We start from the raw sequence: 144,179 nt of genomic DNA, 5'->3' as shown, positions 1-144,179 counted from the left end.
ACACACACACACACACACACACACACACACACACACACACACACACAGTCACACACACACAGTCACACACACTTACACACAACATTGATCATATTGTCTGCTCGGCATGAGCTACTGTATCCCGGTGCCAAGCAGCTGTGAACACACACACACACACACACACACTGCACACATACTGTAGTGTTTTGCCATCATGCAGCTGAGGTATGTTGCGTAGTGTTGTTTACTGCTGGGGACCATGCCTTCAGGGCCGGGAGACCCCGAATGAACCCGATTCACAGCTGATCTCAGCTACTGTACTGTACTGGGGTTTGTTTAGTTCACGCTATAAAGCCCGAATGTGACGCACACCGCCGGTGTGTCACTCATCGAAAATAGCAGACCTACAAGCTCACAAGGCGTCGCGGATGCGACGCCTTGTGAGCTTGTAGGTCTGCTATTTTCGACGCGCGACGGAGCATAAATTATGCTTAAAGATGGAGTGCCATGATATTTTTCAACCCTAAAACCTGATCATAAGGTATTATTATTATATTATGTAAGGATTTTTTTCAAAAAAAAAAAGTGTACAGAAATTGTTTGAAAAAAAATGTTTATGTGGACACGCCTCCAGTTCATTAAGTATGCCTGGTTCTCACCTTAGCACCTCCTCCACCACCTTAGCACCACCCACCTGTCCTAGTCCCTCCTCCTCCTCATGCCCACACCTGTTGTGTTATGATAATGAGGGGGAGGGTATGTTTTTTGGGGGCTCTGTGATGTCACTGAAGGGCTGTTTCTCTATTGGCACGTTTGAACCTCAAGATTTCAGCCTCCAGGAAGAAACTCCAAATAGTCAGAGAAGACATAAAACACCATAAAAACACCACCAGGGGGCTTAATGAAGTTCTATCAACCTCATAGACACATGAAAAACAGAAAAAGTGCAAAAACATGGCACCAGCTCTTTAAGGGTTTTGAAAGTCGATTTTTTTATTCTTAATCGCTTAACCACATGAACCCTAGCATCCCTATTCTGGACATGTCATGATAGCCGAACATTTGGCGAAGATACATCTAACGGCTCACAACGTGACACCTGGGGGACCCAGGTCAACTATACTATAGGGTTTAAGTATATACTAGGGCCCTATAGTTTGTCATACAGTATGACCCATGGGAAAAATAGCCATTATACAAGCTCACAATTTTCATGGATATGTATGTATATGTTTATTGTGATTCATTCATTTTAATGAATGCTGCATTATAATGAATTATAATGACATGCCCAAAATAGGAGCGCCAGGGTTAAAGTGGTTCGTTGGACACTTTTAACCTCACCTCACCTTAACCTCACCTTGGTTTGTGTGCGTGTGTGTGTGTGTGTGTGTGTGTGTGTGTGTGTGTGTGTGTGTGTGTGTGTGTGTGTGTGTGTGTGTGTGTGTGTGTGTGTGTGCGCGTCTGCGTATACGTGCACATACAGGCGGCATGCATCCCAGTGTTGCTGAGTAATGGCTGGGAGCTACCCTTCTCTGATGTCATACAGTGGAACCAGGCGGTTATCGAGGGGGACGAGAGATTACTGCTGCAGGTAACACGCACACGCGCACACACACACACACACACACACACACACACACACACACACACACACACACACACACACACACACACACACACACACACACACACACACACACACACCACATTCATGCAAGTACCCACAGACGCGCTCTCCCAACCATGTATCTCTCTGTGTCTGTCTGTCTGTCTGTCTGTCTGTCTGTCTGTCTGTCTGTCTGTCTGTCTGTCTGTCTGTCTGTCTGTCTGTCTGTCTGTCTGTCTTTCTCTGTCTCTCTCTGTCTCTCTCTCAAAGGGTTAGGCTTTATTGACATGAGAAAACATACATTTACATTGCCAAAGCAAAAGTAAACTAAACAATCAAAACAAATATAACCGCTCCCTCTCCCTCCTCTCTCTCTCTCCCCCTCCCCCCCCCCCCCCCCCCCCCCCCCCCCCCCCCCCCCCCCCCTCCCCCCCCCCCCCCCCCCCCCCCCCCCTCTCTCTCTCTCTCTCTCTCTCTCTCTCATATATGCACAAACAAACACGCAGCAAAGCAAACACTCTGCCGTGCAGCCCCGGCCTTCATCTCGCTCCCTCACAAATCACATTATGTCCAGTTCTGGATCGATCCACAGGACACAGGAATCGCCTCTCAGCTAATGAACAGGAATAAGCCCGGGGAGCACAGAGCACGCAGACATTTTCAGATCACTACAGAATTGGCTGAAATGAAATGGGATTGACCTTATCAGCACCCGACCGCCGCCACCCATTTCACACACACATACAAACATCTATGCACACGCACACGCACACGCACACGCACACACACGCACACGCACACGCACACGCACACGCACACGCACACACACACGCACACACACACACTCTCTCTCAGACTCTCTCAGACTTGGTGCGGTGCGAGGTTAACCCATTAAGACCTGAGGCCGATTCTACAAATGCCTTATAAAACAGCAGTTCTTTCAAGATTTTTCAAAAATGTAAAAAAAAAATGGCAGATGTTGGCCCCGGACCGCTGGCCTAGCGGTCCGGGCACCGATAGGCTCCAAAGTAGCCTGACAGAGCGTCGCGGCTTCGAGTCCCGATCTTGACGGCCTTTGCTGCATGTCACTCCCCATCTCTCTCCCCAATTCCTGTCAACCTACTATCCTATCAATGAAGGCATAAAAAAAGCCTCTGCCATCTGCTATTCAAAAATAGCAGATGTACAAGTTTGCAGCGCGTCACTTCGTGCCGCGCTGCAAACTTGTACATCTGCTGTTTTTGAATAGCCAACGGCTAAAATCTAAAAGGACACGGACGCTCTCACCGGTTTGAGCGGGCTAAGGATGAGAGGGACTGAGTTTTTGAAGGGCTTTTGAAGACGGCGTTGAATGAGGCCAGACAGTTCAGACAGACTGACGACCACACAGAGGACAAGATGTCCTTTAGATCCGCCGAGAAGAAAAGAGGCAGAGGAGGCGAGGAGGGAGGGAGGGAGGGAGGCAGCGAGCGATGGAGGAAAACAAGCGGGGAGGGGAGGGGAGGGGAGGGAGGAAGAGAGACGGACGGAGAGAGAGAGAGAGGGAAGGAGAGCCGAAGCGACGGATGAGATGTGGAGGGAAAGACGGAGCGATGGGTTGAGGGAGGAAGGGACAGAGATATGAGGGAACAGAATGAAAGGAGAGAGACAGACAGAGAGAGAGAGAGAGGAAGAGAGAGAGAGAGAGAGAGAGAGAGAGAGAGAGAGAGAGAATGAGGGAGAGAGCGAGGGAGAGGGAGGGAGAGAGAGAGAGAACGAAGGAGAGGAGGAGAGAGAGAGAGAGAGAGAGAGAGAGAGAGAGAGAGAGAGAGAGAGAGAGAGAGAGAGAGAGAGAGAGAGAGAGAGAGAGAGAGAGAGAGAGAGAGAGAGAGAGAGAGAGAGAGAGAGAGAGAGAGAGAGAGAGGCGGCATGCCTTCCCTGGCTCTTCATAGATGTGTTAAGGCTGTGGGTTTAAAGGAGTTAGCTGCTGGCACTTTGTTCGCCGCTGCTTTCCACCAATTAGACGGAACCGCTGGGATTAACTCTCCAAAGCCAATGAATCAATTTTGCTAATTCACTCAAAACCCTCGACCCAGTCTTATTAACTAATTAAGGCCTAAGCACCTGAAATGCTAATAACTTGGCCATATCAACTCTGCCTTAATAGTTTGCCTTAAATTATTCGCCCTTTTTTCCTTGTTCTTTTTTTTTGCACCATCAAATGGACGCTTTCGTTTGTTTTGCTAATTCACGTTTTTCTTTTGTTTGTTTGTTCGTCATCATCATCATCATCATCATCAGGTCCATCCACTATAGCCACTACCCAGTATAATCCTCAGTGTTCATTTATCCGTTTGTAACTCCTGGAGAGTACAAATGTAACCAAATGGACCCTAATGGATTTGGTTAATTTGAGAGTTAAAGCTGCATTCCAGACTGAGAGCTTGTTTTAATAATTGATAAAACGTTATTTTAACCAATTTGTATACTAGAGATGTTAATACCAGGGCAGGAATTTCACAGAGGCATTCACATGAAGGCCATGGCCTCTGTCTGTAGCCCCTTAGTTTGGCCTTCTGCCCCTCAAAGCCTCATATTCCCATGATAGCCTTGATGCCCCACCCCGCACTGCCCCAGCTGATTACTATTTTATCCTCTGTCTCTTTCCTTTTTTTCTCTTTTAGTTTTTAAACACTAGTGTCTTTTGTTGAGAATCTGCGATGTTAACTCCCCCATCCCATCTTCAAATGAATCCATGCCATGTGGCCTTGCCCCTAAAATGACAAAATTCCAGGCCTGGTTAATACAATATAAAACTGTAACTAACACATCTGCAGTGGTTGCAGGAGGTCTGCCTACTCTTCCATTGAGAAATGTAGACCCTGGTGTCGGATATATGACACCTGCTGGTGGACAAGTAGTGTTGCCTTAAGCTCATAAGCGCAATATCTCCCTTGGCCTAGCAGGGATTGGGGACTTGGAAGAGGGGTAGACATTTGGTCTCCCACATGGTGAGACCTGGGTTCAAAGTACAGGTACTGCAGACTACAAATTGCAGCTTTATCTATTTGTAACACTGAGTGTACAAATTAAACCAAATGGACCCATGCAGGTCCATTTGGTTCAATTTGTATACTCCCTTGTGACAGAGTAGCTTGTACTAATGTCCAGGGGTCATCGCCATGCTGGCTTGCTCAATTTTCGCCACGGGCATACAAAATGAGTGGACAATAATATTACCAGAAACACATAAAGAGCTAACCCTGAATGACCATAACATAAATGAGTCTGTAACTCTCAGAGTTATGGGGGTCCTTGCAAATAAAACATTTGAGAACCACTACTATAGTTGGACTCCTAATGAATGTGCCATAGTGTCATAGTAAATCAGTGTCATACATATTCAGAAGTTACTTGTTACTTTACAGACATAAATGATTACATTATAAAACATACATTAACCACTTCAATCCTATTTCATACCTAGGCTATTTGAAGATAGCCGATCTACAAGCTCACAACGCGTCGCATCGCGACGCGTTGTGAGCTTGTAGATCTGCTATTTTCAAACATTTCAGTACTTTTACTTTTGGCACTTTAAGTACATTTTGATACCAACACTTGTGTACTTTTACTCAAGTCAATTTTGAACACCAGATTTTTCCTTCTACATTGCAGTATTGATACTATTACTTAAGTGAAACATTTGAGTACTTTTTCCACCACTTGACCCCTGCTAATGTCCCCCTGTCCTCTCTGTGTGTCCTCTTCTTTGTGTTCAGGTGCCGTCCACAGTGAGGGCGGTGGGGAACGAGAGAGTCCTGGCTCTGAGACAGAAGACCCAGATGTTGTGGGAGGCTTACTTCTCCTCTGTGGACAAGATAGTCCTCACCACGCTGGAGGTCGGTCTGACACAACACACACACACACCACGCTTTCAGGAGAACAAAGGACAACTGTTGGCTAACATGGCAGTGGTTTTCAACCCTTTTTCATATCAAGGTCCATTATGCGTCCAGCATTTGAGCCGCGGAACCACCGTTTGATGAGGTTTAGACTCTCAGACCCCGAGACTAAGAATATTTGGTTATCGTTGGATAAGATTTTGTCCACAATTCCATGCTGTGTTGATGTTGGTACCATAGGAGAGATAATAACAGGGAAACGTTGATCAAAATAACAATTCTTCTACATTCTCTAATTGTGTAGACTCCTTGTAAATTATATAATGCAGATGTTTAACAATAATTTAACTCTTGAGAGAGTAAAAGGAAACCTTACAGGTCCATTTGGTTTCATTTTACACTCTCAAGAGTTAAAGACCTAATAAGGGTCCTTGACAAATGTGTTTTCATATGGTACCAATATGGTACCAATAAATAAGAACCTCGTTGGTTCCATTGATCCAAGCTGGAACACGATCGGTTGATTGATCGTTAAAAGGAAACGTGCTCGCGGAAATGCACGCCGCCCACCCATGTGACAGATGGGTCTGACCCGAGATACTCTGGTGTCAGATGGGTGGGCCGTGAATGCTTTCAAGATTTTTAAGAGGGGCACTGATTCAGAAAAGGTTGGGAACCTGTGTCACCAGGCAGGCTTATGTTTTTACATACGCCCACAACATCTCACTCACACTATTGGATCTTAATGCGAAATATGTGAGGAAACGCCAAATTTAACTCCCCTTCGCTCTGTGAAACCTGAACACGTCAGCCCACTGAAGGGTTCGGCTTTGCACTGATAGAAATGCAGACCGTTTATGTGAGCGAAAAACATGCAAAACTCTGTCCGCCCCTGGTGTATTGGCTGCTGGCGGGTTTAAAGATAAAGACGAGAGGTTCTGGAGGTTGGCGATAAGCTGCTTATGTACATACAGCATGTAGGGGGAACCTCTCCCCTGGGACACAGCTGTGCAGTGAGCCTGAGGTTAATGAGTCTCTGGGCCTCAGAGTGGCTGGCATCACAGCTGGTGCTGCTGCTACGCTGACACCTGCTGGTGGAAGTGGGGAAGTGCATTACCACTACTGTACAAGTGATTGATTGATTGATTGATTGATTGATTGATTGATTGATTGAATACTTTATTAACAGTTTGCAAAGACAAGCACAGGGAAGTACAGTTCAATACAAGATCTGTTAAGAGGATTTTTGAAACCCAAGAAAGCACTATGGTTTGTTTCCATTGGTGTCCTTTGTATTCAATTCATCAAAACATTTAATGACAGACACATATACACTACTATGCAAAAACATCATATAAGCGGGGAGAAATCGAAAATTAAAAATATGTACAGAATGAGTGACTGTCATTGTTGGAAGAAAGTACTCAGATCATGTTTTGCTTAAGTAAAAGTTGCATTACTAATATGAAAATAATCAGTTCACTTTGACTTTGACTTGGTTGAAAGCCCACACGTATTGGCATCAAAATATACTTACAGCACCAAAGTTAAAGTACAAAAAACTCAAAAATAGCCGATCTACAAGCTCACAATGCATCACATGAAGTATAAAATAGGGCATACTGTAGGTGGATGATTAATGCATGTTTTGTATTAATAATCTAAATCTGCAAAGTAACTAGCAAGTAAAGTATTCAAACCATAGTAGTGGAGTAAAAAAGTACAATATTCGCCTCTGAGATGTAGTGGAGTAGAAGTTTAAATACTCAAATAAAGTAAAGGTACCTCAAAAGTATACTACTATATATAATACTATATTAAGTTCAGTACTTGAGTAAATGTACTTTCCACCACTGGAAGTGGGGAAGTGCATTGATCACTGCTGTCAGACAGTGTGACTGCACGTGGCACAGCGTGATGGATTGCGGTGTGATTAAGTTGCCAGTGCACGTGTTTAACATTCGAAAAAAGCAGGCAACATGACAGGGGTTCCAACTTAATAAGGCCTAGCTCGGTGTGAAGACGAGGAAACTGCCAAAATGCTCATCCTTTGTCTTTGGCACACCAGATGTGCAGACATCTGTCATCACAAGCTCCCGTTTTAGCCCGTCGGGGAATAAAAATACAGCAAAAGTAATTAGAAGTGCATACTTTGATGAATATTGATAACAACATCAGGAGACGTGTAAAGTAATTAACCCATTCAGACCGGGAACGCATGTCGTGTCATTTTTTTTTAAATGTCTTTTGGCTATTCAAAAATAGCAGATATACAAGCTCATAGCGCGGCACCGAGTGCCGCGCTATGAGCTTGTAGATCTGCTATTTTTGAAAAATCTTTGAATACATATATTTTTTAAAGTGAACATTTGTAACTCAAATCTTTGCTTCTGGGGATTCTACAACAGTTTTTTTGAAAATGTATCTGGCAGTGGACCCCCATCTCAAAAACATTTTGTTCCAGGGACACCCGGAAGTTTAACAGAGTTAAAAATGTTCGCTTTATAAAATACATATTCAAAGATTTGCACAAATTTGTCAAAATCTTAAAAAAAAAAATAGCAGATATACAAGCTCATAGCGCTATGAGCTTGCATTTCTGCTATTTTTGAATAGCCAAAGAAATCTTGAAAATGACACAGACGCGTTCCCGGTCTGAATGGGTTAAAGGCTGTGAAAATGATGAAAACTGTTCTGGTGTACCATTGCACATAGACACACTACACAGAAGTGCATGTTCTTTATTCTTTTATTCTTTATTAGGATCCCCATTAGCTTCCACAAGGTGGTCGCTAGTCTTCCTGGGGTCCTCACATACATAACATGTATACAATAAAAACAGACAATAGTTAAAATTGTGCAATATAACTAGAAAAAAAACAGACAAAGTATAATTATCAGCAAAATAAGTCACTCTGCATATGAAACAGAGACAACAATAACCAATCAAGTCACAATACAGATTGTTCGCAAAATACACAGAAAACAATAATGTTACTGTACAAAAATTGTGAAAAACACAAGTTACAACTATATACAGTAGGACTCAATGTATGTTTAAGTAACTTTTAAAAAAGAAAGAAAGAAAGTAAAAGAAAATCTACTTCTGGTTTGTTTAGCATTTATGGGGAGCATATTCCAAGCTGAAAAACCTCTATAATGAACAGTTCTCGTCATACTATTTAGGTTGTGGCTTGGCACTACCAGATGACCTGAGCTCACTTGACGAGTGTAATGTCCATGACAGAAACCTGAATATAGTACCTGTTCATGAAAGAAGTGTGGTTTGTTGTTCCAAATAACATTATGCATGAATAACAAAAGACAATATTTTAATTTAACCTCAACTGTTAACCACGATAATTGTTTATTATATGTGTACGTGTCTCTGGGTGTCATATGAGGTTAAATTGATAAGATCAATTATAACATCCACGTGGGTACACACAGACCTATAAAAAGCTGCAAACACAACCCTCATAGGACATGTCATTGCCAGCAACATGTCTTTCTACCAAAACAAAAGGATTGCGGATCAGCAGGTAAACCCCCCCAGCGTGACGGTGCTTGCGTTGAACACGGGACTTTTTTTACACGAAGCACCAGACACTCATTAGCGGCCTTTGAGGAGATAATGAATTTGGCACAGGTTTCTGTGAAAATGAACACCTTTCTTCACAAAACGTGCAAACAAGATATATTCATTTTCATCTTGTTTGCGTTTCACCATCGACTTCCAAATCTCTGTTCTCCGCCCACATTCTCTCTTTTCCCCAACTTTCGTGCCACAGTGTTGCCAAGACTAATCCCTGTACAGACAGCAGGATCCTGAGTGTGAAAATGGGAGCCTTTAATTAAGCACTTTCAACCTGGCGTCCCTATTATTGGCATTGTCATTATAGTATGCAAACAATAAAATCAAATCTAAATATTACATTTCTTTTTAAAAAATCGCGCTAAAGTATAAAGTACGTTAACCATAGTGTCCCTATTCTGGGCATGTCATATTAGGCGAACATTCGGCGACTATAGGCGAACATTTGGCGAAAATAGCCAATCTTCGAGCTCACAACGCAACGCAACGTGTTGCATAGGACCACAATGGAAATTTGTGTTATCCTTTTAGCATAATGGTATAACTGTACCTCTGTACTTTTTGCGAACTGTTAATAAAGTATTCGATCAATCAGTCAAAGTGCGCCACGTGATATCGGCTATTTTCAGCAAAGAGAGATTTGTTGTAGAGGAAAAAGAGGAGGGGACCAAGTGCAGACCCCTGGTCATTGAAGCATATACTGTATAGGGTCCAAGTTGTTAAATAACTGTGTTAATGTCACTCTGCAGATCATAAAGGACCGCGTGTTCTCCCACATTTCGAGGAACAGGTATATGTGGAACGCCCTGCCAGGAGGCCTGTTGGTCCTGCCAGAATACTCCACACACCTGGCTCATTTTCCTTTCTACTACCTGGGACTAGGTAAATGCACACCTCGCTTCACTGAACAAAGGCTTCAGCATTGACATGTTTGCATTTCGCAAAGTTGAAATGAGTTCAAGAGGAGAATACGTTTACGTTCCCAGATCACTAATGAATAGATATTTCCTTTATACGTCTTGCAACTTTACACGCTTGTCAGGATACACATTAGTCCAGCAATAATGTAACTTGACCGCACACAAATGGCAACAAAATAATCTTTAGTTCAAAGTGTGCATGCATAATCCAGAGGGGAAATCCTGAAATACAGGAAATTGAAAACGGCAGCCATCGACCCTGGTGACAATGATTATTAGACAGACAGACAGACAGACAGACAGACAGACAGACAGACAGACAGACAGACAGACAGACAGACAGACAGACAGATACAGAAGTAGATGTGTAGATAGATGTATAGTTAGATCAAGGAGAAACTACAGCATGGTCAAATTTATAATACTATGCACAACCATGTAGGCTTGTCACTGACATACATGTATGTAAGAGGTGTTTTTTGGTAGGATCATATATAGGCCTTTATCAAAACTTTCCCTTCTTACAAATTACATCTGACTTTTTCCCCCTCTCATTCAGAACATAACGAGGACACGACATCCGTTGCGTTTGTTTTTGTTGCAATTTGTGTGAGGTTGACCCACATTGTTAGGTAAAATGCCTGGACTAAATGGCTGTCTAAAATGATTTACGGGCCATCCTCACCATTTGCCTTTCGTCTTTCTATTTTTCGATATGATCTCCCACAGGGGTGAGTCCAGGACAGGAGTTCACAGCTGTCATCCATGCTGTCTCCCCATTGGTCTCCCAGTCTCAGCCAATCATGAAGTTGCTCCAGGTGGTCTCCAAGTCCAAATACTGTTCACAGGTAACCTGGCAAATCACTGAGTGATTTTAATGCTGGTCACACTGTAGGTAAATTAGCCAGTCCTTTTCCCCTTTTTCTCCAAATGTAGTCGTTGTGCCTATTCCCACGTGTAGTCCCTGCTGTCACTGCTGACCCGTATATTTGGTCATGCGGGAGTCTCCTCCAATACATATGAAGTCACCAGCCGCTTCTTTTCACCTGACAGTGAGGAGTTTCACTGTGAGGGTGGAACGCATGGAGAGTTACACGCTATCTGACCTAGTTCTTCTCCCTGCTGAGCAGGCACCCTCCAATTTGTACAGTAGAAGTTGCTACGGTCGCTCAAACGGCCAACGAACACACGGCCAGTCGTGTTCGTGGGAGAGCCCGGCCAAGCCGGAAGCATGGCGGAGGATTCAAACCCCTAGTCTCTGCGTGTGGTCGTGGGCAAGAACTTTTCCCCACTGCACCACCTGGGCCTAGATTTTTAAGATGTACTTTTTTTCTCCATCATGATATAATTCCAAAAACTTGCTAATTGCTGTATATTTTTCACCACACGTAATTGTTGCAAAAAGTTACTCCACTCCTGCTGTGATCACATAGCTTTCGAAATGAGCTAACGTAATGAACTGAAGAAATGTTATGTCAGGAATGCCTGTGAGCTGAACTTAGTTTAATTAGCCTATCTAATGAGTCTGTGCTCCTCTGTAATTCTCTCCGCCTCCTCCTCCAGATCATCATTCTGTGGAACAGTGAGAAGCCGCCTCCCCATCGGAGTAAATGGCCGCCCATGCCTGTCCCCCTCACTGTGACAGATGGAAGGAGGAAGGTGAGGGCCACTGTCATTGACAACCCTAACTCATACTCTCACTCACCCTGGCCTCTGAGTGACAACATGACAGGTTGACACTCAGCCAGTCTGTTTCTGTGACCGATTTCTGTTCTTCTCCCCATCTGTAATCCCAGAGACTTTTCTTCTATTTTTGGTTTGACACTTTCTGTCTTAGAGGGGGACCATACGTCCACTGTTACCCGGACATGTCCCCTTTTGGGGGCCTGTCTGTTTTAAAAAAAAATAAATTCCTTTAACCCATTAAGACCTGAGGCGATTCTTAAAAATGTTTTCTAAATTCTAACAGTTTTTTGAGAAAAAAAAACGGGGAAAAAAATCTATATTTTTTAGCAGATATACAAGCTCATAGCGCGGCACTCGTGCCGCGCTATGAGCTTGTATATCTGCTATTTTTGAATAGCCAAAGAAATCTAAAGTGACACAGACTCGTTCCAGGTCTTAATGGGTTAAATGTCCGGGGGTTTTGTGTGTGTATCCGTGTATCACAGTCACAGACCATTAAAGCATACATATTTACATACAATGCACGTTCAATGGTTCGTTTGGAAACACACTCTGAGAGGCGAACTTCCACCCCGAACCACGGAACGTGTATTATTCATAATATAGCGATCAACTCTGCCCTGCGCTCAGATCAAAGCAAAGCACCGAGCCGAATGAATGCACTGCCTGAGCTCTCCGTGAATGAATGAAAATGCTGAAACGCAAATGCCATTTCACCGTTGAAATGTAGAAAAAGTGCCAGTGTTTTCGTCTGGGTCGTGACCAATAGGAAGCAGAGTGTATTGTCTGCAAAGCTGGCACTTATGTGCCCGTCGCAAATAAAGGTTCTTTAGACCTGCAAGCCCCCCATATCAACACTGCAAAGCACAAGGCAGCTGTGCTAGCTGAGAGCTGTTCTGCAAATTAAATTGACCGAATATTTTGTACGACCTGCCTGGCAATGCAGAAGATATGGTGGTTTGAAGAATGGGCTACAGTACCTAGCCTAAGACTTAAGAGAGATATATTATTTAATTTAGTTTCAAAGCTGAATATTCATACAGAAGTCAAGAGTCATACTAATACGTACATAACTATTAAAGAGCATATTTTAGTAAACTTCTAAAATGTATTGAGATAATTTGATATCTGAATCTTATTATATATATTATTTTATTATTATTATAGTTTTACAAACCATACTGTGGTTTGTTTGATTTTCCATGAAGCCACTAGATTCAATTAATTTCAGTTCGGTACGGAACTCACCTTGCAGAGACTATCAGTCTATCAGGGTGTCTGCAGGTGTCAGAAAGTTAAACTTTAGACTTGAGACATTTTAATAGAATCAAAGCCACCCACACACTGTCTTCACTCCCTCAATAAAGATACATTTAATAGGCAACGTTTCGGTCAAGGACCTTCTTCAGACATTATTATGCCTGAAGAAGGTCCTTGACTGAAATTAATCTTTATTGAGCAAGTGAAGATAGTGTGGGTGTTTTTGATCCCTTGGATTTTGTGTCTACTCCTGTCACACCTCTCACAAAAGATTTTAATTTAGGTGTGCATTCTGTGCAAGAGACTTTTGAAGAAGAATGAAATTTAAGACCAAACTGAAAAGGAAAATGAACACAATACTGCATCGGGTTTCAGATACATTACGGGCATATATTTGAACCATGTTGAGTATTCGCGAAATAATATTATTCGCTTTTTTCAACACAAAAAGGCCTGAAGATTTGCTTCCATTGTGGTCCAATGTATTCAATTCCTAACCAGGACATAAAAGACCTACACTACAATACAAATCATCATCAATACCAGGAGAAATAAAAGGTATATTCACAGAAAACAGCAGGGGGGTGATTGATGGCTGGTGGTAGGGCATTGGTAGGGCATTCCACATTTTGGTGGCAGAATAGTAAAATGCATTCATCCCCATGTTTGTGCCGAATTTGGGGGGTACGAGATCCGTGGAGCTCCCTCTGGTGTTGTGCCCGTGGGCGTTTCTCACTCTAGTGAAGTAGTTTGACAGGTACATGGGCACTGATCCCCTGAATATCTTGAAGACAAGGCCCATTGCAAGTTGCTGTACTCTGTCCTCTACCTCTTGCCTATAGCAAAGTGAGCTGGGGTTAGGTACTTAAAAACTTATACGGTTTTAGAACCGTAGGTAAAAAGGTAAACCATTACCATTTTCAGAACTGTGTAATGAGATTGGGAATATCACCTCAGAAAACATTGAAGAACTTTCAAAAACAAGGCCTTTTTAAGGCCTATTTAAAATGAATAAGAATTTAAGATGAATACAAGAACGCTCGCCCCAAAACACGCTCGCCCCGGGTCAAATCCGGCGACCTCGCAGTGGTCGGACCCACAAATACGGCGACCGTGACCAGTCGGACCCACAAAAACGTTGGCTGAAGCGGTTTTCGCCCCGGCGACTCGCTCGCCTGAGCTCGCTCGGTGGTGCCACTCGTGCCGCAAGTCCGCTTGAGATGCAGCGCCTCTTTTGCCTTTTTGCTGGTCTTTGCCTAACTACTTCCTAACTTAATTTAACCCATTGAGACCTGAAACCGATTCTACATGTCTCCTAAATCCCAACAGTTTTCTGAAAAATGTATGTTTCTATATCGGTGGTGCTCAATCTTTTTCATGTCAAGGACCCCCAAAATTATATGTATTTGGCCGCGGACCCCCATCAAAATATTTTGTTCCAGGGACCCCCCAGAAGCAACGATTTGAGTTAAAAATGTTCGCTTTAAAAATATACATATTCAAAGATTTGCACACATTTTCACGATTTTTCAAAAATAGCAGATCTACAAGCTCGTAGCGCGGCACTCGGTGCCGCGCTATGAGCTTGTATATCTGCTATTTTTGAATAGCCTAAAGTGTAAAATAATGCTTTTTAGCTCAAATCTAAAAATGAGACAGTTCCAGGTCTTAATGGGTTAATATCAGGGGCTGTAGTCTGTTCTCACCAAGCAGGCCGAGTGGTTCTTTTTTTGTCAAAGTTACATCATTGTTGCGTTTATTGTATTCTAAAATTGTAGCTGAAGATTGATTAACTTAACTAAATGTAAATTCAATGGGGATAAATGCTTGTGAATGATTATGTACAGACAAAGTATTGATCCTTTAACATGACGACCACAACACAGAGCATGCATACAGGAGTGGTGCACACATTTACCTCTCCTTCCATTTCTCACACAGACAACCAGTCGGTTCCTGCCCCACGTTGCCATAGAGACAGAGGCGGTGCTGAGTCTGGATGAGGATACAGTTCTGCTGACCAGTGAGGTGTGTGTGTGTGTGTGTGTGTGTGTGTGTGTGTGTGTGTGTGTGTGTGTGTGTGTGTGTGTGTGTGTGTGTGTGTGTGTGTGTGTGCGTGTGCGTGTGTTCCTGAGCCTGCAAATGTGTCAAAAGTAATTACTAATCATAGAAAAAGGCCATAGGAGTGCATATAATGAAACATGGGAGCAGTAACAGCACTAACAGCAGCCAAGCATTCCATGTTTGTTTCAGGTGAACTTTGCCTTCTTGGTGTGGCAGAGCTTCCCGGAGCGCATCGTGGGCTACCCTCCCAGGAGTCACTTCTGGGACCCACTGAAGCATGCCTGGGGCTACACGTCCAAATGGACGAACGACTATTCCATTGTCCTCACTGGAGCTGCCTTCTACCACAGGTGCGGTAACAATGCACCGTGCTTTCATCGGATCATGGGTTTGACTTAAAGGACAACTTTGGTTTTTTACAACCAAGGTTTATATTTTAGCTTGTAATTAAAGTAAATACATGATGAGTGTAATTTTTTTTTCATTTACTGCTTTCTATAGTTTTAGCATTTTTTGCGATGTTTTTTACAGTGGGCGGGGGCATTCTGTCCGGTGGCTAAATATGCCTTTTTTACACAATAAAAAAGGTCCGGCTGTCTGAGATGGCCAGATGTGAGTTATTGGGGGCTAGAAGAGCTACTGTATATAATAATAAAGAAAACGCCGGGTTAATGTGTTAAAAAAAATACATATTTAGCCACCGGACAGAATGCCCCCGCCCACTGTGAAAACACTGTAAAAAAGATTGTGAAAATTGCTAAAACTATAGAAAGCAGTAAATTTGAAATTTTTAACACTCATCTTTTATTTACTTTAATTACAATCTAAAACATAAACATTGGTTGTAAAAAAACAAAGTTGTCCTTTAAGTGTCTTCAGTGGGGAGAGGCATGTGCGGGTTCAAGTTCAACTTGTGGCCTTTGCCAAATGTCCTTTCCTCCGCGTCCTACTATAGACTCTGCTGAAAACAAGCTTCATAAAGTTTAAATAATACAAAATTGAGCAGCAGAGTAGAAATCAAAGTGGTGTGCTAGAAATAAAAAAAAGATAATGTTTAACAAAAAGGACTATGATTAAGTGAGTTTATACACAATTCAATATGAGTACTTAAAATAGACCAAATAATTGTGCACAATCACTCAATTACACCCCCCCAGATTACACACGCACAGTAACATTGAGGAAAACGGATGTATTGTCAAACAATTACAAGAGGGGAACAATCCATGGAAAAAGATGATTGAGTTGGAACACAAGCCTCCCATAATGATGTGAATTTCAAAGTGAAAAGGAAAATAATTAAGGAACAGCGAAACACAAGGAAATAGTTATTACCATAAGAAAATACATAAAAAACAGTGAGAGTGTGTGACAAGAAGTGCATTACTGAGGGATTACTCAAGGAGGATTATTAATCAGATTCCAAGTCTCTTAACTGTCCTTCCAATACCTCTTTCTTGTGAGTATTACGATGTATCCATCTATTATTAATCTGCTTTAGTCATGCATAAATACATTTACACTACCTAATGGTACTCCTTTTCTCCAATGGGCTCTCCATGTCTGTAAACCCAGAGGGGGTGGAAACCATAAGAAACTTAGCATTGCTGTATTCCATATTATAATATCAATATACACCATTGGTTCTCAAAGTGGGGTCCGGGGACCCCCAGCGTATATTTTATACTTTGGCTATTCAAAAATAGCAGATATACAAGCTCATAGCGTGGCACTGAATGCTGCTATTTTTGAAAAATCTTGAAAATGTGTGCACATTCATTTATTTTTTGCTTCTGGGGGTCCCTGGCACAACATATTTTCAGGTGGGGGTCCGCGGCCACATACATGCCATATATACTTCTGTTCTGTCTCTACCTGTAGGTACTACCACTACCTGTTCTCCCACTACCTTCCCCCTGCCCTGCGGGCGTTGGTGGACCACACCTCCAACTGTGAGGACATACTGATGAACTTTCTGGTCTCCTCGGTAACGCACCTGCCACCAATCAAAGTGGCTCAGAGGAAACAGTACAAGGAGCTGCCCAGCCCACAGGTCAGCAACATCACTATGGTCAGTGGCATCCGTGGTCACTTTTATTTGAACTATTATTGTATTAGTATTTTTTTATTTTCAAATGGCGGATGTCTCATTCACCAGCAAAACATGTTGTTTGTTTTCGCTGTTTTTGACTGTATGCTACCTAAATAATTTGGAAAATGGTGACGAAGGAAGTTGGCAAATGAGAACGTAATGGTCACTATGGTCAATAAGGCACACATCAGCCAATATTCATTCACTATTCACGTTCAAGGTTTTTATAATAACTGCATGTTCTAAATTCTAAAAAGCTGAATTTCAGTTTCAATTTCAACTGAAATTGTGCAGTTGAACATTTCTGGGGATGCTATATTTGACAAAAACTGAAAATACAGTTTTTAACTTTATAATTCTGCGTTCACATTGCCAGCTACAAAAAATAAATAATATAAAATATATATTATGAAAAATATATATAATATATATATAATAAATATAAAGCGACGCAGCGTAACTGTCGCTGAGTCACTGCTAAAAAGTGTTGCTCAACATGCTTGGGGCGTCGCTTTGTATCTTCGTGTCGCTGGCTTCCATTGAAAATGATGATGATGGTATAGTCTGTAGCTGCCAGTGTGATGGAGGCATGCTGTACCATGCTGACAATCCCACTGTCATGATCTCTTCTCTAGGGTACGAAGAGCGCCCCGTGGGCCAACCCTGAGCATTTCAGCCAGCGGCAGGAGTGCGTCAACGCGTTTGCCAGCTGGTTTGGCTACATGCCCCTGGTCCACTCCCAGTTCCGCCTGGACCCCGTGCTCTTCAAGGACCAGGTGTCCGTCCTCCGGAAGAAGTACAAAGACCTGGAGCGAGCATGAAACTGATAGACAAACAGGCACGCTGCAAAGATCCTCAGTATTCATTTGAACTCTTGAGAGTGTCAAAATGAATCCGTTAGGGTCCATTTTGACGTTGAGGATTTCAATGTGCATGAGCGGAACCACAGAGGTCTGTTGGACGGGCAGACAGATGAGCAAACAGTGAAAGGCGTGGGATGGCGGTCTGAAAAAGGCCTGTGATGTGGACAGAGTCTCAGACATGATGACCGACCGTCTACAAGGACAGAAAGATGACATGCGGGCAAACACACAGCGGTTTGCTCTACTTAAGACAGGCCCTGGAGGACTGTCCAGGACTGTCCAGCAGACAGGAATAAAGAAAGTATATAATTATGGGACCAGTAGTGCTATGAGCTGCGAATGGATCCAGGAAAAGCTTTTGGAGGAGATGTCAGGGGCCTTAAAAGAGGCCGTGATTGGTCTCTCATTTGAGAACAGACAATCTATTAAAAAAACATAAACAATTCTAGTGTCAGTGCCATTGCTGTGAACAGGAAGGAAAGGAATGTCAGACACCCAGGGCACTATCAGTGCCACGCACTCTGGCTGTCATTCTAATATAAGTGTGCTGGGAACATCTCCAAGGAACCGGATCACTTCACATCCTCAATGTAGCTGTTAAATCCAATAAAAGAAATCATTTCTAAATGCAAATAACCTGGCATGGCACTTGTGGTGTTACTAATAATGTATTACACTTGGCACAATCTAGGAACCCATTCGGTAAGAAAAAAGGGAATATATTTTTTCCCTTTGTCTTTTCCTCTGTGGGCACCACCACCTTTTTTGTGTAGAAAGTAGAAACAGGAACTCGGTTTGGCTCCTCCCCTTTCTTAGTCCACTTCCTCCCGGGTGCTTCTGTGTTTATTCCTACATGTTTAGGGCAGTGGAGCAGAAGATCTCCGTCTTGAGAGATTACACTTGGCATACTGCTTTACCCAAAACAACTTCAAATCTAATGGATTCTGTAGTAGTCCATTATTCACACTCACAGTGTGGGAGAAGGAAACAAATTGCCTTTAGTGAGTGATTTATAAAGTGATAAGAGTCACTGTGCAACTAGAGTCTTGGGCTTCCTCGGACCTAATCAATAGAACAGTAAATAAACCTGGAATCTGCGACCAACATTTCTCTGATAGGGACCCAAATGTGAGCTCTGACAGGAACAATTGCAATTGGCAATATAGTTGTATCTGGTGTAGGGCTGCAACTATTGATTATATTTGTCATTATTCTACAGATTACTTTTGCTTATTTGTTTTTAAAATCAGTGAATCAAGAAAGAAATCTATTTGATTATTTTTTATAATAAACTAAATTGGTTTGTCTAATTAAACACTTAAGCTCTACTTTATACTTCATCATACAAGTGTCATGCAAAAATATATAATAACCAATCATCTACAAGCTCACGTGTCACATTGCAATGCGCTATGAGCTTGTAGATCTGCTTATTTCTGTATTTTTGCTAATCCATAATTTTTTATAACTGATTAAATTGATTAATCTTGATCATAAATCCAGGTCCCGGAGGAAAACCAAGTGAGACGAGAGTCCAACCAGCCCTATCGAAAACTACAAGACAAACATCCACGACTGCATTTGGTACAGCAAGACCGTGATGTTAGCAAAAATAAATACCAGCTAAAAAAAAAAAAAAAATGTGCATAGTAACTGCTTATTTTGCCATTTAGGAGCTGTAATATAGAGTGCACAAACTATGTTCTGAGATTTCATTAGAAAAGAGATTTTATTTTGTAGAAAGAAAAGAACCCAAATGAACATTTTACAAAAATAAACCACCAGCAAGCAAGTCTCAACACCCTGAAGGTAAACAGGTGTGTTGCCTTGCAAACAGGCCGCTAATCTCATTAATCACATGCATACACAGGTGTGTACACTCTTTCACTCCCGTCTTGCACCAGACATACACACACACATACGGTACACACACGCATACCCTGAGATACATAGCTGCCAAGGGGCTAATTTAGATCCAAACCCCCTAAACCCATGAGGTTAATGTTTGTACTACACACAAAGGAATCCGAAGGGCAAATTCCCCTGTTGTTCGTCAATCTGATGAGCTTGTGCTTTCTGGAAGAATTAACTCCAATGAATTCAAATCTACCTGGTCCCCAGCCAGCACTTGTGGGCAAGCCACCATGAAGACGATATGTTTTATGCATTTCCACCCAAGGCAACCAAGGTTTCAATTCAAAAATATGGACGGCGTGAAAAAAAGGTGACATAGATAGATGGTTAACGACTTATTTGAATATTTATGAGAAAATGAAATCCCTTAAAAGAAAAAGGTTCACCCTAACGTGCTGACAATCACAGGTCAGCCAAGTGTCCAGAGGGGGGCTGGAAGGTACTGGAGTGAAATGTTCTCGTCCTCGCACAGCCGTAATCCTTTCTGATTCAATTGGCCCTCTTTGCATCTCCATCGCGTGCGAGGAAGCGAGTTGAGAAATCCATCAAACGCCTCCGACAACTCAAACTCTACACCAGTGGTTCTCGAAGTGGGGTCCAGGCAGGGACCCTCAGGGTTCCAAATGGACCCTTACAGGTCGGTAACTCCGAGAGTGTACATAATATGGAATCATTTAGTTCCATTTGTACACTCTCAGTTATGGGGGGGACCTTGAAATTAACCCATTAAGACCGGGGACGCATCTGCGTCTCATTTTAAGATTTCTTTGGGCTATTCAAAAATAGCAGATCTACAAGCTCGTAGCACGGCACTCAGTGTTTATTTTTGAAAAATCTTGAAAAAATATTTTCCAGATTTTTTTCAAAAAACTGTTGAGATTTAGATTTTTTTTAAGAATCGCCTCAGGTCTTAATGGGTTAAGAAATTTGAGAACCACTGCTCTACACCGATGAGAGAAAAACAATATGCTAAAAAACAGACTGAGATTCAAAGACGCAGGTTGAGGGCATACTGCAACATGTCATGTCAACCGGCGCAACCCCCTCCACCAAGTCATTGCTTTATTGGCTGTCTGTATGTAACCCCCGTCCATCCAGGTGTAAGTGATGTCACTTCCTGAGCGTCAGCATTGCGTTGACGTCCCACAGCAGATTCCTCATCTGGTCCATCAGAACTTTCATCTCCTGGTTCTTCTGACGCACTTTCTGCAGGGTGGATGACATGACAGGCATGAGCATCAGCAAGGTTGACAGTGGAGGACATGAGAATTATGGTCTTAAGCACTTACTCTATATATTTCATCGACCGGGGGTCCCCCAGGGGTTTTACTTGGTCCCCTCCTTTTTTTCCTCTATGCCAAATCCCTTCACCAAAAATAGTCGATCTACCACTTCACAACACATCGCATTGAGACGAGTTACGAGCTTGAAGATCGGCTATTTTCACCCAATGTTTGTTCGCCTAGTTTTGGGACGCTAGGGTTCATGTGGTTAAACTGTTTAAATGGGGCAGTTCACCGGAGGACATCTCTGAACTGAATTTAGCCCCAGCCTTCATTCCTCATCAGAGATCAGAGGTTTGTATTGCAAATATTGCTTGCAATATTTTTGTTTTATTTTGAATCAGTCACGCAAGTAAAAACATAACATTGTTTTATTTACGGTATTTGAATCCGATATGGTCACATTCATATCCCTCTGTGAAGCTTTATTTGCCCATAGCATTTCTTTTTTGACAGTTTACCAAAGTGCTGTATTTAAAACAACATAGATTAAACTTTTAATAGCTCTCAAGACAAATGTGTTAATGAGCGGAATATATCATATCAATATTCATTTTAATTGGGCTAAATGCTCCTATAAAAGACCCCAAAAAAAGCATAATGATAGCAAGAACAAGAATCCTCGTCTTCCTGGTCCCCTGACATGCTTTGGCCTCTTTCAGAGTTCATGCTGCCACCTAGAGGCATTTGCAGTGTAATTTCACAGCTCAGTTATGACAGTCGGTAGCTTTGTGAGCCTCACACACTGAGACCTACAGATCAATTAGCCAATATGAAGCAGCCACTGGCTCCCAGTGGCAGGCGTGCTTCATCCCCTTTGCCCTGGAAAGACATGCATGTGTCCAGACTAGCAAGTCAGTAACAACTGCTCCCTGTGGGAGACTGGAACCTTAGAATGGGCAGGAATAAAAAGGACGGTGAAGCAATTACAGGGCTTTCCCTGTTCATTATGAGGGGGGGAAGGTCGGTTGGACGGTGTTATGACATTTTGTCATAGTTTCAAGCTTTTAACACACTGTACAGTACACCAGGTCAGGGGCCGTTAGGACAATCAACTAGCAAATTACAATGCGACTCCCGTGGGTTATGGGATCTAGGCTATCAACTAGTCAACTCCCACCATTATCCCAGAGGAATGGTCGTATTGGGAGTATTCCCATTGGAGTATTATGGAAAATATTATGGGATTCAGACTCCAGTCTGTGTGTGTGGTCAAGATTCAGTGACATCATTACAACATCAGATCTTCAAGTAACATATCTACAACGCAAACTCTTCACAGACCATACTGTAGTTGAGGTATATAGAAACTAAACTGCAGAGTAGGTAGCCTTTGGGTCTGTGTATCATAAATGCATCAATACAGCATTTGTTACTGATTCTTCACATGTTCATAGATACACTATGAATTTGAAAGATGATTTAAAAGGATAACCAACACAATTTGGTGTGTTTAAGTGAATATATGCGTTCATTCTGAAACTGTGCAGTTTTAGTTAAGTAATGGGAAACACTGATTCCTCCATTCAAAGCAGAAATGTACGCAACATCCTAAACTTCAATTTGGGAACGCATACGTGTCATTTTAGATTTTAGCAATAACCATCATTTTATACTTTGGCTAATAAAAGATAGCAGATATACTCATAGCGCGGCACCGAGTGCCACGCTATGAGCTTGTATGTGCTAATCTTTGAATACATTTATATACATTTTTAACTCAAATCTTTGCTTCTGGGGGGTCCCTGAAACAACATTTTGATGGGGATCGGCGGCCAAAAACATAATTTTGGGGGTCCTTGACAAGAATAAGTTTGAGCACCACTGATATAGCAACAACAGTTTTTTCAGAAGACTTTGCATTTCTCAAATGTTTAACAAATGAACATTTGACAAATGACAAATGTTTGCAGATCTACAAGCTCATTTTGTATATCTGCTATTTTTGAATAGCCAAAGAAATCTAAAATGACACAGATGCGTTCCCAGATTTAATGGGTATTAAGTGTTTTAACTGGTGACGGAAAGCAGGAACTGACCTCCAGAACTTCTTGTCTCTCCTCGGCGACAGCAGGACTACAGGGCTCCACTCGGACCCCAGATATCTCCTCTGCTTTGTAAGGAACCAGCTGAGGATGAAAACACAAAAATATCCGGTTCTTAAAACACACTTAAGCCCCACTTTGTTCCATGACAAATAACAAAAATAGCTGATCTACAAGCTCGCAACATGTTGCATTGCGATGCATCGTGAGCTTGTAGATCAGATCTGCAATTTTTGTAGAAGAAAAAGAAAAGAAAGTGAAGGATTGTGAAGATTTTTGAAAGTTTGCCCAAAATTGGAACGCCAGGGTTAATGTTGTAACAAACATTCTCTGTTGTGGATGACGTTGATGTGTGATAGGAGAAGGCACAGAAAGAGGAACCTTTTTTTTAAAGATGTATTATTTATTATTTTTGGGGGGCTTTTATGCCTTTATTTATAAAACAGTAGGCTGACAGGAAATGGGGAGTGACACGCAGCAAAGGCCGTCGGGATCGGGACTCAAACCTGCGACACGCTGTCAGGCTACATTGAGCCTAAGTGCCTGGACTGCTACGACAGCTGTCCAGGCCTGCTACGACAGCTGTCCAGGCCCACAAAAAAGAGGAACTTTTGCAAAATATCAAGAAACTTTAAATAGTTTCCCCCTATTGTGTGTGTGGGGGGGGGGGGGATTCGCCACATTGGCATAGAGATTTGAAGTAGACGGGGGGGGACAGTCCAACTCACCTCTGCCGGATCCTCCTGCAGGTCAGAGGTCATCTCCACACAGCGTTCATAGAGCAGTCTGAGCTTGCGGAACAGCAGGGCCAGCTGGCGTAGGTGTTCCTGCAGCTTCCCAAAGCGGTCCTGGTACATGGCCTGGCTCTGTGTCACACCGTTGGGAAGCTACGGACAAACACACACAAAGTTTCTCTCTGGATTTCAAGGACAAATATAGCTGCAAGCAGCGATAATATGGGGCCAGGAGAGAGAAAGAGAAATGATAATTCCTTTAACAGGTCAGTTCATGAAAGTCCTTGCGGTCTTGTTTCCCATGAGGGCCTGTGAGCAATTAGGGGTTAAGAGTCTTGCTCAGGGACAAATTTCATGTCATCGACACATTTGCTGACCTCGCCTGGAATCGTACCTGGGGCAACCAGAGCCTCTGGCTCCCAAGGCGGGCTCAATAACCACTCAGCTATGGCCGACCCTGAGAGAGAGAGAGAGAGAGAGAGAGAGAGAGAGAGAGAGAGAGAGAGAGAGAGAGAGAGAGAGAGAGAGAGAGAGAGAGAGAGAGAGAGAGAGAGAGAGAGAGAGAGAGAGAGAGAGAGAGAGAGAGAGAGAGAGAGAGAGAGAGACGGAATAGATTGAAGATAGAAACGGAATAGATCGAAGAGACAGACATGGAAACGGAATAGATTGAGTCATGTTTTTTGCAATTCAACTTAAATGAGTGTGCATCAAGTGAGGCTTGAACCAGCAACCTTGTGGTCGTGAGGCACTCTTAGGTAGCTGCAACACTACCTATAGTGCTATAGCTTTGTCCAGGCTGATATTGTCTGTTGAGGATCACAAACTCTTGCCTTCTGTCATGACCCAAGCCCCTGTTTCACTAACACTAAGATCACTCGTTCACAAACCATTTACCAATTAAGAAATTGTACATCTCCTCAGAAGCAAAACTAGTGAAAGTAGCCGATCTACAAGCTCACAAACCATTAAAAGTTGTCAGATTGTACATCGGCTATTTTCACAATGAAGTATGTTATACATTGAAAAAACATACTCTCATTGCTATCTGAAAAGTTGTGAGATTGTAGATCAGCTGTATGTAAAAAACACTCAATTAAGTATTTCATGTTATCTTTAACAATTGCAGATGTATTCATTGATAGTCATGTTGTGTGAAATGCAACTTAGATGAAGTCTGCACCAAGTGAGGCTTGAACTGGTGACCTTCAGGTTGTGGGGCACACATTTAAGCGAGAAGCCACCAACAGACAAGAACCTGTGAAAAAGGAGATCACACAGATCATACAGTTTCACGCAAATAGCTGAAAAATCCTGGGTTTAAGTGTTTTTCAAACTGCTCAAGATTGCGGACAATCTAAGGGCGGTGCTTACTGGTCAACGTGATAGATGTGTTCCTCATTAGTCAAGGCACATGTGTAAGCAGGTCTAATGGCTGTCGGCCAAACGAGGCATGACTTTTGCCTGTTTAAAGTTTGCATTTTACAAAAATTGCTATAGCGCCCCCGTTTGACCAATTGGAGTAAGATTGGTTTCAGTGATATTTGGAATGGCCCTTTACATTTCTGCAAAGTTTCAAAGAATGGTAAGTCTGCATGTATGTGTTAGGGGCAGATGAATAATTGTCATAAAACTGCAATATTCATTGGCTCATTAAAGCTTCATTTTTTCACTTATGGAAGATATTTTGCAAACGTTTTTTGGTATAGGTCCAAAGTTCATGTGTAAAAAGTTTCGTGCAGATTACTCAAAAATCCCAGGAGGAGATAGGTTTTAACTGTTTTTCATATAATTCAAAATGGTGGGAGATCTAAAGGTCAGAGGTCAAAAGTCAGAGTGTGAAAGTTGTTCAGCATGAGGAGACGCATGTGTGCATCGAAGTTTCATGGCTGTAGGTGAAACAGGGCATGAGTTGTACCTGTTCAAAGTTGTCATTTTCAACTGAGTGCTATAGCGCCACCTTTTGACGAAAGATTGTGAGATTTATTTTTTGATCGTTTTTCATGACCATCTATCATATGGCCGAGTTTCATAAAAAGCGACTGCACGGTTCAGCCAGAACTGGCAAAAACGGCAGAAGAAGAAGAAGAAGAAGAAGAAGAAATGGAATAATGCGAATAACAATATGGGTCCATGCTGGAAGCCTGGCCCCATAATGAGAAGGCAATGTTGCAATGTTGCAAGATTATTTTTGGAAGAAGCGTATACAGTCTAATAACCATTTCATCCATTGAAAACGCGAGAGCGTATACCCACGGCCACGCGCATCGTATCGTAGCGTATACCCTCCGAAAAAACCTAGAACACAACACTGCTTAAAATGGGTTAATATATTCTGTTCCACTACGCATTGTTTATTTTTTTGTAAAGACATTCCACATTTTCACTTCATTTAAAAAGGGCAGTGACGATTCTGGGAAAGGGAGTTATTTAGTCAGAGATAGACAGAAATGGGGATGCAATCATGAGTGATTCCTAAGTAGCAAGACGGAGTAACTAAAGAGAAAATATAAAGGGTAAAAGGTAGGAAGCCTGCGTGCAGACTTTTTTGCATGTCTGCCAAACAGTTGAAAACATGCGCACACCTACTCCTTTTCCACACTGAAAATGGACCAGCATTCAATAAGGGAATTGATAAAGAATCTGATCAGATTAGCAGAATCTCTAATGGCATTTGTATTCAAATAAAATCGTAGCAATTCCCTTCCCACCCCTGGAGACAGACGATAAGACTCAGTCCAGTGTCCGGTACCTGTGTGGCCCGCGTTAACTGGAAGATCTCCATGGTGCGAGTGACAATGTCTTGGACGGTCTCCTGGCCGATGCGACACAGGAACACGGGTGAGATCTCTCTCAGCGCTCCCTGGGGAGGCATCGGGGGCTGGCCCGGTCCTGAGGCTGCACTGGGGGGCAAGTGAGGCTGTTGTTGTTGCTGCTGGGGTGGGATGCCCAACCCCACCTTCTGGGGCAAGGAGGAGGAGGCTGACATCATTTGTCTGGGGGAGAGAGGAGAGGAAATGATGACTAAAATTATGGAATGGCTAAAACGAGCTGCTTTCTGTCAGTGAATGTAATACAGGAGCAATTCACCAGGTTGATGACAGTAAAATTGTAACTTAAAAAATGAGTAATTGAATCAACAAACAAGTTACAACCTCCAAATGATAAAAAAGAAAAACTAAGTTGACAAATGATAGCACGGACTCCCCAAACAGTGTTGTAATACATTGTGTTGTTGTCTAGTGCAGTAGTTCTCAAACTTTTTCGTGCCAAGGACCCCCAAATTGATATGCATTTGGCCGTGGACCCCCATCTCAAAAATATTTTGTGCCAGGGGCCTCAGAAGCTAAAACAAATGTTCTCTTAAAGATAAATACATAGATTTGCACAAAATTGTCAACATTTTTCAAAAATAGCAGATCTACAAGCTCACAAAGCTGTGAGCTTGTATATCTGCTATTTTTGAACAGCCAAAGTATAATGGTTAAAATGATTGTGACCATATAACACATTTAGCAGGGGACCCCCTGGTACCAGCCTGGTACCCACCCACCAAGGACCCCTGGGAGCCGCCGGACCCTACTTTGAGAACCAATAGTCCAGAGTGGGCGGCTATGCTAATCCGGAGGAAAAAAATAGGCGATCTACAAGCTCACAGCGCATCACATGGCGAGTCCCTGTGGGCTTTTAGATCGGGTATTTTTCGGCGCGCCACACCGTCGTACGGCGACGTATAAAAGCCAGGTTTAAACGAAACAATGAAACGCGCGCAGCAGCAGCATCCCGTCTAGCTGCTTTACTACAGTCTAACTCTATGGCTATGCTTTAACACAGATCTCTTCTTACCTCAATAATAACTAACGCTCTTCAACCAGACGTTATCGACACAGCGGAGGCTTGGCGTAGACGGGAGCAAAAACAACAATGCGATGGTGGTTACTGGTTTATTGTGTTCAACCCTGGATACTAGAGGGAACATGCTGATTGTTTTCAGTATCATTATTTTTCATATCATTACGTCACTTCCTGGTTGAAATTCAAGGAGTAAGGAGAGGTCATGTACGTCACGCTGTTGGTGTTGGCACGGCACGGAGTCGAAAGTTTGAATAAAAAACAGAGCCTATAACAAGCCCTATCTTATTGCGAGATTTGCGACCTTTGTCCTTTTTCAATACTTTGTTTTACTTCTACTCCACAGCCACTCCACTGCCATCTCAGAGGCAAATATTCTACTTTTACTCTACTACAATTATATGAAAACGTTAGTTAGTTACTTTGTACATTTTGATTATTATTACAAAACATACATTAACCACTTCAGCCCTATATATATTTGGTACTTTATTTTTTTACTCAATTCCATTTTGAATATGGAACTTTTACTTGTAACAGAGTATTTCTACATTGCGGTATTGATAAAAAACATGTAAAACATGTGAGTACTTCTTCCATCATCACTGTAGTGTGTAGAGCACAGAGTCGGCTCAGGTGCGGGGTAATTAATGACACCTGTGTGTGCCCAATGGAGGAAATGTGGTCCGTTAGAATGTGAAACTCGTGGGAAAGTGGAGATATTTTAGTTAAGACACGTTTTCTGACATACTTTAAAATATTCACGGTCTATGGATATTCATGTTGAAACTAGATGACCCTAACGTCGCAACAATTAGTGAGTGTACAAATGGAGAGATAGCCTACAGCTTTTAATTCCGCCGCGATGAGGCCCGATTCGCCCGAAGAGATGTGAGTACTTTTTCCACCATCAAACTTGAGGAGCCAGCAGGAATGCAGTATGCAGCAGAGCTGCAGAGGCTCACGTTTGCTTAGAACAGTGGTTTTCAACCTTTTTAGCGTCAAGGACCCCCCAAATTGACACATATTAGCTCAGGGACCACCATTTGAAAAGATGTGCCAGGGACTCAACTATTTTGATTTCTTGGGGGTCCCAATCTACACTGTATCATCATCATCATCATCAGTGTTCATTTAACTCTGAGAGTGTACAAAATGGAACCAAATGGACCCGTTAGGGTCCATTTGGTTTCATTTGTACACTCTCAGAGTTACAGACATACAAGGGTCAATTTGGTTCCCAACTTAATTTGGCTGGGGACCCCCTGGAAACCCCTCAAGGACCACTGGTTGAGAACCACTGGCTTAGAACGTGCTGGTTCTGTGTGTGACCTCTCCTTGTTCAATATACTCCTTGGTTGAATGCCAGAAAGAAGCGTCCTTCTCTTCTACCACCAGATGGAGACAAAGACAAAACGACACACGCCTTGTGTCAATGATTTGATAGTGGGACACATGTTGTTCCACATTCTCAGTACAGTGAAGAATATAATAGGTCGTTTCTAGTTGTATATTCCTCACACACGTGAAAGAAGCAGATGTGTCTATTCATTCATACTACATACATTATAAAACCGCATCACTGTATCACAATTCTTAATGAATTGAATACACAGGGCCACAATGGAAACAAGCACCCAGGGCTTTTTGTGTTTTTGTGTTATCCTTTTAACAATCTTTGTAAACACAGACAGTACCTCAACTGCTAATGAAGTATTCTATCTATCTATCTATCTATCTATCTATCTATCTATCTATCTATCTATCTATCTATCTATCTATCTATCTATCTATCTATCTATCTATCTATCTATCTATCTATCTATCAAACAAACAAACAAACAAACAAACAAACAAACAAACAAACAAACAAACAAACAAACAAACAAACAAACAAACAAACAAACAAACAAACAAACAAACAAACAAACAAACAAACAAACAAACATACATCACCTCTTTCAGAATTCTGACATGAGCATTTGAATATATAGCCTATGGTATATAATTTAAATGTAAGCTTATGTAGGTCAACTGTGAGTCCTGGAATGAGAATAAGCTGGATATTCCAAACATAATTTGTACGTATTGCTAATTTGACACAATATACATAATCATTAATAGGATTGATTGATTCGATACTTTATTAACAATTTACAAGCTAGTACAGAGGTACAATTATACAGTAATGCTAAAAGGATAACTCAAAAAGTCCTAAGGGCTTGTTTCCATTGTGGTCGGAACTTTATTCTATCTGACCTTAGGCCAAAGCAACTACTCTGAATACAAGTTGTTGCTCCCAGTCCCTTCCTACTCTCATGCAAACCAGCTCTATTTCCAAAATGTAATTTGACTTTACCCCTGCTCTGTGCAAGTAATCTAACCACAGTTTCACTGATGGCTGATTTATAGCTATTAAATGTGACTTGATTTTTTAAAACTGATTCTGTCAGCGGGGTGGGGTTTAGGAATAGCTAGTTATATCTACTAACACTAATGAAAGTAAAAGACAAACCGACAAATCAAGTATATGGGTATTAACATTGCCTTTGGGTGTATGGGAATATGGGTTTAAAATATAAAATTGCTCTGCTTGCAGGAAAACTTTTAATTAATTACTGCCCTACCGCATGCCTGCTTTCTATTGTGCCACTGTTTACATTACAAGGTTTGTCAAGAAGTTCAAAGCTTTGACCCATTGTGACAGACTAGAATCACAAGGAAGTTCATTATTGTTTCTCATGTGATTTGATTTGTAGCAATAGAATGTCCTTATTGGATGTACGTGAATAAATATAACCAGCCACAGACATGGTCAGCCATATGAGTTCATATCAGTACTTCATCTTAGGTGGACAGTGTGGACATTTGGCATTGTCATTCCATAGCATTTGTTTTTGGCATTCAGCATTGTCAGGGGCAGAACATACAGAATGTTTTGTGATCCTATGATGCAAACAAAATGTTCTAAGTGCCTCATTTACAACAGAATTCAGTAGCATTTGATTAAGCTGCGTAGCAATTGAGCATAATAACATTTTAACCACTTGAACCCAGCATCCCTATTCTTGGCATGTCATAAATACAGTCTGTGTAGCTTAACGTTCAGCGAAAATAGCAGATCTACAAGCTTACTCTGTCTTGCGTTGTGACTCTGTGTATTGTGACGCATGTGATGCATTATGTAGATCAGCTATTTTCACCTAAAATATTTGGTGGAGGGGGCCAAGGATGGGTCCCTGGGGATCCTAAGTCAACAAAATATATAGGGTTTAAGCTGTGGTTACATACAAAGCAACAACAAGCTGGTTTGTTATTATCATACTGTCGCAACATGACATATTGGGACCACTCCTCCTTCAGATTATGCTTTTTCAATCTTTATTTACATGGTTGACACAGGGTTAAAAAATGTTTTTATTTTAATACCTTCCATTGTCTGTTGCTGCACAAATTGATCCCTTAAGGTTTATAAGTTCAAGTTTATGTCAATAAGAGAGTTGGTTATGACGTTTATGACATACTCCTCCCTCTCGTTACTGTTTCCTCGCATCTTTTGGGCTATATGTTCGGCACAGTGAAACATTAACAGAACTAGAAAAGGTGCTCCTCGGAGCACAGGTCCCTGCCAGGTCAGGTACGTTATTGTGGCCTCCTGGTGGCGCTTTAATAGGCCAATGTGAAAAAAGGTGCCATTTGTTCTTAGGCCTTTCATGGCAATCAGACACTGCATTCATGATTTGAGGCATTTTGTTCCAAAAATGTGTTTTGCTAAATTAGACCTGCTGGTGGTGCTATAACAGCCCAATGTGAGAAGGGTGGCATTTCCTCCTTGGTCTAGTGTGAATGTGCGTGTGAAATTTCACGGAAATTGCAAGCTGCGTGCATAGTCTGAGGCTTTTTGTTCAAAACGGACCAATCTTGCAAACTTTGGAAGCCAACCTTAGGCAATGAGGATGGAATATGGGAAATCGGACAGATCCGTGTTGATCACATGACTGTAGAGATACTGTGTACCGATTTGCACGTTTGGATCAAATATCTAGGAGTGATATAAAAAAAAATGTTTTGCACAAATCGGCCTCCTGGTGGCGCTATAACAGGCCCATGTGAAAAATGTGGGGCAGAGGTTCTGAATTGGCATTCAGGCAGTGTGTGTGCATAGTTTCGCAGCGACCGGGCCAACGGTGCCGGAGATTAGCTGGTCGCACACGGACAGGACACACGGACGGACGGACAGGGGGCAAAACATACTCTCGCGCCATGCCTTTCGGCCTGGCGGAGACAATAAATATAACTGACCAGATAAAGCATGCTTTCGTGCACGCACAACTAATACTTAACAGATAGCTATCAGAAACAGGAGGGAAAAATTAAGCTGTATTATATGGTGAGAATTATTGATTATAATCATTGGCTGAGAAAGATATGCAACTTACACATATTGTTTTGTATTACCTATTAAATGCACCTCATTTAAAACAGAATTCAGTAGCATTGGATTGACATAGCAACTGCATTGGCACAGGAGTCATCGGACACAGACATACAGTAAAAAGTGCCCTATACCAGGAAATATGCACTATGGTGATAAGGCCGGCGATAAAGCTCTACAAAGGCTTGGCTTTGTCCAGCTATGCTTTCATACTGGCTACTAGAACACAGTGTTACAGGAACAAGTCTGTTTCCCTCTCTGTCCCTCAAGTTGACCCACTTAAAAACTGTGATGAGCAGCAGTAAATGGACACAACAACAAAGTATAATGTAAATTAAACTATTATTAAACTACTACTATTATTTCTGTATTTATTTGTTTGTTTAGCTGAAGAAGAGGAAAACACCATATGGAATGTGCCCTCCCCCCATCTAATCATGTCTGGGTTCCATGCAGTTTTCCTTCCGTAACTTGACATAAGGTATCGACTCCACATACACAAATCTGTCAGTTGAAGCCCCAGATTGACTGTATCCTTCCTTTGAAATCATGAAATGACTAATAACGTCTGACACCAGGGGTCCTGGTTGGTTAGGTGGGTCAAGTATATTCTATATATATATTAGAATTTATTCCTTTTTAAGTTATGGTGTCATATTTTCATCCCTTCAATCCATTTGATCCAATGAAATATTCTAGGAAGACGAACCTGTATCACCATGTCCAGTGTAATTTAGAGTAGATGTTTACAGTAGTGATATCTGTGGCGCATACCTACAGTATAATACACTTGGAAATCTTATCACAATCAATATTATGGGTCGAGATAAAGTTGATGTTTGTTATGTGGAATGATTTACCGGCAGCTACTGTACTATATGTTTCTTATCAGAGTGAACATTTACAGCGCTCAAATCTGGGGCAGCGTGTGTGCATGTCCTTGATATTTGCATTATCTAGACTGAAAATGGAACTTGAAAAATATTGATGCACCACTGTAACTGCTAGAGAAACAGGCACCACTGTAACTGCTAGAGAAACAGACAAGATAATTACAGTATAAGATAAGATCAGAACATTTTATTGATCCCCGGAGGGAGATTCAGTGAGAAAGAATGACACATTGGATGGGATGTAGAGTAAGAGTCAAGACCCAAAACCAACATAAATAAGAATACAAACTAGAAAAAGTGCTCCTCGGAGCACAGGCCAGGTCAGGTAGGTTAGTGTGGGCCAGCAATGTTCTGAATTCGCCAATCAGGATGGAATGTGAAAAATCGGACGGAATTGTCTTGATCACTTGACTATTAGAGATAATGTGTACCGATTTGCTTGATGAAACAAAATAATAGTTTTGTAAAAATTGGCTTCCTGGTGGCGCTGTAATAGGGCAATGTTGAAAGGGTGGCATTTGCTCCTCACCGCAATCGGACACTGCGTTCATGATTTGCGGCATTTTGTTCAATAAACATAAAATTCAATGGTAATTAAGAGCGGACCCCAAATAAAATAGCCCTAGATGACTGCAATGGATCTCTGAATGAGTGAATGTGTACACTCTATCAAATATGAGAATGTGACTAAATGTGCAGTGAATTGATGAATTAATATACCTCTATCTCTATGAATCTATATTGCCAGTGAATATACGAAGGAATATATGTCAGTAACAATCAGTATACTGTACAGGTGCATAAATGCATGGTCTATTAAGAGTATCAACACTGAGTATATGAATTAATACACTGTACTGTATGTACAAACTATCAACAATGAACATGTATAGAATGAATGTACTGTATGTATAGATTATCAACAATGAATATAAGAATGGATGTGTAAAACTTTAAATAGTGAATATGATAATGAATACATATACTATATACAGCCTGTCAACAGACCTTCAACAGTATGATATCTGTTGCTGAATACGTATATGTACAATCTATCAGCAGTCATAAATACACCAACAGTGTGAAGTTGATTTCAACCAAAAGTGTTTTCATAGTGCCAATCATTGCTGTGGATTAAACTGTGTACATTTTCCAGTTATATTTCCAGAATATTTCCAAATTAAATTGATTTATTTTATCACTATTGGGGAGAAAATAACACTTTCATTAAAATATTCAGTAATGTTGAAAATATGTATATATCTACGATAGGCCCTCTTATCACAGTATCACTGACAGTGTTCAGTGGTTGTATTTGTGGTGGAATTCCATTCAGATTCCAGTTCTTTTATCAAGACCCGGTTTTGGGGTAAATAGTGGAACTGAAAGGATGGGATTAGATTTATCTACAATGGAATCAACGGAATTCCATGACTGGCATTCCACTGATTCCATTGTAAAACATAAAGGTATGTAGTGATTCCACACTACATGTATATACATTGTTACCACAGTCCTTAGTTAGGTCTGTTATGTAGTCTTTGACACCTCAATGTTAACTTTAATGTTAATGCTAGGAATCAAATGTTATACAAGTATATGTATATACGTGTAATGTATGTGTATACGTATATACATCCAGCATTGTTCTGAACAACATCATCTGGGATAATATAAGCCCTCAGCATCATTTCAGTGACATGCTCTACTCTCCACAGTTAAATCTGTTGCTGAGGTTGAATAAACTGTAACCAGTGGTGGAAACTAACCAAGTCTTCACTCAACTACTGCACTTAAGTACAATTTTGAGGAACATTTACTTTTCTTGAGTACTTGCATTTTTGAATACTTTATAGTGCTTGTACTATAACATCTCAGAAGCAAATATTGTGCTTTTTACTCCCACTACAATTACTTGACAGCTTACTTACTAGTTACTTTGCAGATTTTGATTATTAATACATTAACTGACCAATGGCATGCACCAAGCTTCCCAATGGCTGCGGCACCTACTGTAATCCAGTCTCTGTACTAACTAGAGGAGGCCAGTGTGTGTGTGTTGTCCTACTCTCATGCCGGCCCGGGGTAGATCACTAATTTGCCTCCCCTCGTTTACATATCAGACACATTTTATTATGTGCTCTCCCGGTATCAAAACCCCAACAGGGCAAACTGGCGACGGTCCAAATGTGCTCCGCACGATTGTTCTGCTGCTGCCTAGTGTGCTGACCTCCATGACTAATAACCGCTATCGCTATTAGGAAGATGGAGAGTCAGTGGGTATATAAAGACCCAGAGAATGGCCCCGCCACTGCCACAGAGAACCAAGGAGTCAGCATGGGGATCAACATGGGGGACACAAAGAAGTTTGTCTTTTGTGTCTGTCTGACCTCTCTGCTATTGGACAGTACTGTGGTAAGTGATGCTCACATGGAGGCCTGTATTACTGTACGGTCATAAAAATGTAAAATAAAATGTTAATTTAACTCTGAGAGTGTAGAGATGTAACCAAATGAACCCCCACGGATCCATTTGGTTAAATTTGTACACTCAGAGTTAAACATGGATAAATTAACACTGAGGATTTTTACTGTGTAATATCCCATTTTCATTTAACTGAAAGTGTTAAAATTGACCCCTATGGGACCAGATTTTACTGTGTGGATATATATTTACATTCTTAAGTCATGTTTGGAAAAATGGTGTTCTTTTTGTACTTTGTTTTTCTGTTTTCCTAATATGTAAACTAGTATTGCGTAAACAAAACAGGCACACTGCTGCTTGCTCTGGTTATAATCAAATCAAATCATCGTCTGCTGATGATTAATGGTGAAGCATTTAAATGTCATGTACTACTCTAGGCAAATAGTGTGTATTTGTGTATGTGTGCTGGAAGCAAAAGGGTGAACCGAAGGGAATTTCACTTTGTACTAAGTTCTTTTTTGTAAGTTAAGCAAAGGTTTTTAGGAACGTGATATTTATGTGCAAGTGCATTCAAATTGATTGTTTTTCCGACAGTCCACCTTTTTTATTTTTTACAATATAACTTTGCGAATTTCATATAATACCATAATGTGATAGACATTAAATATCTGAAAAACTATTAAAACCGTTATGAGACAGACAAATCGATTTGGCCTGTGCAAATATAAGTTTCATTGGCCTGGAACACAAAAACTCACAAACAGACTGTATAGTGTGTCCTGAGATGATACAGTATGTTGAATCATTACAGTAAGTCACTATTTTATTATGCCTTAAACATGTCTGTTTATATGAATCATAATCATTTATTTTAGCATTGTTTTGTAATGTAAGCATTTTCCCTATGATACACTATAATATCATCCTCCAATGGGGGTACAGTATCTGCCTTGGAGAGAGCTTCCAGTGGAAGATTAAAAAAACAAAACAATTAGGGAATATCATGGGAAATTAAAAGATAGGGTCTGGATTAGGAGATGAAAGGCAGAGGCAGGCAGTCAGAGGACACACATACAGTATTACATAACACAAAGGACACTAAACTCACTGGTCTCCATGCCAATTTCCAACCGCAGCAGTATGCAAAGCACGGTTAATGTCTCATGCCGCGTGTACTCAAACTGACGCACCAGGTGCTTGACCTTTGCATGGCATGACTAATTACCGGTGTGGCAGAGATGGCAGAATGCAGTACAGTGTGGGAGGGCTTTATCTGTGGCATCAACTGGACAATTAATGTTGAGCTATAAGGAAACACTCTCCACCACCATGAGGTCACTTGCTGATATGGGAAACCTTAATATTGAAAACATCAGGGACTAATTGGCACAAGATAGAAATAATGATGTACTTTAATGGCATTGCTAAAGTTTATTATGTTTAAAGTTCAGTGGTGCCTTGCTCAAAGCCAATGTGTGTTTCTTCAAGAGCCTTTTGATCAATGAGTCGTATTGTGACATGGGAAATTTTGTTCATTTATTTTAAACACAATAAGATTTTTGTTTGTTTTGTTTGGGGGTTTTCAGGGCTCGGAGGAGAGTTTCAACACGACAAGTGCACCAATGACCAACTCCTCACAGACAGCTAGCATCAACCAATCTGCGATAAATACGACGGTGTCGAACTCAACTGAAAACCCAAACAACACTCCAAGCTGTGTTGGAACCGCAGAGCCATCGAACTCGTCCTCTTCCCCTACCAACTCTTCAAATCCATCTGACCATACTGTGCCTGCTCCCACCTCAACATCACCAACTGTTTCCAGCGGAATCACTCCTGGTCATAGCACTACAAGCATCCACGGCAGCTCAACCAACAGAACCAGCACTCCACATACCACAAGTGGACATAACACTGTACACCACACGAGTCACAGTGGAAGCACAAATCGGCGGACCCCTACTGCGCCGTCCAGTGGAGGATCTTCTGTCTTATTTGGGTCTTGTGGCCAACTCCTGGTGCCTGTAATCTCCATTATGATACACAGTGTATAGGACCACAATGTAATCCCTCTGGATTCAGTGCTACAGATACCTTTCCCATTGTTTCAAAACAATACCGCAAGGTTCCTTTGCAATCTGAAGTACTAGAAGTAGTATTCCGTTAACAAAAAGACAAATGAGCATCAATCATTGACCACAAATCTTTATAGAATGTCTATATACAGGATCTGTAAATTATTATCGATATAACTCATTCAAACTCTGAGCATATACATGGTTAAAGGGTGTCACTGTAAGTATTTCACAAGAGTTATGAAGTGCTTTGCATGAAACAAAGCACAGAGCTCTTTTCCGCTTCTGAACATGACTGGTTACTAGAGTCTCAAAGAACCATGATTTCTTATACTGTGCACCAACACTAAAACCACATTTAAATCATGGATACAAAAAACAAGTTTGTAAAGTAATTCATTATAGATTGTATTTGTTTTGTAAATAAAAATGAATGAATTATCAGTATATTAATATATCAACAAATGTTTTGTTCACAGCTTAAAAAAAGCAAATTGGTTGACTATAAACTGGTATAGCAAGAAATGGATACAGTAGTAGTAGCAAACAAAAGAAACTGAGATTAATGAATAACCAAACAATGGGAAATGAAACCTCCGGTACTGTATGTCCTACAGTGTAACTATTAAGGCACATCTCTGGAAAACAAAACTTATATTTGCATCTCTAACTTTTAAATTGGGACCATATAAAATCCACTAGTTATTAAATGTATCGGGATGAATGTTCCTCTTAAGTTTGATGCCAAGCTTTCACACAAATTCAATGCACAATTCATATGCAATGCACTGCATGATGTATGGATCCAAACATCTACCCTTAAGGAACTACTTTGTTCCCTTAGCAGAGGCGTATGTGACTTCTGCTTCTTGTTCTTTATCATCTTTATTGCTGATTCAGGGTCCTATGCAGACAGGCATAATTACCATCAACTTTCAAAACTGGATTCTCCTACTTCCACCATGAAGTCCATTTTAACCCTGGATTCCCAATTTTGCACATGTTTTAGGCGAATTGTTTGAAGATGTTTCCAAAATAGCCAATCTACAAGCTTGCGACGTGTTTTGAGCTTGTAGATTGGTTATTTTAGAAATAATTAACATTTCACCAGGGTGAAACAAAAATGGGTGATGCTTTTATTTATTTACCAAGCAGTGCACAAACATTGTCAGTAATGACAGAGAAATATCGATCCATGTTTGTCTCGGGTCAATGTAGTATGTATTCATGAATTGTTTGACTGCTGACAACAGCTACACTATGTTATCTAATAACATTAAATTAAATGTGTTTTTCCCCCTTGTTAGTTATTTTGTTTATTTTTTTCCATATCCAGGACGAGGAAGAGCTGTTTTTCCACACAAACTAATGTTTTTGTAAAGTTTTTAAAGCCAAAGCCAGCATTTAAAGAACAAAAAGTGAACATTAAACAAAAGTTGTTCTTTCGTCAATTGACATTAAGATTTTGCTGTTCACAATTCGGTGACCAACAGATGTCTCCTGTGACCCAAGTTGGGTCCCAACCCACAGTTTGTGCACCACTGGATTGGCTATCCAGCGGTGCAAAAACCAGCCTGCCTGCTAGAAAGTGTTGGATTCCTGGTGAGGTGTTTTATTGCAGAGTAAGAAGAAAATTGGTACAATAATCTACATAATTTATATATGGCAGGTCAATCCTGAGCAGATATGCAATCTTACATAAACTGTGTTCTCTTTTAAATGAAGTGTTTTTTCTCTCAGGAGTGCACCTCTGCTTCAGGAAAGACATGACTCAGGCGTAACGTAAAAACAAATTGAATGTTCTCACAATGAGTGTACTCACAATAGCCTTATTCCAGTCTATTATACTATAGTATAAACCTGAGGAAATGTTTTGTAAACCAAGAATAATACGTTGTAGGATAGTAGGCCTGCTGCTTAAATCTCAGCAATGCATAATTTGATTAATGTAAGAACATGAGTGCAAAGTGAACCATGTACCAAATCAAGCAAAGTACTTGATTTAACGCTGCTACAGTAAGTGTTAAAAACTCAAGTTATGCAAATTGATTGATCTGATTGTAAATAATTACACATGCTGTACATTCACTACCAACTATATACTGTATGTGGTTATGTGACAGCTTGTGGGTTAGTTTTTTTTCCACAAAACCCACCTTGTGCCACAGGAAAATGAAACCTAAGTATTTTATGTGCACCTTTTATTTCTCTTATCTTCAAATGGAGATAGTAAAGGCACTATAAAGAAACAACTTATCAAACTGTGATGAAATGGCTTACCAACATGAATTATATTAGCAACTGTGCTGTAAAAAGACCAGCTCTTAGAGTGGCCGCCCGAGATTGAAAAGTTGGGAAACAGTCATACCAAAGACCATACAAAAAACAATGCCTTCCTGCTTGGCACTCAGTCAGCATCAAAGGTTGGATTGGGGGGGGAGTCCCTTCAGCATCGTGTCCAGGGGGTGTACTTGCTGACATGCTGCCTCACGTTAAAGACACTGGAGAAAGGCTCCTGAACTGTGGGCCACATGCCTCTGGAAGGTTTTGGTTCTCATGGCCACTTACTTATTTACTGTATGTAAGTAGCCCTGTGTCTATTAAAGCTCAGTGAAATGATGAAAAAATAAGATTAGCCAAGATGGATTCAGTTACATATTTAAAGGACCCGAGGGTAGGAATTAATAACAGTAAATACCACCATAACCACTTATGCCCTATTCCATAATCAGTCGTATGACCTTGCCGTGTGGAAATAGCCAATCTACAAGCTCACGTCACCTCGTGATGCAGCTTGTCAATCAGCTATTTTAACTATTTTAGAATCATTTTTAATTCCTCTACAATCTTGGGAAAATATTTAAAGTAGTTAAGGACAAAAATCTCACTGGCATTAAATGCCCAGCTATGTTTGATAAAATTATGACCTATACCTCCAGTTTGATCAATTAGCCTGCATATAACTCTTTGTTAATCCCATGAGTTGACCTATTAGGGTTCATGTTCATTTTTGTCTTGATCCCATGCATGTTCTCTGAGCTTTGATGCAACGAGGCTGATGTTAACATCTGCAATACACAAATTGGACTTTATACAACTACAACACACCAAGAAAGCACACACATACAGTACTGTGAAATAATTATGCATTTATATAACGTCACTTGTATCTCCATATTGAGTTATTTTTCTATAGAGATAAGTGCTATTTGTCAAACTTAAAGTATTTTACCACTTAAGCCCGATCTTATACTTTCAAAATATTTTGAACATACCAGTTTTCCACCCCACAGCAACGATAAGATGTGTGATTCAGTGTAAAATCCTGAGTGTAAAAATGGACAGATGGTTACATTTTACAGTGTGCTTTTAGGCTTTCTTGACCCTCTTATCTTTAATTCCAAACAACTGTAAACATTCCAGACTGTTAAGGGCCATGCCACCCTACACAGTTTATAGTAAAGGGATCATGTTGCATCACATCAGCAAACATCAACTTGGACAAGTACGTTTTAAAGGCCTTACCTTTTCTTCTGAATCTTCTAGTTACAATAGTAATAAAGGCAAATGACTCAATTGGATGAGCAGTTAAAATGACAAACCTTCATGACTTGATAAATTGGTTTGAAAAGAAAGGCAGGTACTGTAGGTGGTTTTGCATGCGAGGCCTCCAGCTGGGGTGGAGTGTGGTCAGGATGACTTCCTGAATAAGAACAGGTCGTGGGGATGCTTTATAAAAGAGGCAGCCTCTCTCTAGTCTACACATTGTCCACAGGTCCATAGACAAGACTGGCTCACCTACAAGAGCAAACACAGAACAAACCCAGGAAGGATTAGCAGGTATTGACAATATAGTTGGCAGCATTAAGCTACCTCCAGCTTTGCTCCTTTTCCATTTACATGAGCATCTAGAAGAGGAAATTGATCATCTTTTATACAACATGAAGTGCCTTGTTTTGGTATGCGGCTCACTGGCTCTTCTCCTATTCTCCAACTATGCAGAGGTAATGCATTCAACTCATTCAATCTATGTTGGCAATTCAATTTGTGCTTTTACATTGATAGATCAGTGGACCGCTAGAGTTTAAGTTGTTAACCCTTTGTGGAATCTCTCTCATTGATAGCATAATAGCTGAAGGAGCAAAAAAGTTGTGTTATGACATTTTTATTGGTGGAATTTACTTCTCAATGTACTTCACCACGCCCTTCTACAGTGTATGTCATTACTGCACGAACACCATGAAACTGACTGTAAATGCAATATTAGTTAATCGCCCAATCATGTAAGCTTGTAGCTTGGTTTCATTGTTGTCATATCATTTACACATACATTTCTTTCTGTTACGCTCTCTGCATCCTTTCCCTATCTTCCTTGTGCGCCCTGTCGTCACTCCTTCTCACCCCTCTGTTCATCTTATCTTTCTCCTCCCCTGCATCTCTCCCTCACTGTCTTTCTCTCTCTCGCTCTCTCTCGCTCTCTCGCTCTCTCTGTCCATATCATCTAGGGACAAGGGGGCAACAGTACAGGGGACAACAGTACAACAACAGCAGTACCACCACCAGCATCAACCCTCCTGACAACATCAAATAATATGACGGCTGTCCCCCCTACGGCCACCATTGGCTCTTCAGTCACTGAGAGCATCACCACCGCAGCTACCATGCAAACTACGACTGCTGGGAATGGAGGAGGTCATGTCATGGGATCTCTCACCCTGCTGTTTGGCTGTTTGTTTCTTCAATCCCTCTGGCAATGAGCGCCCCATTGAGGCTCAGATTTGTAATCACTGTACACCAGTGGTTCTCAAAGTGGGGTCCAGCAGCTGTAGAATGATGTTGATTTCTTTAAACACACATCTTGTCGTTTGGGGGTCCCTGGCACAAAACCTTTTCAGATGTTGGTCAGCGGCAAAATAAACCCCCAACACCTATTTTTGTAGAGAACATTTGTGGGACACAGGATTAATGTGCTTTTATTGTGTCTGTTTTGTATGAAAAAGAATGAGCAGGGAGCACAGAGTGGACAGTGGAAGCCTGTTAATCAATTAAACCAGGGGTTTTCAACTGATTTAGACCCAGGGACCACCATCCTGACTAAGAGCAACCTGGGGACCACCACTATTGTGCGTGGTGGGTCCATCATAGACCCACCCCACTCAATAGTGGTGGGGGGGTTCATGCACCACAGGGAAATGGAGAAAATAGCTATAATATCAATATAATATCTAATAAAATACAGTGATTTTGTTTGAATATGATGGAATATGATTAAGGATTAGTGTGATTATGGTAAGCTCACATTTCATATCACACACACCATACATTAATGCATGGTGTGTCTGGGCCAGGGACCACCTGCAATACCTCCGCGGACCACCGGTTGAAAACCCCTGACTTAAACCATATACTTAGTTGATCGGGGTCCCCCAGGGGTCTATACTTGGTCCCCTCCTTTTCCCCCCTCTACACTACATCTCTTCGGCAAAACATAGTTGATCTACAAGCAGACAAGGCGTAGTGACGAGTTGTGAGCTTGTAGATGAGCTAATTTTCACAGAATGTTCGGTGAACGTTCACACACTTCGAATGCTCATGAGCTTGTAGATCTTGTAGATGTTGGCCTATGACATGCCCAGAATATGAACACTAGGGTTCGTATGGTTGAATGAAAACAAACTGTCACTGTGTGATCCCAGTATGAATTTATGGCATGAAGAAATGTGTGTGAGTGAATAGCTTGGAATGAGATTCTTACAGCAAATACTGTGACAATGTCATTTGCACTTTATTTGCAGAGGGTATGTTGTACAGTCCACACCAAACTTGATTAATTAATAGTCACACAACACAAATGTTTACATTGTTATAGGCTAACAGAAAACTACAGTATGGTAGAACGCAACATGTGTGTAGAGGGAATATTCATGATAATGAACTATTCATAAACCCCTGGAACAAGATTACAAAGTGCTTAACAAAAAAACCTAAGAAAGAAAAACTGCACAACACAATATGTTCAAAATATGAAGTGAAGGTGAGAAATAAAACATTAAGAGAATCAACCAATAACATTTCTAAAATGTACATTATGGAAAGGCCTTTTGATAAAAGTATGTTTTTAAGAAGTGATTTAAAAGAAGACACCGATCAAACCTGAGCTTATCAGGCAGGTCGAGGAGACCAGACAGAAAAGGTCACTCTTTGTCTTCACCTCGACTCAAGAACAACCAGCAGCTTCCTGCCTGAGGACCACAGGCTTAATAATATGGGGTTAATAGGGTTAATAATTCAAAATTGGTGGGCAGGCCATGAAGTACTGTATGGTAATATATTAACAATAGCAATATTATGATCAATGCTGTCAAATGCTGTATTTAAAACAAATATGACCACCAGTGTCAGCATTAATTAAAAGACCGTTTGTGACTCTACTGTAGGTGCAATCTCTTCTGTCAAAAGCACAAGTGATAATTTTCTAATATATGATTTTCTTTCATAGCTGCCAGAAGCTGTAATAAGACTTAATAAGAATAAGTCTTTTCCAGAATTGTTTTAATGAATGGCAATTTAGAAACTGGCCTGAAATTGTCACAAATGATTGGGGTCAAGACCAGGTTTTTGAGAATAGACTAAACACAAGTAACCTTAAAATAATCAGGGACAGATCCAGAACATAAGGGAGCTATAAAGTAAGGGTCACCTATTGTACTTCCAACACGTCTACAATAAATTGAGAGAGTATAATATCAACAGGGCAAGAGAAAGGTTTCCTGTGATATAGATCACCATCAAGTATTGGACCAAATGACAAGATGGAGGAACATTTTGAGACTGCGTTTCATTCAAAGAAATTGAGAGTGCAGTATGTCTGGGTCCATGGTGAAGACAACTCTCCTACCGGATCAAGTCCGTCAGGAGAAGGCGCCCTCAACTCAAACTAAAAATGAATTTGTGATCAGACACAGATTGACCTGGTTAAGGCAGATATTCACACCATAAATGTTTCTTCAGGCCAAAGACTGAGTGAGATTGACTGAGTGATACTTAAAAAGTTAAAAGCTACAAATTGAATATTATGAATATTCTCTCATATATAATAAGTACCATAGAGGAAATAAAATCAGAGAATTCAGACAGAAAGCTTGAGTTTTTTGTTTAAGAGGGTGCATATAACCACTGCCCAGTTCATGAGAAGGAAGTTTGTAGGGAAAATACTAATATATATTGGAATTTGCTCATCTCTATGATAGGTGGTGGAGATGAACAAAGTACAGTCAAGATAGCACGCACTGCACAGTAATAGGACTTTTGCACTGCGTTGTGATAAAGATTTGAAGTGAATTCCAGGCCACCAGCCAAATGTGGTCACATTTACGGTAACTAATAAGTTCCACGAGACAAGTTGGCAAACAGCCTAAAGGTATGATATGAAGCAAAACATTAGTGTAATTATCTCCAGCAGACTGAAGCCTGGGACAGATTATGTTTGAATGTCAACAGGGCAATACTGACGTAATACTGACCATGATACTGACATGATACTGGATGCAACAATTAGAGTGAGGGTTTTTACAAAAAATGCATGTATCAAGTATCCCAAATTGGAATCACATGATGAGGGGCCTCATAGAGCGCACCTCCAAACATGCTTTTACTACTGACCGTAGAGGGTGCCACAAATTCAAAGTATGTACGTATGTAGAAACTTTATTTCCCCCTGCTGCATCCAAAGGTCCTGTTCAACTGTATGCATAATATACACACAGTACACACGCAATGTTTCTCCTGTCATTTTTATAGTCATTATTTACTTCCCACCATAAACAGAAACAAAATATATTTCTTCATTTACATATTATACTGTAAGCTACAGTAATGAAAATGCCAGCTCTACATACAGAACTCAGACTTCAGATCAGAGGCAGTTTCTACAGTATATGAGTTTACAATGTTCTCACTGCTCAAATGTAGATGCCTCATAGTACATAGCTTGTTTTTTCCACCTTCATGAGTAAACAGCCATTAAACTCTACCATTTCCATAACCTCGCATCACCAGTCTTTCCACCTCGGAGGAAAGCCTGGTCTGCGTTACTAAAGACCCATATGATCCGGTCTAGGCCACGCCTACTGAAAAAAAAAATAATAATAATCCTCTTTCCGGATTCTGCCTATCCGGTTTTGCGGTGCCGCTTTGTTTTGGTTCCCCAATCCCTATTTAAATGGAATAGAATTTCCCCGTGGGATAATACAGACGCTGAATAGTCTCCGGATAGTGCACGCACATTTACATTTAAAAAAATAAGCTAAACTATGCCGCATCAAGGATTTTATTTGGACGGACCTATTTTGCGGTGAGACGTCTTTCCGGTTCTGCCCATCCGGCCACTTTTTTTTTTTTTACTTCTGCTCCCGACCGGATCATATACCCGAAAAGGAATGCTGCCCAGGCTACCATTTCCATAGTCAAATGCACTTCCCATCATAAATACAGCTTGTTTTTCTTCATTTCCATATTACTTCCCTGTTTGTGCCCTCCCTGTTGGTGCCGGAGTAAATTTGTGGGGTTATGACAAGAAAATCAATAGGCAGAGTTGCGTCATGATCCAAGGAATCCAGGGGAAATTATTTTGATTGTATGACGTTCTATGGTTAAAGAGTTACAGTATAGACCAATTATTTGTTTACCAACATTGAGACTGGATGCACAGGTGATTGTTTCACACAATCAATTCTCAACCTATTGTTTTGGGGTGCGCTGGTTTCAGCGCACCCCAACCCCCTCTTGTGTGTTGGCTGGTGAGGCGCGTCCTAGCGAGACCTGATAGAATGGGTTTCATTGCGCGCATACTGGTTGCACGCATACTGGTTCTTATCAGTGTGACGTCGTTTGTTAAGGGGTCTATAGGCCAAAATGTAAAATTGGCTGTTATAGTGCCACCATGAGGCCAATTTGAAAAATTGAGGTGTGTGCAAAGGTTTACGGGAAGCGGACGCTGCGTTCATGATTTGTGACATTTTGTGCAAAACGGGCCCCTCCCGCAAAATTTTAAAGCCGACCGTTGCTAATCGGAAAGGAATTTGTTATAGCGTTATTAGGCCAATTTTAAACATTTGTGTCAGAGGTTCTTCCTTGGCCTACTGGGAGCCTGTGTGCAAAGTTTCCACGCCGATCGGTCCAATGGTGCTGGAGATCAGCTACTGCTCACAGGGGCCACTCACACATTCACGAGGGCAGAGCCGGCGCAGCCAATAGGCAGAGTAGGCAATTGCCTAGGGCGCCATTAGGCTGGTGGGGCGCCCACCAAGCCAAGATTTAAGTTTTTTGGGCCACCCACCAAGCCAAGATTTAATTTTTTTGGGTTGTCCATATTGTACATTGAAAACAATGTACAGTATAGACAGGTTTCTTGTTTACAAACATTACTGGGTCTTTAAAGAAACACACACAGCTGAGATTAATAAACTGATTAGAGTCAGCTAGAGCCATGAGCTGCAGTGTGTGAGGGTGATCACGTTACCTCAAGTGTCTCAAAATAGATAAGACCTTTATTGCTAGAAGAATGCATTCCAGATAATGTAAAGAGTGTTGCTTTCATCCCTAGCTGTGCAGAAACCTGTTTATTAATTGCAATGGTGCAGTACAGTGTAATATACTGTACATGAACATACATGCACAATGCACATGCAACAGCAACCCATGTGATTGGCATGCAGCACAGCACGTAAGTTACATTTCTTTGACATAAGACTTTCAGAGGTCTTTTAACTCCAGTTTGTTGCCTCTCTCTCTCTCTCAAAAAAAAAGTTTTAAGCAAAGGTTTAAATTCTAAACTAATTTAACATTTTTCTAAACCATAATTATGGACACAAAAAATGTCACGTCATTAACCCTTGTGGTGGTGTGGTGCAGCCCCACCCCCCCAAATATAAACATTGCTCAGCTCTTGTGTAGCGGTTGTGTTTGTGCGTTACTTAACTTGTTACACAACCGATGTAGTTGGTGTGAGGGGATACTAATGTCTTATGTTAATTTGGCTATTCACATTATGTCTTGATTGGCCACGTTCCATGACAATGACATTGTGATTAGCCTAAATCAGAGCCTCAATAAGCAAACATGTCCAGACATGTTTGCTCATTAGGCTATTATGACTGTCTTGATTGGCCACATTCCATATGACAATGACATTGTGATTAGCCCAAATCAGAGCCTCAATAAGCAAACATGTCCAGACATGTTTGCTTATTGACCAGGATTGTATAAGAGTGCTTGGAACTTGAGTTTTGCCCCCGTTAACTAACAGGAAATAATTATGAGATAAATTGAGAGCACTTCGTTTTTTCGGTTTGTTGAGAGATTTGTTAAGTAAATAAAGCACTCGATCATACTTTGGAATGAAGTTGGTGTGTAGGGATACTATTATGTGCTTAAGTTACTTTTCACTACTGGCATATACTTTACAAAGACATGTGCTTAAGTAGTTAATTCATAATGCACCTATAGTGGAGTCAAAAATACAATCTTTGATTATTATTTCTATGTTTCAAAGCAAAATAGCCAATCTGCAAGTTGTGAGCTTGCAGATCTGCTTTTTACAGAGGGAAATCTTCCGCCTACGTCATCAGCCATAGCCTATGTCATACCGGAGCACAAGAAATGTGTTCCTCTTTTCCTCTTTTAGTCCCACCCCCTCTCAGAACCTGATAGGTTGACTACTTGATCATCTCCGGCACCGTTGGACCAATCGGCGTGAACGTTTGCACACACTCCCAGGGCCCTATTCCACGAAAGGTGAATTAGAGCTAAAGCCTGGCTTTAACACCTATCCTGGCTTAATTTAGCCAGGATTAGGGATGAATCGGTTTCATGAAAGCTGAATTATCTTGAAGATTAGTTTAGCCAGTTCACCCTGGCTAAGTTTAGCCATGACTAGATTTCACGAAAGAGAATTGAAGCAAGCCTAGTTACCATGGCAATTTAGCTGTGAAGTTAGCCTGGTCAGGAGCAGGCTAACAGCCAAGCTTACTTAATCCAGTGCCTTGTTCTTCAAGTTTTTCCACAGTTAATTCAACACATGTGTTTGTATATGGACTCATTTGAATGACCCTGCATGACCATGAATCATAATTGTTTCACAATGACTCATGTGATATGTCATTGTCACTCTGTTAACACTATAGTTCATATTGTAGATGTTTGATAATATATTAGATTATAAAAAATGTCTGACATACATATATATATATATATACATACAGACAGACAGACAGACAGACAGACAGACAGACAGACATACTGTACATACACACAGTCACACACACATATATATACATATATATATATATATACATATACGTGTATTTCCCACACTTATTAAATTCTTATACAAGCCTGAGGTAACGAGGCCGGACCCTCGTTACCGCCGCGGGTAACGGCGACCCCCATTACTGCAACGGGGGTCGGTAACGTTACCGCAACGGGGGTCACCCCCTTACCGCCGCGGGCGACCCCCGGGGAACCCCGGCCCGTGGACGACACTGCAGATATATAAATAGATGGATTCCATGTAATCTCAACATTGCATGCATGGTGCATTTAATAGCATTGTAGATTAGTAGGCGATATCGCTGATATTCACTTAAACTCCTCATGTTTAAGCCTAACACAATTATATATTTATGGACTATATATTTATGGACTTGTATATAAATTGTATATATTTTTGGACGACTTGTGCATTTAATTTGTCAGCCACGCTTTCTCCCTGGATCTATCTATTGCGGCCGTGTTTCCTTTATTGCTTATTATACATTTTACTTCCTCATGTGATTCCATGAGCCGCTCCACTGCTGCACAGAGAAGAACGCCGCTCTGGTTTTGGGCTCCATGATTGGTCAAGTTCAAGGATTCTGCTATCGACTTTCATGGCCTTTTACAGGAATACGTGAAGCCTGGCTTCATTATCCTGGCTCGACACAGCCTGGCTTGACAAGGCCTAGCTCGACAAAGTCGCTCCTTTTCAGCCTGGCGTTCATGGAACGGAATAAATGAGGCTATACGGACCCGACTTTGTCAAGCCTGGATTTGACTTAAGGCCAGGCTTATTTAATTCACCTTTCGTGGAATAGGGCCCAGGAGGCCAAGGAAGAACCTCCACCACAAATGTTTAAAATCGGCCTAACAGTCGTGATTCCCAGTAGCAGAATTTTCAATGAAGGCCAATCCAGCCTACCTGCTTGACCAGCCTGGTAAACCAACTAAACTTGAAAGAATGTGAGCACAGCTCAGTTACAAATTAAAAAAAATTACAGTGTAGGCCAACATAGCTCAGAAGAGTTCAATGGCAGCAGAAGAATGCCAACACTCAAGGAAATGTCCTTCAGATACTTTTTATTTAGAATGGCATGGGTAACTTGTGAGTTGTCCGTGCCAATCAAAATAATACCTAAAAGACATTTCCGTGAGCATTGACATCCTTTTGCTTTCATTAAACCAACCAGCCAAGACCAGCTAAAACCAGCAATCTTGAGCTTGCCTATGCTGGGGTTTTTCTTTCAGCAGGGTAAACAGCTATTAAATGACCATACCGGCGGTTTGGCATGTTTAGCCCACGAATCACAGTGTACTTGACATAAACTGGCATTTTCCAAAGCATTGTTTGTTTGTTTGATTGTCAAGGAAGATAATCCAACACACACAAGTTAATTGTGCTATTAGTCATTTTCAATGAGCTGTAGAAAAGTTAAATTGACTGACTAAATTCAAAAGTCCATGATTTATTAACTAAGTTTAGTAGGTACTATATTTTCAGGCCTGAAAATATAGTTTAAATTGGTCTCTATAGGGCATTTGCTGGCTTGGCGGTCCAGGTGCATACCGTATAGCCTCTGATGCCTCACGGCGTGTCGCGTGAGGCCTGTGCTGCGTGTCACTCCCTGTCTCTCTCTCCATGCTTCCTGTCATTCTCTACTGTACCATCAATAAAGGCAGAAAAGTCCCCCAAACATCTTTATATTGGTCTCTATATATGGGCATGTTACGTTTGTGATACCCACGCAGCAGCCAATGAACCTTACTACTCCTACTAAACATAGGAATACACAGACACAGCACACTGAGAACCACCATACTTGCACGCAAACAGGGAGAACAGACAATGCTGAAGACTAACTGAGGACAGGGAAAGTACACCAGGGGAAATGACGAGACACATAAACATACACAGGTGAACCTTGTAACAGGGACTGAAAGTGAGTGACAACCACGGGACAGTCAGGGAAACAGCCGAGACAGGTTTGTCATCTGATGAAGGATCTTGCAGTGTACTACGAGCTACTACACTGGGGCGGCAGTGGCTCAGGGGTAGAGTGGCCGGGTAGAGTGAACTGGAAACCGCAAGGTTCCTGCAGTTCGATTACGGGCGGGGGTGCTCCCCCAGAGTTAGTGTCGAAGTGTCCTTGAGCAAGACGCTGAACCCCTAATTGCTTCTCATGAGTGGGTTGGTGCCTTGCATGGTTTCCTTCGCCATCGGTGTATGAACGTTTGTGTGAATGGGTGAATGTAATGCACAATCTATGTAGAGCGCCTTGGATAAAAGCGCTATATAAATGCACCATTTACTACACCATAAAACAAAATAAAAGGATTTTACGGGATATCATCATCTTATCATACTGATATCAACTTCCTCAATTAGCTTTCAACTGTTAATGGTTACTGTAGTTTAATGACAAAATTTACATCATACTGATTAAGCGAGAGGAATGTGTTATTGGGCTATAACACCAAAGAATGGAGCCGTATTAATGTACCTGTATTTCCGCCTATAGTTTAGTATCCAGATATCTTGGTCACATGTTACTTAAACTAGTTTTCTCTTGACCACAAATTTTAAAATTAGAATGTTGAACTTATTTGTTAAAATCAGCGTTAAATACAAGATACAAATGATTACAATATAGTTTTTGTTCAGTAACAGGTCTCTGTTACTGAACCTGTCTCTCCAGATGTTTAGTAAACCAGAACATGCATTTTCAGGTCTGGATACCAGTTTTATCCAACCAGGAGAGAGAATGCATACAGCAGCATACACTGGCTAAACAAGGGAAATTGGAAGTGGGGACACAAAGAAATTGGATCTGGAACGATATCAAATTGAAGCTGATAAATGGGTTCTCTCTCATGATTGGATGTAATTGGCAACCTACTTCAAAATGTATTTTATGTTGACTAAAGAGCTGGAGAGACGGGGAACAATGATTACTATCAGAATATAGAGCTTTAGCTGTTTCACAAAAAAACAAACAAACAACAAGGTTTTGTACATTGAAACTGCTGATTAGCAATATATGACAGACATAAGAAACACAATGCTTAATCACAAAAGTGATCATTAGCTCCTAATTCACCAAGTCAATCAACTTTAACTGAACAGCTATGAGATGTCTATGTATTATAAACTGTTATTATATAATTATTTAGGAAATTGTGTCCATACCATTTGATGGGAAGTTATGTAATGTCCATCATTTTACTTGAAGCACAAATACATATGTTTACAGTGCACACACACACACACACACACACACACACACACACACACACACACACACACACACACACACACACACACACGCACACGCACATACACGCACACACACACACACACACGCATGAGCACACACACACGCACGCAAGGTGTGTGCGTTAGTGTTGTTAGTGCACACAATTAACCCACTGTAACTGTATCTTCCTGGTACCAGGGCCAAGGTGTACAGTATGTCATAAATGCATGCCCCCCCCACCACACACTGCTATATAAAGCTGTTGCAAAAAACAGTACGTTACCCATTTCTCAACATCCAGAAGGACAGGACAGACGTGTGGACACATTAAAGGCTTGAACAAACGTCAGAAATACTTTGACCATATACGACTGTGGTTTGAACATTGTTATAACAATTCCAGTGATACATTCTGCACACTTCTTGACACCATGAAGATTCTGGCTCTGGGACTGTGTGCGCTGACTCTTCTAGCTTCAGTTGCAGCGCAGGTAATTATTCAACTATATAATCAGTGGTGGAAAAAGTGCTCAAATGTTTTACTTAAGTAAAAGTATCAATACTGCATTGTAGAAGTACTCTTTTACAAGTAAAATAAAAAATAATTGTAGTAAAAGTACAATATTTGCCTCTGAGATGTAGTGGAGTAGAAGTAAAAGTATAGACAATTTGAAATTATTTGACAATCTGAAAAGTAAAAGTAAAAGTACTTGAGTAAATGTACTTAGTTACTTTACACCACTGTATATAATGTATACTTGTTCTGCATCTCACTTGACATATTGTTCAAAACATAACTGTCCTTCAAATTATCTCACCAATGCTTGGTATTAGTTGTAATGGTTTGTTTTTTGGGGCCATAATGGTCATCAGTCACGATGACATAAGGCCACTTTCAACCAGGTGTCCCTATTTTGGTCATGTAGGCGAACAAATATTTTATTTGGAAAAATAGCAAAAAACAGCAGATCTACAACACATCGCATTGCGCTGTGAGCACGTTGTGGGCTTGTAGATTGGTTATTTTTGTTAATCATTGTGTGCTGCAGTATATATAGGGCTTAAGTGGTTAAAACAATGTTATTAGCTAAGAGTAACAGATCTACTAACGATTGGGGACATGTGACAGTGTACAATAGGGCTACAGTCCTCTTTCTGTTGCGTTCAATGCCAGCAGCAAGTGTTATAGTTACTGCAGTAAATTGTGCCGCATTCTTTTGTAACTCTAGATACATAGCTATTCATGTAGTTATACTGTATATCGTCTCTGTCGAATGGAAACCTCATATGTCCAAAACTGTTACTTTTCAGAATTAAAATTCAAAAGTAGCACATCTACAAGCAAGTAAAGTGTGCCTTTGGTCTTATTCCTGTATAAGTATTAATTCCATTTCCATGCTCATTGGAAGTAAGTGAAGTTGTGCCAAAGCTCAACTGTAATGAGATTGATTGGACCCAAGTCATTTATCTTTTCCTATAATAAGACCTTTACTAAAAACATAACAGGTGTTCCTAATAGTCTGCCACTATAACTTTACAAAACACTAACTAATATCTCTTCCTTTCCAGAATGTAACAACCGTTGCACCCGTGACCGCTGCACCCACGACCGCAGATCCCGCGACCGCCGCACCCACGACCGCCGCACCCACGACCGCCGCACCCACGACCGCAGCACCCACCACCGCAGCACCCACGACCGCTGCACCCACGACCGCCGCACCCACCACCGCCGCACCCACGACCGCAGCACCCACCACCACAGCACCCACGACCACAACAACTGTAGCCACAACAACTGCAGCGCAAGGTGGAAGCCCTTCAATTAAAGCGACTCTGTTGAGCTTTGTGGCGCCGTTGCTGCTGTATGTTGTGACACACTGAGTAGCTAGATAGAGACATGTGTGGCTGTGCAGGCGTGTTGAGTTGACATTCTGAAGGAGCTGGTAGCTCCTCAGAAAACCAAATCATGAAACACACAGTGCTTTGAAGATCTCATAATTGCAGTACAATGAAGCCAGTATAAACCATAAAGTTTGATGTATGCTTAGTTGCGCACCGTAAATAGAATAGACGATCTACAAGCTTGAGCTCGAAGTTCTGCTATTTCCGTGTGACAACAGCGACTATGTATGACGGACCCTATTAAAACCATCAATCATCTTTGGCATTTAAAAAAATATATTGTAGTGTCCTAGGATACGCAATGGACAAGGCCGGATCTTCCTATTGCATATGCCTCAGGCACGGTACTATTCTGATGCTGTGTTATCAATATTATGTTCATTTAACATTTATTTTGTACGTTTTTGGCTAAAACCACGAGTGATAGGGTTAACTACATGGAGCACCCACTCCATTCTGTGCTCTTTGAGTGAGTGAGCGAGTGAGCGAGTGAGCGAGTGAGTTGGTTTTGGTGTTTTTGTGAGCTGCCAAAATAAAATAAAATAAAAAGCGTTGTCATGACCTATTCCTTTGGACCAGAAACCCACATTACATTCTAACACCACTGCAGTGAATGTTACAAAACATATCATTATGAAACGTGTGTGACTGATATAGAGTGGACATCTTTATTTCTTTTTACTACATAAATACTGAAACAGGAAATAAATTGTAATTATTTCTAAATGACAGTGGTGTATATTCTTGAGCTGGTAATTTGTAGACTTTGAACAGAGCACTTCAGTCTTCAGATCGACAGAGAGCCAGGAGCGCCTGTAGATAATCCCCTTTGAATGGTTTCTGTGGAAAAAAATGATGATAGAAAAACTGTAAAATAAGAAATAAAACAAACTTCTCTTGTATGGGTAATGGTACTTCACTCAAAACATAATGTGACATTAATGATTTCATGTCTAATTTCAAGCTATATGTAACATTAGCATCTATTTTAGATGTGTTTGAACAGCCTCATTCATGTATGAACATCATTTGGGTCTAATGCCTCCCTACGCCTTGAATAAAACAGTGATGTGTGGTCCTTTGAACTACAGCAGGCTAAAAAGAAAAGAGAGCCAATAGGACATGAAGGGATTACTAATCGTAGCTATCTGAACATGATTATGTCTAAATATTGTCCATCATCTTCATGAGTCGCTTCTGTGCTCTGCAACTGAGGAAACGTAAGAGGCGATCTCATTCATAAATGAACACTTGGGATGTTACTGTTTACGATTGAATGAATAAAACAATACAATACATTTATCAGTGACAATGCTCAACCATCCACACCCAAGATTGGATTTTTAGAGAGATGATCAGGACCTTACCTTCATGGTCTCTAGTCTTTGTGCCAGGTACAGATAAGGATTTTGAATGCATTGCACTGAAATGACAGACAGATAATTTACAAGTGAGTCATTTAGCAGACGCTCTTATCCAGAGTTACTTACAAAGTGCAAGATCAGAGTAATAAGCGTGAGCCCTAGTTAACAAACAACAGGAGAAATGAGAACTCAGCACTGGCATACACAGTCAAAGCCCCCTCATTTAATGGGTATACTGCACATTAACACTGAGGACTGTACTGTGTTATGTACAGTATATTGTAGTGTACACTTACATAACAACAGAGAGAACTACTGTTTCTTACATTTTTGCACACACACACACACACACACACACACACACACACACACACACACACACACACACACACACACACACACACACACACACACACACACACATAAAATGGTACTACTATAGTCATGAGGAGGACCTTGGACTGATTCACATTGACAACATTACGTAACATTGCCTAACCATCACCACTGCATATGATGTGAAGCCTGCGGACCTAGTTCAGGCAGACAACTCAGAGCAGCATCAACTCCTGATCAGGAGATCATCAGTCACATGCTCACTCCATATGATTGGGTCCATGTAAACCTCCCTGCTTGCTGCTCATTCTTTTTGCTGCAGCTCTGCCATCTTGCTGCTCTGCTCTGCTATGCTGCTACCCTGCCGCTGCCCTGTGTCAAGTTCCATGAAGTTCTTTTGCGCTCCCACCACCACCCCAGCATCCACATGTGGGCTCTGTTTCTGTTAAATCGCCTCCATTTCATTCCCTGTCATTTATTTATGATCATATGTTCATGTTCATGCTTACAGGAAATGAATGAATGAAATGAGACAAAGCCTCAATGCCAACATGTTAACATGAACGTAACCCTAAAAAGCAAGATCTTTTAGGATTACAACACCCCCACCACCACCACACATAATGGTAAATGACATACCTAATACTTTCAAACCCTGTCTAATGTCTCCTGAGAATCGCTTTTCCAGGGTCAGATCCAGTGTCTGTCCCTGCTCCAGCTCCAGTCTCATCAGCCCTGCACATATTATATGTGTCAATATGCTCCAATAAACGCAGTGCAAGGACACAAAGACAGGAGACAGATAGGCTAGGCTAGGATGACTGAGGAAAATATATCAGATAATAAAGACAGATGGACAGATAAGCAAAGAGTGTAATGAATGGTACACCTTGAATACTTTGTTTATGGGTTAATAATTCACTGACATCACATGAGTGGCACACTAACCCACTTTGTTTTTTTCACACACACACGTACAGTATTTAGCGCACGCACGCACGCACGCACGCACGCACGCACGCACGCACGCACGCACGCACGCACGCACGCACACACACACACACACACACACACACACACACACACACACACACACACACACACACACACACACACACACACACACACACACATATGACTATAGAATACAACTTTTGCTATTTTTTGGCATTTTTAACCGTGAGCTTAAAGCCGAAAAATAGCAGATCCACAAGCTCACAACAAGCTTACAGATCTAAGAGTAAATCCTGCTGTTTAACTCTAATTCCAACCCCTACACCTCTAAAAGTTTGATCCTAATCCTAACAGGAATGTTTACAGGGGGAAAAGGAAAAAGTTGACCACTATTGTATTTAAATTACTTGAATTGTCAGTAAAACATTAACACTGAGATGGAAAGGAATAAACAAACAAACAAACAGTGGCCTGAGTATGGTTGCATGCTATGGTAATGGACAATTTAGGCCTTGAATATATTAGCAGCAGCTTTATTGTGTTCTTTTAGTTTTTGGTGTGTCTTTTTCTTTCTTTTTCCTTTTCCTGTTTTTTATGAGCTGGGCTGGGGAGAGGGGACATCGGGGTTGAAATGTGTCACACATGGATTTTGATGTAAACATTTAAAAAGCTAAATACAAATATTTTAAAATAAATAACAGATTAGGCCTTGAAGATAGTAAATGTGCACCTTCTATTCTATTTTTATTATTATTATTTTTTAAACTTCTTTTTATTTGAGAAACAGGTGTACAGAATTTGTATTTTTCTGTAGCTATTGTATTTATTTTTCCTCATCTGTAACTTGCACTGCTACACTGTCTCTGGTGCCTGAATTGCCCTATATTATCTAAAATGTTCTGTAATAATGAGAAATTCCCAGAACTGCAACATTGTGGCAATTGCCATGCTCCTAGTCATCAAGTTTTGCATATTGACATTTATTTGACCAAAAATGACAGCTAAATCACATTTATATTACCAACGAAACCATTTTAGTCCTCATCCTATCCATAACTCTTTATAAAGACTTATAAAGACTTCCCATTATGTATACCTTCTCTTTAAATAAAGGTGTGTTGAAACCTGACAAGGCGTAAGACCAGTTTACTCTGCAAACACTTAGTGACAACATTCTGGATCACACACGCTAATGTCAACAAATGTCCCAGACAGTCACAATGAGATTCAACTACGTGTGGACAGACTGACACATTAAAGGCTTGAACAACGTCAGAAATACTTTGACCATATGTCTGTAGTTTGAACATTGTTATAACATTTCCAGTGATCCATCTGCACACTTCTTGACACCATGAAGATTCTGGCTCTGGGACTGTGTGTGCTGACTCTTCTAGCTTCAGTTGCAGCGCAGGTAATTATTCAACTGTATTACGTATTCTTGTTCTGCACCTCACTTGACATATTGTTCATGACATAACTGTTCTTCAAATTATCTCACCAATGCTTGGTATTAGTTGTAGTGGTTTGTGTTTTGGGGTTATAATGGTCATCAGTCATGATGACATAAGGCCACTTTCAACCAGGTGTCCTTATTTTGGTCATGTAGGCGAACATTTTCAAAAAAATTAAAAAAAATATTTTAATTTGTAAAAATAGCAAAAACAGCAGATCTACAACGAAGTTTTGCTTTGGTCTTATTCCTGTATTAATACCATTTCCATGCTAATTGTAAGTAAGTGAAGTTGTGCCAGAGCTCAATCTCAACTGTAATTGACCAGCCTTGTTTGGACTTCTACAAGTCATTTACTGTATCTTACCCTATAATCTGCCACATAAGATGTGTAAAAACTATAATAAAAAACTATAATATATAAATATATATTATAGTGATGTGTTTTGTAGGTCTGTCCTGTCATCCTTTTATTTGGACTACCATAACGGCCCTCTCTCTCTGATAATAGCCCTTGACCCTAACAGAGGCATTTATTGCATGGCACACATAGTCCTACTAATAGCGTGACAAAGCCACTTTCAATCAGGTGTCCCTAATACCACTATAACTTTACAAAACTCTTACTAATATATCTTCCTCTCTAGGAGGTAACAACCACCGCACCCACGACCGCAGCACCCACGACCGCCGCACCCACGACCGCAGCACCCACCACTGCCGCAACCACCACTGCCGCACCCACGACTGCCGCACCCACGACCGCAGCACCCACCACCGCAGCGCCCACCACCGCAGCGCCCACCACCGCCGTCAACACAACAACTGTGGCCACTAATACGACACACAGTGGCAGCCCTTTAATTAAAGCGACTCTGTTGAGCTTTGTGGCGCCGTTACTGCTGTATGTTGTGACACACTGAGTAACTAGATAGAGACATGTGTGGCTGTGCAGTTGTGTTGAGTTGACATACTGAAGGAGCTGGTAGCTCCTCAGAAAACCAAACCATGAAACACACAGTGCTTTAAACATGTTATAATTGCAGAACCATGAAGCCAGTCTAAACCATAAAGGTTGATGTATACTTAGTTGCGCACCGTAAATAGAAAGCGACTAGAGCGACTATGACGGACCCTATTAAAACCATCAATCATCTTTGACATTTAAGAAATAAAAAATATATACTGCCACAATAAAGATAAAATAAAAAGTGTTGTCATGACCTATTCCTTTGGAACAGAAACCCACCACTCATTACATTATAACACCACTGCAGTGCATGTTCTTAAACATTATGAAACGTGTGTGACTGACATACAGTGGACACCTTTATTTCTTTTTACTATTTAAATACTGAAAGAAAATAAATTGTAATTATTTCTAAATCACAGTGGTGTATTTTTGAAATCCTTTTATTGGGAATAACCCCTTGAGATGTACCATCTCGTTTTCAAGGGGGTCCACAGATTACAAAATTCATGCATTTTTCATACATTTAGACAGAGCTTTAGAATTTCACAGAGACTACAGTAAATCAATGAATTGAGCGGTACAATATATACAGTAGCTGAGTAGTTCAGTAGCTCTTCAAGTTGGCCATTGGATACAAATATAAAGGCTTGTGAGCATTGGAAGATGAAGCAAGACTTTGGGAAAGGCTGGTAAAATAAGACCAACTAGAAAAAGTGCTCCTCGGAGCACAGGTCTCCGCCAGGTCAGGTACGTTATTGTGCCTCCTGGTGGCGCTATAATAGGCCAATGAGAAAAGAGTGCCATTTATTCTTAGGCCTTTCACGGCAATCAAACACTTTGATGCATTTTGTTCCAAAAATGTGTTTTTTGCTTGTTAGATCTGGTGGTGGCGCTATAACAGGCCAATGTGAAAAGGGTGGCATTTCTTCCTGGAGCAAGTGGGAATCTACGTGAAAAATTTCACCAAAATCACATGCTTCGTTCATGATTTGAGGCGTTGTGTTCAAAATGATCCAATCCTGCAAACCTTGGGGGACAATCTTAGCCAATCAGGATGGAATCTGGTAAATCGGACAGATCCGTGATGATCACATGACTATAGAGATACTGTGTACCGATTTGCGTGTATTTTGGATAAAATCTGTAGGAGTCATATCCAAAAATGTGTTTTGCAAAAGTCGGCCTCATGGTGGAGCTATGACAGCCTGATCTGAAAAATGGGCAGAGGTTCTGCTGTGGCATCCAGGGAGTGTGCGTGTGCAGTTTCACAGCGACCGGGGCCAACGGTGGCGGAGATTAGCTGGTCGCAGACAGAAGGACACACACACACACACACACACGGACGGACGGACGGACGGACGGACGGAGGGTAACACATACTCTCTCGCCATGCCTTTCGGCCTGGCGGAGACAATAAAATACTGTGACATGAGTAGCCTAAATAAAATGACTATGATTAGGTAAATAAAAGCATGTTGTGAATTACTTTCTGTGTAGGCAGCAGAGGTGTCTTTGAGTTGCTGTCCGGATCTTGTACAGAGGATCTCCAAGAGGGTCTCCTCATCAGTACCTAAACCCTGTTTGCACACACACTCACACACACACACACACACACACACAGTTTGAGAGTGGCAGAGTGACTAATAACTAGAAAGGTGCAATTTCATAAAATTGCAAGTGTGGTTGCCCCGATGCAAGTTGTGAGATGCAGACCTAAGGACCTGAGGAATCCTCTGGTTAACAATAGTCAACATGGGATTCAAATGTAGGGTTGATTGGATGTTCATAAGGATTTTCTTTTTAAATAGGCCCCTCCCACTAAAAATCAAGCCAGTTACAATGTTACATAAATAGTCCTGTTCTTATACTGAAATAGCTCTTCAATGCTTAAAGCTGCACTGTGTAGCTGTCCTCATCTACCCTGGATTTGAACCCGGTTTCCTGCACAAGAGCCGACAATTTTACCATTGAGCTATGAATAGAGCCTGCCTACTTGCATCTTGAATCTTGACCATCAGGTCAAAATTCATGTCAGATCCTGTTTCTAGGTGAGACATGACCTTCTTTGACACAATCTAAATGTCTCAATTTCCAGAACAGTGACCCTGACCATTACAGAAATAACAATAAAGATGTCTTGATTGACCTTATTGTTGTCCAATATCCTGTATGAACAAACCACGTGTGTGTGTGTGTGTGTGTGTGTGTGTGTGTGTGTGTGTGTGTGTGTGTGTGTGTGTGTGTGTGTGTGTGTGTGTGTGTGTGTGTGTGTGTGTGTGTGTGTGTGTGTGTGTGTGTGTGTGTGTGTGTGTGTGTGTGGGGGCTTCATAGGAAGTGTTACCTCCATGTACCCAATACCATGGTATGTGACTAACATGTATACATCAATATTGTGTCCTAACAGAGTTGGCATTACCAAAGAACTTTGGTTGGCAGCAGCGGTTGGCAGCAGATTCCTGTGTGCTTGACCATGAGACAAGTCTCATATGATCTTGGTACTATTTATGGTGTGTCCCAAGGTGGAGTCATCATGAAGTGCACTACTGCATGAGGTGTCAGCTGTGCAGCAGACCTCCAGTTCTCTTCTACTGCCCATCAAATACTTATTGAAAATCATACATTTTTAGATCATCACATCACATTTTTGGGAGGGATAGGGAATGTTTCTCTCTTCTGTGTTTAATCAAAATCTACAAGTCATTCAATAAACTTATATTCATCATCAATAAAAACACATTTGAACTCTTTATTTTTGACTACTTTGGCAGGTAATCCTTGTCTGTCTGGTTCCGCATGGACGCGCATGTGTGTGTTCACTTACACAGCTGTCACAAACTGCTTTAACTACCGTATATCACTTTACACATTTTGTTTATTATTAAGAAGAATAGCTACTTTAATTATTGACTTTCATTATTGGTTATTAGGCTACAGGAAATATGATATGAGAGGTGAAACAAACAATGCAATTGGCCCTGATAAATTTGAAAGCAGAACAATTCCATTTCAAAATGAAATATAGTAGGTTAAACTTTGTAAAACAAATGTATAACTAACGGGTGGAAAAAAATATAAATGTCTACACAACCTTTTTTTTAAATGTAGGCCTACTTTCAGCAATCAAGCTCAAATTACTGTCTACACCAGGGGCCTTCAACGTTTTTAGGCCAAGGCCCCCCTAGCTTTTTTTTCTTCTTTTTTTCCCTCTACACCTCTATACTTCTTTGCCAAAAATAGCCGATCTACAAGCTCTGCACTGCGAGGCGTTGTGAGCTTGTAGATTGGCTATTTTTGGCTAAAGTTCTCCTGCTATGCTAGGGTTCAAGTGGTTACCGTAAAAAAAAAATCATATCACACAAAGATTTGGCGGACAGTAAAACATGTCAAGAAGAGTAAAATAAAGGGAACAAACATCTACTACATATATAGCATATACCAGCAGGTACCAGTAGGATGTAGATCTGCTATTTTTGGCAAAGAGGTTTGGTGCGTAGAACCTTTTGAACCTGAATGAACTAATTTCTTCAGTTGGTAAAATGAAACATCTCCAGGTAATTAATTGGTATAGGGCATACTGTAGCAGTGGCGGTCATTTTCTGGTTCTATCGTTCCAGACCACATTCATTTTTCGCATAGACATTTCCAAAAATATTTATATCAATTAATTTAAGCCTAGAATCAAGTCAGCCAGGATCCTGGTGAATCATGACCATTTCAAAGAGAAGATTGTGTGCACATCCCACGCCTGTATTTAGGCTAGGTGCGGACATCAAGGGAAGAATGAAGGAAAAGATGAAGGAAGTCCGCACACTGTTCTCAAGCTCCAAGAAACGTTTCGACCTTCTAGGTCTTCATCAGGCAAATATTCGAATCATGACCATAAAACCTTTGATTCTATGAAAAAAATAATTTGAATATTTAACTATATGATATACTATATTTAATGAATACCCTTTGTTTTGTGGTTTTCACATTTTGTTTTTTCACAGAATCAAATGTTTTATGGTCATGAATCACCAGGATCCTGGGTGGCTTGATTCTAGGCTTAATATAATTGATATAAATATTTTTGGAAATCTCTATGGGAAAAGATAATAGGGTCTGAAACGATGGAACCAGAAAATGGCCGCCACTGCTATGCCCTATAGGTAAGGTAATGTGCCCACAAGTATATTGTAATAGATTTTGAGAAGTTAGGATTCTCCTGGTCCCACAAAATAAATGGTTAAAGGAGAATTCCGGTCATTTTAGCTTGTATGTTTGATGTGTCGCTAATCACTCACCAACATACCAAGGAACGTTGAATAATTCCAGATCTGCCCCTGTCGTCCATTCTGCAGACCCCTTGCAGCGGCATAATGGGAGAGTGTGTATGACTTAAAATCGCCTATTTTAACAAATGCAAAGTCTGTTTTTTTTCTCCTAGTACTCATTGTGGAGTCTCGTGATACTCAAACAGTCGCTGAATGTCCGTCACAAGCTAACGCTAATGCAGAACGAGATGACGCTGGTTGCTTGTTTCTCTCCGAGACGCCAGGTTCTGGAAGAGAAACAAGCAACCAGCGTCATGACTTTCTGCACAAACGGTACATTCAGCGCGACATTCAGCGCGTGTTTGAGTATCATGAGACTCCACAATGAGTACTAGGAGAAAAAAAACAGACTTTGCATTTGTTGAAATAGGCGATTTTCAGTCATACACACTCTCCCATTATGACGCTGCAAGGGGTCTGCAGAATGGACGACAGGGGCAGATCTGGAATTATTCAACGTTCCTTTGTATGTTGGTGAGTGATTAGCGACACATCAAACATACAAGCTAAAATGACCGGAATTCTCCTTTAAGATGGAGTTATGCCTGGACTAGGTTAACTCAGGCTATGGTGTAACAAGAGTTATTAAACATTTACTTTCTACAACATCAAAATGCTTACATGTACTGTATAGTTCTCAGCCACCTGCAGCTAATGTCCCTTTCCCCACATCGCACTTACTCTCAGAGGAAGTGAAGGGACACCCATACATACTGAGGTGGGGTCTTGAACCTGTGACCTTCTGCTCTCCAGACAGCCGCTCTACCCATTCAGCTATGGCTGTCTCTTCAGAGAAGAAACAGCCATAGCGTCGGTCACAAGCGTGGTTCACAAAGACTTTCATGTCAAGGACCCCCAAATTGATATGTATATGGCCGTGGACGCCCATGTCAAAGAGGGAAAAAAGGGTGTTCCAAATTTGTGAGTACACCTTAATGCATTGTCAGAACCTGGACTTGAACTTGCAACCTCCCATATGATAGGCAGGTGCCATTACTCAGTGAGCCACTGAGCTTTTGACCGTCACTTTGAATCCATTTCAGTGTATTGCATTTGTAAATTGTTCCTTACACCAGTAGGGATACTATAATACTAGTCCTGTGTAGTGAGCTGGCATCAAAAGTGAAAACTATTACTAAAATGTATACGTATTGGCCGCAGAACTCCATCTGAAAAGATTGTGCTGGGGTGACCATAATAAGGATTTGTTTAAAATGTCCAGATTCTTCAAAATGTTAAACTGTTATTTGTAGGACTTGAACCCAGGACCTTTTTGCACATGCAAGAGTCTTTTCACAGTGAGCTATTGTGGTGACTGCTAGAACAGCCAAATAGAATAGATTCATCACAAAAAAAGACAGAGGATTGTTTTCCATAAACATTGAAACATCTAAGCTAAACTAAATCATTTTAACTGCATATTTTGATATGTATTTTGTTGCAGTAATTAAGGAAGTGAAGGGACAGTGGAAGTTACAGTGGTTCTTCTTTAATCTGAAGCATGTTTTAAACACCACACTTAAAAGCACTAAAGAAACATGTGGAAATGTGTGGAGGTGCCATAGGCAAGCGAGTTCTGACGTGGATACCTAGGCGACCTTGTAAAAGGCCAAAGCAGGTTCAAGTCCCGCCTAGGCACTGAAGCACATACTCATCGATGTACTCTGTTACCCCCGGTGTACGGGGATGCAGTACAGTGGGGCCGGGGAGCGGTTTAGCTCCCCGGTGTTTCCACACAGTAAAACTAGGTGGTTATGGCAAAATAAATCACACCTATCTGAACTTTTATGTAACCAAGGTAACAATGACAATTAGGTGAGGTCACTTCCTGAACTGCACTCCTCCCACCTCACTGTTTGATGTGGGTGCTGCTGCCCTGTCTGCTGACTGCTGAGCGCTGAGCGCTGAGCTTTTCTATAACTAAGCTTGTTTATTCACATTCACATTCACATTACTAGAGCCTGTTACACGGAGGCCTTGAAGAATGGGAAACCACACTTAAAAGACCTGGAACGCATCTGTGTCACTTTAGATTTCTTTGGCTATTCAAAAATAGCAGATATACAAGCTCATAGCGCGGCACCGAGTGCCGCGCTATGAGCTTGTAGATCTGCTATTTTTTTTTAAATCTTTGATTTTTTTCAAAAAACTGTTAGGATTTAGAAGACATTTTTAGAATCGGCTTCAGGTCTTAATGGGTAAAAACACTAAAAGAAACATGGTTAAATATGTGGAGGAGGTGCCGTAAGGCAGCGGATAGTTGGTGGACGCCTCTGTGGTCTTTGGCACAGAAAGCCACACGGCGACCAGGGCCACATGGTTCAATTCCCGTCTCTGCAACCAAGGCGCCCAGGGTTGTCCTGCCTATAGGGAGACACAGAAGCCAATATGTACTCTGTACAGTGGGGGTGGTGGAGCGGTGTTGCTCCCCGTTGTTTCCACACAGTAACGTTGGGGGCTTATGGCAACAAAAATAACACCCACCTGAACCTTTATGTAACCAAGGCAACAATGACAAGTAGGCACTAGGCAGTGATGGAAAGAGTACTCAAACCTTTTACTTAAGTAAAAGTATCAATACTGTAATGTAAAAATACTCTGTTACAAGTAACAATGTCCGGAATTAAAATGTACTTGAGTAAAAGTATTGGTATCAAAATGTACGTAAAGTATCAGAAGTAGAAAGTACTCATTGTGCAGAGTTTCCCATTTCACAAGTTTTCAAATGTATACAAATCCTTTGAAAATAGCAGATCTACAAGCTCACAATAAGGATGCAAAATATATGTAGGGCTAAAGTGGGTAATGCATGTTTTGTAATAGTCATCAAAATCTACAAAGTAACTAATGTTGTCAAATAATTGTAGTGGAGTAAAAGTACAATATTTGCCTCTTAGGTGTAATGGAGTAGAATATACTTAGTTACTTTCCACCACTGCAAATAGGTAGCCTGGGTGCCAGCCTGCTTCGCTACGTTCGGCGGATTTTTTTTTCTCTCTGCGCTTCTCAGTCTGGAATTAACCTCGCATCACCAGTCTTTCCACCTCGGAGGAAAGTATGGAATGCACCCGATTGACTCGTCTTTCAGAACTACACAGGAAGTACACAGGAACTACATATGTTACGTTCGGCAACGTCGTTGCTGATTGGATGTTGTTCAAACGAATGACGAATCAAAACGATCACACCGTTTTTTTTGTCCCGCCCCGCACCACAGACCAATCAGAAGCCACGGTAGGTTTGGAACCTTGGCTGCTGTGTCCCGCCTCCTGGAGATAGGAGGCATTCCAGACTAAGAAGCGGAGAGAGAAAAAAAGTCCGCCGAACGCAGCGAAGCAGGCTGGCACCCAGGCTAGCAAATAGGTGCTGTTGTGGCTCCATGTAGGTTTTACACACACACACACACACACACACACACGCACGCACGCACGCACGCACGCACGCACGCACGCACACAGTGTGTGTGTCATCATCATTAGTGTTGATTGAAAGCAAACTGAGACATTCACTCCAGACTGGATGTGAGCAGTGGTTATCTAACTATATAAATGGCGAGCAACTTCCGCACCCTCGGTGGTGACACCCCACAGCTCTGTTATCGGATAAACAACGCACCGCCAGACCACATGTCGCCTACTGACTCGCCACGGCGGCCGCACTGAATTTACGCCTCGCGTAGGGGACATCTCACTGTTCACTACACCTTTTCCACCGCGCAACATAATTAATTCTACTCACCAAATGTCGGACAAAACGGAAGGGGAGGCAGCTTCGTACCGTTTACCGTGCGCACGACCTCATCACCACAACACCAGGCAGCCGCTGCGGGGTTTTTTTCCTCTTTTTCCAAACTTTTTTTTCGGTCACCATTTTCTCCAGGCACCATTTCTGGTGTAACGTCGGGTGTTTCTTTTCAACAGCCAATCACCTTTCACGTTGCCACGTCGCGCTGACGTACGCTAAACAAGCGCTGCCGTGCGCACAATGCAAACGAGCCCAAAGGCGCGCAAAAATAAGCCGACCATTGCTTACACACAAAGTCAGACCTGGCAACGCAGCCTACGCCAATCATGTGTGAGAGATCTACAAGCTATGGGGCAGAGACGCCACCGTATCTTAGCAACAACTACAGCGCTCACTCTCATTGGTCGTGTCACGCTAAGAGCAGTCTCCAGACAATGGCATCGCAGACAGCTTGCTGTTACTGCTGTAGCCATCACAGGCAGTTGCAGCACGACGGACAGGGCGCTGTGATAGCTGCCATGTCGCTAACGCTAACCTGGTTGTCATGCCTGCAGCGGCTGTGCAATCACTTTGTCAACAATGCACGTTCGTGTGGTGAATGTCTATATTGCTGCTCAGTTCGTCCATTGTAGATGGTGTATGTTTGTGTGTGTCTTCTGGAGAACTATGTAGCCCCCCCCCCCCCAAATACACGTACTCACAACAACACCAGGCGGCCGCCATCTTGCAGAAAGGGCTGCCATTCGCCAGCTTTCAGAAAAACAAGCAACCATCTTCATATTTTTTTTTTTTTTTTTTTTTTTTCCTTTTGGAAATTTTCATCCCACGATTTCCGCGCGGACCACCAGGGGGTCCGCGGACCCCCTGGTGGTCCGCGAAACATACAAAATATAATTTCTTCTACTTATTTTTCATCATTTTGTAACTTTTACATTACACTTTCTTACAATTTTTTTTTTTTTTCCCTTTTCGCAAATGTTACTTAGACAATTTGTCTACCCCCATATACACACGCCCACGCGGGCCCCGTGCGCGTACATGCCTCTAACAGCCATAATCCCCATCTATACTGCCCACTCTGTGCTGCAGCTACACGGATACAGACACAGGGACACGGAGGGACCAACAAAGCAAAGCCCCGTGCGCGGCTGGGGTTGAGGGGGGCGTAGCCCCCCGAAACTCTAGTTAGATATAAATAGAAGGCAGGTGAGAGATGCCAGGGTGGATCCCTTCAGAATGGAACCTGTCCCCTAGCTCTGCTGCAGGTAAATACAAACTGTTTTAATGATATGAAAATTACATCTTTTTAGCCTGAATATTTAACATTATTGTTTAAGAATTGGGTTTATAGCCTAAACTATAGCCTACAACTAAACTACAACTACTAACTACCTATGACAGGGACCCTGTAAGGCTACAAGATGTGTGTTGTATTACAAACAATATTATTAACACAAATCTTGTATGTGGGTCACTGGTACATGTTTTCAGATGGGGTCGGTGGCCAAATACAAATGAATTTGGGGGGGTCCTTGACATGTAAATGTTTGAGAACCGCTACCTGCCTTTAGTTTATGTGTATTTCTAAAACCAGAACAGACGATAAGCACGGTAGTGAAGGCTTCTAAAATGTGACCTTGTAGGCCTACACCTGTGGTTCTCAAACTTTCATGTCAAGGACCCCCAAAATGATATGTATTTGGCCCCATCTCACATATTTGGTTCCAGGGACCCCCAGAAGCAAAGATTTGAGTTATTATGTCATGTTTGCTTTAAAAAAAAACGTGTGTGTGTATATATATATATATATATATATATATATATATATATATATATATATATATATATATATATATATATATATATATATATATATACATATATACATACACACACACACTTTTTCAAAAAGGGCAGATCTACAAGCTCATAACTTGTACTCGGTGCCGCGCTATGAGCTTGTATATCTGCTATTTTTGAATAGCCAAAGTATAATCCTGGGACCCCACTTTGAGAACCAATGGCCTACACAACTGAACTGTTTTGTCTTTCTTTCCAGAATCTGAAGTTGACCAGAAGAAGACATCTTGAGGACAAAGGTGGCTGGAGTGACAGAGGAAGATGCAGATGGAAACGGATGATCAGCTGTGACGATCTAGGTTTCTATATCTATGGCTGTTGCTGCAGCGTGTGCAGTGAAGATGGCAGAAAGGGAGGAACTATGATGCTGTTGCTGCAGCGTGTGCAGTGAAGATGGCAGAAAGGTAGGAACTATGATGCTGTTGCTGCAGCGTGTGCAGTGAAGATGGCTGGAAGGTAGGAACTTTTTTAAATTCTTTGCTGCTGCTGGTTAGGGTTAGGGAGGTCACTTGCGTTGCGCCATTCGCGTCATAAAATGCGCCGTTCGCGTCATAAAAAAACAAACGCAAAAAAAACAAAAAAAGGCGCTGGTCTGGTTCTCCTGGTTTTACTAGGACAGGGTTCGATTCCCTGTGGCGCCCTGCTCATGGTTTGCGTTGCATTTACATTTCCCTGGTTTATTAGCACTTGATTGGTTACATTGTTATGGGGGGGGGGGGTAGTGTTAAAATGTGTCATAGGAGGGGGGAGGTACAGGTTAAAATGAATACATTACTGCATGCATTTCAATTTTTTCTAATCTTCAGTTCACCAATCCTCTCCCATCACCTGCAAGAAATGCACTGCACCTTCCATCACCATGTCCTGAGACACTTGTTCAGACCTAAAGTCTATTCTGTGTTCAGAATGTTCCGTTCTTTTACATGCAATGATGCGGTCCTTTCCACGTGCAGTCATTTTATGTTAAGTACACTAGGTTAGAGGGGAGTGCCACCCCCTGTACTTTTGTCCCTGTTGGGATAAATTAAACTCTGAATTCACCAGTGGTGTAAAATAACTAAGTAAATTTGAGGTACTTCCAATTGTCTATACTTTTACTTGTACTCTACTACATCTCAGAGGCAAACTACAATTATTTGAAAACTTTAGTTACTTTGCAGGTATAAAGTATTTATTACTTTATAAAACATAAATTAACCACTTTAGCCCTATTTTATACCTAGGATATTTGAAAATAGCAGATCTACAAGCTCACAGACCCGCGACACGTTGTGAGCTTGTAGATCTGCTATTTTCAAACATTTTAATACTTTTACTTTTGGTACTTTAAGCACATTTTCATACCAATACTTTTGCACTTTTACTCAAGTAAACTTCTACATTGCAGTATTGATGCTTTTACTTAAGTAAAACATTTGAGTACTTTTTCCACCACTGGAATTCACTTTATTTAAATGGATTTATGCCTGATTCAAACTAACTTTATACATAGTAACTAAGTTAACTAAGGCTACTAGGTGTAAACATTTACTTTCTACAACATCAATATGTTAGTCTTTTAATGTACTGTATAGTTCAAAGCCATCTGCAACAGTGCAGCTGCATCTAAAGTCCCTTTCCCCACACCTTCTCGGAGGAAATGACACTCAGACATGTTACCGGGATGAGACTTGAACCTGTGACTTTCTGCTTACCAGGTAGCCACTCTACCCATTCAGCTATGGCTGTCTCTTTAGTCACAGGTTCAAGTCTTCATCACAAAGATCCCCAAACTGATATATATGGCCGTGGACACCCATGTCAAAAGATGTAGTGCCAGGACCCCCCATAAGAAAGATTTATATATACTAGACCATACCCGGTCGGCGCAGCGCATCCATGGGGGGATATGCGCACATGATCTGGCAACCCGGGAGGCAGTTCGTCCCATAGCTGGGCAGCCCCGTAACCATGGCGACAGTGTTTGAGACAAATTCTTTAGGTGGGAGGAGTACAGTGAGGTGGGAGGAGTGCAGTTCAGGAAGTGACCTCACCTAATTGTCATTGTTACCTTGGTTACATAAAAGTTCAGATAGGTGTGATTTATTTTGCCATAACCACCTAGTTTTACTGTGTGGAAACACCGGGGAGCTAAACCGCTCCCCGGCCCCACTGTACTGCATCCCCGTACACCGGGGGTAACAGAGTACATCGATGAGTATGTGCTTCAGTGCCTAGGCGGGACTTGAACCTGCTTTGGCCTTTTTACAAGGTCGCCTAGGTATCCACGTCAGAACTCGCTTGCCTATAGACCAATTATGTGTTTACAAACATTGAGACTGGACACACAGGTGACCGTTTCATGTCATCAATTCCCAACAGATCCCCAAACCTGCTGTTTTAGGGTGAGCTTGTTTCAGTTCATTCAACCACCTCTGTGTGTAGGCTAGTGGGGTGCGTCCTAGCGACACATATATACTTCATCGTGCAACGGTATTGCGCACAGAGAACAGCTGACATACAAGCTCACAATCGCGTCGCGGATGCGACCGCTGTGAGCTTGGAGATCTGCTATTCTCGGCCGTTCTCTGCGCGCGACACCTTCGCGGGACGGAGCATAAATTAGTCTTGACGGGCTGCAGCTGCGCGAGCCAAGCAGGTTCTGGTGCCATGATCATAGAGCGCTCCCTCCGTTCTTATGACAGCCACTGGAGTTGGAGTTTTGAGGACAACTGCTTTGAATAGTTATTATTGTTTACACACAACAGAAACCAAGGATTATATATTTCAAGAGCGAGAGATCACAGTAAAAATCCTAAGCATTCTTCCTCCACACTGGGAGAAAAACAGCATCTGAAAGTTTGATGGGATGCATTTTTACACGTGAGACTGTGACCACTTTTACATTGCATCTTATGAGAGGTGGGGTTCTTTTGCTGCCGACCTGCGCGCGCATACTGTTTCATACCAGTGTGACGTCGTCTGTTAAGGCGTCTATGGCACCTCCACACATTTCCACACGTTTCTTTAGTGCTTTTAAGTGTGGTGTTTAAAACATGCTTCAGATTAAAGAAGAACCACTGTAACTTCCACTGTCCCTTCACTTCCTTAATTACTGCAACAAAATACATATCAAAATATGCAGTTAAAATGATTTAGTTTAGCTTAGATGTTTATGGAAAAAACCCTCTGTCTTTTTTGTGATGAATCTATTCTATTTGGCTGTTCTAGCCGATTAAAAAAATGTTTTCTAAATCCTAATGCTTTAAAAAAAAAATATATATATATATATATATATATATTCAAATCTTCAAATCTTCTATTTTTAAATAGCCTAAAGAACTGTAAAAATGAAAAAGATGTCTTCGGTCTTAATGGGTTGAACAAAAGCTTAGTGGCTCACTGAGTAATGGCACCTGCCTATGATACGGGAGGTTGCAAGTTCAAGTCTGGGTTCTGACAATGTATCAAGGTATACCCAACATCTTGCCAAATTTGGAACACTCTTTTTTTCCCTCCAAGTAATCCTACTATCCTACTATAATCCTACTATAATTCTAGTAACCTCTGTCCGTCTGTAGTGGTGAGTGAGTGAGTGAGTGAGTGAGTAGGTGAAGCTACCCGGTTCTCCTCAGTGGCTGGACCAATTGCTCTGATTTTGCACACAGCCATTGACCATCTCAACTTAACTGTGAACCCCGTTTTTCAATTTCGTCAAATCTCAGCTTCTTATTAACAATTTTTTTTTCGTTTCGGTAGTGACACAATACCGAAACGAAAAAAAAATTGTTCCCCCAAAAACCTGTTAGGAGTACGTTTCAGGCAATTTAAAGTTGATTGGTAGTACTTTGTAGTGACTTTTTTTTGGTCCCTAACATTCATCGAGCTCTGGACTTAGTAATTTTTTTTTCGTTTCGGTATTGTGTCACTACCGAAACGAAAAAAAAATTGTTCCCCCAAAAACCTGTTAGGAGTACGTTTCAGGCAATTTAAAGTTGATTGGTAGTACTTTGTAGTGACTTTTTTTTTGGTCCCTAACATTCATCGAGCTCTGGACTTAGTAATTTTGGTAGCACTTTACAATAATGACCCGTTATAAAGCATTTATAAACGTTTATAAGTAGTTTGTAGACTATTAACAAATCATTAACAACCTGTTTGTTGACATTTGTAAATGATTACTAAAACCTTTATAACTACAGTTACAAATCATTTGTAAAGTATTAGTAAGTAGTGAACTATTCATGAATAAGCCATTTATATACATCTGTAAAAGATTATTAAATCATTTGTAACGACCCATTCTAAAGCATTTATAAACGTTTATAAGCAGTTTGTAGACTATTAACAAATCATTCACAACCTGTTTATTGACATTCGTAAATGATTACTAAAACCTTTATAACTACGGTTACAAATCATCTATAAAGGTATTAGTAACTATTCATGAATAAGCCATGTATAATACATCTGTAAATGATTATTAAATCATTTGTAACTGATGTTACATAATATATACAAGCTATTGGTAGCTTGTTCATGTTTAACATATGCTTTGTTAAACATTCCTAAAGTATCTATAAATCCTTAGTACATGTTATTATGTGCCCTATAGTAAAGTGAAGACAGTTCATCATTTACAACTGTCTGTTAATGTGTTTGTTCATGTTTAACATGCTTTGTAAAACATTCCTAAAATATCTATAAATCCTTTGTACATGTTATTATGTGCCCTACAGTAAAGTTGAAGACAGTTCATCATTTATGACTGTCTGTTAATGTGGACTTTCTCCTTACCTGTTGCAAACTACCTGGCTTTCATGAATGCAGACACCAAACAATTACTAGAATTATCATTCATGTTAAGCAAATGATGCGTAAGACATTCGTAAAGAGTATGTAAACCATTTGCAGACGTTATCATGAGCCTGAGCCTAGTTGCTTCTTTTGGGCTTGTTTTCATAGACCTGTCCGCTTGTTTCTTTTGCAAAATCTGGCAACACACTGATTACCTGCATTACACCTGCAGTAGCCTACTAGGGAGGAAGTGAACAGTGATGCAGTTGCAGACTGGACAGAAATATGTCTAATTCATGTTTTATGTGTTTTAACTGTCTTGTTGCAGGTGATCGAGGTAACATAAAATGGCTAATCTTACACACATGAAGTAGCATTATGACTAGGGGGTATTTTGATGGTGGCTGTTTGTATCCACAATGTTTGTTTTGATGTGTAGGCTAGTAATGTCCTCCATGCTTAGCAGTTTAGCTTAGCAGCTAAAGCTAACTTGCACTGGGAGGTGGTGACTGCAGAGGCTCCAATCTGCTACTCTGTGATTCTGTTGTGATTCATTTCTTTGTTTAAATGTCAGTGTGTGTGCTGTGGCCAAGAGTTGCTACATTTTATATCTTAATAAATTGTTGTATACTTGTATACTATATAACGTTACTTTTGCCACTTTTTGATGTCACATGTTTTACTAATCACTGTTAAACATGAAATAATAATGCATAGTCTTCACTTTACAACAAGGCCCATGATAACGTTAGCAAATGGTCAACACACTCTTTACGTATGTCTTACGAATCATATATTAAACATGAAAGATAATTCTAGTAATTGTTTGGCATCTGCATTCATGAAAGCCAGGTAGTTTGCAACAGGTAAGGAGAAAGTCACATTAACAGACAGTTGTAAATGATGAACTGTCTTCACTTTACTATAGGGCACATAATAACATGTACTAAGGATTTATAGATATTTTACTCTACTCAGAGTCATAAGTTTACAAAATGTACTAAAGTACAGTGAACGTCTGTGCGGTTTGTCTTCATCACTGAAAATAACGTACATGTAAACTGATATAAAACTGCTGTCATGTGCAGTTGGGGACGGGGTGAAGAAACACAACCATTTCACTCCTAATAATACCTATTTGATTTGACATCCTGACTTGCTGCTGTAGCTGAGGCTTGAACCTGTTACCTGCGGCTCACTAGTCAGTGACTCTATCCATTCACCTACAGCTGTTTCCTTTGAATCTGTGGTTCTGAAACGTTTTGTTGTCAACCCCCCAAATTGACATGTATTTGGGCAGTGGACCCCAATGTGAAAAGATGTAGTGTCAGGGCCCCCCATGAAAAAGATTTATATTTATGCTGTAACACATTTTTTTAAAGTTATTTGTCTTGTTTGTTGTTCAAGTCAAAGCACCAGGAAGGCTGTACTTGTCAGCCATCTGTTAGCTCAATGGGTTGAGACGCAGTATTCATGATCCAGAGGCCATGAGTTCAAATCTCATTGATGTCTTTCCTATGATTCTTTCCTTTGCAGACTGGCTTCCAGAAGATCAACTGAAAAGTACCAGGAAGGCTGTATTTGTCATCCAACTGTTAGCTCAATGGGTTGAGACGCAGTATACATGATCCAGAGGCCATGAGTTCAAATCCCATTGATGTCTTTCCTATGATTCTTTCCTTTGCAGACTGGCTTCCAGAAGATCAACTGAAAACTACCAGGAAGGCTGTACTTGTCAGCGATCTGTTAGCTCAATGGGTTGAGACGCAGTATACATGATCCAGAGGCCATGAGTTCAAATCCCACTGATGTCTTTCCTATGATTCTTTCCTTTGCAGACTGGCTTCCAGAAGATCAACTGAAAACTACCAGGAAGGCTGTACTTGTCAGCGATCTGTTAGCTCAATGGGTTGAGACGCAGTATTCATGATCCAGAGGCCATGAGTTCAAATCCCATTGATGTCTTTCCTATGATTCTTTCCTTGAGTGGGTTCGATTCCCACTCCGAGTCATGTGTCCCCGGTAACTTGGGGCAACGGATAAATTGACTGATATCCTTCGTGATGCTTCCCTTTGCAGAATAACTTCTAGAAAAACAAGTTAAAACCACCAGGAAACCTGTAACTCTCAGCCAACAGCATAGCTCAACTGGTAGAGCGTCTGTCCAATAACATGACTTGACTTGACTTGAGTGGGTTCGATTCCCACTCGAGTCAAGTGTCCCCGGTAACTTGGGGCAACGGATAAATTGACTGATATCCTTAGTGATGCTTCCCTTTGCAGACTAACTTCTAGAAAACAAGTTAAAACCACCAGGAAACCTGTAACTCTCAGCCAACAGCATAGCTCGACTGGTAGAGCGTCAGTCCAATAACATGACTTGACTGGGTTCGATTCCCACTCGAGTCAAGTGTCCCAGTTAACTTGGGGCAACGGATAAATTGACTGATATCCGTAGAATAACTTGTAGGAGTTACCGGGGACACTTGACTCGAGTGGGAATCGAACCCACTCAAGTCAAGTCAAGTCATGTTATTGGACAGACGCTCTACCAGTTGAGCTATGCTGTTGGCTGAGAGTTACAGGTTTCCTGGTGGTTTTAACTTGTTTTTCTAGAAGTTATTCTGCAAAGGGAAGCATCACGAAGGATATCAGTCAATTTATCCGTTGCCCCAAGTTACCGGGGACACATGACTCGGAGTGGGAATCGAACCCACTCAAGGAAAGAATCATAGGAAAGACATCAATGGGATTTGAACTCATGGCCTCTGGATCATGAATACTGCGTCTCAACCCATTGAGCTAACAGATCGCTGACAAGTACAGCCTTCCTGGTAGTTTTCAGTTGATCTTCTGGAAGCCAGTCTGCAAAGGAAAGAATCATAGGAAAGACATCAATGGGATTTGAACTCATGGCCTCTGGATCATGTATACTGCGTCTCAACCCATTGAGCTAACAGTTGGATGACAAATATAGCCTTCCGGGTAGTTTTCAGTTGATCTTCTGGAAGCCAGTCTGCAAAGGAAAGAATCATAGGAAAGACATCAATGGGATTTGAACTCATGGCCTCTGGATCATGAATACTGCGTCTCAACCCATTGAGCTAACAGATGGCTGACAAGTACAGCCTTCCTGGTGCTTTGACTTGAACAACAAACAAGACAAATAACTTTAAAAAAAATGTGTTACAGCATAAATATAAATCTTTTTCATGGGGGGCCCTGACACTACATCTTTTCACATTGGGGTCCACTGCCCAAATACATGTCAATTTGGGGGGTTGACAACAAAACGTTTCAGAACCACAGATTCAAAGGAAACAGCTGTAGGTGAATGGATAGAGTCACTGACTAGTGAGCCGCAGGTAACAGGTTCAAGCCTCAGCTACAGCAGCAAGTCAGGATGTCAAATCAAATAGGTATTATTAGGAGTGAAATGGTTGTGTTTCTTCACCCCAACTGCACATGACAGCAGTTTTATATCAGTTTACATGTACGTTATTTTCAGTGATGAAGACAAACCGCACAGACGTTCACTGTACTTTAGTACATTTTGTAAACTTATGACTCTGAGTAGAGTAAAATATCTATGAATCCTTAGTACATGTTATTATGTGCCCTATAGTAAAGTGAGGACAGTTCATCATTTACAACTGTCTGTTAATGTGACTTTCTCCTTACCTGTTGCAAACTACCTGGCTTTCATGAATGCAGATGCCAAACAATTACTAGAATTATCTTTCATGTTTAATATATGATTCGTAAGACATTCGTAAAGAGTGTGTTGACCATTTGCTAACGTTATCATGGGCCTTGTTGTAAAGTGAAGACTATGAATTATTATTTCATGTTTAACAGTGATTAGTAAAACATGTGACATCAAAAAGTGGCAAAAGTAACGTTATATAGTATACAAGTATACAACAATTTATTAAGATATAAAATGTAGCAACTCTTGGCCACAGCACACACACTGACATTTAAACAAAGAAATGAATCACAACAGAATCACAGAGTAGCAGCTTGGAGCCTCTGCAGTCACCACCTCCCAGTGCAAGTTAGCTTTAGCTGCTAAGCTAAACTGCTAAGCATGGAGGACATTACCTAGTCCTAGAATAAAAAAGAAGGATGGATTACAGGGGCGTGTCCCAGCGTAGTACCGGGGTATTGCACATGCGCAGTGTTATCAGGAAGTGCACGACGGAGTGTTCCAGCAGAGGCGCTACATAAAAACCCCCAGGATCCCTTCTCAGTCGGTCGAGGTGTGTGTTTGTTGTTCTCTCCACTCAGCACCTAAACAGCTGGAGGTTTGTAATTCTAATACACAAGTGGACTAAATGACTTACATAGTTATAAAGAACAACAACAAAGTGACATAAACCCCCATATCCAAGTTATTAATATGCATATCTATCATGTGGTGTTCACAATCAACAAATAAAAATACATTTTGAAGACGAATATAAGTTTTTATACTGTGAGCATATCTAAACGCATAGGCCATATATATATATATATATATATATATATATATATATATATATATATATATATATATATATATATATATATATATATATATATATATATATATACATATATATATATATTATTTTTTTACCTAATCTCTTCTATGCAGCGACTCCAAATATAATATGTGTCTTAATATGTGGGCTACAAATCCAATAAAGTAGCCTACACTAGTTGCCATACTCTGTATGTAGTTCCAAATGCAATTTCGGAGCAATATTAAACATTTTCCTATTTAAAAGTATTTCTATTTATGTGTATGGTCATGGTTATTGTGTAATTAAAAACAATGCTGTTTATTACCACACTACAGCACATCTGAATCTCGAGCACTTCAATTTGCACAAAATACCTGACAGTAAAGCATCAGTAGATGAGAATTTTAAGGATTTCTATAACTTTGGACTAATATTCATTCAGTGATATGCCACACAATTGTGCCTATTATGGCACTAAATAGGCCTACTTGTTTTGGCCATATTAACATTTAATTTCAGCAAATAAAGATCTTCAGCAGGTCTCCGTGGCTACTGAAGTGACACAAAACAAACACTACCGTTTAAGGGTCACACGCTGCCATCTACTGAGCCTTTTTGTATGTTCAGGCAGGATTTTACTGCGCATGTGCAATACCCCGGTACTACGCTGGGACACGCCCCTGTAATCCATCCTTCTTTTTTATTCTAGGACATTACTAGCCTACACATCAAAACAAACATTGTGGATACAAACAGCCACCATCAAAATACCCCCTAGTCATAATGCTACTTCATGTGTGTAAGATTAGCCATTTTATGTTACCTCGATCACCTGCAACAAGACAGTTAAAACACATAAAACATGAATTAGACATATTTCTGTCCAGTCTGCAACTGCATCACTGTTCACTTCCTCCCTAGTAGGCTACTGCAGGTGTAATGCAGGTAATCAGTGTGTTGCCAGATTTTGCAAAAGAAACAAGCGGACAGGTCTATGAAAACAAGCCCAAAAGAAGCAACTAGGCTCAGGCTCATGATAACGTCTGCAAATGGTTTACATACTCTTTACGAATGTCTTACGCATCATTTGCTTAACATGAATGATAATTCTAGTAATTGTTTGGTGTCTGCATTCATGAAAGCCAGGTAGTTTGCAACAGGTAAGGAGAAAGTCCACATTAACAGACAGTCATAAATGATGAACTGTCTTCACTTTACTGTAGGGCACATAATAACATGTACAAAGGATTTATAGATATTTTAGGAATGTTTTACAAAGCATGTTAAACATGAACAAACACATTAACAGACAGTTGTAAATGATGAACTGTCTTCACTTTACTATAGGGCACATAATAACATGTAATAAGGATTTATAGATACTTTAGGAATGTTTAACAAAGCATATGTTAAACATGAACAAGCTACCAATAGCTTGTATATATTATGTAATATCAGTTACAAATGATTTAATAATCATTTACAGATGTATTATACATGGCTTATTCATGAATAGTTACCAATACCTTTATAGATGATTTGTAACCGTAGTTATAAAGGTTTTAGTAATCATTTACGAATGTCAAGAAACAGGTTGTGAATGATTTGTTAATAGTCTACAAACTGCTTATAAACGTTTATAAATGCTTTAGAATGGGTCGTTACAAATGATTTAATAATCTTTTACAGATGTATATAAATGGCTTATTCATGAATAGTTCACTACTTACTAATACTTTACAAATGATTTGTAACTGTAGTTATAAAGGTTTTAGTAATCATTTACGAATGTCAACAAACAGGTTGTTAATTATTTGTTAATAGTCTACAAACTACTTATAAACGCTTATAAATGCTTTATAACGGGTCATTATTGTAAAGTGCTACCGAAGCATGTTATACATTGAAAAAACATACTCTCATTGCTATCTGAAAAGTTGTGAGATTGTAGATCAGCTATTTTCACAATGAAGTATGTAAAAAACACTCAATTAAGTATTTCATGTTATCTTTAACAATTGCAGATGTATTCATTGATAGTCATGTTGTGTGAAATGCAACTTAGATGAAGTCTGCACCAAGTGAGGCTTCAACCTGTGACCTTGAGGTTGTGAGACATACACTTAAGCGGGACGCTATTGGACCAACAGACAAACCTCTGAAAGAAGAGATAACACTGATGATACAGTTTCACGCAAATAGCTGAAAAATCCTGGGTTTAAGTGTTTTTCAAACTGCTCAAGATTGCGGACAATCTAAGGGCGGTGCTTACTGGTCGACGTGATAGATGTGTTCCTCATTAGTCAAGGCACATGTGTAAGCAGGTCTAATGGCTGTCGGCCAAACGAGGCATGACTTTTGCCTGTTTAAAGTTTGCATTTTCAAAAAATTGCTATAGCGCCCCCGTTTGACCAATTGGAGTAAGATTGGTTTCAGTGATATTTGGAATGGCCCTTTACATTTCTGCAAAGTTTCAAAGAATGGTAAGTCTGCATGTATATGTTAGGGGCAGATGAATAATTGTCATAAAACTGCAATATTCATTGGCTCATTAAAGCTTCATTTTTTCACTTATGGAAAATCCGCTGCATATTTTTGTCGGCATAGGTCCAAAGTTCATGTGTAAAACGTTTTGTGCAGATTGCTCAAAAATCCCAGGAGGAGATAGGTTTTAACTGCTTTTTACTGCTTTTCATATAATTCGAAATGGTGGGAGATCTAAAGGTCAGAGGTCAAAAGTCAAACAGTGAAAGTTGTTAGGCATGAGGAGACGCATGTGTGCAGCAGCGGCTGGGGTCGAGGGGGGCGTAGCCCCCCGAGACTCTAGTAAATGGATGAAGTGGTTAAAATGTTTATGATGCTACCTTAACTACTTTAGCTGGGAACCCCCTGAAATCCCCCCAAGGACCCCTGGGGGTCCCCAGACCCCACTTTGAGACAGGCTAAGAGCTTGTAGCTGCGTTGGCATTTGGAACCGTATCCATCACACTGTCAGAGCTGGTGTGTGGACTTCACGACTGATAAACCATTACAATACCAGTGGTCCTCAAACTTTTACATTTCAAGGACCACCATAACGGGTCCATTTGGTGCCATTAGTACACTAAAGAGTTACAGACCTGTAATGGTTCATTTGGTCATCAACAATTATAATGATAATGAAGGATCCAAACCCTACACAATGAACATAAAGAATAAAACAAACCATGTAAGGGTAGATACAACATTATGAACATAAAGATAAAATAAACCACATAAGGGGAAATACAACACTATGAACAAAGAATTAAACAAACCATGTAAGGGTAAATACAACACAATGAACATAAAGAATAAAACATAAAACAATAAAGGGTAAATACAACACTATGAACATAAATAAAACAGACCATATAAAATGGTAAATACAAAACTATGAGTAGGGCACTGCAGGGAATTGAACCCCATCCCGGTAAACCAGGAGAACCACACCAGAGCCTTTGTTTTTATGTTGTTATTTACAAATCACATGGTAACATTCACTCATTTACATTTCAACAGTAAAGTTACTTCACACTTTTCAATGTAGATATTCATCTATACTCTTTGTCCAGAGTGACTCACAATAAACAAGGTAAACACATACATAGAATGCAGAGACAGTGTAGTGTCTCAGTAAACTAGGATCACAGGTAAACCAAGAACCTAGCATCAGGTATAACAAATTAATAATCTGTACATAGAAACTATAGGATGCCAGGTCAACAAATGAACCCAGCATCTGAGGTATTTTTTTTACTTTACTGTAGTATTTCCAATTTTCAGTACTTTTACTTATACTCCACCACACCTCAGAGGCAAAGATTGTACTTTTACTCCACTACAATTATTTGAAACCTTTAGTTACTTTGTAGATTTTGATTATTACTACAAAACATACAAACATTAACCCTATTTAAACTTTGGCCATTTGAAAATAGCAGATCTACAAGCTCAAAATGCATCTAAGTGCTACAGGATGAGGTGGAGTCTGAAGAGGAGTCTCTTCACATTACAACAATGATGAGCTACGCTGTTGGTCACAGAATTCCTGAAGCAGCACAGCTGTACAGTTACAGATAATGAGCCTATTGAGATCAGATACGGTAATGTTTAGTGATATAGCGCCTTTATAAAAAAAAAGAAGAAAGCAATAAATAAACAAATAAATACAATTACAAAAAAAACATCACATTCAAATACAGTAAATGGAAGTTAAAACAAAACATACATTACAACTGAAATATTTTTTGTGCAAATATTACATAATTTCCAATGATATTATCCATCAAAGACTAATGCTATTATGTAATTTTGACAAGCCTATGAAGTCATGACGACCAAGAAGAAAACAGGAAAACAATAACCCAAAATACATGTCAATAATTAACATTACAACAATAAAAAAGGAGAAAAACTAAAACAAAATACAGATAAGATACAATAAACTAACGGATATTCAAATTAATATTTGAACAAAAAAAAACTATTGCCGACCTCCCTCATCTATCCCGTCACAGTTCATCCATTTACCAATTTAGTTTATCCACTTAACAAGGCTGCCAAAGGACAAGTCCGGATTAGAATAACAGCCTTTTTTCCTACTTTTATTGATCCCAAATGACTGGCCATGGAAAATTCATGAACAGGCCATAAATAGGTAGCCATGTTTTCACTCCACACAAACTTTAAGGAAAACTCCTTAGACAGAGATTAAGAAAATATATTTGCATTTTATTTGTTCATGCTCATAAAGTGCTCCAAGAGCTAAGTGAAAAGTGCAGCAGCAAACTTTTGGGTCAAAGGACCGTCGTCAGTGCCTCGCCTACTGACCGCCGTGAATAATGAAGCTTTACCCGCAAATGACAACACATAAATCCACATCACATACAGCGCCTATGGTCATATGTGATGTGGACTGACGTGATGAAGACTTACCTGCACATGACTGAAGTGACGTGAAATGATAAAACGAGACGCAAATCAAATTACGCAAAATGAAACGAGACGTAAATCCACATCACATACTACACTACACTACACTACACTAGACATACACTATGGTCATATGTGATGTGGACTGACGTAATGAAGCTTTAACCGCAAATTATTAGATCTGATGATATAGCACTGACGATGGTCCTATGACCTAAATGTTTGCTGCTGCACTTTTCACTTTGATCCATTGGAGCACTTTATGATCATGAAACGAATAAAATAAAAATAGCTTTTCTTTGTCTTTTTTTCTGCCAGTTTTGCTTTGTTTTTGAGACCAGCTACAGTCAGTAATTATTCCTCTTTTTCCTTTTAGTTTCCTACAATAAAAAAAAGAAAGAAATGTACAGAAATAAAACGTTATTTTTCAAAGGAACCTCGTATATTTAAGGAAACACATGGAACCAAATGGACCCTTGTCCACTGTTTCCCAAGTTATGGGTCGGGACTCAATAATGGGTCGTGGACACATTTTCTTGGGTCATGAGTAAATACACCCCCCCCCCCCTCAACCTGTTAATTAAGTATTCAATCAAAGCTTCCAGCAGGTGATTGGCCTGTGGATTACGATACGATACGATAATACTTTATTGTCAGTTTGCACTGAAATTTGTCTTGCGACCCAGAAACAGCCATGTATGCAACATATAACAGTACACACATTTGACATGACACAAGAAAACAACAAAATACAAATACATACATAAAGACATGCAAAGACAAGAGCAATGTCCACCACTCAGCCTACCCCTGGCTTATAACTCCTGATTAAGCCTCAATGTCGTCTGATGGACAAAGGACCTCTTCAGTTTGACCTTATTGTATGTAGGTTCATTGAACATTGCAATGTATTACATACATTTTTAAATGACATTGGTTTGTTCTGAATGGAGCAGATATGACATATTGGAATATTGTTGATGTCCAAAAAACATAAAAAGTGAAAATAGCCGATCTACAAGATCAATGTCACAAAATAAAGAAAAACATTCAAAATAATGTAATTTAAGAAAATGCTAAAGAAATTCCATAAAGAAAAGAAAATAATGAAAATCTACAAGAGTAAAGATCTACAAGCTCAAACTAATTTCATAAAGTAAATTAGAAAAAGAAAAGCAATTCCATAAAGTAGGGGAATCATTTGTTTAACATACAACTTACATTTAGTTGAAATTTAAACCAGTGGTTCTCCTCCTAAATATTTGGCAAAAACATTAAGATTTAATATAAATAAGTTATACTAAATAAATAATTTATACTAAGTTAGTACCAATGGATTGATTGGTCTTTAAAGCATGCTCTGAAAAGGCCCACCCATCTGTCCACTTAACACGGCTGCCATGTTAAGTGGTCAGATCCAGAATAAGGTTGAGAACCACTGATTTACACATTTCAAAGATCTACAACTACAGCAGAAATGAACATTTAATTAAAGATCTACAACTACGGCAGATGAAAACCTAACCCTATGGATTAAGTACATGAGCAACATGTAATTAAGTTTCACAATTAAGATTGACATTTTTAGAGGAACTTTATTTTATTTAACACTTTTTTTTAAGCTCTGGACATTGTTTTAATAAAAACCTGATAATGCTTTTAATCGGGTAAACGACATATAGATCATATTTGTTATCAAAAAACAAAAATGTCCACAAAACTTACAAGTGTGAAATAAAATCTTGACTCCTCCAACCAATTTTATATTTTTGAAAATTGTAATAATGTAATCATTTACAGACCATAAATGGGTAGCCATGTTAACATCTTTATAAAAAAAAAAAAACGGTTGAAGAAAAGACTCACTCCACAATAACCTTATGGAAAACTCCTTAGACAAAGACTAAGTAAATATATTAGTGTTTTAATTTTTCATGCTCATAAAGAGCTCCAAGTGCTAAAAGTGAAAAGTGCAGCAGCAAACGTTTGGGTCAAAGGACCATCGTCAGTGCCACGCCTACTGACCGCCGTGAATAATCAAGCTTTACCCGCAAATGACAACACATAAATCCACATCACATACAGCGCCTATGGTCATATGTGACGTGGACTGACGTGATGAAGACTTACCTGCAAATGAATCATAAGTGACGTGAAATGATAAGACGAGACGCAAATCAAATTACGCGAAATGATACAAGACATGAATCCACATCACATACTGTACTACACTACACTACACTACACCAGACATGCACTATGGTCATATGTGATGTGGACTGACGTAATGAAGCTTTAACCGCAAATGATTAGATCTGATGATATAGCACTGACGATGGTCCTATGACCTAAATGTGTGTTGCTGCACTTTTCACTTTGAGCACTTGGATCACTTTATGATCATGAAACAAATAAAACAAAAATAGATTTTCTTAATCTCTGTCTAGAAAATCTTCCTCTTTTTCCTTTTAGTTTCCTACAATTTTTAAAATAAAACATTTACAGAAATAAAAAGTTCTCATATTTCAAAAGAACCTCATAGATTTAAGGCAACAAATGGACCCTGGTCCGCTGTTTCCCAAGTTATGGGTCGGGTCCCGAACCTGTTAATAAAGTATTCAATCAATCAAAGCTAATAAGGTAATTGGCCGTGGATTACAGTTCATTGAACATTGTCATGTATTAAATACATTTGAAAATTATATCCGTTGGTTCTGCACGGAGCAGATACGACATATTGGAATATTGCTGTCCCAAAAACATGAAAAGTGAAAATAGCCGATCTACAAGATCAATGTCACGAAAATAATCAAAAACACTCAAAATAATGTATTTTAAGAAAATGCTAAATAAGAAATTCCATAAAGAAAAGAAAATAGAGTGAAAATCTCCAAGAGTGAAGATCTACAAGCTCACAAGCGCAAACAAATTTCATAAAGTAAATAAAAAAAGCAATTCCATAAAGTAGGGGGAAAATATTAGCAAACATTTATTTATTTTCTTCATTAAATATTCCTCTTTCAACTAAAACTTACATTTAGTTGAAATTTAAACCAGTGATTCTCCACCCAAGTCATTGTCAAAAACAAAGATTTAATATAAAAAAGTGATACCAATAAATAAGTTGGTTCCAATGGATTGATTGGTCATTAAAGCATGCTCTGAAAAGGCCCACCCATCTGTCCACTTCCAGAATAAGGTTGAGAAGCACTGATTTACACATTTCAAAGATCTACAACATCAAAACATAACCCTATCGATTAACGCTCTGTACATGAGCAAAATGTAGTTAAGTTTCACAATTAAGATTGTTTTTAAAGGGTTTAAAGGGTTATTTTATTCAACACTTTTTAAAGCTCTGTGGATTTTTTGTTTTACTTTTTTTTTTTTGAATGACAACCTGATAATGCATTTAATCATCGGGTAAACAATACATCATATTTTTATCAAAAAAACAAAGCAAAAATATCCACAGAACTTACAAGTGTGAAATACAATCTTGACTCTTCCAAACAAAAACATTTAGAAATTTGTAATAATTGAATCATTTACAGACCATAAATTATGCCATGTTAACATCTTTATACAAAAGGAAAACCGGTTGAAGAAAAGACTCACTCTACAAAAACCTTAAGAAAAACACCTTAGACAGAGACTAAAAAAATATATATTAGTGTTTTATTTGTTCATGCTCATAAAGAGCTCCAAGAGCTAAAAGTGAAAAGTGCAGCAGCAAACGTTTGGGTCAAAGGACCATCGTCAGTGCCTCGCCTATTGACCGGCATGAATAATGAAGCTTTACCCACAAATGGCAACACATAAATCCACATCACATACTACACTACACTACACTACGGTCATTATGTGATGTGGACTGACGTGATGAAGCTTTAACAGCAAATGATTACATCTGATGATATCGCACTGACGATGGTCCTACGACCTAAATGTGTGTTGCTGCACTTTTCACTTTGAGCACTTGGAGCACTTTATGAACATATAAAAAATAGAATAAAAATATATGTTCTTAGTCTCTGTCTGAGGAGTTTTCCTTAAGGTTTTTATGGCGTGAGTCTTTATTTCTGCCAGTTTTCATTTGTTTTTGAGATCAGTCAGTAAATATTCCTCTTTCCTTTTAGTATCCTACAATTGTTTTACATGAATAAAATAAAATATTTAGAGTAGTAAAACGTTCTTATGTTTCAAAAGAACCCGATACATTTAAAAACAAAAATCAAAGAAATTCCATTTAAAATATTAAAATAAGAGTAATGAAAATAGCAGATCTACAAGCCGAGCTTGTAGATCTCAGAGGTCCCAGGGAGACATCACATTTCTCTTTTGGGTCTCGAGCTAAAACGTTATGAAAATCTTTACACTGAAATGTTTACATTCCAGTGTGTTTTTGCCATTGTTTGTTTATTGATAATTTCAGATCCAGATTCAAACAGTGACTATTTTTCCTGGGGTCAAATAGTCAAATTAAAATGAATTAGCAAGCAAAATAGAACATGTGCTATTTCGTGAAAACAACAAATCTAAGCAATAAATTAGAAAAAAAAAAAAAAGAGGTTGTGAAAATAGATTTACATTTGCAAATCTATTATCTTCACTAGTTTGGGTCCTGAGCTAAAAGGTTTGGGAACCTCTGCAGTGGCACAATGCCTGGTAGCTGTTAAATATAGAGCTTACACATTTTGAATGACATCAGTTATGACTGTAATGTTTAGAATGCAATCACACAGTTATGACTAATATTTATTTTATTTTCCAGGAGTAATACAGTCTACAGTGACTGAACTGCCTCTTACACAGTGTCACAGTGGCTGCTAGCGGATGCCTATGAGTTCAATTCAAAGTTTACAATTTAAATGGTGCATTTATCTATAGTACCTTTAACCAAAGCACTTTGTAATGTGCATTACATTCACCAACATACTTACCAGGGGGAGAGAGAGAGATGAGAGGGATAGAGAGACAGAGAGAGAGATAGAGAGACTCGTATAATTTACATAATTTGTACACGATTGACATAAATTATACGAGGCGCATATGACGCAATGGAAGCAGCATTCTTTGCTTCATGTTCTCTGCATCAGTCTCAGTCCAGCATCAGTCCATTTCTTCATTATTCTCCTGCCAAATGACGAGCATTGTACGCAAACAACGTGAAACGAAGTCCACATCACATACTGGTCATATGTATCGTTTATATTATTATTATTATTATTATTATTATGTGATGTGGATTGACGTGATGAAGTTTTACTCGCAAATGACGGCACAAATAACGAGTAACTACACGTGATGCACATGCCGACATCCGTCACACACCTTCACATCACATACTGGTCATATGTGATGTGATTTGGCGTGATTAAGCTTTAACGCAAATGACGCAACCTAAAATCAATTGTGCCAATATTTGTCAGCAATACAGCAACAGCATGAATGACATTAGTACACAACAGACAACACTATGAATGACATTAGTAAACAACATACAACACTATGAATAACATTAATACACAACATAAAACACAAGCAACAGGAATAACCAAAGTCATTAAATGCATATGATATGAATGATGGCCCTACATCTCTTCCTGTTCTGACCTACTTTAAACAACGGCGTGTACCTCGCCTAAAAGAAAAAAATGCCGACCGATGTGCATGACGAGCTATCCGCAAATGTCGTGAAATAATCACAAAATCACATAAATCCACATCACATTAACTGACCAGTAATGTGATGTGGCCTGACGTGATTTACTCGCAAATAACCTTAAACGGTACAACGCCAATCATATTACGTGAAACGACACGCGACGTAAAGGACGACATGCATCACATACCTCCACATATGTTCATATGTGACGTGGACGTACCGTGATGATGTTTTACCCGCATATGTTGTGAAATGACACAACACAACACATACATCACATCAATGCACATCACATACGGCCCCCCTGTACGGTCATATGTGATGTGGGCTGACGTGATGAAGACTTACCTGCATATGACGGAAGCGACGTGAAATCAAATGTAATTTTTACCCGCATGTGTTGTGAAATGACAACACATACATCACATCAATCCACATCACATACTACACTACACTACGGACTTATGTGATGTGGGCTGACGTGATGACTTACCTGCACGGATGTGACGTGAAATCCTGAGACTCGACGCAAATCAAATCAAAACGCTGGCCGTGACCCAATAATAAAAAAACACTGGTCCAGTCCCTTCTTACTTATTCTTCACGAATGACGGGCATTGAACGCAAACAGCTGGCCCGCCACCCGTTAAATGACGCAACGCAAGCGGCGCTAAGCGAATGACGCTGATAGTGCGCATTTTACGGTTAAAACTAAAAAAGGTTTACTTGATACTATGACAGGGCAAAAAAAAGCTATATTTTTAACTTTATCAAAAATAGATAAAGCGCAAATAGGTTTAACTATGTGAGTTTGCTATGTGACCAAGAGCCACATATACTATACCCTGTCACTATATTATACATACATATACTGTACCCTGTCACTATATTATACAGCTTAGTGTGAGCCTACATATACTGTACCCTGTCATTACATTAACAGCCTAGTATACGTATACTGTCAGTACTACAAATGGAACCAAATGGACCAGTGACGGGTCCATTTGGTTCCATTTGTACACACAAAAACCACACAGACACACTAGGGGGAAAAAAAGTAATAACTTTATTAAAGCAAATAATAGAGAAGAGAAAATAGGGAAAGTTAAAGTATGGAGGTCAGGTAGAAACCTTTCATGTCCAAAACCGATACTTTTTAAAATGGACACAAAAAATAAACTGTGTTCCAATGGATCCAATGTAATTATCATGATCTTTGCTTTGTGAGCTTGTAGATCGGCTGTTTGTACTGCTTTAGTGTGTGACACTGTAGTATGACCAAGTAAAGAAATGTATTTACAAAATGATGTTTAAATATGGAGATACAAGGTTTCTGCCCGACAACCAATGATAGACCGTGTCACTACTAGCACTTACCTTCAACAGCAGCCACGACTCAAACAGCAGCAAATGAAAAAAAAAACACTAAGAAAGGAAGCAAATGACACAACACATCATTTGCTTTCTCTATTAGTTTGCACCGACCTACAGCACAGATGGATGTAAACACAGTGTTAATGGGGCTACATGCTACCATAATGATACCAGACATAAATCACATACCTCCACATCACATACATTTGTACACACAAACCACTAGTGAAGAACTAGTGCAATAGACAGGCAAGAAGAAAGAAATGTGTTTGTGAAAAGAAAGAAAGACAAAAATAAAAAATCGATCAAATAACTCAGACACAAAAGTGAATAAAAACAAATCATTTTGTTATTGCTTTATTAAAGCAAAGAATAGAGGAAAAGAGGAGAAGTTACGACCACATATGGTCGTATGTGATGTGGACCGACGTGACCAAAGCTTTAGCCGAACAATTACGTGAAACGATAAATAAAAATCACATAAATGTGATTTGGACAGACATTTGTCATTTGTGGCAACGCCAATGAGGTGAAACTATACGATAGACGACGCGAATGACGACATACATGGTATGGTAGCATGTAGCATGTAGCCCCCTTAACAAGCAGCAGCAGAAATCAAAAGGTTCCTACCTTCCTGCCATCTACAGACGTCTTCTTGTCAACTTCATGTTCTGTAAAGACAAGAAAAAGAAAACAAAAGGTTGAGTTGTGCCGGCCCTACAGGGTGACATTCTGGAAGCCATAGTGACATGTCATAACCTAGTCACTGACAGGCTGTGTCACCATTATGACATTTTACTTCATTAATTGTCACAAATAATTGCAATTAATGATTTAATTGTGTTTGTTTGGCATTGAACATAAAAAATATATTTTTAGCTGGCTTTTAAACTTCGTAAACAGGGCAGATATGACAAATAACTTAAATGAATGCCATAAAAAAAGCGATCTACAAGCTCACAACGTGTCGCGATCACGGCACGGTGTGAGCTTGTAGATCGGCCATTTCCTCCATTTTATGAACTGGAAACTATGACGATTTTATGCAAAATAATTGCAATTACCTCAAATAATTTGCGATTATGTAACCGGAAGAGTGGGCACCTGGGAAAAGTGGGCACTTCAATGTGTAATTGGCCATTTATTTTCCTCACATTCGGGTCACGTGACGTCTGTTTACGTCCTGGTTTCCATTAGGAGGGGATCAGTCTATGTTCTCCATTGACTTACATGCATTCTGCTCATCAGACACAAGCCAGCTAACGTCTTATTTCGAAAGGTAAAGTTATTCTAATACTGTGTGCTGTATTATTATCTTGTTTTCTTGATGATGTTATTGTTCTTTTACATCTTACCATTTGGAAATTGACTTTCATAGATAGATTGCGAATGCTAGCAATATTACCTGCCTGTGTAGAACACATCACCATACAGTGGTGTAAAGTAACCAAGTACATTTACTCAAGTTTTACTTTACTGGAGTATTTACAATTTCCAGTACTTTTACTTCTACTCCACTGCATCTCAGAGGCAAATATTGTACTTTTCACTCCACTATTGCATTGTGAGCTTGTAGATCTGCTATTTTCTTAAGATTTTTTTATACATTTGAAAACTGGGACATTCTACATAATAAGTACATTCTACTTTGGTACCTTAAGTAGCCTACATTAACATTTTGATACCAATACCTTTTACTCAAGTACATTCTGAATTTCTGACCATACATACATTCATACACACATATGCTACAAGTGAAAGTCAGAAATTCAGAATTTACTCGAGTAAAAGGTATTGGTATCAAAATGTTAATGTAGGCTACTTAAGGTACCAAAGTAGAAAGTACGCATTATGTACATATGTAGAATGTCCCAGTTTTCAAATGTATAAAAAAAATCTTAAGAAAATAGCAGATCTACAAGCTCACAATGCAATAGTTGAGTGAAAAGTACAATATTTGCCTCTGAGATGCAGCTGCAGTGGAGTAGAAGTAAAAGTACTGGAAATTATAAATACTCCAGTAAAGTAAAAATACCTAAGAAATCGTACATAAGTACAGTACTTGAGTAAATGTACTTGGTTACTTTACACCACTGTATGGTGAGTATATATATATATTGGTATAAAAAGGAAATGCTAAAATAAGCCTATGTGTTCTACACAGGCAGGTAACATATAGCATTCTCAATCTATCTAAAGTCTATTTCCAAATGGTAAGATGTAAAAGAACAACAACATCATCAAGAAAACAAGATAATAATACAGCACACAGTATTAGAATAACTTTACCTTTCGAAATAAGACGTTAGTTGGCTTGTGTCTGATGAGCAGAATGCATGTAAGTCAATGGAGAAAATAGACTGATCCCCTCCTAATGGAAACCAGGACGTAAATAGACGTCACATGACCCGATGTGGGTTAGGCTTATAGAGACATAATATATCTACAATTGCTACAAAACCTGTCGCCTACAGCCACTGTGGGCATAAAACAATACGTTGAAGGGTACGTTTAGGTCTGATAATGATGTACAGTACACATGTTCACATCATGTATACTTTACATCACTTAAGACCATTTAGCAAATTCTTAATTTGTTTAACATTTGAGAAACAAAAATAGCCAATTTAACAAAGACGTGCCCACTATTCCTGTATCAAACACCATTTTCAAGTAAATACACAATGCTTAGCATTTAATCCAGTTTTAGAAACAACTAAACAGTGGCTCTTAAATGTTTTCATATCAAGGACCCCAAATGAAAATGCATTTGACCAAGGATTGGGCCTCTTCCGTACTTTCCTTCACAGGTGTTACAAATGATACTAATTAAGAGTGTACAGATGGAACCAAATGGACCCGTAATTTGTTTCCATTAGTACACTCCGAGTTAAAGGGATATTTCATTTAAAAAAAAAAACTTTGGGTCATTTTATCGTCTACTCAGGCTTGTGTGAGCCCCCCAGACCGTTTTTAAGTTGCTTGATTCAGTATTTAGACATTTGATATTCATTTTATCAGACACGCCCCCTTCCTATACAAACCCATATTAACTTCAAACTCCATTTTTAGCATGTTAGATAGGAAGGGGGCGTGTCTGATAAAATGAATATTAAATGTCTAAATACTGAATCAAGCAACTTAAAAACGGTCTGGGGGGCTCACAAAAGCCTGAGTAGACAATAAAATGACCAAAAGTTTTTTTAAAGTGAAATATCCCTTTAAACACCCGTGGGCCGTTTGGAACAGAGCCTTCATTAGCATCATTGGTAACACCTGTGAAGGGAAGCGAGCCCAATTTATTTCCAATATGGCAAACTCCCAGTTTGTGCCCCCCTCCTACAATGGTGGTGTTAGTGAAATTGGTGACCTTCAGAAAACATGCGACCATCTCGTTGGACTTCACATAAAGATCAATGTCCAAATCTAAATAACCACGGTTTTGTTTATTAACCGAGCAACTGTTCATAAACAGCAGTGATTTACTGTGTGTGTTTGACATTATGTGAAGTCCACAAGATGGACACATCTTTTGTCAGGTCACCAATTTCTCCAAAACACTGGAGGCAGAATTTTGAGGTTTGGAATTTGGCTTGAAAACAACCACAGACAGTCTTGGTTCACCTCTCAGCCGTTTGACCAGTGATTCTCAAAGTGTGGTCTGATAACCCCCACAGCTTATCAGTCATCAGTTACCATGAGTATAATCCCTAGGGTTTATACTAGACCCGTCACAATTATTACGTAAATGCCTAATTGCAATTATTTTTCGATATCAGAATTAAAAATGTATTTTGCATAATCGTCATGATCATTACCATGTTAAAAATGTTCATATATTTTCAAACATTTTCCAAAAATAGTGGATCTACGAGCTCAAAATGTGTCCCATCGCCACACGTTTTGAGCTTGTAGATCGGCCATTTCCACTCGGCTAATTCCACTATTAATTTATTTTTTGAAAGTATAAAAGTAATTAAATTATGTATATTATTTGTCATATCTGTCTGGTGCAAATGTTGTTTACGAAGCCCTAGAAGCCAAAAATAGATCAAATTTGTATTCATAATGTGCCAATGTTCAACGTCAAACACAATTAAATCGTTAAATCGCAATCATTTGTGTGACAATTAATCATCAACTTTTCTAATGGTGACACAGCCCTAGTTTATACTGGCCAGGTGTGATCCAGGTACGTACAGTGTGGGGCCTTCCACCGCTCGGTTGAAGATAGCTGGTATTAATAGAGCCGCGTAGGTTGTATGGCACCACGTCCCGAGCACCGTACGCCTTGTATCTCAATGGAGAGCGTTCGTTGGCACCGTTATACGTTTCAGCTCTCAGGGCTCGTTGCTGCGTCGACTCCGTCGAGGTTCCATCTTCCTGAACCCTTTGTACGAGTTACAGACACTCTATTACCAGCTATCTCCTGATGACTCCATCCATCCAGGACCTTCACTGTAGAACTCATACACCGAGTCAAACCCTGAGTCATAGCTAGGAGTCATGACTCAGGGTTTTTAACTCGCTGTATGAAGTAGATTTAGTCCACTCTGCAGGAGGTCACATGATTAACCTGTAAGACACACATATATATACCAACATTACACTCTTTTCCCCCACATTTTATATATTGTAGAATTCATAATATCAATAAGATTGTTTAAAAAAAGAAATCTACAAAGACATTTCTTTTTTTTCCAGTTTTGTTGGGGTTATATGTTAGTTTGTGTTGCTATTAATTTGTTTTTAAACTCACTATTTTTCATGTATGTGATGATAGAGACTTAAGGAGTAGTTCACCCCGAAAAAAAATCTTATTTTCCATCAATTACACACCCCATGAAGCCTTGAATTCATGGATTTGTTTTGTTTTTTGTCGCATTCCTAGGCCAATAATTTGATGACCGGGTGTATTTCCGGTAGGAGACACAAAGAGTCTACTTTGTGTCTCCTACCGGATACTTTAGCATCTTTCCACCGGTAATCAAATTATTGGCTTAGAAATACGAAAAAAAACAAAATAAAATCCATGAATTCAAGGCTTCATGGGGTGTGCAATTGATAGAAACCAAGTCATTTTTTGGGTGAACTACTCCTTTAATACTGCAACACAACTGACAATAATAATAAAATAATCTACATTGTATATGTAAGTATGATACACATAATAGCAACATACATGTTACGTTCGCTGCCGTCAGGGTAATCGCCATATTCTAACCTTGTGTTTTCTTCATAAATTAACTCCCTACTTGATCATACTACAGCGTCACATAAAAGCAGGGACGTGCACAGATAGACTCTAGGTGGTGCTAGAGCACCTGCCCTTTGCCCTCTTGACCAGAAGTGCCCTTTTGAAGAAAAAAAAAGATTTTTTTTTTTCAGTTTACAGCAGGGGTCTTCAACAAGGGGTCCGGGGCCCCTAGGGGGTCCTCAGAGTTACTACAGGGGGTCCGCCAATTCTTTATGTGATATGATTTTTCTTTTTACCATAACCACTCGAAACCTAGCATCCCTTTTCTGAGGAGAACTTTAGCCAAAAATAGCAGATCTACAAGCCCACAACGCCTCGCAGCGCGAGGCGTTGTGAGCTTGTAGATCGGCTATTTTTGGCAAAGAGGTATAGGTGTAGAGGGGAAAAAGAGCAGACCAAGTCAACAAAAAAAAAGTATAATTTACTTGAGCACCTGCCCCTCAAAATGTCTGTGCACGCCACTGCATAAAAGCATCAAAAGTAGCAGATCTACAAGCTCAAAAGGCAGCGCAAACATGGAATAAAGATAAATAAAATCTCATGACTGAAACTGTAATGAATTATCATGATCGCGTTGCTGCTGTTCTACAGCCGACCGGTTGAAGAAATCACAGATTGAGGCTTTAAAGGGATAGTTCACCCCCAGGGATTTCTATCGATCAGTTCACCCCATAGAGACTTTCATTCATGGATATTTTTTTAGTTTTTGTCTCATTCTCTAAGCCAATAATTTGATGACCGGCAGCGGTTCCGGTAGGAGACACAAATAGTCTCCTTTGTGTCTCCTACCGGAACCGCTGCCTACCGGTCCGCTGGTCATCAAATTATTGTCTTAGGAATGAGACAAAAACAAAAATATATCCATGAATTCAAGTCTCCATGGGGTGACTAGTCCATAGAAAAAAAGTCATTTTGGGGGTGAACTATCCCTTTAACCTTTGCTTTTTTACATTCATGTTTATGGAAGATGCTTCTAAATATACATTCTATTGCAAGGTTGATCACTTCGAACACTTTGATCTTAAAATAACAAAAAAAACGAAAACATTTATTTTATATATTTTATGAAAAGTATGAAATGTGAAAAGTGCTATACAAATAAAGTTTCATTAATAAAGTTTCATTATTATTATCCTCCATCTTGACATTCTTGAACACTCCACAAAAATAGTCTTTGGCATATTAGCTCCATGTTAATCTCAAACATAAATGTATGAATTCTAAATATAAAGGGTGCCGAGTTCTTTGTAGTTTTTCTTAACGCCCTTACTGCTCCATAAATATACACACTAGCAACACATTAAGTATTTAAGCCCAAAGCCACGGTTGTTACCCGACCATACGGGTCGTTTGTGTTCCGTAATATTACGTAAAAGTTTAATAAATAAGTGTTTTAATTCCGTCTGTGTCCGAACGCCGTTCTACTTCTTCGTTTACATGGAGTGCAATACCTGCGCTCGCCTGCAGCAGGTGAACGCTGGTATTACACCCCATTGTCAACCAGGAAATACGATGATGTTCATTAATGGACGGAATTAAAACATGTATTTATTAAATAACACGCATTATTAACTAAACACCAACAACCCGTATGGACGGATAACATCAGTGGGTTTTAAGATAATCACTTCATAGTAAGAATTTATACATTAATGGAGACGCACGAACATAAATGTAAAACAACTCAATATCTGCTGTTGCAGCAGCAGGCGAGCGCAGGTATTGCAACGTGTAAACGAAGTAGTAGAACGGCGTTCAGCCACAGACGGAATTAAAACGCTTATTTATTAAACTTTTACATAATATAACGGAACACAAACGACCCGTATGGTCGCGTAACAACCGTGGCTTCGGGCTTAAATACTTAATGTGTTGTTAGTGTGTACATTTATGGAGCAGAGAGGCCGTTAAGAAAAACTGCAATGAACTCAGCATCAATCAAACAAGTCTCTCGACCGGGTAACCGCCCAACTCACTCCAAATCCAACTCACTCCAAATCGCGCCCAACTCACTCCAGACATCTCACTCCACACACTTGCCCAACTCACTCCACACACTTGCCCAACTTACTCCACACACTTGCCCAACTCACTCCACACACTTGCCCAACTCACTCCAAAAAATATTATTGAGTACAATATTGAGGAATTAAGTACAATATTGAGGAATTTGTTACTTTTAACTCTATTCTGTTTTAGGCTTGGTTAAAGTTTTAAATACTGTCTCTACAAAACAACTTAATGGTTCTGGGGGGGGGGGGGGGGCACTTTGGCACTTGGAGTCCAGTGTTTGTTAGATGTCTTATTCTATTGTTGGTCAAATCAAGAGGTGTTGTTATAATCACCCTCCACCCAGGTTAGGGTTAGGGTTTAGGGTTAGGGTTAGGGTTAGAATGTAAGAGTCTCCACCGATTCAACCCACGCACACGCACACACACACACACACACACACACACACACACACACACACACACACACACACACACACTATAATATTATAATTTATAGCTGCAAAGTAACTAGTAAAACAAATACATTTGGTGGAGTAAAAAAACAATATGTGGATCCAATATGTAGTGGAGTAGAGGTAAAACCATTGGAAGTTGGGAATACTCAAATAACGCACAAATACCCAACATTGTACATAAGTACAGTACTTAAGTTAATGTACTTAGTTACTTTACACCACTGACACATTGAACCAATATTACACTGGTGACATTGCATGGAGTGAGTTGGGTTTGGTCCTGGAGTGAGTTGGCTATGGTCCTGGAGGGAGTTGGTCTTTGGTCCTGGAGGGAGTTGTCCCAGCCCTGGAGTGAGTTGGGCGAGCCCTGGAGTGAGTTGGGCAAATATTTCTTAAGTCTTCATGGAGTGAGTTGGATTTGGAGTGAGTTGGGCGGTATTCTCTGACCGTCTTGGTCCCAGACTAAAGTTCTTATAGATTCAGTGGTGGAAAAAGTAATTAAATTCTTTACTTAAGTAAAAGTACCAATACTGCAATATAAAAATACTCCGTTACAAATAAACGTCCAGAATTAAAAATGTACTCTAGTGAAAGTACAAAAGTATTGGCATCAAAATGTACTTAAAGTACCAAAAGTAAAAGTACTAAATATTTGAAAATAGCCGATCTACAAGCTCACAAGCGTCACGATGTTGTGAGCTTGTAGATCGGCTATTTTCAAATAGCCTAGGTATAAAATAGGGCTAAAGTGGTTAATGTATGTTTTATAATATCATAATTTATATCTGAAAAGTAACTAGAAGTTTTCAAATAATTGTAGTGGAGTAAAAGTACAATATTTGCCTCTGAGATGTAGTGGAGTAGAAGTTAAAGTATTGGAGATTGGGAAATACTCAAGTAAAGTACAAATACCTCAAAATTGTACTTAAGTACAAGTAAATGTAATTTGTTACTTTACACCACTGTAGATTATAAATGCACAGCGTCTATGGCAGGGTTAGATCTACAAACCCCTCACATATCAGTGAGTGTGGTTAGGTTTAGTCAGTGACCATTTGGAACAATTGTTTGTTTGATGTTTGTTTGTTTGTTATCAGTCATGGCATTCAGAGAGGACAGTCGCACCTTTTCCCCTCTCCCGCATTCCACGCATTCCACCCCGCGCTCCATTCTTCGGCGGCGAAAACAACATCTTCGCCTAAAGAGGAGTATCACAGCCGGCAACTACCTGGTATTGTGCTACGCTGCTATACTGCAAGGATTAATTTTCATCGAATCCCACAATGTGCAGCTTCAACGGAGAGCGAGTGCAAACGGAGTTATACCACAAGACGCAGCGACGTTACTTTTGAAAGTTTTCGACGCGCGTAAATCGGTACCAACACGGAGAAGAACCCCAAACCAGCTTGACGGCCTTACAGTAAGAAAGATCATTTGGTTGAGTCTATTGCTATCGGGAAACGTACATCCAAATCCCGGCCCACCGACCGTGGACAGCACGGAGACTAGCTATGATCACAACTACAATGGCAAAAACAACACAGCTGTTTACGCACGCGACGAAAGCGCCCGACGATGCCCGGTCCACAACATGCAGACGAATAACTTTGTTTGGCAACGGACCACCTCACCTGATAAGAATGAACCCCAGCAAAGAGCTGGAGAAACAAGAATGGATTATCTGTCCCGGTTAACGTCCGTGTGGGATCCAAGACATACGTTCCCGAGCAGACCACCGCCTGAAGGAATGAGGAATGTGCCGGTGATGACGAGACAAGGGCTTTCCCAACAACGTCATCAAGAGGATTTCCCCATGCGCCACATGGGTCACATGGGCCCTAGACAACCGCAGGGCTTCTCCCAGAGGGAAGCACATGAAAACGGTGTTTTTTCCTCTATCCCCTGGATGGATTACTGCTTGGCGTCGACGCGGGACAAAGGCTTCTCCCCTCCCCCACCCCCCCCCCCCCACCTCCTCCTCCACCACCACCACCAGCCGATACCAGGACAAATGCACAGCATCCCACCGAGAGGAATGCTGGGAAATGGAGTTCTTTTCCCTGTATTTCAAGCGGCCACTGGTCATCTGCAAGGATTTCCCCTGTGGGATCGTCGTGGAAACAGAGATTTTTTTCTCTCTGAGTTTCCCAACAGTCCTCTGCCTGGGGGATATTGGTCGAGGTCGACTCAAGGGTTTCCCCACATCACCCCTCCCCCACATCCCCCTCCACCACCACCACCCCCACCTCCCCTCCCCCGAGACAGGTCCAAGGAAGGATATGCTGCCTCAAATCACATCCACAGCTCCCCCGCAGACATCACAAAGTCCCCCCCTCCCCCACCCACACCTCCTCCTCCCCCCACCGACCCCCCAGAGGCTGAAAGGGACAATGGTTACTACTCAACTGAAGACATGGACACCATTTTTTCAACTAGAGGTACTCACATTGTTCACTTGAATGTTAACAGTCTTAAAAACTCAAACAAAATGTCTGAGCTGAGATCCATGTTTGGAAATGGCAAGGTGGACATTATTTCATTCTCAGAAACTAAGTTGGATAATTCCATCAAAGACTTTGAGATTGAAATAAAGGGCTACAATGTCATCAGAAAAGACAGAAATCTCTATGGGGGTGGGGTTTGCATCTATGTAAGATCAGACATTATTTACGAGGTGATCCCAGATATGGATAAAAACCCCACAGAATCGGTCTGGGTCAAAATCTTATACCCACATGCAAAACCACTGATAATTGGCGCCATATACAGACCCCCAGATCAAAATGCATTTTATGACTTGATTGAGGAACATGTTGTGGGTTTAGGAAACACTGAGACGGTACTAATTGGTGACTTTAACACTTGTGTTCTGAAGGAAGACTCAGCTACCTTTAAGTCCCTCAGAAAGTTCTGTGACCTGCACAGCTTTACCCAGCTGATAAAGCATTTTACAAGGGTGGGCATTGCTTCTCAATCAATCATAGACCTAGTGTTGACGACGGACCAGTCCAGAATTTCCAAGAGCGGTGTTATTGAGTGCAGTTTAAGTGATCACAATATCATTTTCTGCACTCGGAAGATTCACGGACCTAGAGCTCATTGTCACAGGACAATCAGCTGCAGGTCTATGAAACACTACTCTAGTGATCTTCTAACAACAGCTCTTGAAAAAATGGACTGGTCCCATGTCCTAAATTGCACCTCTGTGGAGGAGTCCTGGTCCTGTTTCAAAAAAGCTTTTTTGTGTGTACTTGATAACATCGCACCCACAAAGGTGGTGAGGGTCAAAGCTAGCACAGAACCTTGGATGAAGGGTGATATTTTGAATACCATCAAACTCAGGAACCAAAGCTTCTCCGAGTTCAGAAAAAACAAAAGTGAGGAGCTACTTGAAAAGTGCAGAAAACTACGAAACGTAGTTACTAATTTGATCAGAAATGCCAAAAAGAATTTCTTAAATGAGAACATAGAGGCTAACAAAAGCCACCCACAAAAACTGTGGGAGGCACTAAAACAATTAGGCTGCAACGGAAAAATTCAGACAAAATCTACAAACATTTGCATTATTTCAAGTGGCTCGCTCACTACCGACAAGCAATTGGTAGCGGACTGTTTTAACAGTTTCTTCACCACAGTTGCAACCCAGTTGGTAAGCAAACTCCCTCAGCATTCAGGTCTGTATGGCCCCGACCACATTCAAGCTCACTATGAGAAACTAGGGGCTAAAAAGGATTCTTTCTCTTTCAAACCTGTTTTGACTGTTGATGTGCAAAAAAAACTCCTCGCCCTACAGCCAAACAAGGCCACCGGCCTTGACAACATCCCCACCAGATTCCTCAGAGACGCAGCGGTCTCCATTGCTCCCTTAGTAGCCCATATTACAAACTTATCCATAAGTCAGTGTCATGTCCCACAAGAATTCAAGTTGGCAAGAGTAATCCCTCTATTTAAAAAAGGAAGCAAACTAGATCCTGGCAACTATAGGCCTGTTTCCATCCTTTGTTCAATCTCAAAGGTTATAGAGCGATCAATCCAAGAACAAATCAACAGCTACCTCAGCGAGCGTAAGCTGTTGTTTGAATTCCAATCGGGCTTCAGAACATCCCACTCCACTGACACATGCCTACTGTATTTGACCGATCACATCAAACGTGAGGTAGACTCGGGCAAATACTGCGGCATGGTCATGCTGGACCTCCAAAAGGCATTTGACACTGTAAACCACGAAATTCTACTTGATAAGCTGAGGGCGATTGGTTTTGATTGCACATCACTAAATTGGATGAGATCTTACTTGGAGGGTAGAGAACAAGTGGTTGACATCAACGGAACCATGTCCTCATCCCTCCCGGTGAGCTGCGGGGTTCCTCAAGGCAGCATTCTAGGGCCGTTACTGTTTCTTCTATACATTAACGACATGAATGCTGCCTGTAACTGCAAACTGTTCCTGTTCGCTGATGACTCGGCACTCCTGATTTCGGGAGAGGACAAGTTGCAAGTCGAGGAAGCTCTCAGCTCTGAACTCTCAAAAATCCGTACCTGGCTTACCGATAACAAACTGTCACTACACCTTGGGAAAACCGAATCCATCCTATTTGGGACCAAACATTCCCTCAGTAAAATGAAGGTAAATGACTTCAAGGTCAAAGTCGATGACACAATCATCACTAGCAAAGAAGAGATTACCTATTTGGGATGTATTCTTGACAAACACCTGACAGGTGAAAGCATGGCAACAAAGGTGTTCAAAGGAGTAAACCAGAGAACCAGATTTATGGGCAGAGTTTCCTCTTTTGTCAACCCTCAGGCACTCAGGACCCTCTCAGGGGCCCTGATTCAGCCCCTTTTTGACTATGCTAGCTCCTCTTGGTACTCCAACACCTCAGTGTCACTGAAGACTAAGCTTCAAACCTCCCAAAACAAACTGATTCGACTACTTCTCGGACTGGGGCCCATGACCCACCTCTCTCCCACTCACTTTGCCAGCCTAGGCTGGCTCAGGGTGGAAGACAGGGTTATACAATTAAAAATGGGACTGGTCTTCAAAATTGTAAATGCAGATTTGCCCGAAATGCCCCCTATACCTGCATATCTGTATAAGTACCTCGAAAAAGTTAGTGACACCCACAGTCACAAAACTAGAGGGAGCGTAAACAACAATCTGGTAACACCCACCCATAAAACAAACATGGGCAAATTCTCCTTCTATAGCACTGCCACCAAGGAATGGAATAGTCTAACCCCATCCCTCAAAAAATGCAGTTCGCTGGGCTCATTCAAAACAGCCCTAAAAACTCATCTTTCTGGAGGCCTAAAGAGGAGCTAGTACCAGTTTCCCTGTAGACAGACGACCCCCCCCCCCTCCCCCTTTTTTGTACACACTTTTTTTTTTTTTTTTTTTTTTTTTTTACTTTGATCATGTTTTGTTTTGTATATATTTCTTTATTTTCCCATGACCTTTTTTGTACATAATGGTATATATTTTTTTTCCCCTCTGTATTCTTATGTTGTTTTTTGAACTGTTTGGTTGCTACTATATATGTCTATGAAATTAATTCAAGGACCCCAATGGAAACAAGCCCGCAAGGACTTTTTTGGCCGGACCTTTTAGACAAAAGCATTATAAATGTAACTGTGTTGTTTTACATTCTTTTTGCCTAATAAAAATTTCAATCAATCAATCAATGCGTTTCATCCTCGGTTGTAAAACAAGAATATTCCAAATGTTTGGTCCATTTGGTGTCATAATTCACAAACAGCCTTAAAACCCCAAATGCTTAACTAATAATAGTGCTAATTATCGGCGGATAAAAACGTGTGTTAATGATCAAACATTAGTAAAATACCTGATGCAGCGTGCCCAGCTAGCAAAATATCGCACATTTCTAGCCATTTCTGGCCACGTTACAAAGTGAACCAACCAGCCGTTGTGCGCTTGCGTCCTATTTAAAGCCGTATTCACGTCCGGTCTGGAGCCCCGCCTACTGGATCCGGTATGTGTTGAAACCAATGTACATACATGAACGCATCGTTTCCGTTTCCGTTTTCTGACCGGATCTTCATCCGGCAGACAATTGATCACAATCAGTTTTCAATCATCATCAACACTGATCACAGGCAGCTGATCGCAACAAGGTTGCGTGTGTGCGTGTGTGCGTGTGTGTGCGTGCGTGCGTGTGTGTGTGTGTGTGTGTGTGTGTGTGTGTGTGTGTGTGTGTGTGTGTGTGTGTGTGTGTGTGTGTGTGTGTGTGTGTGTGTGTGTGTGTGTGTGTGTGTGTGTGTGTGTGCGCGTGTGCGTGTGCGTGTGTGCGTGTGCGTGTGTAAGGTATTAGGCAATAAAAAAAGTGCCTTTTTATAAATAAATATTGTATTGTGTATAGCCCAGTGTTTCCCAAACGTTTTATCTCGAGACCCTAAATGATATATCTCTCCCCAGGACCCAAGCTAGAGAAAATAGCAGATCTACAAGCTCTTGTAGATGGGCTATTTTCACTGCTTCTCAAACATTTGTTTTCTAATTTATGTTATATCTTTAACTCTTTTTTTTTTTATTCATTCATGAAATTATTTTTTGAAAAATCATTGAATTTCGTGGCCTTGCTAAACTAATGGCCTACGTCATTTTTTAAAGTTTTTCAGGAAAAATAAAAAACTGATCCAAAACAAAACTATATGATATATTTCTTAATCATTTCACCCAAAATGTTTATAACACATTATGACTATTTAAATAGAAATAACACTGTCTGTCAGTTATGTAACATAAGAGATTTAAATAGGTTTAAATAGGATTAAATATGACTTTTTAAAAAAAAGCAAAAAACATTTTCTCACTGTGTGCTTTGAACACAAACCACCACCAGAGGGCAACACCACTCCTTTAGAATCTATCTTAAATCCACTTGAAGCTGTCTCCACCAGGCCTGCTTCATGTAGGACCCTACAGCCCTGGATCTCAAACTTTTTCTTGTCAAGGACCCCCAAATTGATACATATATGGCCGAGGACCCCCGTCTGAAAATGTTTTGTGCCAGAAGAGAAGATCTAGTTCTATCTAGTTTGTTTTTAAAAAGTAAAGTGATTCAAAACTTTCCAATATATTGTTGATATATTAAAACATAATCTAAAAAAGCAGATGTGCAAATGTACTTTATTTATTTATTGTTAAAGCTCACTACAAGCTCACAACATGTGAGCTTGTAGATACTCTTTTAACTATTTTAGATTATAAGATTTCCTGTAGGTAAAAAGGGTTTATTTACCTGTGACCCGTAAAAGAAGAGTGGCAAAGGAGCTCTGTAGACTCAAATAAAATGTATAGAATAAAAGTATCATTAGTACGTTCACTATAGATCAAAACCTGCAGTGTGACATGTCTCCATAGACTGTTAGAATAGAAGAACAAAGCAGTGATCAGAGACACTTTATTCACAACAAGTCTATTTATACTGTGTCTTAGATCATCACAAACCCTCCACCACACATCACATCACATCACATCACATCACATCACATCACATCACATCACATCACATCACATCACATCACATCACATCACATCACATCACATCCACTGGCTCTCTGTTGTTCACTACACTGTCTGTCCATCACTATCAATATATAAAGTACACTACAGTGTCCATCACTATCGATATATACAGTACACTACAGTGTCCATCACTATCAATATATAAAGTACACTACAGTGTCCATCACTATCAATATATAAAGTACACTACAGTGTCCATCACTATCAATATATAAAGTACACTACAGTGTCCATCACTATCAATATATAAAGTACACTACAGTGTCCATCACTATCAATATATAAAGTACACTACAGTGTCCATCACTATAAAGATAGAAAGTATACTACAGTACAATACCAGTGTCCAGTGTAACTATAAAGACATAAAGTACACTACAACCCTACAGAAAGTTAAAAGATAATACGAAGTAAATTACAGTGACAAAATAAAGACAAAGTATACACTACAGTGTCCAATGACACTATAAAGGCATAAAGTACACTACAATGACACAATAAAGACATAAAAAACACTACAACCCTACAAAAAGTACCCAAATTGACCCATTGATATGCTGTGTTTGGATCCAGTGTGATTGGACATGAATATTGTAAGAAATCAGCTCTGCGTGGTCCTGGGCTCCGGTGATAGCGACAGTCTATTCACTGTCTCTGAGACGTTTGTCCCTCCCTCTTTAAGAACGTCCTCTAGTTTGTCTCTCATCTTGGACACACGGCCACAGTCACGTCTTCAAAGTATCTCAGAGGACGGACATTGCTGTGGAGATTCACTGATCGTTGAGAGGGAGGAGGTGTAACTGTGTAGAAAATGGATGTGATCCAATGAGAGCGAGAGCTGCTCCAGCTCAGCATGTCTCCTCCTCAGTTCAGTGACCTCCTGCTCCACACGCCTCCTCAGTTCATCAACACAACTAACTTCACGTTCCTGCTGGTCTCTGATCAGCTCCCTCACCTCAGATCGTCTTCTCTCAGTGGAAGAGATGAGCTCAGTAAAGATGGTGTCACTGTCCTCCACTGCTCTGTCAGCACAGTGGTTGATGGACTCCACCTCCTGGTGAAGCACCTTCAGGTCTTTCTCTCTCTCCTGGATTCTCTGCTGGATGTTCTGCTGACTCGTATAAAGTTCTCTCTGTCTCTCAGTCCGTTCTGCTGCAGCTGAGATTATAGTTTTGTATTTTTTTATTTATTTTTTTATTAAGGATCCCCATTAGCTGGTGCCATAGCAACCAGCTAGTCTTTCTGGGGTCCACACAAAAAAACATACAAAAACAATTATTACAGTTGTAAATATAAACGTATTAAATGTCAGTACTCAACACACGATACATTATGTAGCTAACAAATATGGAAACGGAATAGATTGAAGATAGAAACAGAATAGATTGAAGAGACAGAGAGAGAGACATGGAAACGGAATAGATTGAAGAGAAAGACATGGAAACGGAATAGATTGAAGAGAGAGAGAGAGAGCCATGGAAACGGAATAGATTGAGTCATGTTTTTTGCAATTCAACTTAAATGAGTCTGCATCAAGTGAGGCTTGAACCGGCAACCTTGCGGTCGTGAGGCACTCTTAGGTAGCTGCAACACTACCTATAGTGCTATAGCTTTGTCCAGGCTGATATTGTCTGTTGAGGATCACAAACTCTTGCCTTCTGTCATGACCCAAGCCCCTGTTTCACTAACACTAAGATCACTCGTTCACAAACCATTTACCAATGAAGAAATTGTACATCTCCTCAGAACCAAAACTAGTGAAAGTAGCCGATCTACAAGCTCACAAACCATTAAAAGTTGTCAGATTGTACATCGGCTATTTTCACAATGAAGTATGTTATACATTGAAAAAACATACTCTCATTGCTATCTGAAAAGTTGTGAGATTGTAGATCAGCTATTTTCACAATGAAGTATGTAAAAAACACTCAATTAAGTATTTCATGTTATCTTTAACAATTGCAGATGTATTCATTGATAGTCATGTTGTGTGAAATGCAACTTAAATGAAGTCTGCACCAAGTGAGGCTTGAACCTGTGACCTTGAGGTTGTGAGACATACACTTAAGCGGAAAGCTATTGGACCAACAGACAAACCTCTGAAAAAAGAGATCACACTGATCATACAGTTTCACGCAAATAGCTGAAAAATCCTGGGTTTAAGTGTTTTTCAAACTGCTCAAGATTGCGGACAATCTAAGGGCGGTGCTTACTGGTCAACGTGATAGATGTGTTCCTCATTAGTCAAGGCACATGTGTAAGCAGGTCTAATGGCTGTCGACCAAACGAGGCATGACTTTTGCCTGTTTAAAGTTTCAATTTTCAAAAAATTGCTATAGCGCCCCCGTTTGACCAATTGGAGTAAGATTGGTTTCAGTGATATTTGGAATGGCCCTTTACATTTCTGCAAAGTTTCAAAGAATGGTAAGTCTGCATGTATGTGTTAGGGGCAGATGAATAATTGTCATAAAACTGCAATATTCATTGGCTCATTAAAGCTTCATCTTTTCACTTATGGAAAATATTTTGCATACGTTTGTCGGCATAGGTCCAAAGTTCATGTGTAAAACGTTTCGTGCAGATTGCTCAAAAATCCCAGGAGGAGATAGGTTTTAACTGTTTTTCATATAATTCAAAATGGTGGGAGATCTAAAGGTCAGAGGTCAAAAGTCAGAGTGTGAAAGTTGTTCAGCATGAGCAGACGCATATGTGTATTGAAGTTTCATGGCTGTAGGTCAAATAGGGCATGAGTTGTACCTGTTCAAAGTTGGCATTTTTCAATTGAGTGCTATAGCGCCACCTTTTGACGAAAGATTGTGAGAATTATTTCTTGATCGTTTTTCATGACCATCTACCATATGGCCGAGTTTCATAAAAAGCGACAGCACGGTTCAGCCAGAACTGCCAAAAGTGGCAGAAGAAGAAGAAACGGAATAATGCCAATAACAAAACGGGTCCATGCTGGAAGCCTGGCCCCGTAATAAACAAGCTTAGTTATAGAAAAGCTCAGCAGTCAGCAAACAGGGCAGCAGCAGAGACATCAAACAGTGAGGTGGGAGGAGTACAGTGAGGTGGGAGGAGTGCAGTTCAGGAAGTGACCTCACCTAATTGTCATTGTTACCTTGGTTACATAAAAGTTCAGATAGGTGTGATTTATTTTGCCATAACCACCTAGTTTTACTGTGTGGAAACACCGGGGAGCTAAACCGCTCCCCGGCCCCACTGTACTGCATCCCCGTAAACCGGGGGTAACAGAGTACATCGATGAGTATGTGCTTCAGTGCCTAGGCGGGACTTGAACCTGCTTTGGCCTTTTTAGCGGTGCCAGCCGCTCTACACCTGACTATGTCCGTCCGTATGTCCGTTTGAGCCCGGACGCTTTACACAGCTATAACTCCAGTTCGCATGCCAGCAAGTCCAAATTTGGTATGTGGACTTAGACCACCAATAGGGACGAGCATTGATTGCTGAAGCCCCGCCCCGCCCTATTATAGCGCCACCAGGAGGCCACTACACTTGACTATGTCCGTCCGTATGTCCGTTTGTCCGTTTGAGCCCGGATGTCCGTTTGAGCACGGGCTTTAAACAGCTATAACTCCAGTTCGCAGCATGCCAGCAAGTCCAAATTTGGTATGTGTACTTACACCACCAATTGGGACGAGCATTGATTGCTGAAGCCCCGCCCCGCCCTATTATAGCGCCACCAGGAGGCCACTGGCTTTAAACAGCACTTTACACAGCTATAACTGCAGTGCGCATGCCAGCAAGTCCACATTTGGTATGTGGACTTACACCACCAATTGGGACGAGCATTGATTGCTGAAGCCCCGCCCCGCCCTATTATAGCGCCACCAGGAGGCCACTGGCTTTAAACAGCGCTTTACACAGCTATAACTCCAGTTCGCAGCATGCCAGCAAGTCCACATTTGGTATGTGGACTTAGACCACCAATAGGGACGAGCATTGATTGCTGAAGCCCCGCCCCGCCCTATTATAGCGCCACCAGGAGGCCACTACACTTGACTATGTCCGTCCGTATGTCCGTTTGTCCGTTTGAGCCCGGATGTCCGTTTGAGCACGGGCTTTAAACAGCTATAACTCCAGTTCGCAGCATGCCAGCAAGTCCAAATTTGGTATGTGTACTTACACCACCAATTGGGACGAGCATTGATTGCTGAAGCCCCGCCCCGCCCTATTATAGCGCCACCAGGAGGCCACTGGCTTTAAACAGCACTTTACACAGCTATAACTGCAGTGCGCATGCCAGCAAGTCCACATTTGGTATGTGGACTTACACCACCAATTGGGACGAGCATTGATTGCTGAAGCCCCGCCCCGCCCTATTATAGCGCCACCAGGAGGCCACTGGCTTTAAACAGCGCTTTACACAGCTATAACTCCAGTTCGCAGCATGCCAGCAAGTCCACATTTGGTATGTGGACTTAGACCACCAATAGGGACGAGCATTGATTGCTGAAGCCCCGCCCCGCCCTATTATAGCGCCACCAGGAGTCCACTGGCTTTAAACAGCTATAACTCCAGTTTGCAGCATATGCCACCAAGTCCAACTAATACCACCAATAGGGACCAACTGTAATTACATAAGCCCCGCCCCCTCTGTCTTCCCATTGGCTGGGCTTTAAACAGCCATAACTCCAGTTCACAGCATGCTACTGAGTACAAATATGGTACGTGGACTCAGACCACCAATAGGGACGAACTGAAATGTAGCAAGCCCCGCCCCCTCTGTCTTCCTATTGGCTGGGCTTTAAACAGCCATAAGTCCACTTTGCAGCATGCTACTAAATACACATTTACCACGTGAACTTTGACCACCAATAGGGACAAGCTTTAATTGCTGAAGCCCCGCCCCCTCTGTATTGCCATTGGCTGGGCTACAAACAGCCATAACTCCAGTTAGCAGCATGCCACCAAGTCCGAATTTGGTTTGTGGACTTACACCACCACTAGGGACGAGCATTAATTGCTGAAGCCCCGCCCCGCCCTATTATAGCGCCACCAGGAGGCCACTCATCAAAGGCACCGCTTCCTTCACACAGGGTGCGATTTTTACAAGGTCGCCTAGGTATCCACGTCAGAACTCGCTTGCCTATGGCACCTCCACACATTTCCACACGTTTCTTTAGTGATTTTAAGTGTGGTGTTTAAAACATGCTTCAGATTAAAGAAGAACCACTGTAACTTCCACTGTCCCTTCACTTCCTTAATTACTGCAACAAAATACATATCAAAATATGCAGTTAAAATGATTTAGTTTAGCTTAGATGTTTATGGAAAAAATCCTCTGTCTTTTTTGTGATTAATCTATTCTATTTGGCTGTTCTAGCCGATTAAAAAAATGTTTTCTAAATCCTAACGCTTAAAAAAAAATATATAAAATATATATATATATATATATATATATATATATATATATATATTCAAAGATTTGCACAGTATACCTGCAAAGTAACTAAAGTTTTCAAATAATTGTAGTTTGCCTCTGAGATGTAGTAGAGTACAAGTAAAAGTATAGACAATTGGAAGTACCTCAAATTTACTTAGTTATTATTTTACACCACTGGTGAATTCAGAGTTTCATTTATCCCAACAGGGACAAAAGTACAGGGGGTGGCACTCCCCTCTAACCTAGTGTACTTAACATAAAATGACTGCACGTGGAGAGGACCCCATCATTGCATGTAAAAGAACGGAACATTCTGAACACAGAATAGACTTTAGGTCTGAACAAGTGTCTCAGGACATGGTGATGGAAGGTGCAGTGCATTTCTTGCAGGTGATGGGAGAGGATTGGTGAACTGAAGATTAGAAAACATTGAAATGCATGCAGTAATGTATTCATTTTAACCTGTATAATAGGGAAATATTATGTGAAACTGGTAGCTCTACAAGTTCACTGTGATCTTGTAGATCAGCTTTTTTCGGCAAAGGAATTTGGTGTAGAAAGAAAAAAGGAGGGTGCCGAAATACAGATCCCTGGGGGACACAGATCAAGGAAGTCTATAGGATTTAAGTGGTTGAATAGTATTTCTTCATATTAGTCTATTCGTGCTGCTTGTGTGAGTATTTATAGTAATATTGCTCACTAGTATATGTGTCAAATGTGCTATAGGAAAAAGTTGAACACTATTGTACTAATTACTTGAATTGTCAGTAAAACATTACTCCACACTGAGATAGAAAGGAATAAACAAACAGTGGCCTAAGTATGGTTGCATGCTATGGTAATGGACAATTTACGCCTTGAATATATTAGCAGCAGCTTTATTGTGTTTTTTTCTTTTTTTTTCTTTTTGGCGTGTCTTTTTTTTCTGGAGCTGGGCAATACAAATAAAATTAGGCCTTGAACATAGTAAATGTGCACCTGCCTGTTGTGACTGTAATGTGATCTACAATTCAAGCCAAGATGAGGCTGGAGGGGCTTCTATTGTATTTTTCTGTAGCTATTATATATATTTAGCGGTGCCAACCGCTCTATACGTGGCTTTGACTCGGTGTCTGTGTGTCTGTGTGTCCGTCTGTCTGTGTGTCCGTCTGTGTGTCCGTCTGTGTGTCCGTCTGTGTGTCCGTCTGTGTGTCCGTATGAGCCCGGGATGACCACGGCAAAGAAGCAACACATACAAACACACGCACACACACACGGACTTGGAGATTGCCTATGCCATCTCTCCTCTCATTTGCCACACGTGCCACTGGTTATCAAAGAGGGGTCCAGGGACCCCCAGGGACGTCCGCCCGTATGAGCACGGGATGAGCACGGGATTTTAAACAGCTATAACTCCAGTTTGCAGCATGCCACCAAGTCCAAATTTGGTATGTGGACTTAGACCACCAATACGGGCCGAGCATGAATTGCTCAAGCCCCGCCCCCTCTGTCTTCCCATTGGCTGGCCTTTAAACAGCCATAACTCAAGTTCGCAGCATGCTACGGAGTACAAATTTTGGACATGGACTAAAACCACCAATAGGGACAAACTGTAATTACTTAAGCCCCGCCCCCTCTGTCTGCCCATTGGCTGGGCTTTAAACAGCCATTATTCCAGTTTGCAGCATGCTACCAAGTACAAATTTGGTAAGTGGACTCAGACCACCAATAGGGACGAACTGAAATGAGTGAAGCCCCGGCCCAAAGGCACCGCTTCCTTCACACAGGGTGTGATTTTTTTCCTTATCTGTAACTTGTACTGCTATACTGTCTCTGGTGCCTGAATTTCACTATATTATCTAAAATATTCTGTAATAAGAAATTCCCAGAACTGCAACATTGTGGAAATTGCCATGCTCCTAGTCATCAGGTTTTGCATATTGACATTTATTTGACCAAAAATGCTAAATTACATTTATATTACCAACGAAACCATTTTAGTCCTCATCCTATCCCAATCCCTAACTCTTTGTGAGGTTATAAAGACTTCCCATGATGTTGCTACCTTCTCTTTAAATAAAGGTGTGTGAAACCCAACCAAGGTTGTCCAAGGTAAGACCAGTTTACTCTGCAAACACTTAGTAACAACATTCTGTGGATCACACACTTTAATGTCAACAAATGTCCCAGACAGTCACAATGAGATTCCCCTGAACTACGACAGACTGACACATTACAGGCTTGAACAACGTCAGAAATACTTTGACCATATGTCTGTGGTTTGAACATTGTTATAACATTTCCAGTGATCCATCTGCACACTTCTTGACACCATGAAGATTCTGGCTCTGGGACTGTGTGTGCTGACTCTTCTAGCTTCAGTTGGAGCGCAGGTAATTATTCAACTATATTACGTGTTCTTGTTCTGCATCTCACTTGACATATTGTTCACGACATAACTGTCAAATTACCAATGCTTGGTATTAGTTGTAGTGGTTTGTTTTTTGGGGGCGTAATGCTCATGTGTTGGATTCCTGCTGTGTCGGATTCCATTCATGCCTTAGCAGGTTTAATATCCAAATACTTAGACAATGAATGTATCGTTATGGGTGATCTTAACCAAAACTGGATTAATGCTTCATCTGACCGCTTCAAAGAAATTTGCAGTAGCTTAAATCTAACCCAGCTGATAACTGAGACTACCAGACCAAATTTGAAGGACAATACCAAGGATACCCTTATTGATCTTTTATTTTCAAATAAACCTGATAAAATCGTGGCCAGTGGTGTTTTTGAGCTTGGTCAAAGCGACCACTGCCCAATTGCCTGTGTTAGGAGTACACGTTTAACAAAAACTAATTCTTGCATGGTCACTAAAAGATTTTTTAGACATTTTAATGAACACACGTTTTTAGCCGATCTACACCATAGTGATATTCACCTCACAACAGAACTCTCAGAGCTACAACCGGCCCTAGAATTTTTTATACATATTTTTAACTCAGCTGTTGACAGGCATGCTCCACTGAAGCAATTCAGAGTAAAGGATAGAACAACACCGTGGTTCTCCCAGGAGCTATCAGCCCTATTTAAAAAAAGGTATAGTGTTTGGTCTCGTGCTAGACGCACGGGAAATCCCGCACTCTGGTTGTCCTTTAAACAACTCAGAAATACATGTACCACCGCAGTAAGGAAAGCCAAATCAAAATACTTTTTAGATCTCATCACTAGCTCATACTCCAACCCAGCCAATTTTTGGAAAGCTATTGATCTAAACAAGAACAAATCCACAAATACACTGCCTATACATATTAAATATGATAATTTGGTGCTTAGAGACAAAGCTGAAATCTGCTTTTAATAGACACTTTGAGGATGCAGGGAACTTATTTGAAAATACATATGCAGGACCCCTTGTAAATACCAACAGTGACATGTGTCGTTTGGACCACCGCCAATGTTTTTCTTTTAAACCTTTTACCCCTCGTACTGTTCTGGATGAATTAATAACAATTAATACAAAAAGTTCACCGGGGGAGGATAATTTGGACCCATTTTTTATTAAATTAGCTGCTCCAATTATTGCAGAGCCTCTTGCACATATTTTTAATCTTTCTATCTGTGAAGGTGTTTTCCCCAGTTTGTGGAAAACGGCCCATGTGACCCCTCTTTTTAAAGGTGGTGATAGAGAGGACTTGAACAATTACAGGCCAATCTCAAAACTGCCCTGTCTAGCTAAAATCATGGAATCATTAGTCAACAACCAACTCAAGCCGTTTCTTTCAACATTTTCAGTTTTAAGCCCACAACAATCAGGTTTTCGAGCAAATCACAGTACTGTATCAGCAGTCACCTTAGTCAAAAACCATATAATTAATGCATTAGACAATAAACAACACTGTGCTGCGATATTTGTCGATCTCTCGAAGGCGTTTGACACTGTAAACCATGGCCTGCTTTTAGAGAAACTTAGCAATATTGGCCTTGACAATATGGCCCATCGTTGGTTCCAGGACTATTTAACCGGCAGGCGTCAGTGTGTCAAGGGAGGGGATGCTAGATCGGAATTCCTGCAGGTTACCAATGGTGTGCCTCAAGGTTCCGTCTTAGGCCCAGTCCTTTTTACCATCTACATAAATAATATAGTCTCCAAGCTAAAAGACTGTCATTCCCATCTATATGCCGATGACACCATTATTTACTGTACAGCTGACACAGTCCAAGTGGCAATGGAAAAACTCCAACAAGCTTTCAACTCCCTGCAAGATGCACTCATCGCACTTAAACTAGTCCTGAACTCAAATAAAACTAAATATATGCTATTTTCAAGAGCTAAAAACATAGACTATAACTGTTTACATATAGATACTTTTAGTGGATCCTCTATTGACAGAGTTACAGAATATAAATATCTGGGTATTTGGCTTGATGAAAAACTATCATTCAAACATCACATTGCTGAGCTCACCACCAAACTAAGACAAAAAATTGGATTTCTTTACAGAAATAAGGTCAGCTTCCCGATGATCTGCAGGAAAAGGATCGTTGAAGCTGTATTTATGTCAGTACTGGATTACGGTGATGTAATTTATAGAAATGCTGCTCCTACTACCCTTTTACCCCTAGACACAGTTTATCACTCAGCACTCAGATTCATCACGGGTGAAAGCTACAGCACCCATCATTGTACCCTTTATGACAGGGTAGGTTGGTCCTCCCTCTCTGAGAGAAGAGATAGGCACTGGTATCAGTTCATTTTTAAGGCTATCGATGGGAAGGTTCCACCCTACCTTACATTATTACTAGAATGGAAAAAAAGCACTTACCAGACCCGCTCAAGTGACTGGCTTACACTTGAGGTTCCACCTGTTCAGTCTGAACTGGGGAAATCTGCTTTTTGCTTCGATGCCCCTATTTCATGGAACACTCTACAACACACGCTAAGAATTAATGCCCCAATATCCTATGGACAATTTAATCACCTGCTCTTAAATCTCCCTACCTCAACATGTAATTGTTTTTAACTTACTGTACAAATGTTCTGTTGTGGTTTGTTTTGTTGTTTCTGTGTTTTTATACCTGTATGTGCCTTAATTGTTGATTTTTGTGTATGTAATCTCGTCAGCATTGAAAATGAGGGTAAACCTCAATGCTCTTTTCGAGAATAAATAAAGGTTTCAATCATCAGTCATGATGACATAAGGCCACTTTCAACCAGGTGTCCATATTTTGGTCATGTAGGCGAATATTTAAAAAAAGAAATTGAAATTATTTTAATTTGCAAAAATAGCAAAAACAGCAGATCTACAACACATCGCAATGCGCTGTGAGCACGTTGTGAGCACGTTGTGAGCTTGTAGATTGTCTATTTTAGCTATTCATTGTGTGCTGCAGTATATGTTGGGCTTAAGTGGTTATAACAATGTTGTTAGCTTAGAGTAACAGATCTACTAACGATTCGGGACATGTGACAGAGTACATACAATAGGGCCACAGTCCTCTTTCTGTTGCGTTCAATGACAGCAGCAAGTGTTATATTTACTGCAGTAAATTGTGGCGCATTATTTTGTAACTCTAGATACATAGCTATTCATGTAGTTATACTGTATATTGTCTCTGTCGGGTAGAAACCTGTTACTTTTCAGAATTCAAATGAAAAAAATTGCAAAAGTAGCAGATCTACAAGCAAGTAAAGTGTGGCTTTGGTCTTATTCCTGTAAAAGTATTAATTCCATTTCCATGCTCATTGGAAGTAAGTGAAGTTGTGCCAGAGCTCAATCTCAACTGTAATTGACCACTCTTGGTTGGCCATTCTTTCTTTTCCTATAATCACATAAGACTTTTACTTAACTAATACAAAATGTACATATATGTACATAATACATACATACATACATACATACATACATACATACATACATACATACATACTGTATACATACATATACACATATACACACACACACACACACACACACACACACACACACACACACACACACACACACACACACACACACACACACACACACATATATATATATATATATATATATATATATATATATATATATATATAAATATATATATACATATATATATATGTATTATAGTGATGTCTGTTTTGTAGGTCTGTCCTGTTCATCCTTTTATTTGGACTAACGGCCTTCTCTCTCTGATAATAGCCCTTGACCCTAACAGAGGCATTTCTTGTATGGCACACATAGTCCTAATAATAGCCTGACATAAGGCCACTTTCAACCAGGTGTCCCTAATAGCCTACCGCTATAACTATAAAAATCCTAACTAATATCTCTTCCTCTCCAGGAGCAGGAGGTAACTGCCGCACCCACGACCGCAGCACCCACGACCGCAGCACCCACGACCGCAGCACCCACGACTGCAGCACCCAGCACCGCAGCACCCACGACCGCAGCACCCACGACCGCAGCACCCACGACCACCACACCCACGACCGCAGCACCCACGACCGCAGCACCCACGACCGCAGCACCCACGACCGCAGCACCCACCACCGCAGCACCCACGACTGCAGCACCCACCACCGCAGCACCCACGACTGCAGCACCCACCACCGCAGCACCCACAACGGCAGCACCCACGACCGCAGCACCCACCACCGGCACACCCACGACCACAGCACCCACGACCGCAGCACCCATGATCGCCGTCAACACAACAATTGTGGCCACTAATACGCCACACAGTGGAAGCCCTTCAATTAAAGCACTGAGTAGCTAGATAGATAGTAGTAGCTAGAGACATGTGTGGCTGTGCAGGTGTGTTGAGTTGACATTCTGAAGGAGCTGGTAGCTCCTCAGAAAACCAAACCATGAAACACACAGTGCTTTGAACATGTTATAATTGCAGAACCATGAAGTCAGTCTATATCATAAAGTTGATGTATACTTAGTTCTGCACCGTAAATAGAATAGACGATCTACAAGCTTGAGCTCGAAGATCTGCTATTTCAGTGTGACAACAACAGCTACTATGAATGACGGACCCTATTAAATCTTTGACATTTAAAATATAAAAAATAAAACATATTTACTGCCACAATAAAGATAAAATAAAAAGCATTGTCATGACCTATTCCTTTGGACCAGAAACCCACCACTCATTACATTATAACACCATTGCAGTGAATGTTCTTAAACATATCATTATGAAACATGTGTGACTGATATACAGTGGACATCTTTATTTATTTTTACTATTTAAATACTGAAACAGGAAATAATTGTAATTATTTCTAAATCACAGTGGTGTATTATTGAAATTATTTTATTGGGAATATAACCCCTTGAGATATACCATCAAGGGGGTCCACAGATTACAGAATTCATACATTTTTCATACATTTAGACACAAGATTTCACACACAGTTCAAACAACATCAACAAAAGAAGGTCAAAACAAAACATACAACAATAACACAACGACAACAACACTTACAGTTACAACTGCAACAACAGCAATACACAGATCACTTAAATGGATCATTGGTTCATAGATATGTTGATGATTTAGTCAAAGAATGAACAGGTAATCTCAAGGTGAGAGGACAGCGCAGTTTTAAACAATTTAAATGATGTTATTGACCGAATGTGAACAGGTAGATTGTTCCAGGTAGCGGGAGCTTTAAACTTAAAGGAGTTTTTGTGAACTTCAAAATAAATCTGTGCACAGTGCCTCAGTTGATGTGTAGAGGTGAAAGGTTCCATATACAGTACTATACTTAGATACTGTGGATAGTTCAAATGAATAAGTTTATTTGTATATTCTTGAGCTTGTAATTTGTAGACTTTACAGAGCACTTCAGTCTTCAGATCGACAGAGAGCCAGGAGCGCCTGTAGATAATCCCCTTTGAATGGTTTCTGTGGAAAAAAATGATAATAGAAAAACTGTAAAATAAAGAATGAAACAAAATTCTCTTGTATGGGTAATGGTACTTCACTCAAAACATAATGTGACATTAATGATTTCATGTCTAATTTCAAGACATGTATGTAACTGTATTAGCATCTATTTTAGATGTGTTTGAACAGCCTCATGTATGAACATAACTTGGGTCTAATGCCTCCCCTACTCAAACTTGAATAAAACAGTGATGTAGTGACGTGTGTTTGTGCGTGCGTGCGTGCGTGCGTGCGTGCGTGTGATCTACAGTACCTGTAGAGCTGTGTAGAGAGATGTCCCTGTCTGTTGAAGGTAGGTCACTCTGACACACAGCAAATCTTCTTCACAGTGAGATACCAGGATCCCTTGGACTACAGCAGGCTGAAAGAAAAGAGAGCCAATAGGACATGAGGGGGATTACTAATCAAACTACATAATACTGCAATGTTTGGGGTGTGTAGCTATCTGAACATGATTATGTCTAAATATTGTCCATCATCTTCATGAGTTGCGTCTGTGCTCTGCGACTGATGAAACGCAAGAGGCAATTCCATTCATAAATAAATACATTAACACTTGGGATGTTACTGTTTACGATTGAATGAATAAAACAATACATTTATCAGTGACAATGCTCAACCATCCACACCCAAGATTGGATTTGTAGAAAGATGAGCAGGACCTTACCTTCATGGTCTCTAGTCTTTGTGCCAGGTACAGATAAGGATTTTGAATGCATTGCACTGAAATTATAGACAGAGAATTGACAAGTGAGTCATTTAGCAGACGCTCTTATCCAGAGTTACTTACAAAGTGCAAGTGCTTTTTGCTCCGGCTCTGGGTTACAACACCCCCCCCCCCCCAGCACCACAAACAATGGTACATTACATACCTAATACTTTCAAACCCCGTCTAATGTCTCCTGAGAATCGCTTTTCCAGGATGGGATCCAGTGTCTGTCCCTGCTCCAGCTCCAGTCTCATCAGCACTGCACATAGTAAGCAAATATATGTGTCACTGTCAACATGCTCTAATAAACCCAGTGCAAGGTCACAAAGACAGGAGACAGATAGTAATTAGGCTTTCAGGCAGGCTAGGATGACAGAGGAAAATATATCAGATATATGAAGACAGGTGGACAGATAAGCAAAGAATGGTAAACTTTGAATACTTTGTTTATTGGTTAATAATTCACTCACATCACACAAGTTGAATAACCCACTTTGTTTTTTTCACATACACACACGTATACACACGCACCCACACGCACACACACGTATACACACGCACACACACACACACACACGCAAGCTCGCACGCACGTAAACACACACAAGCACAGAGATAAAGAAAAACACACACCACAACAAAAACACATCCTTACACAGACATACCGTTATCAAGATGGCCTGAGTTTCTTGAGGTCAGTATATTAATCCAGGGTCCAGCTTCAGCTTTCTTCCCATTCAGTGATGCAGACAAAGTCTGATATTTAATCAAAAAACACACAAAACAGTCAAAACACATTAAAAACAAACAATATTATTATACCCTCTTTTTAAAGCAAAATAACACTCTCCCTACATTTTCATAAATTATCCACATGAAATCTAGCGTCCTTATTCTGGGTGCGAACATTGGCCGATATTAGCCAATCTACAAGCTCACAACACAATGCGACACGTTGTGAGCTTGTTGCTCAGCTACTGTCGGCAAAGAGATTTGGTGTAGAGGGAAAAGGAAGGAAGGTGCCTATTATAGACCCTGGGGGTCCCCGGTCAACTAAGTATCGGGTGTGAGTGGTTAAAGCGTTAATGATATCATTCCAGGATCTGGAAACATTTTTCACATGTGGGAAAATATCAGCTAACAATTGCAGTAAAACAAAAGAATGAAACTGTGTTGATAAATGCGCCACAATAAACAAGGAAGTGCAGTGGATCAAATAGAATCACTTTTCGGTTATTGCATCGTCTATTTCTCACTTCAAATGTTTTCAAAAACATTGCAACATTTAGTTGTGAATGACATTGTTTGTTTGTTTACATGGCTGTAAAGTTGGATAAAGGATAAAACTATGGGTTACGGCTGTAACCCCGGTTATTTGATATTATGAGCGAGACATCTCGCCTATGGGGAGCGCTCTCGAGCCGCGAACCACAGAAGCCTTACATCATATATTCTCGTACAATCTTATTGGAAGAGGCTTGATCTGTCACTTGTCAATCACTGTCTCCTCCCCCCCTTTATAGTGAGGGCGTGACCGATCAACCCCAGTTCAACATTTATTTTGCCTTCTCATTTCACATCAAAAACAAGAAGGGCGTTTTGGCGAGATGTCTCGCTCATAATATCAAATAACCGAGGTTACAGCCGTAACCCATAGTTATTTTTCTATTATTCACTCAACATCTCGCCTATGGGGAGACCTCATACTCATCCCTTCTTGAGCATCGAAGTCCTAGTCCTCTCCCAAGGACTTGTCTCTTACCTGAAGGCATCAGCCACTGCCTGTGCTCCAGAGAGTACAGTCCTAGTTTAAACTTTTTAACTAATAAAGAGAAGACCCTCACAAGGGCCTAACTCCTACCCGGGGCCACACTGAGGACTGCATGTGCCACAGGGGGTGCAGTCACGTCCAAATTGTAAAATCTGGCAAAAGTCAAAGGTGAAGACCAACTTGCAGCCGCACATAATTCCTGAATTGAGACTCCTTTAAAGCGAGCCCATGAAGCTGCCATGCCACGCGTAGAATGCGCCCTCAGCGCCTCCGGTGGCAGAACTCCTTTACTTGAATAGGCTATTTGAATAGCCTCCACAATCCAGTGCGACAGTCTCTGCTTAGTGATGGCCTTCCCTACCATACGTGTGGCCCATGAAACAAACAACTGGTCTGACCTCCCTTGAGATCTAGACCTGTCAATGTATATCCTCAAAGCCCTTACTGGGCACAGACGATTAAGCCTCTCATCCTCCTGAGAGGCAAACGGTGGCGGGTGATAAGCCACCAGCTCTACCGGGCAACAAGGCATCAACGGGTTCTTGGGAACAAAACTCGGATTCGGTCTTATTGTTACCCTGCCCTCTGAAAACCTCGTACATTCTGGATGTATAGACAATGCATGTAGGTCACTAACCCTTTTAGCTGACACTAAAGCCACTAACAGTGCAGTCTTGAGCGATAGATACTTCATATCTACCTGATCCAGTGGTTCGAACGGAGCCATGGTTAAAGAATCTAATACCAAGCTTAAATCCCATGATGGAATCATGGATTTAGCTACCGGCAAACGACGCCTCGCGCCTTTCATAAACTGGCGAACAATTCTAAGTTCACCCGGCGTCTTTCCATCAAAGCCCCAATGGCAGGATGAAATGGCCGCTAAATACACTTTAATCGTCGAAAACGCTCTGCGCTTATCGACCCATACTTGTAGGAAAGACAATATGTCTCCTACTGAGGCTGTAACCGCCGTAATTTCAGAATCTCTACACCAATTTTCAAACGTACGCCACTTGTCTCCATAAGCAGACCTTGTGGACGAGGCCCTTGCACTCTGAATGGTTTCAACAACACCCGGAGAAAATCCATCAGCATCTAGATTCAGCCTCTCACGGGCCAAACCCACAGAGCCAGATGTTCTGGCTGAGGGTGTACTATTTCTCCTCCCGCCTGCGACAGCATTTTCCGACACAACGGGAGCTTCCAAGGCCGGTCGTAAAGAAGGGGTTGTATTTCTGACATCCATCGACCCCATTCCGGGGCTATTAGGAGAACTCTCGACCCTTCTAATCTCACCCTCTCTAATGTGGGGGAGATCAACCACAGAGGAGGAAAAGCATACAGTAGAACCCTGGGCCAGTCGTGTGCTAATGCGTCCAGACCCATCGGCGCTACTCCCTTCATTGAGAAAAACAGCTGACATTTCGTGTCTTCTTGTGAGGCGAACAGATCTATCTGTGCTCTGCCGTAACGGTCCCAAATCTGTCTCACTATCGACCCGCGTAGGGACCACTCGCTGTAACGAGGCGTCCCTCTGGATAACAGATCCGCCCCCCTGTTCAGAATCCCGGGGACATGCGTCGCCGTAATCGACAGAAGGTGTGAGTTGCACCATACTAACAGTCTGTGTGCCAGATCGTGTAACGGTGGGGACCTCAGTCCCCCTTGCCTGTTGATATAGCATATTGTCGACGTGTTGTCTGACCTGACCAGTACATGTCGATTCTGCACCATAGGAAGGAAGTGGCGAAGCGCCAGAATTACCGCCATCAATTCTAGGTAATTTATATGGAATGTCACCAACCTGTCGTTCCATAGGCCTCTCGCCCCGTAACCATCCAGTGTGGCGCCCCAACCAGTCATACTGGCGTCTGTCGTCACCACTATCCTGGACGACACCGTCCCTGTGAATACGCCTTCCGAGAGGAACTCTGGATCTCTCCATCGGCGCAGCGCGTCCATACATTCCTTCGTAACCCGGATTTTGCGGTGACGAATATAAGTGGGAACGCTCAGAGAATACATCCATCGTAGAAAGGGTTTCATTTCTAGCCTCCCTAAACGTATCAAGGCCACTGCTGACGCCATCAGTCCTGATATCCGTCTGCATAAACCTATCGAGACTATCTGATCTAGCCGAAACGGCACCAGAGACGTCTGAAACGAGGCTATTCTCGCTGGGGATAACCGCGCCGTGTTCCACATCGAATCCAGAGATATACCTAGGAACTCTATTGATTGCGCTGGTATCAACACACTCTTCTTGGCATTGATCCTGAACCCCACATTTTTCAGATGCGACACTACTAAGCGTGTGTGACGCCCCGCTTCTATTTCCGTGTCCGCCGATAGAAGCCAATCGTCTAGATACGTTGCTAAACGAATCCCCTGTTTCCATAGTGGCGTTATCGCTGCTTTGGTGCACAGCGTGAACACTCGGGGCGACAAGGATAGGCCGAAAGGAAGAACCATAAACTCGTACGTTCTGTTCTCGAAGCAGAAACGTAGAAACTTCCAGTGTGGGCGATATATCTCGACGTGATAATACGCGTCCTCCAAATCTATTTTTGTATACCAGTCCCCTTGACGCAGTGTGCGTAGCAGAGCTGCGTTCGTCAACATTTTGAAATTGTATACCTTCAGATAACAATTCAGCGGTTTTTGGTCTAGGATGGGCCTCAGCCCCCCCCCTTTCTTCCCTATCACAAAATAGCGGGAGTAGAAACCGTTCCTCTGTTGACTTATGGGCACTTCTCTTATGGCTCCCTTGCTTAGCAATGCGATTATTCCTTGTTTCAGTATCTCTCTCTTTTGGCCTGTTGCCTGTGAACATATTATCTTCGTAAAGGCTGGGGGTTTTCTCCCAAACTGTAGCTTGTAACCCTTTGAAACGGTGTGAATTACCCATTTCGAAGCTCCTATGTTTGTCCATTCCGCCATCTTTGATGATAGAGGCCCAAACGGCTTCGTTTTGTTTACCTTTAGTCCTACTGCTCCACCCTGTGGCTGAGCAGGGTATTGGCTCTGGTCTCTGTTCGACAGTACAGTATGGTAAAACAACATTTTCTCCTGAGATACTGAAATTACTGGTCTTAACACCTCGGGGCGACCTATTGTTTCCCGAGGTGCTAAGCTCATGACCCTCATGTTCTGAGACTGGTTCTGTTGTATATATCTGACCCCCCCTTCTGAGTAAACAGGCAGGTTTGGCAGTTGAACATTTATTACAGAACTTATTTTCGGCATTTTTATATGAGAAACATTTTTGACATTTATTTCTGGAATGTACAAAGTATTTTGCCGTTTTAACGGTGACATGTCCGTGTGAACCGAGTCCACTACACAATGTCTCTTCCTCAGAACATGAGTGGCTGCCTCTTGTGTGTGTGGCGGGGGTTATTGCCGCTGCCGCCTGGGGTAACCGCGTCCGCAGCCACCGTTGATACCACCTCTGGGAGGTGGGGGAGGGGGAGCATCATTGCGTCTAGGGCCCTGACCGCCCCTGTATCCTCCTCGGAATCTTCCCGTGCCCCTGTAATCATTGCCAGCCCCGGACTGCTGTTGTTGGTAATGTGGGGCTGATCGGAGAGGAGTCCTCCGATTCCCTCTGAAGGAGTCTCCCGCCGCTGTGCGAGTGTAGGGATGATACGGATAGTTCTGGCGGCTCTGTGCTGAGCTGCCACGAGGCAGGCCTGCCCTCAGGGCTTCGGCCTCCTCACTTTCTCTCCTCCACTCCTTGGTCAAGTACTCTGTAGCTCGACCTAGTAGCCCCTCTGGCGTCAGCTTACTGTCCAAGGCAACCTCGCGTTTGTATGCGCGAAGGTTGGTCTTATCCATCCAGCGGGCTCTTTCTTGTACCTGGAGCAGTGCCATGCTGCGCCCAGTAGCCTGTACCGCTGTCCTGATGTACACGAGGGTCTCGTCGTGTAGTCGCCTCATTTCTGCCATTTGTTCTGCCCCTGGTTCGTCTTTCACCAGGCGAAACATGAATGACTGTGATCCTGCCATTAGAGAGGCTGAGCTCAGGGCCTTCAGGATTGTGCTGAGCTCACCAAACGTTTTATTGTTGGTCTGAGAGAAAGCCCTGTCTTTATATTCTTTAAAAGCACCTCTCGAAGTAGCTGGGACCTGGGGGTGGAGGAGGTGAGCTGCTGTCGACCTCTCTACCGCATGAATATGAGCAAATCCGTGCTCCGCCAATTTAGCGCAACCCAGAAATGGATAAGGCGTGTGGGGGTGGGAGAGGGGAGTGCTGAATGACATGGAGGCATGGGCAATTACCTTGGGCATGAGCGGGAGAACTTGTTTTGGGCGCTTTTGTATTGCCCCTCCGAGGCCGTCAAAGACGTCCGCCTCCAGTGGAGTCTCCTCGTTCTGTGTGGGCCACGCCACTCTGCAGCGAGTCGCCGCTTTCTGAAACAGCAATAGCGGCTCTGTCGCGTCCATTTTCAAGCCGTCCGCCGACAGTACGGTGGGTAGGCCTTCTGGCCCTTCAGCGGCCCTCACTACGGCTGCTGTGGCCACTTGGTATTCATTCACAAACTCTTCCCCCGAGTGAACAGAGTGGACGTCCTCGTAATCGTCCTCCTCGTAATCCCCCTCTTCTTCTTCCCCCTCGGGAAATACATACACATCCTCACCGTATTCTTCGACGTCTTCGTAATATATACGGTCAAATTCCTCCATTACGACCCCCGAGTGTTGCAGCGGGCTATCTCTGTCAACATCCTCTGCCCAATCTGTGGGAGCAGGAGGCTGTGTCCTCGGGCGGGTGCCTTCCCGCTGTTCTCTCTGAGTGTCCCTCTGGGGCTCAGTTTCCCGCGTCAGTAATGGCGGTTCTACAGCCATAGTGGCTGCGGGGGTGGAGGTGTGTACCTGGGCTTGAGTGGCCTGTTGAGCCTGGCCGCTCGCCTCTGGGCGTTTGTCCGCCCTCACAAAGTGATTAAGTCTCTTTTGCCTCAGCCTACGGGGCATGGCGCCGCAAAAGCGGCAGTAAGCTAGTCCGAGCTCATCTCCTTTAGCTGCGTGTTCTCTCCCCAAGCAGTCTAAACATGCTTCGTGTGGGTCCAGAGTTGTCATCTCTGTGCTGCAGATGGCACATTTCTTCATAGGCGCTGGGGCCTTCTTGGCAGCGGAGCGTGTCGTCGCTGGGCGAGACATGTTCAGTATAGTCTTCCGACTAAATACTGTCTAATATATATATATATATATTTCTATATAGTGTTAGCCTCTCGGCTATAACACGTCGCTAATCTGGCTCTCTCGAAAATAAGCCCGTAGGCTAGCTAACCCTCACAAGCGCTAGCCTCACGGCTAAACACAAAGGGATGCTAAGCTAGCTATCTTAGTTTGCACTAGCCTCTCGGCTACAATGCAAAGCTAACGTAGAAGCTAATGCTAGTCGAGTGCCGTTAGCTTATCCTCGGTACTAGCCTCCCGGCTAAAATACCGTCTAGTTACTCACTGATTTCGAGTAATTTCTCTGCGTCCAATCGGTAGGTCTCTCTTGATATCAGGGAGTCGAGTCCTGTCCTTTTTGAGAGTCAAAAACCTTACTGCTTTATACGGACTGAGATTAAATTCGCTTTTCGTGGTTCTCAGTTGAGAAGCAAAATTGAACTGGGGTTGATCGGTCACGCCCTCACTATAAAGGGGGGGAGGAGACAGTGATTGACAAGTGACAGATCAAGCCTCTTCCAATAAGATTGTACGAGAATATATGATGTAATGCTTCTGTGGTTCGCGGCTCGAGAGCGCTCCCCATAGGCGAGATGTTGAGTGAATAATAGAAAAATAACCAAGCAGCGCAGGTTAGCGGTCTGTTATAGAGCTCATCGGTCATTATCAAGAAATAATGACAGATGATTGACCAATCAGAATCAAGCATTCAACCAAGCCGTGTAATAATGTGATTTAACACAAGGCATTATCTCAAACTGTACCTCAGTATCTGTCTGAACACATCCAGCAACATTCTCCTTCTGTTGGGAGAGAGGAGAGAAGAATACTGACGGCCTGTTTCACATGTCCTTATAACAGCATAACATAACCCATGAAATGGAAATTATTATCATTTCATAATGCAGGGGGTGGTGTCTACGTTAAGTGCTCATTTATGCATCTGGTCCCTTATGGGTCCATTAGGTTATATACTATTTGCACACTGAGGATTTTACTGCATATTGATCTTCCAAATAGCTGGTGGGAGATACCATTAGTCATACTGTAGGTAGAAAAGGGGGTTACTGTTACATTTAGCAAAGCCACAATGAGCTTAGCAAAGTCTCCACTTGTTTCTCCTTTCAGATCCTTCTCCAGCTCCTTCTTGTACACTGTAACACAGAAAGAAACAGGTCACGCATGAGGTACTCAAACCTACTAAATCAATTCATTGAGTCATACAATATAACAGTTAATTCAGTAGCTCTGCAAGTTGGCCATTGATTGGATACAAACATAAAGGCTTGTGAGCATTGGAAAATGAAGAAAGACTTTGGGAAAAGGCTGGTAAAATAAGACCAGAGGCCAATAAAGTACTGTGACATGAGTAAATAAAATGACTATGATTAGGTAAATAAAAGCATGTTGTGAATTACTTTCTGTGTAGGCAGCAGAGGTGTCTTTGAGTTGCTGTCCGGATCTTGTACAGAGGATCTCCAAGAGGGTCTCCTCATCAGTACCTAAACCCTGTTTGCACACACACACACACGCACGCACACACACACACACACACGCACACGCACACGCACACACACACACACACACACACACACACACACACACACACACACACACACACACACTTTAATTCCTTTATTTGAGTCCACATTTAGGGCCCAAATATTTTCATTTTACAGCTGCTTTTGATGCCATACATACGTGAAATAACATGTGCATCAGTGCACAACACACACACACACACACACACACACACACACACACACACACACACCTCCATAGCCTGTCGTAGGCGATGAGCCTCGTGCTGTATTGGTTTCATCATCAGAGCCAACATGAGATTCTCTAGGTCTCCAGACAGAGCCTTCTTCAAATCAGACAGCAGGTCCTGGAACACATCACACCATCACATTAACGCACTCCAACCCAAGCAAACATCCATATTCCATACCCATTTTTATTCCAAAAATAGCAGATCTACAAGCTCACAACGTGGAGCGTTGTGACGCGTTGTGAGCTTGTATTTCTGGCGAAGAGATTTGGTGTAGAGTAGACCAAAGTCTATAGGATTTAAGTGGTTGAATAGTGTTTCTTCATATTAGTCTATTATTCTTTGTCCTTATCTGTAACTTGTGCTGCTATACTGTCTCTGGTGCCTGAATTTCCCTATATTTCTATCTAAAATATTCTGTAATAATAAGAAACTCCCAGAATTGCGACATTGTGGGAATTGCCATGCTCTTAGTCATAAAGTTTTGCATATTGACATTGATTTGACCAAAAACGACAGCCAAATTATATTTATATTACCAACAAAACCATTTTAGTCCTCATCCTATCCCAATCCCTAACTCTTTGTTAGGTTATAAAGACTTCCCATGATGTTGCTACCTTCTCTTTAAATAAAGGTGTGTTCAAGGCCGACAAGGCGTAAGACCAGTTTACTCTGCAAACACTTAGTAACAACATTCTGGATCACACACGTTAATGTCAACAAATGTCCCAGACAGTCACAATGAGATTCACCTGAACTAGTACAGCAATAGCAGATCTACAAGCTCAGAACGCGTCGCAATGTGACACGTTGTGGGTTTGTAGAGCGGCTACTTTTGGCACGTGACGGCGTCGAACAAAGTATCCACTTGTTTTTACTGGCATGAGAGCCATTACCACCAACACGATGAGGTTTATAGGCATAAAATAGTGGGAAGATCCTGCATTAGTTTACCTTCTCTATTATTTCCTGGTAGGTCTGGGTGATGACCTGCCTCTGATGGTTGTTCCGGTTGGTCAGGATTCTCACCAGAGTCACTGTATCTGATCCAGAGGAAGTGTTCAGATTACAATGATACCATCTGTCTCAACGCTGAGCCACTATGCAACGGCTCTAAAGCAATTCTGAGTCATGACTTTTTCTTTGGTTGATTGTCTTGGTAAGACATATTACGAGGTAACATCGCCACCATTCAAATGCCATTGTAGCTGTACTGGGCAAAATCCTGAGTGTTAATTTAACTCAGTGTAAAAATGTATCTGTAAGCTTTCTACTCCTAAAGCAGGTGTACCTGCTCACCACTATCATCTTATAAGGAGGTACCTTTCTTCCCCAGTGCAGTCTGGATCTCCAGAGCATCCCTGTCAGGGTGGAAGTTAGGGAAGGGACGCACCGTGCCCAAGGTACCCCACGACATGTCCTAATGGAGAGAGAGAGGGAGAGAAAGAGGGAGACTTTGTTATCCACATAAGCCCTATATTCTTCATCGTACGATGAATACCAAAAATAGCCCATCTACAAGCTATTTAAATACAACATTTTGATGTATTTAAAAAAAATCTAAAAACATTCATGTTTTCATTCTGTGAACACTTTGTGAACATTTTCATTCTGTGAACATTTTTGCCAATGACATGCCCAAAATATGGACGTAATTACATGGTGCTGTTAAATCTACAAAAGAATAGACAATACAGGGCAGGTACAGTATGAAAATTGCATGGTGTATGCATGCATACTGTACTAAGCATACCATAAAGTGGAATGTTGACAAAACAATGACAGGAACCAGGTGGAATGTGTTGTAAGATTGCACGAGGAAGATGATGACAGAGATTAGATGATTTACATTGTGGTTGGTGTCACACAAAGAAACAAAGAGATCGTTCACTTTTCATCAAGATGAATTCAGAGAATGAAAAGCATGTCCACCTTTACAGTATGTAAAAGCACTTGAGTGAAAACACACAGTTCACAGTTCAGTTACACTATCAAAATATCACATTATATCACAGAAGCATTAAACAAGAGCCTCACCATTAGTCAACTTTATAAATTGTTGAAGGGAAAATACTATTACTGATTATGGACTTGCAATGATTATACAATATGTCTTCATACTCATACATTATTTGGTAATCAGCAGTTTCCCAATCATTCATACAGTATTTGACACTCATTCATTCATTATTTGGCAATCAGTCATACAGTATTTGACACCACACGCCTTTGTGACTTGTAAGTACTGTTTATAAAAGCTTGGTGTTGAGATAACAGAGGGAATGTAAAGAATCAGAGGAAACAAAGAACAGAGCGTGTCCATTTAGACCTAAAGACTTGATAGGAAACAGAGGAATGCAGAGGAAACAGGATACTAACTTACATGTGATTTGAAGTAGTCTGGATCCATGGCCTTTTTTAACCTGCAATAGTGAGTATGGGTGTGTAAGTGACAGACACATTCCACACACTGTACAGTACACGCAGAAACATGAACACAAACAGAATCAAGTAATAACATGCACACATTGGTGTACGTGCCCTCTCACAGGAGGAGTGGATTACATGCAACTATTTGGTTTGAATCCATTCCATTCCAGTAGTAGTATTGACTTAGTTCTTTATTTTGTTCTGAGGAGTTGTTGATTAATGTATTTACAACAGCTGTGGTGATACACTCAGCAAATACACACCCAACAAGATTCTTATATTTCTTAACATATTCCCTGTCAGGTACATTAAGTGCTCCCATTCCCTCTGAAATACAAACGGTGATAATACTGTAAATCCTACCTGTAACTGAGTCTTGCGGCAGTTCCGTACAGGCGAGTCACTTCTGTCGACCTTTAATCAGCCTTGCATCTAGTGTCCCACCTTTGCTACACCACACCTGTTACACCCACCGAACATCTGACCAATCGGTTCTCAGTATCTGCCCACCTATGTCATTACTATTGGCTTCTACCATTACTATGGTAACTGACATGCAAAATATCTGACATTCCAAGCAGAGGAAGAATCCAGACAATCGGAATGTTTACAGGTGACAAAGAAAACCTTGTTCTGAAATTACAGTAAAATGTAAATATTGCATTTAATAAATGAAAATTATGTATTTGATTCTGTATTCAACATCCTGAAGTTTGATCAATGTATTGACAGTTTTAAGTCAGCTTTTGTCTGTCACGGTACTTACAGTTCTGTAGATCAAGATAAGATATAATACTCACCTTGCAACATGCCATCCCACTCATGCAAATATGCGAGGGGCCAATCTTATAGTTTCAGGGTAAAATAACTCTCATTAATACGCCCTGACTTTAGAAATAAATGGAATGTCTGAAACCTGAAAAGCGAATGCCAGTGAAGACAAAATAATCCCCAACAAAGAGGCTTTTCAACAGACAGATTTGTGAACGCCCTCATAAAGATCAGATGTCCACTAAACAATTCAGTTGTTGTAGTTTTCATCCGCAGTGGGGGTCAGTGGTAACTTGGTGGATCTGATCCAACTGTGACTGGAACTGTACACAGTAGATTGTACAGATGAAAATGTACACCAACACAATATGGTTTGTACTTTACCCATACTGCTCCTATTTCACTCTTACTGCTATTGCTATTTATTTGTTTATTACAGATCCCCATTAGTCCTCACCACAGTGAACTACTCTTCCTGAGGTCCAAACATTAACACTTCACGATCCAATTAAAACAATATAGCTGCAAGCAGCGATAATACGGGGCCAGTGAGAGAGAGACAGACAGACATGGAAACTGGAGAGAGAGAGAGAGAGAGAGAGAGAGAGAGAGAGAGAGAGAGAGAGATGGAAACTGGAGAGAGAGAGAGAGAGAGAGAGAGAGAGAGAGAGAGAGAGAGAGAGACAGACAGAGAGAGAGAGATGGAAACTGGAGAGAGAGGGAGGTAAAGAGACAGAGAGAGAGAGAGAGAGAGAGAGAGAGAGAGAGAGAGAGAGAGAGAGAGAGAGATGGAAACTGGAGAGAGAGAGAGAGAGAGACGTGGAAACTGGAGAGAGAGAGAGAGAGAGAGAGAGATGGAAACTGGGGAGAGAGAGAGAGAGAGAGAGAGAGAGAGAGAGAGAGAGAGAGAGAGAGAGACATGGAAACGGCATAGATTGAAAAGAGACATGGAAACGGAATAGATTGATGAGAGAGAGAAAGATGGAAACAGAATGGATTGATTGGACATCTCAACCTATTGCCATTGACAGGAATCGAATTCTCAACCTTCGGACTAATAGGCTTCAACATTACCTATAGTGCTATAGCTTTGTCCAGGCTGATGTTGTCTGTTGAAGATCATAAACTCTTGCCTTCTGTCATGAACCAAGCCAACACTAAGATCACTCGTTCACAAACCATTTACCAATAGAGAAATTGTATGTCTCCTCGCAACCGAAAACAGTGAAAGCAGCTGATCTACAAGCTCAGAAACAGTTTTGAGATTGTAGATCGGCTATTTTCAGAATGAAGTATGTCATACATTGAAAAAGCGTACTCTCAAATAAGCATTTCAGGTTATCTTTACCATTTGCACATGTATTCATTGATACAGTCATGTTGTTTGCAATTCAACTTAAATGAAGTCTGCATCAAGTGAGGCTTGAACTGGCGACCTTGAGATTGTGAGGCACTCATTTAAGGGAGACACCATTGGACCAACAGACAAGGAACTGTGAAAAAGGAGACCACACAGATGATACAGTTTCACGCAAATAGCTGAAAAATCCTGGGTTTAAGTGTTTTTCAAACTGCTCAAAATTGCGGACAATCTAAGGGCGGAGCTTACTGGTCAAAGCGATAGATGTGTTCCTCATGAGTCAAGGCACAAGTGTAAGCAAGTTTCACGACTTTCGGCCAAACGAGGCATGACTTTTGCCTGTTTAAAGTTTGCATTTTCAAAAAATTGCTATAGCGCCCCCCTTTGGCCAATTGGAGTGAGATTGGTTTCAGTGATATTTGGAATGACTCTCTACATTACTGCAACGTTTCAAAGAAATGTGAGTCTTGCATGTATGTGTTAGGGGCAGATGAATAATTTTCATAAAACTGCAATAGTTAAAATCTATTTCCTCCTGGGATTTTTGAGTAATCTGCACGAAACATTTTACACATGAATTTAGGACCTTTGCCGACAAAACAAAAGCGGCGGATTTTCCATAAGTGAAAAAATGCAGAAGTTATTAGCCAATGGCTGTTTTTCATATAATTCAAAATGGTGGGCGATCTAAAGGTCAGAGGTCAAAAGTCAGACCACGAAAGTTGTCGGGCATGAAGAGACGCATGTGTGTATCAAAGTTTCATGGTTGTAGGTCAAACAGGGCATGAGTTGTACCTGTTCAAAGTTGGCACTTTCAATTGAGTGCTATAGCGCCACCCTTTTACGAATGAGTGTGAGAATTATTTCTTGATAGTTTTTCATGTGCATCTACCATATGGCCGAGTTTCGTAAAAAGCGTATGCACGGTTAAGCCAGAATTGCCAAAAACAAGTATTTTTCAAACTGCTCAAAATTACGGACAATCTAAGGGCGGAGCTTACTGGTCAAAGCGATACATGTGTTCCTCATGAGTCAAGGCACAAGTGTAAGCAAGTTTCACGACTTTCGGCCAAACGAGGCATGACTTATGCCTGTTTAAAGTTTGCATTTTCAAAGAATTGCTATAGCGCCCCCCTTTGGCCAATTGGAGTAAGATTGGTTTCAGTGATATTTGGAATGACCCTGTACATTTCTGCAAAGTTTCAAAGAAATGTGAGTCTGCATGTATGTTTTAGGTGCAGATGAATAATTTTCATAAAACTGTAATAGTTAAAATCTATCTCCTCCTGGGATTTTTGAGCAATCTGCACGAAACGTTTAACACTTCAACTTTGGACCTCTGCCTACAGAAATTTCCAACGGATTTTCCATAAGTGAAAAAATGCAGAAGTTAGGAGCCAATGACTGTTTTTCATATAATTCAAAATGGTGGGAGATCTAAAGGTCAGAGGTCTAAAGTCAGAGGGTGAAAGTTGTTCATCATGGGGAGACGCATATGTGTATCCAAGTTTCATGGCTGTAGGTCAAACAGGGCATGAGTTGTACCTGTTCAAAGTTGCCATTTTCAATTGAGTGCTATAGCGCCACTTTGGACGAAAGATTGTGAGAATTATTTCTTGATAGTTTTTCATGACCATCTACCATATGGCCGAGTTTCGTAAAAAGCGACTGCACGGTTCAGCCAGAACTGCGAAAAGTGGCAGAAGAAGAAGAAGAAGAAGAAGAAGAAGAAGAAGAAGAAGTGACAGAATACTGCCAATAACAAAACAGGTCCAGAGCTGAGCTCTGGCCCCGTAATAATACAATGTAATTATACCATTATATTGTTAAAACAAAACAAACATGATTGAAGATTTCTGTCTTCACAAATTCTATAAATGACATAACATATTACTTTTTAGTACAAACGAAATAAATTGTATATCCAATTAATCATAGTTCAAGTTACTATGACACATGTCCTTCCAGATCAATTAACCATATGAACCTCTTTTCTGGGCATGTCATAATAAGTGAACATTCGTCAAAAACATTTGGGGAAAATCCCTGATCTACCTTTTTGGTGAGAGTTGGTGTAAAGAAGGACAAGGATAGGCCCCTGGCGGGAACCGGTCAATGAAGTATACAGTAGGGTTTAAAGTGAAGGGTTTAAGTGGGTTAAAGTTGAGCTCATCTTAGATGATCTTATCGGTTATACCTTTCCTCATAACATTTTCCTCATTATACCTTCTGCTAAACCTGTGGTATGTTGTTAGCTATCTAACCCACACCTGCAGAGCACAGGGAATATGGTGGGTTCTTGTCATTTTAAACAATAACTGGTGTTGATATTTTGCATGACATTGCAGGGATGACTATGACAGCCTTTATTTTGGATTGGAAAACAGCAGTTGACGATTAAGTATTTGTATCGTTGTAAGAGATTGAACAGCTAAAAGAATACAAAACATTTACAACAATTGTTGTAAATGCACCCATTGTTATTGTGTAATTTTGAATACATATCAGGGTATTTTGTGTATAACACCTTCATAATTAACAAACCATTTTTGGTATCACTTTTTATTTAGTATTCTAAAACCACTCCCGTTTATAATACATTTCACATTATAATTTTTAGTATCAAATTATATGAAGTGAGTAGTGTACATTTGAATGTCAATATGGGTCTCACACCTATAAAATGCCTCAAGAAAAAGAAAGCGCCTTTAAGAAAATAGCCTCTGATAGGAACAGCATAACATTTAACAGAGTCCATACTATACAATGTGGTATACAGCATATTAGAAAAGCAACATTTCCCATCCAAAAACACAAATACATTGACCAAAATTACACACAGATAAAAAATAAGACTTTATAAAATACTGATTCTCACACACACACAATTCATCTTGGTAGCACACTACAGTACACATTCTTTTTGGCTTCATTCATCCATACATCTATATTAAATATACTCGCCATGCAGAATGTTCACACTAGCCAAACAGGATATGCCATAATGTGCTTGCAATCGAGAGAAGTAGTTCAAACTCTATTTCTTCCACTGTAAACAAAGTTGTGTAAGTATCACCTGCAAGTGCTTCTTGACACAGAATTTGCATCTCCCTGGAATAAAACAAACAAGGGTCATTCAATACAGGAATCTCCTTTCAAACCCGAATCAAGAAACAAGTTCACCCAATGAAACTCTACGACTTGGATTTATCAGTAACTGTTCAGAATAAAAGTTAACCACCTGAACCCTAGGCATCGCTATTCTGGGACGAATATTCGCAGAAAATAGCAGATCTACAAGCTCACCGATCAACAGTTGATCTTCTAGATCGGTTATTTTCAGCGAAGAGATATGATGTAGATAGGAATACTAGTGGAACTAGTATAGAGCCCTGGGGGACTGTGGTCCATAGGGTTTCATAGGGTTTATTTAAGTGGTTAAACTGGTCCTTTTTTTTTTACTTCCCATTCTCTTCAGAAGATCCCCTTTAAGGCACAGGGGCTCAAGGCACAAAGCTTTCATACTGTAGCGTCTTTAGCTGTTGTGAAGTCCTGGAGTGTAGGAATCCACGATTATAAAAGCCAAATGTCTTCATGGATGGTACAGAGTCCAATCTCAGAAAAAAACAACTGTCCTTACGATGACGACGTTGAGGGAATGTTGATGTGTGGGTTACAGTATCTCTAGCTCCCACTGTTGGCTGGCTCTCTCCTCACTCTCTGGCATAAGCACCACGTGATCCTTGTCATAGGTTTTACCACCTGGAGAGGAAATAAAACCAGCTTGGTAAAGATTCTAATTGTGTCCTCTTAAGTCGGCACTGGAGAGTTTTACACACTTTGGCGGTCTCCAGTGACAGTGAGAGGTAACTGCTTTGAAACTGTACTTCTTCTATTTGTACAGCATTTGAGGGCGTTACATTTTTCAACACTTTAAATTGTTCTGTTTATATAAACCTTGTATTTTTAATAAACCATGTTTGCACATGGTAGATATGAATTCAGATGCTACTTCATCTTGGAGAAAAACAAATAAATAATGCTCACATTTGTGGCCCATTTACTGAAGATAACTGAACTTCACAACTTCACCTCCACAGAGGAAAGTTGCTGAAATAAACAATCTTGAAATATCTTAAACTCCAAATGGCAACATGCCTGAAGCTGTACTTAATGTCTAACCTGAATAGTTCCTACCTTTCATATCCAGAACCATGCCAGGGAAAATAAGGCTGGTGATCAAGCCACTCATCTTAGTTGTCCAGGTCTGGATGGGCTGACGGCTCTCTGACCACAAAAGCACCTTTGCTCCTGGCTCCATGTTACCCATCACCTGAAGGCTCATAGTGGGGGACAGCTACAGCAGAAGGAGATATGCATTGTTAACCAAATGTACTGCTACAGGATATTTCAATGTATTTATTTACTTCAATCAAATTTAACTGCTATTTTAGCATTTTACCTAATCTCAAAACATTCGCCAGCTTAACGAGATGCTCCCAACACTATTGACTCTAAGTGAACTGTGCCGGGCCGTGAAACCTATTTCACGGGTTCTGAGTTTGTTTCCATACGCTACGGCTGTGTTTCAGATAAGATTCTCAGAACCTACTTTGGGCCCTGCTCCGGATATAGTGGGAAACTAGCAGAACACAGAACACTTATTCTTTTAAAATTGTACTAAAAAAGCGAAAATAGCTGATCTATAAGCTCACAACGAGTCACAATGCATCGACATGTTGTGAGCTCACTGCGCATCACAACTGCGCATGGAAACGTAAACAAAAAAGACAATCCCAGAACTTCATGGGTTCTGGAAGGTTTCAGGTTATGGAAGGTTCTATTCTAAGGAGTTTTTTTTATTATATCCTCCTATAATTTGACAAACCTCTGTGGCCGTTGTGAGAGAAACAATGTGTGCCTGGTTCTCCTCAGTGGCTGGAGCAATTGATCTGCATTTGCACACAACCATTGACCATTACCATCTCAACGCAACTGCGAAGCCCGTTTTTCAATTTCATCAAATCTCAGCTTATTATTAGCATATATGTGTCAAACAATGGGAGATCACACTGCGCAGGGTTGCCAGGTTTCGCGCGAGAAACAAGCAGCAACGTCTACGAAAACAAGGCCAAACGAAGTGAGCCCTACAAGCAACAAGGTCTATGAAAAGAAGGCCAAACGAAGCGCGGGGCGACGGGACGTGCGACAGGACGTGCAATAACCCCACGTTTGCAACTACTTTCGCCTGCGCACTTCTTCGGGTATGGTCTAGTAGTTAACCTTAATAGGGGAAAAGAGCCATATATGTTGACCCTGAACACTTTGTTTACTGAGCTTTCGTTACCTTGCTCTTGATCAGCCCGTCTTGGTAGAACCAGACGTCACTCATGGCCTCCACCTCCGGCGTCACCACAACCCGTCCTGTCTTCATCTCCTCCACCCCGCCCTGGATGGACAGGTAGTGACCTCGCTCTTTGTTCTTGATGCGGAAAAACTTCCGCATCTGCAAGAAAAGAAACGATTTGCCAAAGTTTGGTCAGAATCAAACACAAAATGCAGACTCAGAAAGTCAAGTCTACACTCCATGCTCATGTAGGACTCTCTATGTACAGTATGCTGTGTAGGATGATCTATGTAAGCTCTATGTAGGATGACAGTGTGGACAAACTTAAACTCAACTGTCCAAGGTCAGAAGAACAACCAGGGATGGGACCGTAAAATAAAAAAATCTACCACATTACTAAATTGATTTTATACATACTGTATATAAAAGTGAGTCTTGAACAATGTATGCTCAAGGCAGTGTTAAAATTGGAGGCAACGAAGGGAACAGGTGGCCGTACCTGTCTGACTGGGTATATAGAGCCAATCGTCTGTAGCGTGCTGAACTTGGGCCAGTTGGTGATTTCAATGGGCTCCAGTAGGAACTGTCGCCCCCTATAGTTACTGTGTTCACATATCACCCAGCTGCAGAGAGGCAAAGGAGCAGAAATTAGCAGGTTCTTTGGTGCTTAGAATCACACGTTACCACAAAAACATAAGGCTCAATTTTATAACAGACACCCTACTCTGAGTCAAATGCCAAGGTAAACACAGATCGAGAGAGACAGACAGACACTCTTACCAGCCGCTGTTGACCCTGAGAGAGAGGATGTGGTTGTTGAAGCCCTCTTCCAACAGGCTGAGGATTTCCACATCTGCGGTGATTTCTCGACCCTCCAGACAATCCCCGCCAAACAACGAGATGGAGGGAATGCTGAACAACTGAGGAGGGGAAAACAGAGTATATCAGAGGAAGCCAAACTAAATGAATGGCACAAACGAGTGGAAGGAAGTACGGAAAGCATGAAAGAAATATAAAGTGAGTTAGTTTAACCACATGAACCGTAGTGTCCATATTCTGGGCATGTCACAGTAGGAGAACATTCGTTGAAAATAGGTGAACATTCATTGAAAATAGGTGAACATTCTGTGACAATAGCAGATCTACAAGCTCACAGCGCATGAAGATGCGTTGCGAGCTTATGGATCAGCTATTTTCGGCAAAGATATTTGGTGTAGAGGGAAATAAGGAGGTGGCCAAGTATAGACCACTGGGGGACGCTGTCTGGCGGAAACCTCATTATGTCCAAAACGGTTACTTTTAAAATTCAAAAACAGCAGAAGTAGCAGATCGACAAGCTCAAAACGTTTCGAGCTTGTGGATTTTCGAGCTTTTGATGCTTTAATATGACGCTGTAGTATGATCAAGTAGGGAATTAATTCACGAAAAAACACAAAAAGTTAGAATATTGAGATAAGAGCTTTCTGCCGGACAACAACGATATAGGGTTTAATTGCTGCCGTTAGTGCTGGGTTTATAGAAACAAGTGTCAGAGTGTAGTTTCAGACAGTACAAAGCAGACTTCAGATGTTCTCTCACCATTGGCACAGCTTTGACTGAGCGGATGGTGAAGCTGTTGGGACAGCCCATGCTGGTGAAGTTGGGATAGTCCCCCTCTGACAGGACATACTGGCTCCCAGCGTACTGCTTATTCTCATAGATCACCCAGCTGTAATGCAGCCATAAAGCTCATTTGGTAAGACTTTATATCGAGGTTGGGTCTATAATGCGTTGTAACCACATCTATAATGCATTATAATGCACTTTTAAGGCATTATAACACGTTTTATAAATGTTTATAATTATGCATAACAACTTAGAAGTATTATAACTTATAATAATATAATTTATAAGCGCTGGTCATAATGCATTATAAATAGCTCACCTTCCCCCAACTACTTTGCAGGACTTAGCCAGCAGAGACAGGGCCTCCTGGTTGGTGCTGCAGACGCGACACTCTCCCTGATAGTCTTGCTCAGGGTACAACAGCACCTGAGGTGTACAAACATAAGAAATATGAAAACCATAAGCAGGGTTGGATCTGCTGGGGGGGTTATATCACAATTTAATTTAAAGAAAATATGTTAACCACATTAACCCCGCAATCCATATTTTGGGCTAATTATTATTATTTTTTTATATGATCTACACTTGGTGTAGTTTAGAATAGATACACAGACTGGTTCAATATTCAATATTGACAGTAAAATGACAGTATCTCACCTCATTCCTGGCTTTTGAGTTCTCAGTTGGAGCCTACAGGCAAACAGACAGACAGAAAATTAACTCAAATATTAGTTTTACATGCTAACAATGGGTTCCTCTCTGAATCTTCTCTATGCTCCTCACCAGTAGGATGGGCTGGATGGAGCAGATCTGATTGCCCTGAGCGCCCCAGTCGGCAGAGTTACTATAGAAACCTCTCTCTAAGATGTACTGGTTACCAGAGAAGTCCACATGAGAGTAGGCTATCCACCTGGAGAGTAAGACAACACATTAAGCAATTGTTATCATGTCAACCACTCATTAACACACCAAACAACTCCTCCATAATTTACTGCACCTCTACAAAAGCCCAAGAACAGCGGACAAGAACACGTTAACTAATTAAATCCTACAGTATACTTCGTTGACTGGGGACCCCAGGTGTCTGTATATAGCCCCCTCCTTTTTTTCCCTCTACACTAAATGTCTTCACTGAAAATGGCCGATCTACAAGTAGCTCACAACTTGTAGCTTGTAGCTATTTTTGCCAAATGTACGCCTACAGTATTTACACCGAATGTTCACCTATTATAACATTCCCAAAATACGGTATATTTGGTATACGTGGTATAAAACACAATTCTTCAACTGAGCCTCAGTTCTTCAACTTCGTTGTTACATCATTTTACACGTGGGTTCTTTGTCGTACAAGTTTTCAGGGAAGTCGAAAAGAGTGAACATAAAAAGAAAAACAAGGAATAGTAGAAAGAAAACAAGGAAAAATGCTGCAATGGATTGGCTGTGTATCAACTTACGCGCCACTGAGCACATGAATGGAGCGCGTGTTGGTCTTGTAGCCAAACAGCTCCACGTCAGGAATGGCTTCCGTCACCTCAAAGGTGTTCTCCTCCTGTTCCTCGCCCTCCCTCTCCTCCTCTGGCTGCTCATACATCACCAGCATGGGGTCTGTCAGGTCCTACAGAGGGTCATGGAGACAGGGCCGGCCAGAGTTTAGAGCAAAACAAAACAAACCACAATGACGTTCTCATCCGTTGTGGTTTTATTCATGGCACCGTGGTTACTCTTCAGTTGGAACTCCACTCACAATGACATTAACAGTTAGCTGAGAGTAAAACGTCAATTCAGTTCACGTCAAAGTTTATTTGTCAATTGCACAATGTCAGTCACTATTCACTGTACACTGAGATGCTTCAAGAGCAATTACAATGACGCGCAGATGGCGGAGTGGTTAAGGCTGGTACAATATATTGGCTCTGATGCAGCCTGACAACAAGTCCCAGATTCGATTCCTGTTTTACCCCCCCGACTCTTTCCCCGTTAACTGCCAGTATCCACTGTACTATGAATAAAGGCAGAAAAACACAAATATATATTATATATCTTAAAATAATAATAATAAGAGAACTATGCTGTGAAATATGAGTTTTGTACCCAGACTAATACCAACCCCATGTTCTATAGAAGTGGTTTTCAAACTTTTTGTGCCCAAGGCACACCAATGGGCAAGTCAAAATCGCAAGACAGACCTGTATTCATAGCAAAAACAGCCAAACTACAAGCTCACATGTAGCGATGTGATGCCGTGAGAGCTTATAATTTTGCTATTTTTGACCCTAACCCAGGTATAGAATTTGCCTTGCATTGGGAAATGAATGCACACAAAATACGGATATAGTAAATTAACAAATGAATACGTTCTTGCACAGTTGTACATATTTCAATAATAATGTGAGGTTTTCAGAAAATGTCAATGCATACTTGGACTTGTCTCATGGCATACCATTTAGGAACCACTGTTCTATAGTACATTGTACAGGGTGGAGGGCTGTCCTGTCACTCATCACAGGATTAAGAATGCCAGTCGAGTTGACGTCTCATCTCAACAACAACATAGGCGCTGTTGTTAAACAGTCCTTACCGCTCGTATGACCCTGACAGAACGCATTTCAGCATCACAGCCTCCCCACACTCTCCAGTCATGGTACTCTCCTTCTTCTAACACGTACTGGTGGCCTCGGAAACCCTCCTTCTCATAGCCCACCCACCTGAGGAGAGAGAGAGATGCGTTGCAAACCAAACATGCAGTATTGACTCAAGACACACACACACACAAAATAGTGCATACTGTACTTCAATTCTCCAATATTGCACCACTTCGTTCATTTTCCTGCACTATTTATGTACACTGTAGTTACATTATACAGATACATTGAACAGATTCAGTGTGCTCTGATGTATGTTTTGTCCATAATTATTTGTATTCAAACTAAATGTTTTACTTATTCGTATTCACTCTGGCCTTATTTATGAATGTATGTTTTTAAAATCATAATTTGGTTCAACACTGTTGAACTAACTTTGGAGGATTTCACGTGCCTGCAATGTTGCTAGTGCTGTATTTTTGTGCATGGGTCAAAAGAACGCACTGATCCTCATGATAGATAAAAAAAAACACAAAGGAATGCTGCTGGGGAGAACACATTGACAGCAATGTCCTGTCAGTATTTCTTTGCTACCTGCATTCCAACTCTCCACCCAAGTAAATAGTACACAACTCACATTCCTCCAAGAACTTTGAGTGAGCCAACGTTGTACATAAAGGCTGTCTGCTGTCTGTCCATCCTTGTCATGAAGTCCTTCATGGTGTTGTAGATGGTCCTGGATTTACCAGTGAAGTAAGGCTTGTCGTAGATGATCATCTGGAAACAACAGAGATGTATACGTTTGGTAAGTTTAAAAACATGCTATCCAACCTAGCTCTTGTCCCTGCTGAACAGATGCCCTGACCATTCGGTAGTGCAGAGACATAAACTGCCTTCCCCTGTCGGCTTCCCCACCCTTGAACACGGAAAATTGTGTTTGTTGGTGTGCCTGACTAAGCCGGATGCACCAGAGGATTCGACCCCTGCACCATCTCTCTCACAGCCTGTTCTCCTTTCTGCGGTCGGGGAAACGATACAGGAGCATCAGTGTCAGACTCTTGAACTCAAATAAGAAAAATCCTGCCCTCTCTCAGTAATCCCCCCACTAGGTAGTATATGAACTTGGGAGGTGTGCATTCCTAAGCATTAGATGACTCCATGAACTCCATGAATTTCTGAAAAGCAGTTGAAATTAGTTTTTTTATACTGCTTTTATCTGGCTTTGCATTTTTTATATGTCATGAATTCATTTATTTTTTTATTCTGTCATGAAATTTTGCTGTCTTTTGGGGGAAACATAATCTAGATTTGTTTCTGATGCTGTTTGCAGAAGAAAAAAAGAGACAAATAAAGCCATTTTGAATCTTGCTCAGCATGGGGTACAGTCTTAATAGGAATACGGCACAGTCTTAAAAGCAGCACATTCTTGATTGGAGTGCAATCTTAACAGGCCTTCTATTAAAATCAGAAAAAAACGTTATTATTCCCGGCCTTGGAGAAATGTGTCCTCTGCATTTGACCCAACCACCTGACTACTTAATAAGTGAGTCGCCACAGTGCAGAGCCTGGGGACCAACTATCTTGGTCAAGGACAATGGCAGGAGTTAAGCCTAGAAAGCATGTCTGTCAGTGTGGGAGGAAACCCACACAAATAATACAAGGAGAACAACAAAACAATGCCGGTGATTGAA

The 144,179-nt window shown here is 40.9% G+C and overlaps 7 protein-coding genes and 1 long non-coding RNA gene across 19 annotated transcripts in view; 4 read left to right on the top strand and 4 right to left on the bottom strand.

Annotated features, from left to right (window-relative positions):
• Positions 1-19,163, top strand: part of ext1c (exostoses (multiple) 1c) — a 128,715-nt gene extending 109,552 nt beyond the window's left edge. Inside the window, exons 4-12 of one of the 2 annotated variants that reach the window (XM_084081387.1) lie at positions 1,466-1,573; positions 5,350-5,469; positions 9,817-9,949; positions 10,717-10,835; positions 11,551-11,646; positions 14,875-14,961; positions 15,187-15,347; positions 16,879-17,050; positions 17,725-19,163. In XM_084081387.1, coding sequence (XP_083937513.1) covers positions 1,466-1,573; positions 5,350-5,469; positions 9,817-9,949; positions 10,717-10,835; positions 11,551-11,646; positions 14,875-14,961; positions 15,187-15,347; positions 16,879-17,050; positions 17,725-17,910 — 1,182 coding nt within the window. In that variant the 3' untranslated portion in view covers positions 17,911-19,163. Of the gene's footprint in view, positions 1-1,465; positions 1,574-5,349; positions 5,470-9,816; positions 9,950-10,716; positions 10,836-11,550; positions 11,647-14,874; positions 14,962-15,186; positions 15,348-16,878; positions 17,069-17,724 lie in introns of both variants that reach the window. The other variant, XM_084081386.1, reaches the window with a different exon arrangement.
• sdc2 (syndecan 2) overlaps positions 1-42,083 on the bottom strand; it is a 259,237-nt gene extending 217,154 nt beyond the window's left edge. Inside the window, exon 1 of the mRNA XM_084080220.1 lies at positions 42,078-42,083. The gene's annotated coding sequence lies outside the window, so the exon portion shown is untranslated. The remainder of the gene's footprint in view (positions 1-42,077) is intronic.
• LOC311061156 (mediator of RNA polymerase II transcription subunit 30) lies at positions 19,673-27,927 on the bottom strand. Its single transcript, XM_084079710.1, has 5 exons — positions 27,772-27,927; positions 26,678-26,921; positions 23,923-24,081; positions 23,189-23,278; positions 19,673-21,072 (listed from the first exon to the last, which is right to left on the bottom strand). The coding sequence occupies exons 2-5, from the start codon at positions 26,915-26,917 to the stop codon at positions 20,977-20,979; spliced, it is 585 nt and encodes a 194-aa protein (XP_083935836.1). The 5' UTR covers positions 26,918-26,921; positions 27,772-27,927; the 3' UTR covers positions 19,673-20,976.
• LOC311062213 lies at positions 35,422-38,906 on the top strand. Its single transcript, XR_014602476.1, has 2 exons — positions 35,422-35,520; positions 37,116-38,906. It is a non-coding gene; the product is annotated as an uncharacterized lncRNA (long non-coding RNA).
• A 10,340-nt stretch (positions 42,084-52,423) lies between the features above and the next one.
• LOC311061101 (uncharacterized protein) lies at positions 52,424-118,117 on the top strand. Of its 8 annotated transcripts, none has more exons than XR_014602362.1 (3): positions 52,424-52,662; positions 53,741-54,284; positions 59,291-59,382. XR_014602362.1 is itself a non-coding variant. In XM_084079627.1 (2 exons), exons 1-2 carry the CDS (start codon positions 52,603-52,605, stop codon positions 54,053-54,055), a joined length of 375 nt encoding a protein of 124 aa, XP_083935753.1. In that variant the 5' UTR covers positions 52,424-52,602; the 3' UTR covers positions 54,056-54,322. The 8 variants fall into 8 exon arrangements, 2 of the variants coding, with proteins under 2 accessions (XP_083935753.1, XP_083935754.1); XR_014602360.1 differs by lacking the exons at positions 52,424-52,662; positions 53,741-54,284; positions 59,291-59,382 and adding exons at positions 57,952-58,144; positions 58,831-59,263; positions 117,934-118,117; XR_014602361.1 differs by lacking the exons at positions 52,424-52,662; positions 53,741-54,284; positions 59,291-59,382 and adding exons at positions 57,952-58,144; positions 58,831-59,272; positions 117,949-118,117.
• On the bottom strand, positions 54,812-131,307 carry anxa14 (annexin A14). 2 transcript variants are annotated; one of them, XM_084079623.1, is made up of 13 exons: positions 131,187-131,307; positions 130,777-130,816; positions 129,717-129,813; positions 129,348-129,436; positions 128,394-128,507; positions 128,038-128,128; positions 127,694-127,773; positions 127,384-127,422; positions 120,333-120,423; positions 119,831-119,926; positions 119,626-119,681; positions 119,212-119,319; positions 54,812-54,916 (listed from the first exon to the last, which is right to left on the bottom strand). In XM_084079623.1, exons 2-13 carry the CDS (start codon positions 130,801-130,803, stop codon positions 54,857-54,859), a joined length of 948 nt encoding a protein of 315 aa, XP_083935749.1. In that variant the 5' UTR covers positions 130,804-130,816; positions 131,187-131,307; the 3' UTR covers positions 54,812-54,856. The 2 variants fall into 2 exon arrangements, with proteins under 2 accessions (XP_083935749.1, XP_083935748.1); XM_084079622.1 differs by lacking the exon at positions 54,812-54,916 and adding an exon at positions 118,307-118,916 and having other exon boundaries at positions 131,187-131,306.
• Positions 113,248-118,117, top strand: LOC311061100 (uncharacterized protein). 3 transcript variants are annotated; one of them, XM_084079626.1, is made up of 2 exons: positions 113,248-113,407; positions 117,351-118,117. In XM_084079626.1, exons 1-2 carry the CDS (start codon positions 113,348-113,350, stop codon positions 117,774-117,776), a joined length of 486 nt encoding a protein of 161 aa, XP_083935752.1. In that variant the 5' UTR covers positions 113,248-113,347; the 3' UTR covers positions 117,777-118,117. The 3 variants fall into 3 exon arrangements, with proteins under 3 accessions (XP_083935752.1, XP_083935751.1, XP_083935750.1); XM_084079625.1 differs by having other exon boundaries at positions 117,348-118,117; XM_084079624.1 differs by having other exon boundaries at positions 117,342-118,117.
• A 4,193-nt stretch (positions 131,308-135,500) lies between the features above and the next one.
• Positions 135,501-144,179, bottom strand: part of crybg2 (crystallin beta-gamma domain containing 2) — a gene marked incomplete at its 5' end in the record, with an annotated part of 89,865 nt that continues 81,186 nt past the window's right edge. The window contains 12 exons of the mRNA XM_084080361.1: positions 135,501-136,716; positions 137,152-137,311; positions 138,302-138,460; positions 138,801-138,924; positions 139,082-139,221; positions 139,880-140,009; positions 140,226-140,332; positions 140,564-140,596; positions 140,690-140,816; positions 141,361-141,521; positions 142,485-142,611; positions 143,126-143,265. Of these exons, the coding sequence (XP_083936487.1) occupies positions 136,628-136,716; positions 137,152-137,311; positions 138,302-138,460; positions 138,801-138,924; positions 139,082-139,221; positions 139,880-140,009; positions 140,226-140,332; positions 140,564-140,596; positions 140,690-140,816; positions 141,361-141,521; positions 142,485-142,611; positions 143,126-143,265 (1,497 nt within the window). The 3' untranslated portion in view covers positions 135,501-136,627. The remainder of the gene's footprint in view (positions 136,717-137,151; positions 137,312-138,301; positions 138,461-138,800; positions 138,925-139,081; positions 139,222-139,879; positions 140,010-140,225; positions 140,333-140,563; positions 140,597-140,689; positions 140,817-141,360; positions 141,522-142,484; positions 142,612-143,125; positions 143,266-144,179) is intronic.

The sequence above is a fragment of the Gymnoscopelus microlampas genome (genome assembly GCF_963454915.1).
Source record: "Gymnoscopelus microlampas genome assembly, chromosome: 15".
NCBI lineage: Eukaryota > Metazoa > Chordata > Actinopteri > Myctophiformes > Myctophidae > Gymnoscopelus > Gymnoscopelus microlampas.
The sequence above is the reverse complement of the archived record's forward strand: the minus strand, read 5'-3'. Positions and strand labels throughout refer to the sequence as shown.

What these genes read in the sequence shown, in the direction of transcription:
- LOC311061156 (XM_084079710.1), bottom strand. Translation starts at nt 26,917, where the DNA reads ATGATGTCAGCCTCCTCCTCCTTGCCCCAGAAGGTGGGGTTGGGCATC. An exon ending in AGTTAACGCGGGCCACACAG is followed by an intron (nt 24,082 to 26,677) that starts GTACCGGACACT and finishes GTTTGTCCGTAG; the next exon opens with CTTCCCAACGGTGTGACACA. An exon ending in AGAGACAAGAAGTTCTGGAG is followed by an intron (nt 21,073 to 23,188) that starts GTCAGTTCCTGC and finishes TCCACCCTGCAG; the next exon opens with AAAGTGCGTCAGAAGAACCA.
- LOC311061101 (XM_084079627.1), top strand. Translation starts at nt 52,603, where the DNA reads ATGAAGATTCTGGCTCTGGGACTGTGTGCGCTGACTCTTCTAGCTTCA. An exon ending in TAGCTTCAGTTGCAGCGCAG is followed by an intron (nt 52,663 to 53,740) that starts GTAATTATTCAA and finishes CTTCCTTTCCAG; the next exon opens with AATGTAACAACCGTTGCACC.
- LOC311061100 (XM_084079624.1), top strand. Translation starts at nt 113,348, where the DNA reads ATGAAGATTCTGGCTCTGGGACTGTGTGTGCTGACTCTTCTAGCTTCA. An exon ending in TAGCTTCAGTTGGAGCGCAG is followed by an intron (nt 113,408 to 117,341) that starts GTAATTATTCAA and finishes CTTCCTCTCCAG; the next exon opens with GAGCAGGAGGTAACTGCCGC.
- anxa14 (XM_084079623.1), bottom strand. Translation starts at nt 130,803, where the DNA reads ATGGATCCAGACTACTTCAAATCACAT. An exon ending in TCATTGTGGCTTTGCTAAAT is followed by an intron (nt 127,423 to 127,693) that starts GTAACAGTAACC and finishes CTCTCCCAACAG; the next exon opens with AAGGAGAATGTTGCTGGATG. An exon ending in CTCAGGCCATCTTGATAACG is followed by an intron (nt 119,927 to 120,332) that starts GTATGTCTGTGT and finishes TACTATGTGCAG; the next exon opens with TGCTGATGAGACTGGAGCTG.